Genomic DNA, 144,179 nt, shown 5'->3' on the forward strand with positions numbered 1-144,179 from the left:
GGGTTTTTGAAATTTTGCCTAAGCGTTGAAAAAGCATATGTTACCCTCGACCTGTTTCCTTTTTGTTATGCATATGTTACCCTCGACCTGTTTCCTTTTTGTTATGATTTCATGTTGACCTACTTAATCGGTCGATAAGGTCTTTAGTTATGACTTAAAGTCTGTTATGTTATTTGTTAACCAGCCCCTCACATTAGAAATGATTTTTTTCCATCAATTGCATATTTTTTAATTACTTATAGTCTTCGCTTAGGCCTAAGTTTCCTAGCAACTAAGTTTCTCATGGTCCCTCTGACCCTTAAGTTTTTCTTAAATTTCCACGTGCCTTATTATATTGCTTGAGTTTTATTTTACCCCTCTCCCCCATGTGGTATTTTCCAAGACCCCAAATACATTGAGGAGTGGAGGGTTAACATCTGACGATTCAATTCTTGGTATCCCGCGGCCCTGCAAGGATGTAATGGCAGTAGAGATTGCACCACAAAGTACCAAGGAAAGCATTTTATGTTGTAAAGTGCATAACCCTCATCCCCTCCCAATGGAATTGAAAGTTCAAAAATCACCGTGGGATGGAGGGGAGAAAACATAATAGCTTTCTAGATAGGGGAGAAAACAATTTAAATGATATGCATATTCAATAAAAATTGTAAACAAAAGGTGTGCAAAAAATAATATCGTATAGCTTTCTATGTCAAATGAAATGGTCGTAAGGGTGGCATCATCGACCTGTGAAATTTGGTCCTATATCAACACCTATCAAACCCCACATAAATGTACATTACTAATTCAATATATCTTATAAAACATTATTTTGAATTCAATGTATTATTCTATTTTGACATGTTATAAAAAATTACCTTTGATGAAGATATAGGTGCAAAAGTTGTGGTAGGAATGGTCCGCGATGTACCAAAATCTATTGCTACATCTTGAAATGCATAATATTTGCATCAATTTAATTCAATCTATAATTAAAAATCTATTTACATTTGGAAATTTCAAGTATTTAATAAATAAAACGTTATAAATTCAATTCAGCATACCTATGTCTGAGTGTCAAACACTTGATCCATCAAGTCATCTGTTAGCACCACATCATCCGAAGTGTCAACCTGAAATCTAGCTCCACAATGTGAACACATATGGGATCTTAAACCATCTAAATGTGTATTGGTATCTATCTCAAAACATACATGGTAACAGGTGGAGCACTTGTGAGAGCTAGGCACACTAGAGGTAGATGCTCGAGTTGTTGGACCATCATCTGGGCCAAGAGGTTGGAATAATTGTGTACCACGTTAGATGATGGTGTCAGACAGTGTGGCAATTGCCTGAAGAATTTGTACCTCCATAGACTCCTTCAAGGCTACTGGGACTGTGACATGAATAATAGGTTTCATAGCTAGTGGTATCTGATTTGGGTGATTCTATACCCACCAAGCTCTTGGTCTATCCTAGGCAGAGCCCCCTGTACCTTGAAATTCCCTCATATCAAAATAATTGGTGCTCTGATTAAGGATAAACTCATATCATAGTTTTCTCAAAAAATATTGACGCACCTCATGATTATTACAAGGTTGGTTGAATACCATCCACCACCTATGCCAAAAATTAGTTTTCATGCCCACATGATTACACCAAAAATATTGACCCACCTCATGATTATTACAAGGTTGGTTGAATACCATCCACCACCTATGCCAAAAATTAGTTTTCATGCCCACATGATTACACCAATGTATTGGGAACCTCTTTGAATTAAAAGGAAGATACTTAATGGTGTTGTAATATGGTGAAAAATGATGAGGGGAGATCAAGTGGAAAGCTTTACTCCCCTCAAAAGAGGAATGAAAGTTTCACAAAGGATTCCCTTCAATTTTTCACACATTACATTCAAAAGAGGGGTTAATTTACTAGATCCAATCCCCAATGGTAAGAAATTGAATACTAAGTGAATTGCAGTGAATTTGGAAAGTATTAGGAAAGTAAATTAACCCTTTTTTGTAGTAGACTAGTTGAATTAAGCAAATTGAGACTAAGTGCAAAAATGACAAAGAACGATTATATCTTGAGTTAGAGATGCGGGAAGAAGTTGTGCACCTGGAATCAGTAGTAGAATGTCGAGATGAAGCTTCCCTGCAAATCTAAGAAAAAGTTGTAGGGACCATGCGTAAGTTATGCACAGTCCTTTGAAAAATCTATGTGTTGAAAAGGGTTTTTCCATCTCTAAAAAATGAAGCCTAAACCTACAATTACAACCGTGCACTTGCAACCTACACATAGAAAAGAGAGGGAAATGTTGTTGGGATTGGGGGTTTGCCTTCAAGTCAAACGCCATTTTGGAATTAACCAAGTGGTTGTAAAATGCTACAAGTAAATGAAAGGAAATGTCTAAAGTAAAATCCACCTCAAGAAGGGGATGTAATTGATGAATTTGCTTGAATGGATATGTGAAATAGGATGTCTTGAATGTTGATAGAAATCTCCTTTTCAATGGTTGAATCCTTGTCTTGAATGCAACACCTAGCCTTGAAAGGAGACTTGAAATGCTCAGTGCATGCTTGAATGCTTGATGGCGATAATGGAGACCTCTCGCTTGTTCGCCTTACTTTCGCTTGCACTTGATTTCGCTTATTTTCGTTTATGCAAATAAGAGGGGAAGTGCTCCTTATATACTTGCCAATTAGGGGTGTTTAGGTAATTTCTCGTCTTCAACCGACATAGGAAAATATTTTCCCGCTCAACAATTGATAAGCCCAATGCAAGGGGGACCAAAGGGGGCCCAAAATAGGGTAAGGACAAGGGTGTCATGCCCCTATCCTGCCCTAATTCAGGATGGGAAGTAGCAAGAAGGTAGTGCAGAATGATGAAAAATGCAAGTTTTTTATGTCTTGAGCATGTTTTGGGTCTTTGATCAGGCTTAGGGATTCGTCCACTAATGCAAAGACCCAAAATGTGGTCGAAAATTGCAAGGGTCACAATTTTATGACACTACAGGTACTAGGATTTGAAAGAACACATATTTGTGCTTTGCTTATTTCTTTATTTTTTACTTCATCATATGACAAGCCATTTGCATAATAGTCACAACATGAATCCCTGTATGTTTTCTAGTTAGTTAATTGCTTGGAAACTTCATCAACACTTGTTACGATTGCTTCCAAGGTTGTGGTAAGGGATGTATGGCGTTGGTATTTAGAGGTCTTCGATCTAGATACTAATTGACAAATAGTGGCTTTGTTTTATGCTAAACAGCCTAATAAATCATCTTATGTGTTTTGTGGAGGGTTTATTGAAGGAGTCAGAGGGTTGCCCATCTAAAGATTATCCTAGGGGTTTTCCTCAGGTTTATCAAGAGGTAGGTTTTGTTCAAGTGAGTATTTTGAGCATCTGATATCAATTTCAAAAATATAAAAAATAATTAATCAAAAATTATTAAAATAGAGTGAATTTTTAAATAAAAAACAATTGAAATGCACAAATACCTCTACGATGTCATAGCATGATGATTTGGTTGATAATATAAAAAACATGATTGGGTTTACTTTTCTTTTTTTAGAAGTTTTTGTCTCTTTCTTGTTGGTGCAGGTCAAAATGACGCAGTCAACTATTTTAAAAAAAAAAAAAACAATCGGGTTACTTTTATTTTAAAACCCCAATCATGTTTCTATAATAAGTTTAATGTGTATGGGGTTTTAATTCTAAAAACCTGTATGCATTAAGGCTCGGATTTTCTAAGTTGTAATGCATTAGAGTTATTTGAATTTTCAAATAACCTAACCACGTTACCTGCATTTTTTGGTTTTTTAGTGAGTGACCACTTTTTCCTCACAATCTTGGTGAACATACCTAGATTCTCCCACACCCTCATATTTCTTAGCTATGAAACTGTAAAGTGGAAAATTGGATCCTAGTGACTCCCCACCTAGGAGAGAGAAAGGAAGCCACTAGGATGATTTTCACTTGGGAGGAACTTTACATTCAAAAGAGGGGCTTGAAACCACTAGATCCAAATCCGAGGGAAACAAGAATGTGAATTTCAAATGGATTGCAAGGGTTGAAGTGTGATTTACCCTCTTTTGTAAATGAGAAAGTTGACCCTATGTGGAAAAGAGAGAGGAAATGAGTGAAATGTGAGGCTACCAATTCGGGATCGTGTTGTAATTTCGGATCTGAGCTAATTAGACTAATACGGATCTGCCCTACAAATTTGGAGAAAATTCATTAGGACCATGGCGGGAATGTACACAGTCCTCCACAAAATCCGTGAAATGAAAAGGGTTCTTCCATCTCTGCAAATGAGGCCCAAACCTGCAATTACAACTGTACACTTGCAACCTACATACAGAAAAGAGAGGAAAAGGGGGTTGTGGATAGGGTTCAAACCCCGATTGAGGAATCAACCTTGAAAGAAAGTAATTGCAAATGCTTGAATGTAAACAAGGGAAATGTATACCTTGTAGATCTGCAACTTGTTGATGATGATTTTTTTGCTTCTTGAATGTAACCACAAATGTTGTATGAAATGGCATGTAACATGACAAAACCCTAACACACACACATGCTTGCAAATAAATGTTGTAATGTTGCTCCAATGGATGAATGAAGAAGACTTGAATGCTTGAATGCTTGATGATGACCTTGAAATATTGTATCTTATCCTTATGCCTCTCCTCCTCTTAAATGAGGGAATTGAATCCCCTTTTATACATGCCTCAAGGATTAATTTTCAACCACCGGAGGCCAACAAAGAGGAATTGCAAACCCCGAAGACAAATTATGCATGGGAGGCGGGTAGACCTGACATAGGGCCACCCTAAGGGGTGGGGACAAGGGCGCCACGCCCCTATCCTGCCCTATTTTGGGGCCCAAACAGGGTCTAGAGCAGCCACGGGTCTTGAAGGAGGAAGGGTGAAGGGGTGAGAATGCAGAAATAGGTCTTGGTTAGAAAGGAAGATGTCGTCGCCAAGGTGAGGACCTCAAATGTGGTTAAAATTGCAAGGGTCGCAATTTTATGACACTACAGAAACCCTAACAACATACAAACCCCCATTGATTTCTTCTCACCTATAGCAAAATAATGGTTGCACCTATTCTTGTAGATATATGTTAGAAGCGCTAACCCAAATACAAGAAGTTCACATACATGTAAATGGAGATAGATTTAAAGGGGTCATTACTAAATTGTTGGTTGATGTGATCTATACTAAGGACATCCACTAATATACGCATGCCCTACTAATAGAGATTAATCATAACAAAGTTTGAATTTCTCTAGCGAGCCTTCCTCCAACCAAGGATACAAAATTACCTTCTACAATACAATTGCATCTAGGAAAAGTTAGATGTATGGATGGAGTTCCTAAACTTCACAAAGGAGGAAGGGTGGGTCTGGATCATCCTCATATCCATGATGAATATTTGTACGTAGGCCAACCCTATAGAATCACAAAGGAAGTCATTCAAATAGTAATTGACCTATATACACAAAGGGAAGTTTTGCCTAAAAGGCAATTAAGAATTCAAATGTCACCAAGCTAATTGAGGCAACAAATGATGACCAAACTTGGATGTAACAATAATCAAAAACCCTACTATCAAATATGCCACCAAGTGTGTAGCCTACAAATTCTACTACAATGGAGAATATTTGGCTATCGCAACCTCCACTCACACAACATATTTTTAGTGTAGTAAATTGTATAACTCTACAATTTCATACTCATTTTACATTCAATTTAGTGGTTGTGTCTCATATTCCTATTTCATGTTTGAGTGTGCTTAATTTTGGGACCATTTCTAGAAGCTCAATGTAATCCTCTACTCAATTACCTTTTTCTAGCCTAGAATCCTAGGAATAGGGTAGCTAGTGCCCCTACCCTCTTTGACTAGAGCGCTAGCACCCCCCTCCAATTATTTTGGCCAAAAATTTGAAAACATAACGGTTGGCTTTGCAAGTAGTAGGAAAGTGCTCTATCAACATTAAGCATTCCAATTGAGCATTAAATTAAATCATATTCAAAAAAATTGTAGACAAGTCTACAATTAAAGATTCAAGCATCAAGTTTCAACAATCACAATCAAGTTTTGTGTTTTCCTCCATTAATGAAGATATGCATTAACATCCATCAAGAAACATTAAGCTTTGTGTGAGCCTTTAAGGAAAGGGTTTCATTTCAAAGGTATCAATGTCCTTTCAAGCATTACCATTTAAGTTGTTAGCCTCTACCCTACCAGGGGTAAGCTCACTTTCCATCCAACAATGCTATAGTGAACATGGAAATGCCAACGTGGGGTTTGACTTGGGAAGCCCCTCTATAGCACAACATTATTTCCTATTTTCATGTGTAAAGGTACAAATTAAACAACAAAGAGTTACAAAATTGAGAAAAGGAAACAATAGTAGATAGTCTCATACTTTGAACAGATGAAAACTCTAGACTATGTTGATTTGCTCTAATGTCTAACACATTTAGGTCGATTTTGGAAAAATATATAGAGCCTCTTGATTTGGAATTTGAAACTTTTTGTTGATGACACCTTCAAACTAGGGTACTTTTCTCCATAGTTTGACATATTTTGCTCCAGATAGTTGTCACAAGTTCTTATTTGTCTTCTAATTCCATATATGTACTTTTATGTTGGCTTCCAATTCTGTATCTTTCTGTTTATGTTGAATATTGTCAATTTCCTATCACTTTACCTAGATCTTGCATTTTTTGTGATAATAATCATATCCAATCAAATCAAATAAAAAAGGGGAACAATTAATCAAAGTGTTCAGCTCTCATTGAGGACTAAAGTTGGACCTTGCTAGTTGTTCCCCCAATAAAATTATCAAAATTGGAATTGGTGAATGAATAAGTTCTTAGTTTGTATCCCTAGGTTAAGACCCCATTTCAACCACATTCAATATCAAATGGTGGTGGAAGGAAAAGATATGGACTTACAGTGTGTGGTTCTGTTGCAAGAACTACTAGAAAATATTTAGTGCGCAAAATAGTCACACTATCAATTTACATGTGGGACCTTGATCATCTGCATCACATTATATTTCATGATAGAACTATTGACATTTGTGGGAAAGGTCACAAATACCACTCAACTAATAGCCAAATGGATATAGGGCCATGTCAAGCATTTTGAAGATGCCACCCTAACATGGCCATATAGTGGGGTTTCTTCAAATCCCTTCAAAAGAAGTTACATGATAGAGAACACATCTCTTATGATGTGGTCTAGAAGTGCATCAACAACATCATATTCTTGGTAGACAAATATTTTACTTTGATGGAGGCAATTGAACCTCAAACATCATGGATGCCAAGGTTACCATATAAGGTTACAAATGTAGAAATTGATTCTTGTGTGGAAACCCTCCTCAATGTAGAAATTGATTCCTATGTAGCAACCCTCCTCAACCTCACCAAAGACCCTCAAGAAGAAAGATTCACCACATATAGGATGTAAATTGATAATATATAGAAAATAAAAAATTGAATGATTTGTTGGCATTTGATGAACCAGTATGATTATATGATGATAATGTATGTTGTCATTGATGTCAATAAGTGCAAGTGAACCGGTATGAAGAGTTGTAGTGAACCGGTGTCTGGTTTTCACTAAGTGTGACTACCAGTTGGTAGTCTCAGCTCTAGGGTTTCCGATTTGGCAATCCAGCTTGTGAGATGCAACCGGTGACATTCTGTGATGAGTTAGCTAAGAGATGAAGATGAGATCGAGATGTCACGTCAGTTTTGTGCACGTGAAAGATTTCCTTGAGGATCTTGCATGTGAAGATCAAGTGCATTAAATGTCTACCTCAGGAATGAACATTCTTCTTAGCGGTATGAGAAGAAAGCATGATGAGTTATTGATTTCTATGTGCGGTGAAGAATGGACGATGCAGAATGACTTGTGATCTGTTTGAGATTGCTTCACTCTATGGAAAGTGTTTGGACAATCAGGATTTGACCGACTGTAATTGTAAACCTAAATGCTTAGGGTTTAGGGTTTATGCTACCGACCTAATTGTTGTCTATAAGGTCGATTATGTTTGTTATTGTAAGTTGTTGGCAAAATTTGTGTGTGTATCCGAGTGATGAGATACTTGCCAGACCAGTGAGAGAAAACTGCAGAGTGTGATTGCAGAGTAGAGGAACTGAAAAGGATATGCCTTAGCACTTAGTGTTCTTATCATATCAAAGTTTTACCTGTTATATTCTAACCATTTCAACAGAAGGAAAATCCCTTTGTCGGGTAGCTTTAACAGGCTTACTGTAAATCCTCTAGCCAGGTGACTCAAGTTCATTGAGTTCTTTAAATCCTCTAGCAAGGTAACCTTTAACAGGGTATATAGCCATCCCTTAACTAGGTGATCTTTAACAGGATAGGTTCCTAGCAAAACCTTATTGTAAAGTCTTTAACCGGACTAGGCTCCTAACAGAGCGAGCTTCAAAAAAGTTCAAAACAAGCTTGTGGGTATTCATCCCCACCGTGGTTTTTCCCATTTGGGTTTCCATGTGAAAAATTTGTGTGTCATGAGTTGTGATTTTTTCATGTGATGATTAAGTATTCTTTGTTTGAGTCATTATGCATGCAGAGCCAATGGTTATGGTATTGTTGATATACCACATGCATATGTTTATGGGTGAAGTATTTATCACGTATTGAATGTATTTGAAGAGTTCAGTTTTAGTGGTTTATATTGTCTGAAGTCTTACTATGTTTAATTGGTATTGCCATGGTTAAGTTCAGTAATGAAGACAACCGGTTAGTATTGTTTTAACTTGATAAGTTGATAAGAAGTTTTTGTATGTACTGATTCACCCCCCCCCCCCTCTCAGTACCAGTTAGTGTATCTGTTGTTCATCATTATTCATCAATTGGTATCAGAGCAACTCCAGGTCCTCTGTGATATAAGATTAACCGCTTGAAGAAAAAGATCATGCCTTAATGATGAAGAGGGAAGGTCATAAGTTCAATAGAGATAACTTTAAAATATGGAAGGACAAAATGAAGATCTATATCAAGAGTTTGGGTGCTCAACACTGGAGCTATGTTAAAAATGTCTATGTAATCCCCACTGGCACTCTAACCAATGATCATAAAAGAGAGATTCAAGAAAATGGGCAAGTCATGGAAGCCCTTATTAGCAGTTTGTCTGATATTGAGTTCATTGATGTACAAGATAAGGACACTCCTAAAGATGTATGAGACACATCGGAAACTACTTATGGCAGTGATGAGCATGTAAAGAAATCTAAGGAAGAGAGCCTTAGAGGAAAATTTGAAGATATGAGGATGGTTGAAGGTGAGACCATTCAGCAATATGGCATAAGAATCAAGACTGTTGTTGGAGATATCAAGAGCACTGGTGGAACAATTGATGATGCCACCATTGTTAGTAAAGTCTTGAGATCATTGTTACAAGTCTATGCAATCAGACTTGTTTCTATTCAGGAACTAAGGTCTATTGACAAAACCAAGGTATCCTTAGACTCTATCATTGCAAAGTTAATTGCATATGAGTTGAATAGCTATAATGGCAGTGTTCAGAAGACTAGGTCAGCTTTTAGAGCATCTGCTGCACCAACCAGAAAAGGAAAAGAAGTAAGTACCATTTATGAATCCATGCAAAGCAGAGGTATGGATGATGAAGAGATTCTAATGGAGTTTGAAGCTCTTCTTGCCAAGAGACTTCCAAAAGGTACTGGAAAATACAGAGGTAACCTTCCTTTAAAATGTTTTTCCTACAATAAGATAGGACATATAGTTGTTAACTGTCCTAAAAATGACAATAAGGATAAACCGAAGAGGTTTAGAAAGTATAAAGGAGGAAATAGAAGAAATTGTCTTGTTGCAGTAGATGAAGGTGTTACTGATGAAGAATCTGAGGATGAAGAGAATGAGGACATAGTGTTTGTAGTTGTAAAGGAAGAAGTGTTTGACAAGAAAGCACTTGTCTCTCGCATTGACAACTCTAATGAGTGGATTATTGATAGTGGTTGTTCTTGCCACATGACTGGTGATCGGGGAAAGTTTCTATCTCTAGAAGAATATGATGGAGGTGTTGTCAAATTTGGCAATGATGCACCTTGCTTGGTAAAAGGAAAAGGATCCATCTCACTGAATGGTAAGAGTAGTGTGGATGATGTCTACTGGGTAGAAGGTCTTAATTATAACCTGTTGAGTGTTGCTCAGCTAAATTATAAAGGACTCGTTCTAGAGTTCAAAGGTGGATTCTACGGTATAATTGGAAAAAGTGGTGAACTTATTTCCACCAGTAAGCAGACCAGAGGTAACTTGTTTCAGCTGAATGCCAAGATAAGTCAGTGTCTGATGGCGAAGTTTGATGACAGTTGGATATGGCATAGGAGACTTTGTCATATGAACTTTGATAATATTATAAAGGCTAGTAAGATCGAGGCAGTAAGAGGATTGCCTTTGCTGAACAAACCGGAGAATTCTTTGTGCAAAGAATGTCAACTTGGGAAGATGTCTTCCTCAACTTTCAAAGGTAAGTCTTTTTCAGCAGAAAACTTACTTGATCTTGTGCATATTGATTTGTGTGGTCCTATGAAAACTAGAAGTATTTAGGGAGATAGATATTTCATGATTCTTACTGATGACTGCTCAAGAATGATGTGGGTCACATTCTTGAAACACAAGTCTGAGGCGTTTGGAAAGTTCAAAGCCTTTAGAGCATTAGTAGAGAAGGAAATTTGTCAAAAGATAAAATGCCTAAGAACTGATCAAGGAGGTGAATTCACTTCTGATGAATTCAACAAGTACTATGAAGATAGCGGTAGCAAGAGGTAGTTGTCTGCCCCAAGGACACCACAATAGAATGGCATAGCAGAAAGGAATAACAGGACTGTAGTTGAAGCAGCCAAAACAATGATGATCCAAGGAAAGGTTGCTCACACTTTTTGGAGAGAAGCGGTGAGCACTGCAGTCTATACTATGAATCGGGTACTCATCAAGAAAGGTAGAGTTAAAACCCCTTATGAGTATTGGACTGGGAAAACTCCCACTATGAGTTATTTTAAAGTGTTTGGTAGTAAGTGTAACATCAAGAGAGGTGAGCATCTGAGCAAGTTTGATGCTAAATGTGATGAAGGAATATTTATGGGATATTCCACTAAGAGCAAAGCTCTCAAGTGCTACAACAATAGAACACAAAAAATTGTTGAGAGTGTCAATGTCAGGGTTGATGAATCCCCTGAGGAAACCTACAGCGAGGAAGTGGAAGATGAATCAGGTATAGCCTTCTAGGAACCGATTAAGAAAGAAACAAGTAAAGATCTCAGTGTTCCTGTACCGGTAGAAGTTGCAACAGGTGAAGAAGAAGAAGTAAGTGAAGAAGAAGACGAAAAGCTAGCAGAACCAGCTAGAGTCATTCTTGGGTATGTGAAACTACATCATGATCCGAAACATATCATAGGAGAAAAGATGTAGGGATACTCACAAGAAGAAAGGTGAAAGAAAACTCTTGCATGATTTCTGAATTGGAGCCCAAGACTTCCAGAGAAGCACTTACAGATGAAGATTGGATTAAGGCAATGGAAGAGGAGCTAGACCAGATAGAAAAGAATGCAACATGGTCCCTGGTACCCATACCAGAACATAAGAATGTTATAGGTACCAAATGGGTTTTCAAGAATAAGATAAATGAAGAAGGCACAATTGTGAGGAACAAGGCAAGACTTGTATGCAAAGGATATGCTCAGCAAGAGGGAGAAGACTATGGAGAAACCTTTGCTCCTGTAGCTAGATTGGAAGGTGTATGAATGTTACTTGCATTTGCAACATTCAAGGGATTTAAGGTTTATCAGATGGATGTGAAGTCTGCGTTCTTGAATGGAATCCTAGAAGAGGAAGTGTATATTGAGCAATCGGATGGGTTTGCCTTATCAGAAGATAGTAACATGGTGTGTAGATTACACAAAGCCCTGTATGGGTTGAAACAAGCACCTAGGGCATGGTATGAACGGTTACACTCTCGTCTTGTGAAGATAGGATTTTAGAGAACAAGTGAGGATAGCAACATCTACCTAAAATCTGAAGGTGATCAAATTCTGATCTCTGAAGTATTTGTAGATGACATAATCTTTGGAGGAGATGATGAAATGAGTCATGCTTTTGCAAATGAAATGAAGAAAGAGTTTGAGATGTCTCTGATTGGAGAGATAAAGTTCTTCATTGGTTTGCAAATTCAGCAAATGAAAGAGGGTATCTTTATTACCCAGTCCAAGTATGTCAAAGAGGTATTGAAGACCTTTGGCATGGAGGAGAGAAAACTGGTCAGTACACCGATGGTGACCGGCTATAAACTGACTAAGGAAGATGAGTCAGAGTTGGTGAATGAGAAGGAGTACCGGTCAATGATCGGTAAGCTACACTATGTGGTGCATAACAGACCAAATATTGCTCATGCAATAGGCATAGTAGCTCATTTTTAGAAAATTCCAAGAGAATCCCACTTGGTAGCAGTCAAGAGGATTCTTAGATACCTGAAAGGAATTGTTGAATATGGATTGTGGTATCCATACAATGGTGATTTTAATCTCAAGGTATTTACCAATGCAAATTGGGGAGGTAATGTGGCCGAGCGGAAGAGCACAACCAGTGGAGCATTCTTTCTTGGTGGAAGATTAGTCTCCTGGACAAGCAAGGAGCAGAGTTGTACTTGTTCAAAGTACCACACTATGAACTGCACTCAGGCAATCTGGATGAAACATGTATTGGAGGGTTTCAAAGTAACTATATCTGAACCAGTGAGTATATTTTGTGACAATACTAGTGCAATCAATATTTCCAAGAATCTGGTATTGCATGCTAGAACTAAGCACATTGACCTCAAGTATCACTTCTTGAGAGAGAAAGTTCAAAACAGAGAGGTTGTATTACAACATGTTTCCAGTAAGAAGCAATTAGCAGACATATTCACTAAGCGCTTACCGAAGAATACATTTACCTATTTAAAAGGTGAATTAGGGGTTTTTCCCCTTCATGAAGTAAACTAAAGATGTGTGCTCCACATTAGTCAAGTATTACAATGTCAAATATTTCAGGATTGATGTGTTGAAGGATGCTACTCCATAGGGGGAGCAACATAGTGGAGTATGGAAGATTGTGCCTCCACTTTGGCATTGTTGTCAAAGGGGGAGAAGATATATGATGAGATCTATGAGATAAGGGAAAAGATATTTTAGATGCACTGGTCTATGATGTTTTTAGTTGCAATGCTACACTAAGTATTGTCATCAATGCCAAAGGGGGAGATTGTTGGCATTTGATGAACTGGTATGATGATATGATGATAATGTATGTTGTCATTGATGTCAATAGGTGCAAGTGAACTGGTATGAAGAGTTGTAGTGAACCGGTGTCTGGGTTTCACTAAGTATGACTACCAGTTGGTGGTCTCAGCTCTAGGGTTTCCGGTTTGTCAATGCGACTTGTGCGATGCAATCGGTGACATTCTGTGATGAGTTAGCTAAGAGATGAAGATGAGATCGAGATGCCACATCAGTTTTGTGCACGTGAAGGATTTCCTTGAGGATCTTGCATGTGAACATCGACTACATTAAATGTCTACCTTGGGAATGAACATTCTTCTTAGTGGTATGAGAAGAAAGCATGATGAGTTACGGATTTCTATGTGCGGTGAAGAATGGACGATGCAGAATGACTTGTGATCTATTTGAGATTGCTTCACTCTATGGAAAGTGTTTGGATGGTCAGGATTTGACCGACTGTAATTGTAAACCTAAATGTTTAGGGTTTAGGGTTTATGCTACCGACCTAAATGTTGTATATAAGGTCGATGATGTTTGTTATTGTAAGTTGTTGGCAAAAGTTGTGTATGTATCCGAGTGATGAGATACTTGTCAGACCAGTGAGAGAAAACTGCAGAGTGTAATTGCAGAGTAGGGGAACTGAAAAGGATCTGCCTTAACATATAGTGTTGTTATCAAATCAGAGTTTTACCTGTTGTCTTCTAACCATTTCAACTGAAGGAAAATCCCTTTGCCAGGTAGCTTTAACAGGCTTACTGTAAATCCTCTAACCAGGTGACTCAAGTTCATTGAGTTCTTTAAATCCTCTAGCAAGGTAACCTTTAACAGGGTTTCAACCTTTAATAGGGTATATAGCCATCCCTTAACCGGGTGATCTTTAACAGGATCGGTTCCTAGCAGAACCTTATTGTAAAGTCTTTAACCGGACTAGGCTCCTAACAGAGAGAGCTTCAAAAGAGTTCAAAACAAGCTTGTGGGTATTCATCCCCACCTTAGTTTTTTCCCATTTGGGTTTCCACATGAAAAATCTGTGTCATGAGTTGTGTATTTTTCATGTGATGATTAAGTATTCTTTGTTTGAGTGATTATGCATGCAAAGCTAATGGTTATGGTATTGTTGATATACCACATAAGTATGTTTATGGGTGAAGTAGTTATCAAGTATTGAATTTATTTGAAGGGTTCAGTTTTACTGGTTTATATTGTCTGAAGTCTTACTGTGTTTAACCGGTATTGCCAAGGTTAAGTTCAATATGAAGACAACCGATTAGTATTGTTTTAACTTGATAAGTTGATAAGAAGTTTTTGTATGTACTGATTCAACCCCCCCCAACTCTCAATACTAGTTAGGGTATCTGTTGTTCATCATTATTCATCATGAACACATAGACAAGAACCAAGAAAAATTGTAGGAGAAATGGGGTCTCCCTAAATAGGAAGAATAATAGAGTACATCAACTACACTGAGTTTGACATGGATATAAGTTGGGGCATCTCTAGTAGAATCCACACAATCTTAAGGAAGCACAAAAAGAGAAGAGAAAACTACCAACTACACCACCGCAAAAAGAAGCTTTAGTAGGAGAAGCCTTGGAGAAACTTCATGAAATGAATGCAAAGAAAAACAAGAGGAAGAAGTAGAAAGAACATAAAGTGGTCTCCCCTTCAAAACAAGAAAGAAGGCAAGAAGAATAACCAAAGATATTAATGAATGAATATCAAATATACAATGGGCTATTCCAAAAGGTGTTGAAAAATATATTCAAAATATTTGAGGATATGGCCACTCCAAATAGAGAAATCACTAAGGCAGTGCTAATTAGGTAATGGTGGCCTCCAAAACCACCTTGGAAGACCTAAGGAATAGACTCCAAGATCCACTAGTTGTCACATTCAAATAAAAGAAAGAACAAGGTGCACAAGAAGAATTAAAAATCAAAGAAACTACTATTGAAAAATATACCCTTTTGCTACTCTTGACCAAAAGTAAAATTTGGCTCAAAAACAAGCTAGATAGCTCTATCCAAAGAAAATACTAGATAAATTAATGCTTATGAAGCCAAGAAAAAAAAATGAATTCAAGATGAGATCAAGAAGGCTACAAAGAAATCTATTAAGAAGAAGCAAAACAAAAAGAGGTACCATCTTCTCCCTCCATACAAATAGAGGTACTACTAAGAATGGGTATAAATACAAAACAAACAAGGATGGATCTCTTTGGTTGTGGATTGATTATCAACAACTAAATAAGGTTATGGTGAGGAACTAAAATCCCTCAAACAAGGATTAAATGACCTCTTTGATTAGATGAAGGGAGCTAGAGTGTTTTTTAATATTTATTTATAGTTTGCATACCATTGGATTCATTTTCAAGAGGCCAAAATTCATCATGTCATACTTAGTACTCATTATGGATATTATAAGTTCGCCATAGCCCCTATCAAGTTGATAAATGCTCAATTCGTTTTCATGAGTTTGATGAATAAAGTATTGTCTACGTACCTCAACCAATTTTTTCTTGTGTTCCTAGACGATATTTTGATCTATTTGAAGACAAATAGAAGAACATGAGGTCCACTTGCACCAAGTTCTTCAATGCTTGCAAGAGAACTAGTTTTTTTGGTAACTTATTAAAGTGTGAATCCTAGTTAGAGGTGAAGTACTTGGGTCACATTATTTTTAATGAGGATATCTTAGTTGATCCCCAAATAATTTAGTCCACTATACATTGGTAAGAACCTATGAATGTATCAAATTTTTGCAATTTCATGGGATTAGTAGGTGATTATTGTTGATCTATCATGAAATTTTCTAGAATAGAACATCCAATTATTTCTATTTAGAGGAAACGAAAGAAGCTTTTGTGGTCACATTAGTGTCAAAGATCCTTTATGTTTCTCAAGGAGTGGCTAACTAGTGCACTAATCCTTGTGGCACCTAATCTTATAGTAGCTTTTGTGGCTTGCATTAGCTTCTTGTCAAATGTGTTGGGTTTAGTCCTTATGCAAGAGGGTTGAGTGATTTCTTAGTTATAAAACCTCAAGGATCAAAAGATAAATTATCATACCTATGATCTAGAGTTGGAAACTATTACATGTGCTTCTTTAATGGAAAAAAAATCTTATGGGCCATTAGTACATGTTATGTACTTATCGTTGGAGTTTATAGTACATATTCACATTGTTCAAATTGAATATATATCAATGTCATTAGATGGAATTATTGTGTGAACACGAATTTAATATTCAGTACATCAAATGGAAGTAAAAAATTGTTGTAGAATCCTTGAGGAGGTGAAATGAGGTCAGAATTTTGTCCTTGAACAAAAAATTGCAAATTCATATTCATAAACAGCTCCAAGATGATCCTTAGTATCAATATTTTCAAGCATAGATTGAGTCTCAGAGGTCCGTAGTGAGCAATTTTTCAAGTTTCTCCATTGATTCAAATGAGCTAGTGTCACATTTGGGCAATATTTATGTTCTATTTCTAGTGTCATAAATTACACCTCGTGTAATTCTACGCTACATAAGCACCTCCACTTTACGCTCATTGGAGATCTTCTTAATCACCTTGTCCTTTTGTCCATTTCATTTTCCCAGTCAGCCTCCACCTTGTCTGTTTCCCAATCATGTTGATTGTTTGACTCATACACACTAGCGCACTACATAGACGTTTGCATGCTATGCTAGTGTCCCATGAATCTGATAGTCTAAAAGTGGTTGTTTGAGTGTTATGCCTACACCTAGAAGATGCCCATAACGCCTTTGTGCGCATCCACTGACATCCGCCTTCGTCCCAACATACATATCTTCCCATTTGGAGTCCATTTTTACTCTCTAATCACTCATTCAATCTCTCTAGTTATTTATTCGATCACTCTACTTCTTTGTTGCACCTACACTTGTTTGGAAGCTCTCTTTGGTTGCATACTTGGCTCTTATACATTCCTACTGTTATCATGCTTTGAGGGTAACTGACTTCTTCTTCTTCTCCATCAGACAAGCTTCTCGCTTTGGGTTTGGAATGAGAGTTGTCTTCTTCCTCTTTCTTTTACTATCTTTGTAGCATATTATTCATTAATATCTTCATTTTTGTATCGTTTATCTATTATTTTCATTATCTTTCCATCTATCTATCTTGGTTGTCCGTGGAGAAGGAAACACCAAAGCAAGGGTTTGATTGTGGTAGGCCTCTAAAACACAACCACAACCTTTCGTTGTTTTCTTTGTGTGCAGGTTATCAAGTTGATTCAAGGAGCTAGCTAGAGACTTCAAACGCAGACTGGCTGTAATATTTATTTCCCTTTATCTTTCATCATTTCATAGATAGTCATATTTATATTTTCGCATTGTTATTTCCCTCCTTTCATTATTTAGACACGTTTATGTCACAATCAGTTTTATGTACAAACTTTGTGACTCTATCCATACAAGGCACCAGCACCTGCATGCGTCCTTAGATAGAGCATTATAGAGTTGTGTCGAAAGACTTATGTGACACGTCCAGCATCATCTAAGGGGTACCTAACAATCTTATACTTTGTACCACATCCTAAGTAGAGAGGTTGAATGTTGAGTCCTCGACTGGTGTTCGCCCGCCTATCAAAGTGGTTCACTTTTTCTCCTCTACATTTTGGTCAACCGGACATGAAAGAAATTTCATAATCCTTCTTTGTTCCTTTCAACCTATCGATGCAAGGCTTGCCAATGAGCTTCACGACCCAAAGCTACTGGAGTTGTTAGAAGGAGAATCCCTCTAGATCGTCACAATCTAACTTGCCCAGGGTCAATGTTTACGGACTCACTGGACCTAAATGATCTATTTGCTTCTCAACCTCTCAAATGCATCATGATTGTGGGTTCCTCTACACACAATTAATAAAATAGTACTCCTCAGAATGGTCCCCCTTAGTCTCCACCTGTTGTCAATCATGAATCTACTCTTGAGGTTCCATTCGACCAGGTTCATTCTTTAGAGAGAAACTTGGAGGACTTTGAAGGTTTCCTTGAACAATAAAATGTCCTTCCTTAGGTCAATTCTATCATTCATCGTCTAGAGTTATGCTAATCTCATATTAGAAGGTCCTAGATGTTGATTTTATGGTAGTGCTCGTTAACCACAGGCAAACATCAGATATGTTGCCTTCCCAACCATAGATGATAAGCTCTTGTCATCACCCCCGAGCACACTACATGTCCTTCATGTTATTGAATTCATATCTATTGATGCAATCATGACCTTGCATATATATGAATCAATACCTTCTAATAAACCTCAAGTCGGCCATATACTTTTGGCGCCAAGGATAGGGTTAGACCTATATATTACAAGCTACATATTAGTCTCCCTTAGTTGCAAGATACATTTAACTTAATCGCAAGTTACATATGCCACAAGTTACATATGATGCCCAATTAGGGCTCGGCTATTAATGTCTTCTAAGACCGACAAGGCCACATGCACGCTAGGTCGGCCCTAGAAGGGCTCTGACCTAGCTACATACATCAACAGTAGAAGTGTTAAGGGTTATTTCGATGATCGTTAAAAATCATGTACCACTCATTGAGGTAGTTGTTCAGGATGATCAATCCAGCATCACTAGCCCACAAATTGGTGTTGATACCCCTCAAGCAATGATCCATATGGTGAATATTGAACCTACTACCAATCTATATGTCAATGGATATAAGATACCTAAAGTTAACGTTTCGCACATGCCCTTTGGGTATACTGGAATAGAAATTGCCTCTACTACTTCTGGAGCTATTATTAGTGTTGGTGGTGGTGATGGTCGTATTTATGGAGGTGGTGGTGGTGGAGGTGATATTGCTTCACCTCTGCCTCCACCTCCTTCGCCACAAAATCCTATGCTTAGCACCATATTACAAAATATGGGATAGTTGCAACAACAACTTACTAACCAAACATATGCTTCTAACCAATCATCTCTTTTTGTTTATTATCATCGTAGCCCCATTGATGTGACTATTCTAAATACAATCACCCCTCAAGGAGCTAAATCTTTGATATTCAATCAATGTAGCGGAGAAGGAGATCCAAATGCACACATAAATGCTTTCATGACCATTTGTAGTGATTACCATAATTTGGACTTTGTGTTACTTAACCTATTAACTCAATCCCTCAAATGAACTGCATTAGAATGGTATAGTTCACTACCTGATTATTCCAATTGGTCGTTTGATCAGCTTACGGATTCTTTTGTACGAAGTTTCAAGCAAACGTTGGAAGACAAGTCACTATAGCAAACCTAGTTCATTGTAAGCTAAAGCCCAATGAAAAAGGTGATGAAGTTTATCTCCCGATATCAATCCATTTCAATCAAGATCCATTTTGCCCTACCAAACAAGGATTAACAGAGAATATTAATCAAGAATCATCAACTGACATTAAGGGAGAAATTGGCTTTAAATTGTTATTGAAATTTTACCAATTTATGCATTGCACTCGCTGATTATCAGCACATGATGACTCGATTTGGGGAATCTTCCTCAAGCTCTTGTGGAGAAAATTTTGGAGAAGGGTCTGAAAAGAACAAGGTAGTGGTGAATGCATTCTTGGTCCCTTGGGTTACTAAGAGATCTACATGGGAGCTACTACGAAATCGTGTTTTTACCAAGTTGACCAACTCCTACTTAAGCATCATGCATAAATTGTTGAAAGACAACCTCATTACTCTCCCTAACATTTGATGGTTGTCTGCTAGTAGATCATATCCTAAATGGCATGATGGCTCTAAATTCTATCAGTACCATTGTGTGCCTAGACATGATACCTAGCATTGTATCCACCTTAGACATTTAGTCCAAGACCATATGGATAGCAGTGTCATTTGGGTTAATGAGCAAAAAAAAAAGGCTAACAAGTATGTGGATAAGATGAATAATGAATTGCAAATTTAAACTGATCCTTTTCCACCTCATTCATCTAACTTCATTTTTGCATCATCAAACCCTGAGTCGAGTGGTGGCCCCTTTGTCAACATGCTCACTATCACTCCTATCTCACCCCCTAGCTGAGGGTACAAAACAAGCAAATATCATTCACACCTCTTGACTCTCACTATAGCAGGAAGCCTACTCTGTTATACATCCCAACCAAGATCAACAATTACACTATCACAAGTGTGATGGTAGATCCCATATGTCGAGTTGATGTCATTATGGAGGAATCTTTGTTCATTAATGGCTGGCATAGGGTGAGATACGATGAGTGTCATGCCTTTTTTTGTACACATGACGGGCTTTATGTTCTACCTCTCAGTAATACGGCTTTGACGGTCCTTGTGAGACCCAAAGCAATTTCCACCACCTTTGTTGTCATTCCTGAATCAAATCAATTCTGAGTTAAGCTCATGGAAGGAGTCCCTTCAGTAGTTCATAAATATTTGAAATTTCCTCACAAGGGCACAGTACACACAGTCCAGGACACTAGATTTCAGTCATTGATTAGCCGTGGGGGTTTTATGTTAGACCATTTTTTGCTTGCTCTGGTTGGGCCCATGACTTCTCATGGAGATTTTCTATCTAAAGCATTTTATAAATACAAGACGGGAGATTTGGCCACTTCATTAGCTCATCCTGCAATTTCCTTGCCTCCTCTTGCACCCATCATTGCCTCGTCTATTCCTGTGCTTGAGTGGGTAGTACCTTATACCCCTTCTTCATCAGGGGCTGAGGGTAAACCCGTTCCTCAAAGTAGACCTCCTCACCCACCTAGGACCACACAACCTCCAGTGGTGCCTTTATTCCTGCTTTTGTACCTAGTAGAGACAAAGGAAAGGCATGTGTGCTACCACGGTCTGCATCTCACCCTCCCTTTGAGCTTCCCATCCTTGTTGACATCCCTCATCCTACTCGGTATGATAAGGGCAGACGTTCACCTTGCGTTCATTCATCTCTACTAGCTCCCACATCACAGCCTCTGAAGGTGCCCCATATTCCTTCTATTGCTCCTTAAACAAAATGAGGAAGGGCACCCATCGTTGTGAATGTGAGACTTGTGTCAGCTGCACCTCCCGCTTCATCAATTGAGCCTTCTCCTTCGTCGATTCTGGCTCCAAAGGCCTCTCCCATGGAGCTCGATGTTGTTAAACCTTCCCAGACTTTCATTCCTAAACCCCGTCTACGTTGTAATCAATGAGTGTGTGAGAACAAGAGTCATTGGCTCATGATGGCCCGTGAGTGTGAACCTGCTTTGTGTGTTGGGGGTGAATCGATGATGTTCATCCCTATCTCTTTTGTGCCCACTTTTGCACCTACTTATCTTGCTCTTGCTTCGTCTTATATCCTATTTTCATCCACTCTGAGGATTGTTGATGAGTCTCACTCTAAATGAGTGCAGGTTTTCATCACCCCTTCCTTGGAGCCTCCCTTAATCACATCCTTTCCAGATGTTCCTCCATTTTCCCAACCTATGAATATGCTTCACACACAAGTGGTGCCCAATGCAACCCTATCTACGCCACCTACTTCACAGTTGTTTTTGTATCATCATTTTCTTAGGGTACTCAAACCCGCTATGGTTGATCAAAGGCCTTCACCTCTGCAAAAACAAAAGCGAAAGTTTGAGCAAGGCCTTGTGCATGAGTTTTACCGTCAGAAATCAACTCTAGCACCTTCAGTTTCTATATCTTTGCCTATATTGGTTTCAGTTTCTTTGTTTGCTTTTGTTTGCTTTGTTGAGGAGGTTCAGCCTTCTTTGGAGTTTGTTTTTGCCCCTCTTTCAGAGGTTGGCAGTGCAGCTCCTGTTCCACTACCTCAAGCCAAGTCACCCACCTCTTTGATGAGAGGTGTTTGTTTGACTCCATAGAGGATATCTCAACACTATTGATGATATTTACATGATTGTTAACCCTCTCCTCCCAAGAGCTCTTGGAAGAAAATTCGGAAGTTGCTTTGTCCCTAGCTCTTGCCCCAGTTTTGCACTTGGCGCTCCCCTTATAGTTATCCCCCTTCGGTCTCGACCTCCCTCCCCATATGATCAAGATTGGGAGGACAATTGATTGTTGGTGGATGACTTGTAGGTTGGCACCTCTCTTTCTTTATCTTGTAGATTAGAGTGTGTCTGCTTGTGTTCCCCCATACTTGCTTTACATGTATGTTCCCTCTCGAAAGACCCAAGTTACCCCGTTGTTACTTGGAAACAGGAGGCTCTCAGTCTTTATATGTTATGTGCTCTCTTAAAGGACCCAAGTCACTTTGTAGGTGCTTGGAAACAGGGGACATTTTGTCGTAATCTTCTTCTATTTGTCAATCGTGCTTCTTTTATTTGTCGTACCTTGCTTTTTGATATCAAGGATGATGCAAAGCATTGGAAACATTTAGGCTCTCTTCCATGTTGACCCAATTTTTATTTTCTCTTTGTCTTCATGTGCATTTTTTCTATGATCTATAAGTTCAATACCATGATGAAACACCCATACCCAGCTATATATATCATCTCTTCCACTGCTATGGGTTCTAGCGCTGAATTAGCATATCCCCATGTGCCCTTATGTTTTTGTTGATGTTGTGGGTGCTATGTGTCATTTGTTGCAAGGTCGCATTTCACATAAACATCTTGTTATGTTAATGTGACACAACATCCCTTCTCCTTAAAATAGCATGTGACTCACATATACCATTCTAAGGGTGGGGGGGCTCTCCTACTTTCACATTTTTGCATTCTTTTGCATTATTGCATTATCATTTCTACCTTTTGCATTTTCTTGTTTGCCTATTTGTGGGGGCCAAACCACTTGATCTATTATCTTGTTTGCCTATTAGTGGGGGCCAATCCACTTGATCTAAGGTCGCCCCATCATATGATCATCTAGCATAATTTGATACCCATACCGACAAAATCCATTATATTGTTTGCCTATTAGGGGGGGCCAATCCACTTGCTCTAAGGTTGCCTTATCGTATGGCTATCTAGCATAACTCGTTGCCCATGCCAACAAAATTTATAAACCATTATCTCATTTAACTCTTCCCTAGGGGCATTGTTAGCGTTTCAAGCAGATCCGAAGCAAATATGAACTAACAATTATATGCAGATTTAAATATAAAAGATAAAGAAATAAAACAGGACACAGATAACACAGAGATTTAACGTGGTTCACCCAGAATGGGTTACGTCCACCATACACAGTCGTCCAATCTTTCTTATTATCCAACAAAAACAGTACATCAACCTTACAATGCCTTAAGCATCCCAACCGCTTATAACATGCGTTTTTAGGGCAACAAACAAAGTCGGCCTTTTTAGGGTTTTATTACAATGTTGGACCCCGACGAGGATACGTGATGAGTGTACAGTACATTGTTGATCAATCGCCACATATCAACAGGCATCTCTGCATAACTAGAGGATATTTGCTTCCCCTTTGAATCTCGGTAATCTTTACCTTAGCTCGCATCTCAATAATAATAATTATATGCTCACTAAAGTGGGGGCAAAATGTAGTGTCGTAAAGTATACCCCGTGCCTACGCTACATAAGTGCCTCCACTTTACGCTAATTGGAGATCTTCTTAACCGCTTTGTCCTTTTGTCCATTTCACTTGTCCTGTCAGCCTCCACCTTGTCCCTTTCCCAACCATATTGATTGTTTGACTCGTAAACACTAGCGCACCCCAAAGGCATTCACGTGCCGCACTAGTGTCTCATGAATCTAACAATCTAAAGGTGGTCATTTGAGCATTGTACCTGTGCCTAGAAGATGCTCGTAACGCTTCTATGCGCGTCCATCAACATTTGCCTTTGTCCCAGCATGTATATTTTCCTATTTGGAGTCCATTTTTGCTCTCTAATCACTCATTCAATCTATCTGGTTATTCATTCGATCACTCTACTTGTTTCTTGCATCTTCACTTATTTGGAAGCAACCTTTGGTTGCATACTTTTCTCTCACACGTTGCTATTGTTATCATGCTTTGAGGGAGACCGCCTTCTTCTTCTCCATCCGCCAAGCTTCTTGCTTTAGGTGTGGATGAGGAGTCTTCTCCTTCTTCTTTCTTTTACTATCTTCATAGCATATTATTCATTAATATCTTCATTTATTTATTATTTTCATTAACTTTCCATCTATCTATCTTGGTTGTCCATGGAGGTGGAAATACCAAAGCGGGGGTCTAACTGTGGCAGGCCTCTAAAACACAACCACAACCTTTCATCTTTGTTTGCTTTGTGTGCAGATTGTCGAGTTGATTCGACGAGGTAGCTAGAGACTTCAAGCATGGACTGGTTGAAAGACTTCTTTACATTTCTCTTTCATCATTTCATAGATAGTCGTATTTATATTTTGGCACTATTATTTCCTTGCTTTTATTATTTAGATACATTTTTGTCATAGACTATTTTTTATACGAACTATGTGACTTTGTCCATACACGACGCCAACATGTCGCACTGACGTTTAAGGCCCTCACATGCATCCTCAACCGGAGCGTCATAGAGTTGCATCAAAAGAATTTTGCAACGCATTCAATGTCATCTAAGGGGTACCTAACAGCCTTATAGTTTGTACCGCATCCTGAGTGGAAAGGATTAATAGTAAGTCCCCAACTGGTGTTCACCTACCTATTGGAGTGGTTCACTTTTTCCCCTCTACACTATTTTAGGTGGTCTTCACACTATTGTGTTGTTTAAGACACATCGTGCATCTTATGGAACACATCTTGGTGTGAAGAAGATGCATGCAAACCTTTGAAAGTTGTAACAATTGATTGGGATGAGACAATGTTAATTGTGTTGCTAGGTATCTAGTCTCAAAAGGTCAATATAAAGCTTTAGTACCCTATACGACTTTTATATCTACATGACATTCCTTAGTGGAAATGAGACATGATTTATGTAAATTTTGTCATTAGTTACCTATTTCTTCTTGTTGTCATGATGTAATCATTGTGAGGGTAGATGAGTTAATCAAAATTTCCTATTTCTAACTCATGAAAACATATTGCATGCACCTTCATGGAGGATATTTTATGCATGAATAGGGTGCCTCATAGGATCATATTAGATTATGATAATATGTTCACATCCTTATGGGAAAAAAATCAGCATCCATTTGATACTCAACTCAAATTTAGCTTAGCCAATCACCAAAAGAATGATGGTTACACTGAAAAAGTGAACTATATCCTAGAGAATATGCTTTGCACATATATTATTTTCCAACAATCTAAGTGGGAGGATTATTTGTACAATGTTGAGTTTTCTTAAAATAGGTAAATCAAATTAGAGAGCAGATATCAATTTAGAAAGAGTATGTTGATGCTAAGAGATTAGACGAACACTCCTTGGTTGGTGATCATATCTTCTAAAGAGTGTGATTGTATAAGAACCCAATCTAGTACAAAAAAAAAGGTTCTAAAACTGAACTATGCTTTATTGGACCTTTTGATATCCTAGGGAGGATTGGTCCTATCACATTCTTGTGTGCCTTGTTGCACAAGTTCACGTATTTATGATGTGTTTCAATTATTTTTACTTAATATATTCTAGACATGACATCCTCTTGATTAGAGTTCCTTGTAGGTTGAGGGTAGGTAGCCTTCTTTGGATTTCATCCACATATTGTAACATCAAAGGTTTTAGAGTTGAGACTTTTGAGTTGAGAATTCTATCAAAGGGTCCAATAGGACCCACTTGATGACATAAAAACTACATAGGAGGGTGCTAGTCTATATGCTCAACTTTTTTAGAACTTCTAAGAATAAGCCTACTCTAACAGAGGGGGATGTAATGCCTCAAGCATTTGTGCCTTATGTCTATTGATTTTTCTTTGGTTCCACTACTCATCCGAATAATGTTTAGTATTACTATCAATGTGTTTTCTTGATGAGATTTTCTATAGTCATTTAGATTTCTTTGTTGTATTATAGGATACATATATTGTTCCTTTATATGTTTGGATTAGTGCAATGTTTCAACTGCACTATTTTCACTATATATAATATAGGTGTTGATTATTCTATTTTTTATTCAGAATTTTGGATTACTATTGATTTCTACATCTTGATGGCTAGGTCATGCTAGAGCAATCTAGCATAGAAAAGGAATCTTGGTAATAAAATAGTCAAGATGCCAAAGGTTTTGGTAATGAAGAGTAATGTAAATTTATTAGTTTTGGAGTTGCATAACTACAATATAGTGATTACAATTAGTTTCAAAATATTCATGACAAGGGACAAGCCGAAAATCAAAATATGTAGGCAAGAGAGAATTATATAACTTGCGATAAAGGCGTGTATAATGAGATCAAAAATAGCAGTTTATGAAACTCATGCTTGTAGCTATTTCAAAAATGCAAAAAAAATGCTATCAAATCAGCTTTTGATCATTTTAGACCACTTCAACCCTTGTAGACAATTCCAATTGCATCAGTATCTAGGTAGATGAAAATCTTCAAGAAGTTAAAGAATTGATTAAAACCAAACACTAATCAATGTTTATTCCATATGGCATCTTGACAATGAATTTTTAGGCATAGAAATTACCTAAATGAATCCTAAAACATGCTAAAAACATGCATACTAAAATGAGTGTGTTGCAAGGTGTGTGCCCTTGTCTCCTTGTGTTGTGCAACGCAGCACTCGGATTTGTGACATGGCTTAACCGCCTCTTGTGGATTCTATAAGTCTAGTGGTTGTAACGGGCATTAACAAGTCGATCTTTTGGTGCGACAACAACCACACTTATAACAAAGTGCACAATATAAAGTAGGGAATTTCAAAAATCCACGATACTATAAAATGCTAACACATTACTAAAGAGGAATAGAAGGTAACACATGGGCTTGCATGCAAAAACCAACTTCCTAATTGGCAAAGCTTTCAATCAGAATGGCGACAATTTCTTAATTTTGTGCTTTATTAGTCTTCAAACTCTAAATGGATATATAACTAAAGTTAAAGGGATCATCATCTCGCACTTCAAAGTTTCAAGAATTATGAATTTTTGGTTATTAAATTATCTGCTTAAATTAAAATTTACTCCATCAAGGATAAGTAATTACCAATCAACTAGCTTGATGAAAGAAAGATTTAAATATTCAAGAAATATGACGTACGCAACGATGAGATAATTTCCACAAACATTTAGAACACGAATGCTGAATGCTAAAATTCCTTTCAAAAATAAACACGGGGAGGAACCGATAGTAAAACTTACCAAAATTCTATGGCTGCTTTTCAGATTCTGCTTCATTTTCCTATAGCAATTATCTATAATTCATCAGTTGTATCTTCAAATGTAAGAGCTCACTTGGAAACTATATTTTGTTTTTTGGCAAAACATGTCATATATTCCTTTTCCAAGAACAAGATTATTTAAGTTTGATTTTCATATTTCCTTGGGCGAACTCAATGCTCAAACGTTACTGTGCAATTATTATTTGTTCCGGCTTCGCAAGACAGGGAACTTTCTTACCATACAAAATCAGCTAACCTACCATATAAGTATTGATCTTTACAACAGGAAATAACTAGCCATGGGACAAGACTATATTAAAATATCATTGTTTCAAAAATGTTCAAAAACTTCCTTCTATACCAGAAGAGTTTTGAATCATAGATTGGATGCACAGAAGGTTCTGCCCCTATAAAGTTTTTGTCCCAACAACCTACTGGGTTACAGCTCCCGATAAAATATCCATTGTCACCCTGAAGTAGTTGGGTAGATTTTCGGTGTAGCAAAGCAAACACCCACTGAAACACTACTATGAAGGGTGAATTTTGAGACAAACAGATAGTGTTTCAGCAGTCTAACACGTGATATCTTCAAGCTTGCTAATGGCAGCTATAATACTAGCAGCATAAAATGCATATTTATGATGGATTACTGTTTAAATTAACTGCATTGATTTTAATCCAATTTAAATTACCATTGCTTTCCGACTTCTACACTTTTCTGTTCCGTTTTAGACTCTAGGTTGCATATATCGTTTGAGAGAATTAAGTAAAGATCTTCTGCAAAATATGTTCAATATTGAATATATAGAAGGCTAGACATGAGAAATAAGATGCCAAACAAGGAATTCCAGGTAGAAGATTTAAGGAATTCTCTATTGCATTTGTTTGAGTACCATAGCTTAAACAATTGCAAGGTTACATAAACCCATGTTTGAATACTATCAGCAATCAATGCAGTGGTCTTTATAATTTCTTGCTCTTCATTCTACTGGCGTTAGCAACGGCTTCTTTGAAAAGTATGCTTCTAAGTTGCCAACCACAAGGTCTGCCATTTCCTTCCTTGTTTCCCAGGTTGCACTTCCCACATGTGGCAATAATACTACGTTGTCCAAGTCGAATAGCTCCTTTGGCACATGAGGCTCATTTTCATATACATCAAGCCCAGCACCTCCCAGACGACCTTCAACTAAAGCTTTGACCAGCTCATTCTCATCTATAAGGGGACCACGTCCTATATTCACAAGGATTGCTTTTGGTCCAAGTGCATCAATAACATTCTGATCAACAACATGGTAAGTTTCTTTTGATAATGGGCAGGCTACCACAAGAACATCACTGCTAGCTGCAAGGTCCACAATACTAGAAAAATACTCGAAATTGATCTCAGGCTTCTTCGACCTTGAATGGTATGCAATTTTACACCCAAAAGCTTCTGCCCTCTTGGCAATGGCCAACCCAATGCGTCCAAGCCCCACAATCCCAACGTTCTTTCCACTTAGCTGCAATTATCAATAGTACAGAACATTGTTTAATATATAAATCAACATCCTGAAACACAATAATTGGAGAACTAAAGAGTAATTTACCATCTGATGCTAGGAAGAATGAACAATCATAAAGTGAAATATCTAGATACTTGTTATGTACAATGGCAAAGTAGCATTTTACACCCAGCGTAATAACAGTTTGCTCATGGATTCTGTGTGCATAGAAATGCATGTCTCACAAAACTCCACATCTAATAACAAAGCTCTGTTAGATTGATGTAACATTAGAAAATACATAACAAGCTTACTCAAGGTCATAAGAAATGAATATTGCTATAAAAAAATCATGACTTTTTTGTAACAAAAGATTGTCACAAAGTAATTATCTTTACAGAAAATATTGATTCCCTTTTTGAAAATTGAGCTCTGTAGAAAATATATTGACAATTGTGTGAAAAATTGTGAATGTGCTATTGTGTGCACGTCTTCTGAATCATGTTCTTCAACCTTTTGTCCAATGTATTTACTCCCATTTAGATAAAATTATGTCCACAGAGTGAGAAAGGCTTCTGCATCCTTAACATTGCCAGAGGAAATACTTTAATTTACAAGCAATTATCACTTACAAATGGTGCCATGTTAAATCAAGGGATTGCACAGTGGACATTACACCATCCTCATAGCTTGATTTTTCAGCATCAACTATTTCAGATAGGCAGGGTACATTTGGAATGTCAGTACTTGAAAACCAAACCAAGGAAAAAAGAAACGTGTCCAAGTAAATCTGCCATTGGATTTGGCATGTCAATCATTGACAATAACATACATAAAATACAGAAACAAACAAATGGTTGATTCCTTGATCAGAACCCATGGCTGAGCAAAGCTCATATTTTTCACTCAATCCTAGAGTCCTCTAGATATGACAAGGAGACGTGCTTTCAATTTTTCTACCTAAGCTTTATACTGTGTTGTTTTGCCATCTGTAACAATTCCCTTGCCTGACTATTTCCACAGTGAGGGCAATGAAAACATCATCTTGAATATCTCCCAAGTGTATGGAAATAATCCACTATAAATGTGCCTCCATTTTATGCTATTTTCACAACAATTTGACAATCAGTGATCACAAATTTGTAAATTTTGTACCCACCTCTTATCTCATATTTGGAATTTGGAATACTGGACAAGAAGTTTTGGTCTGCTATTCTACCTAGGAGATGTGCTAGATTACAGCTAAAGTCCCTTGGAAGTAAAATTTAAGGTCTCTTAAGACATTCTTCTTCAAGCATAGATTTGCTGCTTCTATAAGCCATCCCTAAGGTGGAAGATCAATAAAATCAGGTGCTAGCCAGTTAATTTTTCTGTACACATCTTTCTTCGAATTGCAATATTTGACTACGAGTTATGTCTGTTATTCGGCCTGGAAAATGTACTAAATTTTAGCTATACCTAGAAGTAAAATTTAATTTCCCTTAAGACATTCTTCTTGAAACATGGTTTTACTGCTCCTATAGACCTCAAACAGACCAAGGGCAAATAGAGGGAGATCAATGCACCTCAGAGCCAGTGAGCTCCAAGGTGGATGCAGGTCAGAGCAACTAAACTCCGAGGTGGAAGATCAGTTAAATGAGGTGCTTATCTAGTCCATTCTCTTGTACATATCTTATTTGCATTGCATATGGTTGTGAATTTTATACAGTTTTATATTCTGTGTTACAAATTAACATGATTTGAAATTTCAATACGTGAAACCCAAACAAGGAAAACTTTGAGTAAATCTGAAATTAGATTTAGTATGTCAGTCGCTGAAAGAACATACATCAAATCCAAAAAAGAAACAAAAGTTAAATTCCTCAATCAGAATCCACAGCTGAACTGGAGCTAACATTTTTCAATCAATCCTAGAACAATCTAACAAAGACAAGTCCATTCGACTAAGTTATGACAGTTTCAAGTATGAGGAGACATGCCTGTTGATTTCGCCACCTAACTTTTATCATTTGACTGTTGACAGTTTCCCTGTTTGGAACATTTCCCCTGCCTGATTATTTAAATTAAATTAAATAGACCATGGAAACATTTTCTTTAGGAATCATCCCAAAATGAGTAGGCATGATCCACTATAAATGTGCCTCTATTTCATGCTATTTTCACAACAATTTGACAATTAAAATTCACAAATTTGCAAACTCTGTAACTACGTCCTCTATCTACCTTTTGGACATTTTGCAATATTAGAGTACAAGTTTTGGTTTTCTATTCTGCGTAAGAAATGTGCCAAATTTTAGCTACAGAGTTTGCTGCTTCTATAGACACTCCACAGTTTAGGAGTTCATAGAAGATTGTCAAAGTACCTCAGAGCCAGTAAACTCCAGGGTCCATGAATTAAATCTGACCCTACCTAGTCCATTCTCTGGTACATATCTTTCTTTGTATTACTTATGTACTCTGTGTTACCAATCAACATGATTGGACTAGATTAGAGTTGTGATTTGTATTTTAACATCGCATGTGTAGATAATTTGTTTTAATAGTATTTACTTGACTAGCATTATGTATAATTTTTTGTTGTACTGGCATTCAAAAGAAAAGCATTCTTTCCCTCCTTATCTCATCACAGTCTTGCAACCGCCAAACCTTGGAGTATGTGATAAGGACTATTGGCCTATCCTCTACCAGTGGATTCATAGGTCCTTTTTCTAGTCCACTACCTAAAGGGACGTGGAGTATGTGATGCTGGAATAGACTTACAGGGACGTGGAGTTTTAGAAGGAGCTCATATAAGCTACCATCAAGTGCTTCGTACCTAGAGTCAATGCTGGAAGTACTACTGTGCATTCTTCTTCATGTTTTGAAGAATTACCAGGTCTGCAAAGTGTTATACCAATAATTCGTAATATTTGAATTAGTAATGAGATGGTATGGAGACTGGTTGTAGCAACTCCTTGCTTTCAATGCTTTGTTGCAAATGATTCTTGCTTGTGTATGTTTTACTTCATGAATGAAATCTGAAACAACAAACAATCAAAACTGCTTATTTGATCACAAAAACTCGCAAACATAACTCAAGACAAACTCAGAGATTAATGCAGCCAGACAGTCAAATTCCAGCCATTAACCAGCAATGTCATTACATCCAAATATAATAGTAATCAGAAATTGGGTTCATTTGAGAGGTATGCTATGTGTTCGACGAAATGCTTAACAGCAAAAGCTAAAAAAGAAATCTAGTCCAAAATTTGTAGGGGTCTTTACACAAAATGTCAAAATTAGGGCAAATCAAGACGAGATGACACTTACTAAAAATAGTAAGTTTGATTTTTGGCAAAATAAAGACAATACGGGAGGCAATGACATTCCCTAAAAAATAGGAACTTTTTAAAAATAGAAAGTTGCTCAAAATTCGCTCAAATTTCACTGGTAGCTTGCTTGAAGAGTCTTGACTTCATTGTAACCTTCAGATTTTCCAAAACCCTAAGGAAAAGACCTCAAATCTAAGTGTGAAGGGCAAAACCCTAAAATAAACCAAACAAGTTCCAAACTTAGCCAAATCTGCTCAAATGACTTGCAAACATGATCAAAATTCATCATAAACACTTGCAGAACGAGGAGACCAAAGGGATTGCTGCGAAAAGACCCAAAGAACCAAAACCAAAAGACCAAGAGGACCTAAAAAGCAGGGGGTCCCCATTTGCAATGGGGAGATGTGTGAAAACGTCACAACACAACCCAGGTTCAAATCACCATGCACAGTAAGGCTTTCCACATAGGATTTGGATTATAGAAGTAATGGTAAGTGATGTTATCAAATATTAAAAGGGGGATAAAAGTCCATGAGTCAAGCTCAACCCCACACCATAGTTAGGCAACACAGATTTAAACCACACCACAATTAGTCATCCCACAGTCTCAATGCCCCTGTAGGCAAAAACAAACACTCACGAGTGGCAGTTTGCATTCAATTCTTCAATTTCATAGTCATATTTGTTCAACAAGTTCCTTGTTATTTAATTGGTACATTATGCTTGGACTAGTACACTTCTAATAATGCCACTGTGTAAAAGAAACATGCAAACTGTTTTCATCAATGGACTACAGACACGTCTTGTCAGGATTTTTCTAGGCATTGTAAGCCTTGGGTACTACTTCCTTGAAAAGTTTGAGGGTATTACTAATAAACAGTGGCTAGAGAGCAATATACCATTCTTTTGCATTTTTTTAGGCTACTAAGGGATAAAATATATTATACATGTATCCTTGAGTCCTCAAGGTCATCTACCTATGCTCACCTATGTAAATGGTAATGGAGACATTGTAGTGAGTTTCAAAATTATAGTAAAACTTGGTGATTTAGTTAATTTGATGACTCTTTGGGCTATAGTCTTAGATTGGACTCTTGGAGGACAAAGATATCTATAGAAATACGTTATTGTCTTGTCAGAATTGCTCAGCATGGAAAAGGGGATTGAGCTTCATTATGAGAAATTTCTAGTAAATTCATCCATAGAAATGAAAATATCATTACCTTGAAACAGTTAATGCCCCTATTACCAGGTTTCCTTAGAACCCATCTAATATCCAAACACTTCAGACCAACTACAGATCCCATTTGGGATTTGTCCCAAGTACATCTAAGATTCTACACAAGCTTGCAGGTTAGAACCAAGTGCATCTATCAAACCTACAGGCCCAGGCAGAACCCTGAACAGATCCACACTAAAACCAAGGATAACCCACCCCCCAAACATAAAGAGTCATTTTCAAGAGGTGCAAAGATATTGGAATCCTGGAATTTTCAAATAAAAAGATAGTAGAATTTCTTTAGCAATTGAAAAATCCAATTGGATTTGGTAACTACGATTTTTCCAATGCACAAAGCAAAAAAAAAAAAAGCTTAAAAGACTAACTTACCCTGAAAAGTGACTTCTAAGTCACTAAGAACACACAAAATATAAGCAATAAAGCATTACTACCTCTCACTCCCCACTCATCAAAAACTCCATTTCTATTCATTGCTCAAAGCTGCAAATTTTCTTTTGATCCAAGTAGCAAAGTTACCTTCTGTAAAAAGAGATGATCTGAAGACTGGAAGAATTGTTTTTTTTTTCAAATTGAAGATTTATCACAATATAGGACTCTCATTCCGTGAACAGGTGTATCAGAAACGTTTCATTGTTGCAAAAGACCTCAACCTCAAGTGGAAGGTGAGGGGCTTCAAATCTGGATGGCTTTGAAGAATCAGTTTTAATTATTGTTTAATGGTGCCCCTTTGAAGCTCAACATGATATTGACTGGTTAGTTTTATATCAAGGATTGGCTAGCAACTACAAATTATGTCACATTGCTTTTTCAGATTGTTGCAGATGTAGCACAGTAAGGAATCTCAACCAAAATTTTTGGAAATGCAAATTTACAGAATGGTTTTGACAAAAATATTAATCTCATTATGGACTAAAGGCACATTGCTTGTGTTTGACTAGTTGGATTGCTCAATTTGAGTAGCTTGAGCACAATGAATAATATGTTTGTGTGTAAGCTGTGTTTAGGCTCTTTTAATGTTAACTGAATTCAATGTGATTGTATATATGTTATATGATGAAGAGTTGCACAATGGTTGCTGAATTAAAATGAATTTGGCATGGTGGAACACAACTTTCTTTGATTGAATGTCGGACGTAAGCATGGACTTCAATAGCTGATCTGATAATCAATTTGACTTTTAAATGATTTGCATTTGATAAAAGGCTAGCTTACCAGGTTCACCCCCGGTTCGGGTCCAGTCCGGCCTTGGTTCGACCAGGTTCGAATTTCCCAGAGGGGGTTCGACCCGGTTCGAACCCGGGTGGACCAAGATCGAACCAAGTCGAACCCGGGCGGACCCAGGTCGAACCCGAATGGCTGGGCAGCCCAAAACGCACTTTTTTATGCAAAATTTTAGTTTTTTTAAAATCCGCCATGTAAAAAGTGAAACTCATACCCTAAAAGTGACTTCTAAAACATTATATTCACTCATTTCACCTCATTTGTGTTGCAAACAAAAGTTTTATGAGAGCAGGTTGAAGAAAGGGTGAACAAAATTTGGCTTCCAAGATCAAATAGGAGTTGAAGACTGATTTTTGAAGCTTCAACAAGTGCTGCAGCATCATTTCCATACATTTGCAAGCTCCCATTGCCTACAAGAGGTAGATTTTTTAACATTTTTTTCCAACTATTTTTGTTTCCCAAATTTTCCAACATGAAACATTAATTGTTTTTCATTATTTTGTTTTTGTTTTTGAATATGTTTATGTTATTTCTTTCCATAGGAACTAAAATGGCATCTACCTCTTCCTCCGTTGGCAATGAACAAACAATTACAAAACAAAGAAATCATCCAAATTCTCCCTTATGGAAGTATGTTGATATTTTAAACCCACTTCCAGGAGGTGGGGGATTCCGTTGGAGATGCCAAGGATGTGGTATTGAACGTAATAGTTCATATTATCGGGTAGTAGGCCATTTGTGTGGAATAAAAGGAAGAGGCATCAAAAAATGCCTTGGAAAAGATGGTAACCCTAAACTAGATGAGATAGTGATGAAATATTTTAAGAAGCATGAGGAGGCAAAAGAGAGAGAAGCCCGTAGATTGACTCAAACCTCTGCAAAGAAAATAAGGGGAATGCAAGCCCCATCTCATCCCGATGTTGTAGTACAAGACCACCCCTTCTTTTCCACAAATGAACCTGAAAATGAACCACCCTTGACACGCAAAAGAACAAAGGGGCCTTTAGAAACCGCATTTCAAAATGAGAGTAGAGACATTGCTGACCAAGATATAGAAAGGTGCATTTGTGCAAATGCGTTGGCTTTCAATGAAGTTCACTCCCCATATTGGAAGCAAATGATAAAAAGTGTTAATGAAGCTCCAAGAGGGTATAAGGGCCCAGGTTATGAGAAGGTACGTGAAACATTATTGGACAAAGAGGTGAAGAGGGTTGAAACTGCATTGAAACCCATAAGGGATTCATGGGCAGAGACAGGTGTAACAATTGTTTCAGATGGGTGGAAAGATACTAAAAATCATCCCTTGATCAATGTCATAGCGGTGTCCCCTAAAGGGGCAATGTTTTTGAAAGTTGTGGATTGTGAGGGCCAAGTAAAAGATGGCCAATTTATTGCAAAAATTCTCATCTCCGCCATTGAGTCAGTGGGACCCCGCGATGTTGTCCAAGTCATAACGGACAATGCAAGAAATTGTAGAGCTGCTGGTTTGTTGGTTGAGGAACGTTATGATCACATCTTTTGGACACCTTGTGCAGTCCATTCACTCAATCTTATGCTACAAAGGATTGGGACTAAAATAAAATGGATTATAGATGTGTATGCAGAGGCTGAGGACATCTAGATGTTCATCACAAACCACCACATGTCTCAAGGGATTTTTAGATCCTTTTCGAATTTGGAGCTATTGAAGGTAAGTGAAATAGTAATTTAATTTTACATTTTCTGATTTTTTTAATTTCAGTGTTCATAATATCATTGTGTAAGCTATATTGTGTATTCTTCTTTAAAGTTTGGCTTTATTTTTTAATCATTTTGGCATTAATTTGTGTTATAGGTTGTTGAGACCCGTTTTGCATCAAACACAATCATCTTAAGACGATTTGTAAAAGTTAGAGTGGCACTATGCAATATGGTGATCAGCAACAATTAGACTGTATGGAAGCAGAGTAGCAGTGAGAGGGCAGAAAAAATTAGGGAGAGAATATTGAATGAGAAATGGTGGGATCTTGTTACATATCTCCTAAGTATCACTAAGCCCATTATGAGTATGATTCGCTATACCAACATGGATAGGCCTTGCATTGGTGAGATTTATGATGGCATTGTCTCAATGCTTGAAAAAATAAAGTTCACTATAAATGCAAAAGGGAATGACCTCGAGGAGCAATTCTTCAAAGAAGTGAAAGCAATTATTGTAGAAAGGTGGAATAAGATGACCACTCCTTTGCATCTTCTTGCCTATGCATTGACACCAAAGTACTATAGCAATCAGTTTCTTGATAAACCAGGAAGGATTCCACCATGGAGAGATCTAGAAGTATCTGATGGGTACAAGGCAGCATTTCTTAGACTATATCCTAATGATGATTTGCGAGATATTGTTACAAATGAGTTCATAGAATTCGCAAATGGGAATGGTCTAAGTGTTGAGGCACTTCGTCATAGATCCAAGAAGGATGCTCATAGCTGGTGGTACTTCCATGGTGCATGCTTCCAACACCTACAACCCCTCGCTGTAAAAGTTTTATCACAAGTAAGTTTAATTAATTAAAATTATCAGAAGTTTATTTATAGTTTACTTTGTCTTCATAGGTTGCTAGTAATTTTTAAATTTAATTTTATTAATGTATAACTTTAATTGTTTACTTTGTCTTCATAGGTTGCTAGTTCATCTGCTTCAGAAAGAAATTGGAGCACATACTCTTTCATCCACTCAATAAAGCGCAATAGGTTGCTATCAAAAAGAGCGGAGAATTTAGTATATGTGCATTCCAACCTACGTCTTCTTTCACACAAACAACGTGACTACACACAAGGGGAAACGAAGATGTGGGATATAGAGCCAGAGCATTACTAATTTGGATGCTCCTGCTTCTCAGCTTCTTGCATTGACACTTGATGACTTGGAGGGCAAGCAAACTTATAGTGCAAGTGCAAGTGGCATTGGCTCATCTAATGTCAATGTCAATGATGAGGAGGATGAGGAGGAGGAGGAGGAGGAGGATGAATTAGCTGATCCATTTGATGATTAAACTTTATATTGTTGAAAGTTGAAACAATGATACTTGAATATTTTGTCATTTTGATATTAAACTTGATGTATATGATGCTATTATGGTATGATCATGATGCTATGATTACAAGTTTATGTTTGTTATGTTGTTTATATGATGCTATGTGACATGCTAATCTTAATTCATGTTTACAGGCTGCACAAATATTAAAATATATATATATATATATATAAAATAAAAAAAATTACATGTTTTTGTACTAATGAACCCAAACCCCTTTTCAAAATTTTGCCGTACCAGCATACTAGTTCTTCGAAGCCAAACCGGTGCCCAAACCCAAACCGGCAAGCTAGGTTTTATTTTCTAATTTTCAATGTCAATTTTGGTTCTTTGTTTGTTTAGCTTTAAATTTGTTTTTTTCTTCCTATTCATCTCAAAATGAGATTTGATGTTGAATCTTGAGGGCAAAATGATTTGATGTTGAATCTTGAGGGCAAAATGATGAATTGCCCTCAAGATTCAACATCAAATCTCATTTTGAGATGAATAGGAAAAAAAACAAATTGTTAAACTAGGCTGATTTTATTTTTATTTTTATTTTGTGAAATGCAATGTCAATTTCACAATGAGCTCCCAAGGCATGAGTGAGGATGAGATGGAAATCCATTCTCATAGTGAGAATGATTCAGAATTTGAACCTGAAAATGAGGGGGGTGACCATGGCGTTGATCCTGGAGCCCAATCTAGTTCTATGGCGAGTGCACCAGCTAGTACAGGTTGCCCTTTAGAGTTGTTGGCACCATATGCTAGGGGTCATTTTGATCCTAAGTCTCCTCTCAAACAGTTTGCTTCAAGCATATCAGTACAAGGCACATCACATTCAAGTGGAGGAACAAGGAAGTGGAAGTGCAACATTTGTGACACTGAATGGTCTGGTAGCATTAGTAGGGTGAATGCACACTTTCTTTTTTGGAGAGGAAAAGGTGTGAGACATTGTAAGTTTTTGGAGGAAGCTAAAAATATAAAGTACAGAATTGAGTTTAACAGGCTTTGGGGGTTTCCAAATGACACAAATATTTCAATGCCTACTACTTTGTCTGCTAGGGCAGCTCTTCAGCACAGCCAGAATCCGCCACATACTTCTCATGCTTCGCATCGCAGAAGAGAGGAATGATGTTTGGATCTCCATCCACTTCCACTTCTAGTGCCGCCAAAGTAGGGAAACGTAGGTTGCAAACACCACAGAGTAACCCCATTGTTGATATGTTTAATGAGCAACTAAGAGATGAGATAGATGAATCCATTGGCAAGTTCTTCTTTGCCAATGGCATTCCATTTCATGTTACACGGTCTCCTCATTATAGGGAGATGATGGCTATGGTAGCGAAGGGAGGACCATCTTATGTGCCACCTGGGGAGACGAAAATGAGGACCTCGATCTTGGATAAATGCTATTCCAAGATCAATATTTTGATGAAGAAGATGAAGGCATGTTGAGTGGCATCGGGGTGTAGCATAGTTATGGATGGGTGGACGGACATTAGCCATCGTCCACTCATCAACATCATGGTCACATGTGCAAAAGGCCCATACTTCCTTAGAGCAATTGATTGTACAGGGCATCGTAAAGATGCTGATTTCCAGTTTCAGGTCCTCAAGGAGGCTATTGAGGAGGTTGGGCCACAAAATGTGGTCCAAGTAGTGAAAGATGCAGCCCATGTGTGTAGAGCAGCAGGGAGACTCATTGAGGCAGCCTATAGACAGATTTGGTGGACCCCATGTTGTGTGCATGCCATGAACAATGCACTCAAGGACATGAGAAGATTGACTGGATTAGAGGAGTGGTCACCGATGCGAGAGATGTGCAGATGTTTATCTGCAACCACCACACTTCACATGCACTCTTCAGGACCTTCGCGAAGGAGTTCTTGAAACCAGTTAAGACCAGATATGCATCCTATTTCATTCTCTTGGAGAGAATGATTGAGTTGCAAGAGGCATTGCAACTCATGGTTATGACTAATGAGTGGAATAGGTGGGTTGAGGCCAAGACAGGGCAGGGGAGAAGGGTGAAGGAGATAGTGAAGAGTGATGTGTTTTGGATTGATGTGAAATACATTGTCTCCATCATTTCTCCAGTATTCCAAGTGATCATATGTGGGGATGGAGATGCACCTAACTTTGGAGAGGTGTATGAGTGCATTGACTCTATGCTTGACCAGATGAAGGTTGTTGTGCGAGTGAAGGACCCCTCTCTAGCATTCTACAATGAGAAAATCCGGCCTATCATTCAGCGTAGATGGGACAAGTTGAACGCTCCTTTGCATGTGGCTGCCTTTGCCTTGAATCCTAAGTGGTACAAGGCTAGATCGGGTAGAGTGACACCAATTCAGGATGATGAGGTGAAGGCGGGTTTCTTTAGGTGCGTAGAGAAGATGTTTGATTCTAGAGATGTCAGCACAATTCACACTGAGTGGGGAAGATTTGCCACTCTTAGAGGTTATTTAGATGCGGCAAAGATGCATATAGAAACTATGGCACATGAGGACCCACTTTTGTGGTGGAATTGTCATGGCCCGAAATATTTGACCACCACTCTAGCCATCCATCTGCTATCCCAGGTTTCTAGTTCTTCAATTGCTGAGAGGAACTGGTCTACATATAGCTTCATCCACTCTCTTAAGAGGAATAGACTTACCTCTAACAGAGCAAAGAAGCTTGTGGCTATACATAGTGCTTTGCATCTCATGGACCGCAAGACACTTGTGTACAAAGAGAGTCCAACGGCACGATGGGATGTAGAGCCAGAGGAGCCTTCACAGATTGACGAGGATGATCCTACCACTTCAGATGCAGGGCTAGTTGGTGTGAGCTTGAGGGATCTTGATCTTCAGAAGTCCAATAGTTCCAGCGAGGAGGAGTTCACAGATGATAAGAGGCCTCCATTAGCTACATTTTGAGTTTTAAGTTTTGTAATTTTGTCTTTGACTCTAGTCTCTTTTGTAATGCTATTGCTATTAGTATTTGTATTTGGCTACTCATTGTAACGATGAATCATGTAATCATCTTTATTATCATAGACTTTGCAATGGCATCAGATATTCATATTTTCCTTTTTCAATATAATAGAAATCTCCAATTTGACAATTTCATTTGTCAAATTTTATTTAGCAATTAGCATTGAAGAAATCTTGGTATTTAGATTTAGTATTTCAAATTTCCTATAGTTTCATTTGAAATGTAATTCTTATACTGTTATATTGTCATACATCTTTTCAAAACTAGTTTTTCAAGTACTAGATTTTGCATGGACACTTGTGAATTATTTTGGTGTCTGAAACACATGATGTGCAAGGTGCAGCACCTACTGTTAAATTTGCATTCTAGAAGAAAATCAACCCGATAAAATTGCTATATCAATTATGGAAATCAATTGTGAGATGTACACCATCTCTCTAAATCTAAGTTGTTGATTCAGGTATGGGATACAGGTTTGCATATGCAGGTACAGCCAAAAAAAATCCCCTTTGGTACGGGTATGCCCATATATATGTATGTATGTATATGTTCAAACATCAAAATTATAAAATATAACTTTGAAGAAATGGGCAAAATCGTTTTCAACTGGCATATGGAATATATGCATAGTACAATAGGGTGATTTGAGGTATGTCAACATATAGAGAATAAAGGAAAATGCAAGTTAGAAAGCTATTCATCATATAACTGCGTTCTTCAATACAGTGGAATGGATCGTTTCAGAGCATTTGGATATTAAATAGAAGCTTCAAGCAAAGAAAGAAGATTTCATTTCTTAAGTTACATAAGAACGCTAGAAAATTGTATAATAGTGAACAATACGAGGCAGAAAATAAGAATTTAAAAATATCTTCAAATCAATTGAGGCAACAAATTACACAGGAATACAAATCACATCTACTCAGTTTGCGTTCACTTGTATAAAGTGATTACCAAGTTCAGCTCTCAAGTAAACCCCACAAGGTATTCAAAATGGAACCATCCTCAAGCTTTCAGACATCAATATAGAATTAACATGCCCATCAGTTTATTAAGAAATGCAATCCAAATTATCACACTTTCGACAGCAAAGCCAACCCCTGGATTTATTATCACACTTACAAGATAACAAGATTATGATATCCAAGATTTATTATTGTCTTCCGAATAAAGGGATGCAAATAAAGTCTAGCATTATGAAAAATGCATTTTCCAGATAATGTGAATAAACAAATGTTAAGAACCAACTTTGAGGACGGTGCCCGAAACGCCTAGGTTCGCCCAGGTTTGGCATGGGCACTCATGTTCAAACCAAAGGCAAACCCAAACCCGATTCCAGATCCAAACCCACGAATCCGATAACTAAGCTCTAAATATGTATTGATGTTTTCCTACATTGGGTAGTAATTATTTGATTGACTGTATTTTATTTCAAGTAGAATCGAAGATAAATAAACCAATTTTCATAAGTTTAATAAAATTATTATCTTGTTCCTTCCTTATTTGCACCAATGCCCAATGTCTGGCCTGAATAGATTTCTATGAGCAGTACATATACATTTCTATTATAAGAACTAATGTTCATGTTGTAATCTTTGCTAGTTTATTCTTGTTTGTTGTGAGAGTGACTCAATTGGGTTAATAGCACAAGGAGGCCGACAATCTTTCCAATTAGATAGAAGCAATGTAGTGATTAAACCCATTTAAATGATTGCACTTTTCCTGGGGAATAGCATTATATTAAAGATGACCAAGGGAGACAACAATTTTTCTTTATTCCACGGACTCATATTACATTCAATTATAGAGTTGGTAATAAAATGCTTCTTTAAAAAAAAGAAAATAGTAGTATCTTGTAGATCTTTTGGAATCAAATATTCCCTATTCTAGGCAAAAAATTGACTTCCAAAAAGGCAAACTAAATAAAAGAAAAAGAATTCCAAAAGAATAATTTGATTTTTGAAGACTTTTCCTAGCAGGTGATTAAGTTAGATATTTAGCCTAGTAAATTCAAGAGCCAAAGCATTTGACTAGTAGAAATGGCATGGAACTCAAGAATTTCATCCCCACAATAAAAAGCATCAACACAATATTTTATTTACCCTTCTTATACAAGATCAAAGTAACAAGCCTGCCAGTTGCCCCTCTATGTGGCTTGTTCTTAGTGAACGCAATCAAAGTAGCTACATAAGACGATGATGGCCTATGTTATCGAATTCTTCTCCCAGGTACCCCATGCCTACTTTGAAATAGTGCAAGTCTGAGAGCAACAATGGGAGCGCATCAACCACCCTGGGCTCCCTATGGGTATGCAAGTAGCATACCCACAAGGAACCCAAGGCAGTTGGGGCACTCCTAAGAACTCCCACAAGCACCAAGGCATTGCAGGCCTGTAAAACAAAAAAACACTTTTTTTAATATAAATGTGAAAAAAACCCTAAAAAGCCCACTATACCTAAATTTTACCCCTTTGAAACTTCAGTTCTCTCCTAACACACATTGCTCAACCATTTTTCTTCATTTTTGCATTTTGAAAGGTAACTAGTTTTTTCTAAGGAGATCAATCACAAAGTACCAAATGGGTAGAGATAACTTGCACAAAGGAGATCTAATCATCTAAGGTAAGCATTTCAACTGATTCTTTAGTTTTTTAACAATTGTTTTCAAGTTTTTAATTAATTTTTTAGTTTTCGATTATTTTTTTTAAAAACAATTGAATGATTTATTCATGAACATACAACGTATATAAAGGACTTACACAACAGTGTTTTAAAAAGAATCAACAGTTAAACTAAAGCTTCAACCTGAAACTAACAAACTAAAAAAGCTAAAAACTAAAAAGCTAACTATGCGTTCTAATAAAAGAAGCAATAGTTACACTAAACAAACTAAAAAGGACAACTAAGATGACCATTATAGAATAGATATAGTATTATTTTATTACCATCCCTAATGGTCATCATACTCATTACCCTACAGAAGACATTGCAGGTCTTTTGATCACAAATGCACAAATGCAAAGAACACTCTGTTGTTACGAAGATCGTCCCAGGATCTACAAAATGTTAATGACCAAGAGTACCAGAAACTGTCCAACCTGATGTAATCCTTAGAAACCTGAAACTACAATTTTGAAGAAAAATCGGCAAACCCTCCAATGAGCAACAAACACAATTTTGATCAAAACCGCAAAAACTTTTGCAAAAGAGCACTAAGCACTATTTGCTCTAGCAACTCCAAAAAAGACTGGAAGATGCCATGGTTGCAGATGTTCGCCCCAGCAACTCTAGGTGCAACCCAAAATTGACTGCAAAAAACCACGATTTTTGTGGAAAAAATCATCAAACACTAAAAACTAGATTTACAAATCATCATTTTTGTTGACAACGGTAAAACCCAGATAACCAAAAAACCCACACAAACTTCGCAAATTATAGATGATAATTTTTAATCTTAAAAATTATAAACCCTATGAACAATTTTTGAGGAAAAAATCATGAAAACCCTACAAACAATTTTTGAGGAAAAAATTGTGAAAACCCTAAAACGTGGCACGGCAATAAACCAGACATCATGCAACAAAACACTGATTTTTGAGGAAAAAATCAAGCAAAACCCTCCCATGATTTTTTTGGAGAAAAATCAAAAAACCCATACAAATAATTTTTGAGGAAAAAATTATAAAAACTCAAAAATATTTTTTTAAGGAAAAAAAATATAAAAACCCGCAAAACAAATTTTTTTTAGGACTTAAAAAAATTATTAAAACCCCAAACGAAATCCACGATTTCTGAAAGCACCCAAAACGTGCAAAAAAACATAGTCATCGCCCAGAAACAAAAGAAAAAAACCGAACATTGCACACACATCGTGAACAGAGAACCACGACGCGAACAAATTGTCGCATGGCTGAAAATTCCCGACGTGAGTCAAGCTCCAAAAACACGACACGGGCGAAAAACACAGAATCATGCACCGTCACATCGTCTGGAAAAACAGCCACTAGAAAAACGCATAGTAATAGAAAACAAAAGCTAGAAAAATTGCGATTTTTTCTCTGACAAAAAATTGCACGAAAAAATAGGTTGAAAAAAAACTTCCCAAGCAGGAAAAATCCCATGAAAAACTAGATGCTACCAAAACCCTTTGCGCCAAGAATTGCATCGAAAAAAAACAAGTAGGCACAGAAAAAGACAAGCGCTGAAATCGCGACTCCAAAGCTTGTGAAATCATGCCTCAAAAAAACGGACGCAAAACAAAAGCGTCTCCATGAAAACAAAATCCGACGCTAGCCTTGAAAAAAATTAAACTGGAATCCATGATTTTTCAAAACGGACTACAAAAAACAAAAGATTGCGAAATACACGACCCAAAAAAATCTACCTCAAAGCAAAACCTTCACAAAGACAAATTGCAAAGGAAGAAACCATCACGAACGAACCCACAGAAAATCACAAGAAAACTCCAACAATTTTTTCATAAAAAAATTAATTAAAAAAATTTCTAGAAAGAAAATTTCCAGGGAACACTTCCACAAATATTCGCCAAAACCTAAAAAGCCCATCGACCCGTTTTGATACCATGAAAAATAATTGAATGATTTATTCATGAATATACAACGTATATAAAGGAATTACAAGACAGTGTTCTAAAAAGATCGAATAGTTAAACTAAGGCTTCAACCTAAAACTAAAAAGCTAAAAACGCTTTAAAAAACTAAAACGCTAACTATGTGTTCTTATAAAAGAAGCAATAGTTATGTTAAATTTGTGCCCTAGTTCAGTAATCAGATTTGTAACATTTAATTATTTGTTAGCATTTAGTAAACCATAATCAAGTAAATCCAAGAATGAAACAAGAGAGCAAGAGAAAAACACAAATATCCTGGGAAAACCTCCAAGGAGGAAAAACCCAGCACTAAAGACCCACAGGTCAGATTATGTATTCAATCTGAATTGCATAAATACAATACTTAGCTTGATTCTCCAGATCTGATCCCTTTTAGTATATCAGATCTGCCCTTCTAAATACACCAAGTCTGCACCAAAATGCTTATATCCTCTTGGACAAGTTCGCACAATCCTCTTCTATATTTCGCATCTTTAGTTGCAGAGCTAGTTCGCTGATTGCATAAGAGATGAAGTGATTGATTGTGTTTGCAATTTAACTTTATTTATATGAGTCTTTAACCCATATACCCCAAGTCGGCCTTAATCCTTTTTGGCGCCAATTTGTTTTATTGAGGCGTGGTGTATTTAGTGTGGCGTGGAGTTATGGGGCCGGACTTGTCTTGGGGGCACGTTACCCCTTTAAGATAGGACCCAGTCCTATATGGGTTCGGATGTTGCCTTAAGGCAATCTGAACCCATCTTACCTAGTTATAAACAACAAGTTACACTAAACAAACTAAAAAGGACAACTAAGATGATCATTATAGAATAGATATAATATTTTTCAAGCTTTTATTTTTTTAATTTAAAAAAAAATAAAAAAGAAACTAGTTTTAATATTTCTTAGAATGCTTTTTGGTGTTCATTTTGAACTTTCATTAGTTTATACATATTGTAGGGTTGCATTTATCTATTTAATTTTTATCTTAAAATTTTATAATTTCTTATAACAGCAAAATCAAATTGCAATCTATTTGGAAAGGCCACTAGTTCAAGTTTAATAGGTATTGACACAAACAAAAAAATTAGGATTGATCAAGCATCTCCTTTATGTAATTATGTTACGATGCTTGAACAACTTCCAAGAGCTGGGGTTATACATCTTTCAGCCACTCTATTATGAAAAGAAAACAATTTAAAGAACGAGAAGAAGCTGACTAGGAAGGGGTTGCCAAAAGAAAAAAAATTAAAAAGAATGAGAAGAAGCCAATGTTGTGAGTGAAATAGAAAAATTGAGATCTCATCCTTTAGGAAAGAAAACATCGATGATTTTCCTACAAATTCAGTAATGGCCTCCCAACATCCTTTCTTGGAGACACCCTCTATCCAAGCAGAAAATCCCACTTTTTCCCACAAAAGAGGCCCATTAAATAAGGCATTTCAAAATGAAGCAAGAGACATTACAAAGGAAAAAGTTGCACATTGCATTTATGCCAATGGTCTTCCTTTCAACTTGGTGAGATCACCATATTGGCAGGAAACAATGGCGGCAATCAATAGTGCACCTTCTAGTTTTACAAGTCCTAGATGTGAAAAGGTGTGCACCACCTTATTGGCAAGAGAAAAAAAATCACAGAGACATCACTCAAACCAAATATTGTAGAGACGTCACTAAACCAATTAGGGATTCTTGGATTGAAACAAGAGTGTCTATAGTTTTGATGGATAGAAATATTGAAAAATCCAACCTTTGATAAATATTACTACAATGTCCCCCAAAGAGGCAATGTTTTTGAAGGCAATTGATCGTGAGGGGCAAATCAAGGATGCAGAATATATTTCTAAAATTCTCATTGAGTCCATAGAGATAGTGGGTCTTGGAAAATATTGTCCAATTCCTTACAAACAATGCGAAAAATTGCAAGGTTGCAAGTGCTTTTGTTGAGAAAGGGTATCAATGCATTTAATGGACACCATACACTATATATTCCCTTAACTTGGTAATGCAAGCAATTAGCACTCATATAGAGTGGTTGAAAGATATATACCATGAGGGAGAGGAGATCCAAATGTTTTTGACAAACCACCATGTCACAAGGCATTTTCAAGGCTTTCTTTGTAGAACACAAGATACCACTGAGAGGGGGCGGGAGGGTGAATCAGTGGTTATCAACAACCTTAAAACCTTTAATCCTAAAATTGTGTACCGGTTAACAATTCCAAGACTAAGGGAGTATACCGGTGAGATAAAGGAAATGATCATAAAGCAAGCACACACAAAGACACATCACACAACATTAGATATACGAGGAAAACCCAAAGTGGGAAAAACCTTGGTGAGAAATGTTGCTGGAGTCTACTGCTCCAATCCAGCATCACAATGAAACAACAGTTTTACAAAGTTTAGGGCACCAACCCCTAATGATTTATGGGCACCAACCCCTACACCAAGCACCAACTTAGTGAAATACAATGAATTATAGAATCAATACAAAATAAGCACCTTGTTACAAATAAGTTTTGTAACCTCTATATACACTTCACCCTGTAGGTTCAACTCTTCTCTGTTTCTCTACTTCTCATCACTGTTGGTTCTCCTATCACTCTCCCTCTGACTTACCAGTTGAATCCTCCACAGTCTGATTCACTGTTATGCTTTGTTTTTGCTTTACCGATTGAACCTCTTTATCTCACTCTGCCTCTGCTCCTTTTTCTCTCTATCTCAATTTGCATTTATACTCTGCTTCCACCTTACCGGATCTCCTTTCACTCTCTGTTGCTTTATCAAATCCCCTTTACACTCTGTCACTGTCTTACAATTTCAATCTCTGCCGGTTAGATTGTCTGTTATGATCTGCAACAGTTTTACCGGTAAACCTTGAACCTTTTCTGACAGATCTTCTTCTTGCTCTTCCTCTCACTTCTCGATCTACCTTCACTGCAGCAGTCTAACCTCCAACAAATAGATCAATACTTGCTCATCACACTTACCGGTTAAACCCCTCTTACCGGTTCTTTCTCCAACACCCTCAGTTGCTTCAAGGTTCAGCACTTAAACGTTCAGACTGGTTAGTTCGCACTCTTCACTGGCATCCAGCATCTAGCATCAATCCACTTAGATCTTCAATCTGCATATTTATATATCTGCTTTCCCGCCAAAATGCAATATTCAAATATTTTCCATCTAGGATATTTCTTCACCGACTTCAATCCATATCAGATCGGGTCTCTTGTCTTAGATTGAGCACCAGCAATAAATGAATTTTCCTGCAGCAAGATCTTCTTTGCACACGATTGCATCTTCTAGATCATTCCATCTGTCAATTGAATTTGCTTCTATTGAACACGTTAAATGCAGTTGCTTCCTTCTCGACAAAACAATGTCTAGATCACCACTCGAAGAGATCTGATCACATGTCAGTTAATCGCCTCGAGCCACACACATGCCTGCAACAGATCTGCCATTTCCGCGTTTTTCATTTAATGTTGGCCTGTTTCAATCTTGTCGACACCTACCTCATTCAAAACACCAACTCTTCGTTTACCGAATTCTGCATGTTAGGTTTTCTACTTTGCCACCTGGAAGCCATGTGTCATCTCTGTCGGCATCCAGCTCAATTGACTATGTCGGTTCAGGATCAGTCACCGACCAAACATACAACCGGTGTTTACCAACCGGCTCATCTTACCCTACCAATTATACAGTAGCCGGTTAACCTTCAAGCGTGCACATCACTATTCTACCGGTTAGGTCATGTTATCCTGGACCGAACTTGCCAAACAACGACACATGCCCAGAGTGAGTCACTATGCGCATCTCCATCTGATGAGAGTCCTTCATTTTGTCTCTTTGTTAGCTTACCAGTTGCCTTACCTATTGGTTGACAAAACACGTCAACAATCTCCAATGCAAACCTTCTAGCATACCGGTAGATATGTTTAGCAATTGACAATACTCCTGCTTGCATACCAGTAACACCCATAAGAACACCATGCCAACAATCTTCAACTGTTTCCAACTATGGTAACATCAATCTCCATCTGCATCCCAGTTGACATTAGCATCCTGAAATGAAACCATGTTTGCAATTGCTAAGCCTTTCCTTTCTTCTACATTAGCCCGGACATCATCTCAACCGGTTTTGCCAAATTGACAATCGCATCACTTCTTATCCTTCCTTTTCTGTCCCGGTAGCTCATCATGCCTTCACTTGTTGATCTGGTTCATATCTTTGGTTTCATATACCGGAGGCTTCCTCATGATTCACTTTGGTCATCTGATATAAGCCTTCAATCACCTGCCTTTAACTTCTTTGACTGTCTTATCCCGAAGGGTTATGATGTATTTGTTGATGTGTATTTTGTACACCACCAAACACAGAATAAAATACCCAAAAGGTACCTTATCCTCTCTTGATTAAAGTCTATGAATGCTGAAGATGTCGCGAAAAGGATCAATCGGGATGACTTCAAGGTTCTTCGTTGTAGGATCTCTACGTGTGGAAAAGCACCAGTGGTCGTTGTATAGGCTGTTTCTTCAAGGGGCCTTACGTACTTTCAGAGAAAGCTTGTCCGTGTTACTCTCTTTTCGACTGCGAAACGGGATTTTCCTAACACTAACAGATTTTCAAAAAAATGTCAATAGGATAAGGGTTTTAAGGAAGGAATGCTAATCTAATCCTAAGAATGACTCAATGAAGGCTAGACTTGGTAAGATTCTACCAATTTCAGTATCGCCAAGAAATTACAACTCTACTGGAATTGATACGATCTTCTAAGGTGATTCAGTAACTTTTCAAATCATCAAGGATATAAATACTATCATAGAGATACATATCAATACTTCCAAAAATGATTGAATTTTTTAAGCAATCTCAATATTTCCAGTTGACCACACAAGGCATCCTTACAATCAGTAAGAAGCTAGTGGTTTGGAACGTGAATCTCACCAAAGATCAAGCACAACACTTAGTCCTTCAAACTTAAATTTAAATACTACTTCAACTGAGAGTGATTCAAGAAAGTAAACAATCATGAAGATAGCCACAAGTATTGCAATAAAACACCATAACTTCAATATTTTATTGATCTCAAAGCCAAATAGACAACAATTGTTCAAAATTCTTTCTTCACTACTCAATCTTACTACACAATAACTTTCTTCTTTCTAAGCTCTCTCTCCTTTTTTCTAACTTCTAACTATCAAAATGAAAATGAGTGAGGGTATATATAGCATCCTCAAATACAATGAATGGCCTAGATTGAAAGAAGATCAACGGCTGAGATTTTGACACCTAAACCCTAATTAGGGTTTGTTACAAAAAGGTCCCCATTTAGATAAACATCATTAAATGCATAGCCAATAATTAATTGACACAAATATCGAGGAAACATAGACCAATAGGAATTAAGCTGCCACATCATCCTATAACAACTTTTCATCTAGAATTTTGTTCCCTTTCCTATGCTCTTTCTTAGCATATTCAATGAATCTGGACACAGCTCTCTCAATCTCAGCAATGGGAATCTCAGGAAGATTCTTCATTCGTTCTTCCAAGTGAAGGACTTGATCAAAAGCAGTGAGAAGAGTTGTCTCCTGTCCAGGTTCAAGTTCTTTGGTCTTCTCAATCAGGAACATAGTAGTGTACATTTGATCTCATTGCTTATCTGTGATGATGTTCTCCTCTTTGCAAAAGATAACCTTGACTCTCTCCTCCAACTCTTGGATGTCCACATCTGTCTCAATCTTGATCCGCCTGCCAAGAATGGTACATAACACCTCAAATACCTTATCTTGAATTGGATGAATGATACCTTCAACTTGACTGCATCTAGTGTTGATGTCCTCAAAAAGGACCTCTTTCATTTGGAGCAGAGTTGACCACTGTAGGAGATTATGGGTTCCTCCATCCATTATCTTTTCTTGTGCCAGAATCCGTCTTGGTGTTTATCTTATCACTTGTAAGATAGGAATGATAACATCTCTAGTGTGAGTAAATGCAGCTACAGTTATCATTAGATTATGAATAATCTCAAGGACCTGGATAGCTCGATGAACTGTCTTCATCATTCTCGTTGCAAATTCAACGGCTACCGTGTGGGATTTATCAATCCAAGAGCTCATAAGCTGAACCAAGCTCTTTACTCTTTCTGCCTCACCCACCAATTCAAGAGGGAGTGCTTGTAAAGGGGATACTGCTGGATCCTGACGTCTCAAAGGCTGATTGAGATGACTAAAATAACTTCTCCAAGCACTGACCTCCCTCTCAAGCTTCCTATTCTTTTCCATTTCTTCTTTAAGTTTATCTTTAAGTGCTTCAAATGAATCAGTTGCTTCTTCCATTGCTTGCTCGGAGGTAAGTGGACCAAGCTCAAATGTTTCTAAGTCATACTCATCTGCAAGAATCTCACCCTCATATTTGTCCACTACTGGTGTAGCTACTTGCAATTTCCTGGATCCTGTCTCATCTCTAATTATCTTGGACATCCTTGTGGCCTTCTTCTTTTCCATTACCTCTTGAGAGTTTCCTATAAGGCTTTCCAAATCAAATACATCTTCTTCCTCTTCAATCACAACTACCCTTGTCAGTCTCTCTTTTAACCAATCCGGAATGGCGGATCTTGTTTCCCTTACTTGTATTTCTTTAAGCAATGGTCTATCCTCTCGGAAAGGAGATGTCGCTTCATCATCATTCTTCTCTTCATGTAGCTCATTAGCATCAACTTGGGGAGATTGACTCGTCGACTGCTGAGGTGTTTGTCCCTTTTCTTGCTTGTCATTTTGTACCATGGATTCCATAGATTCATCAATTTCATATACCATCTTCCCCTGATCTTCTCCTTGATTTGCCTTCTTTTCATGTCGAGAAGATGTGCTTGGTGGCTGATCGGGGTTTGTTTTCTGTTTCTTCCTGGTGGGTTCCCTTTTCTCAGGTCTTTCTTTCCTCTTTGAGCCTTTGGAATGAGAAGTATTCTCACTCATGCTTGCTTCTCCTTCCTCTGGTCTTGCCTCCAAAGTGAATGTCATTGATACATTTTGCCCTTTCAACTTCTGATGCTGTACATCCACCCATCTGCGAGTGCATGATAAAACGGGAGCCATCAAAGCTCTCAAGTCTAAAACCTCGGGCTCATTCCAATCTATTTTTACTTCCTTGTCCTCTTTCTCATAGGATGACTGGAGGTATCTACCATTGTCCTGGGCTTGATCAGCTACTCTATAAACTTTGCATTTCCTGATGAGATCTAAGGGTAGCCTGGAATGCATCTTTCTTTTAACCTCTAAATCACCAGGGAGATTCATCCAAAAGTCCTCCACCTGAAACTCATGCTTGTACTTCCTGTCGACTGTCTCCTCCATATAACCATGAGGATCAAAATTCTCCCGTGAGGCAAAGAATGAGAATGAGTATAAAGATAATTCCTTCTCTGCATCTTCCGAGGCTTGAGTTTTAGGACACACCTCAACTGAATTCCCGAGTATGATGGGCACGGGAATTCCATTTCCATTCTTGTGTCTGGATGCCTTCGCATAAGCTGCCAACTGTCTAGTCACCTCAAGTAGTACTATCCTGTCTGTTGGGTATCTTGGCAACATGTAAGGTGGTGAAGGACACGTGTGAACTCTGATGTATGTGAACTTTTGAAACTGGATGAACCAGGCGCCATACTTCTTCACAAGGTCCTGTGCATCCAGAGACAGACGATTGTGAATTCCTCCTTGCAATATCCTGGTAATGTTCATCGTGAAGGTGTCATTGACTAACTTGTAGTCACTTTTAGGCGGATGATGCAGATGAACATAAGAGTCACAAACCCTCATTTCTCCGGGTCCTCTTCCGATCACTCCTCTGTGAGGTGGCCCTGCATACTCAAAACTCTTGATTACGGCATATATAACATATGAGCTCATGTGGAATGATTTGGTGGGTCTTAGCCTCCTCAACTGCACGTCCAAACAATTGCTAATAATTCTAGCCCAATGAAGCATTCCTTTTCCTTGGACTATCATGAAGAACATCCACTTTTCGAAGAAGAAGGCTTGAGGAGCCCTTGTAACTTGATTGAGCAAAGTTATCAAATCTTTGTATTCCTCCTGGAAGTCGATCCTATGTGGTGTATTGGGAATCTTGTTCAGGCGAGGCCGACTCTTGAGCAACCAATTCTTATTGATGAGATTCAGACAAGTCTCAGGATCATCTTCATAGATCGACCTTGCTCCTTCTAAGCTTTTGTAAATCATATCTTTATGGTCTGGAAGATGAAGAGCTTCACTTAAAGCTTCCTCTAAAAGGTAAGCTAAGATGTTCTCGTCTTTGGTTACGATCGTCCTTGATTGTGAGTCATAGTGGCGGGCACACTCGATCATCAGCTCATGACACTTGACTGCGGGAGGGAAACCTGTCGCCTTGATGATGCCACTCTCGATTATCTTCCTTGCAATAGGTGATGGCTTGCCAATGTAGGGGACCTCTCGAAACTTCTTCACATTGAAGTTTCCTAAGTTGGTGTCTCCGATATTACTCCACCTGGACACGATCCTGGTCTCCAACTCGTCACCCCTCTGATCTTCCTTAATGAGAGCCTGCCGACTAGTAGATCCTCCGGCTTTGGGGGTCGCCATTTGATGCCTACACAAAAAAATTCAAAATTAGTCTTTAAGCATCATATCTTAAAGCGTAGAAATTAAGACCTTCCAAGGGAATAGTTCAAAACATTAATTTGAAAATGACATGATAACTCAAGAATTATGAATTTTCAAATTATGAATGAAAATCAAATTGCGCAAGACTTAGATTTTCAAAGGATTGCTATGAGATCAAAACAAGTCTTGAATATAAACTTCAAAATTTAATTCTTCATACCTCCTTCTTTGAAAGCTTAACTATCAACCTTGGAAAAATGAAGAAAGAAGATCAGACTTTGCTGGATAAGGATTGAATTGCTGGCTTTCTTGGATGAATTATGTCTTAATTAACCTTCAAAAGAGCTTCACTCTCCACTAGCTTTTCAAAATCTGGAAATTATCCTTCAACACTTAGCAAATTCTGGAAATTTAGCCTCCAATCTGCTGGATTTCACTCCTCAATCTGCTCCTCAAAATCGCACCTAGAAGGAATGAATGAATGATTTGAAATTTAAAGCAACACTCCCCCTTTATATAGGGCGCTCACCCTAATCCCTTCAAGGCCGACTTGGCAAATAAGGGGTAAAAATAAATAAAAATTCCTTGAAAAGATGGCTGACTTGCCTATAAAGGCATAATAATGATTTTTGAGCGCTCATTTGTATTTTTTAATTTTAAAAAATTAATTTTAGTGCCCCCAAGGTGAATTTTTTAATTATTTCAAGGCCTAAATATTAATTTATTAAATTAAAAATGCCTTTAATTAATGCGAATTTAATTTAATCCTCCCAAATGTTTCGAATTTAGCAAATTTGGTGATTTAGTACAAACTGGAGAATATCAACGTTTGATCAAGGCCTAATGAAGTTTGCTAATGATTTCGCCCTGGACCCTCTGGGAGGGTCAGGAGCGATTTTCTCAATTTAGTCCTGAATATCTCATACCTTGACTCCAAAATCTCCTGGAGGGTGAATTCATACCTAATTAAAGTCTTGCATTTCAAATTTTGGTATTTCGCATGAGGAAAAGTGTATTTCGCCCTAGGCCCTCTGGAAGGATCAGGAGCAAATTTTTCATCCTAGGCCATAATCCACCTTAGCTTGATCATAACACTCCTCCAAATCGATCTCCAAGGTCCATTTCCTTGCATCACTGAGTTAGCTTATCAAAATTTTGAAGGAAGTAGTGCATTCTAGGGAATTTTGCTCTGGACCCTCTGGAAGGGTCAGGAGCGAAATTCATAATTGGGCTCAAAATTTTCATTTTCTAAAGTTCAAAACCTCTTCAAGGCATTCCAAATAGGCTTTTCCACTGAATTCCGAGCTTTGTTTCATTCAACTTAGTTGGAAAAGGGTGATTTTAAGTTTTTTCGCCCTGGACCCTCTGGAAGGGTCAGGAGCGATTTTTCCTCCTTAGGCTAATTCCTTCATCATCTTTCGTTGAATCCTTCACTCATCGCTAGGCAATATTCTTCCTTATTCATTCCACCCAAGTTTGTCTTGTTTCTGCAAGGTAAAATAGGGGTTTTTCAAATTTTTGCCCTGGACCCTCTGGAAGGGTCAGGAGCGATTTTCCCTCTCTGGCCTAGGATCATCAAGTTTTGAAGCAAACAATTACTCATTAATGGTCTTAAAGGTCATTTCTACCTTAGTGCATCCTTGCCTTAGCAAAAACTTAGAAGGAATATGTTGATTTTATGATTTTCGCCTTGGGCCCTCTAGGAGGGTCAGGAGCGAACTTTGAGTTTTTAGGCACATTCCTTCATTCCTTTAGCTTCAAATCACTTCTAAGGCATAAAACATCATGTCCTTCTCCCACCTAAGTCATGAATAGCAAGATTTTGTCTTGAATTTGCAAGAATAGGGGAGGACTTGGAAATTTATGTTGATGTGTATTTTGTACACGACCAAACACAGAATAAAATACCTAAAGGTACCTTATCCTCCCTTCAGCAAAGTTTCCCGACTGCTGAAGATCTCGCCGAAGGATCAATCGAAGCAACTCCAAGGTTCTTCTTGTATGTAGGTTCTCTACTCGTGGATAAGCTCTTTGTGGTATGATGTGATTTTGCTGGAATCACAAGGGGACTTACACTTGATGACTAAACGTCTGATTTGCTTTAAATATTGCTGGAACACAGGATTTCACTAGCCTAGATTTTTTGAAAAAAGGAAAAAAGGATGAGGGCGAGGAAAGGATCTAATTCTGACACTAAGAATGTAGGAGCAATGAATGACCTTTGATGAAATTCTAACTAAGTCTTGTTTTGACATCCCAGGACCATCTCCACAAGGTTAGTGCGATCTTCGGAGGAAAACTTTATGATGTTCAGATCATCGCTACAAGCATAGACACCATTAGGCTAATGCATATCAATGAAGAAGCGACAATTGAAGTTAGGCTTAAGCTGAATGATTCCAGTTGAGTACACAAGGCAAGTCTGCAATCAACAAACTGCTAGTAGTATGGATATACAAATTTCACCATCGATCAAACACATTTCTTCCACTCATCTAATAACATGAAATCAAATATGAGAAGTATAGAGACCATGCAAATTGTTGAATCGACCCATAAATTTCACCATTTCTTCAATGAAGTTTACAAGCCTTTTACAACATCTTGGCAACAATCTTTGCGTTCTCTTTGTATTCTACTCTAACTGCTATTCTATCAACTGACTATTCACTATTAGCTAACTATTCACTTACTATCAACTATTGACTAACTATTAGCCTTTACAAATGAGGAGCCAAGACTTATATATTGCCCTCAATACAATTCAATGGCTAAGACCAATTTGAGATCAATGGTCAAGATTTTACAATGAAAACCCTAATAAGGGTTTGTTACAACAAACTTAATTCTGACCAATGAAATAATTGCATTATTTGGACACGTCTTCTCTGGAATATTCGACCAATGGATAGCCGGGGTAGGTACATCGAAGTTAGTGCCATTTTTTGATGAGTCGGGTACATTGTATCTAGACATGCTGAAGTGGACCAATTCGACTGGAGGAGTGATGACTGGGATGCCACCTTGTCTGACACTTGGTTGATGCTTAATTTGGTGATGCTGAGAAGCTAACTTTAATTAACTCTTCTGAAACTATCTGCTTCTCCAACGGACCCTTGCTTTGATCCTCTTTTGTCTTTGATGTGCAGGATGGATGGTGTACCTTCCCTTAAAATGCTAGGCTAGAAAAGGTCGTCCCTGTCGATGCTGGGCTGGAGGAGGTCGTCCTTGATGATGTCTACTCTTCTTTCATATGCAAAACAAATCAAGAGATGATTAAGGACACATAATAAATTAATTTCAACATAGCATAAAAAATGGAGGTTTTAAGAATTTCGCTCTGGACCCTTTGGAAGGGTCAGGAGCGAAATTCAAGCTTTAGGTCTTAATTCCTCATCTCCTTCACTTCAATTCATCCTACAGGGCAAAGAAACATCATTTCAACCTCAACTACGCCTTAGGACTCAAAGTCTTGACTTGACACAAGGAGAAAATAGGGATTTTGATGAATTTCGCTCTGGACCCTTTGGAAGGGTCAAGAGCGATTTTCCTTTTCTAGCCCAAAATCATCATTTTTTCAATCCCAATCTTCTTTGCAAGGTGAAATTTCATCTCTTTTCGCCTTAGGAACAAGGTTTCATGCCCAAGAAAGGTCAAAAAAGTAGGCTAATAAGGAATTTCGCTATGGACCCTTTGGAAGGGTCAGGAGCGAAATTCACTTTCTTGGCTAGAATCCTTCATTTTCATAACTTCCAAACATTCTCAAAGGCTAAATCATGCTCATTCTTCTTCTCATCATGTCTTGGTCATCAAGATTTGGCTAAATAAGGAAAGAAATGCCTCTTAGAGAGATTTTCGCTCTGGACCCTTTGGAAGGGTCAGGAGCAAATTTTTAACTTGGGCTAGATTCTTCATTTCTCCCTTTCAAAACGACCTCAAGAGGCAAAGACAAGTTATTTCTCTTCCATCCACATCATAACAAATCAAAACTTGATCTTCTTCATTGCAAAAATAAGAGCTTTTAGGAATTTCGCTCTGGACCCTTTAGAAGGGTCAGGAGCGAAATTCCAATTTTGGTCCAAAATCCTTCATTTCTCAACGCTTTCAAACACTTCAAAGGCAACAAGAATGTCCATCCTTCCTTCCAAGATACCTTGCAAATCAAAAATTAGTCAAACTTAGAAGGAAATGAGCTTTAAGAATATTTTCACTCTAGACCCTTTGGAAGGGTCAGGAGCGAAAATCTCATTCTAGGCTAGATTACTCAGTTTTCAAACTTCGAACCACTTCAAGAAGCAAACTTAGATCATTTTCCACCTGAGGAAGAAGGTTTCAAGGTCAAACAAGGTAGCGAATGGAGTTTATGATGAATTTCGCTCTGGACCCTTTGTAAGGGTCAGGAGCGAAATTCTCCTTTAGGCCAAAATCTTGTTCTTCAAAATCAAGCAAACTCCCTCTCAAGGCAAAAACATACCCATTCATCTCCCATCAAGCCAACGCCTAGCCAAAATAAGGAGGAAAACAAGAGTTATAAAGATTTTCGCTCTGGACCCTCTAGAAGGGTCAGGAGCGAAATTCCTAATCTTGGCCAAGATCCTGACTTCACTTTCACATTTCTTCATTCAAACAAGCGTTTTTACCTTCATTCAAGCCTAGGAATGCATTTAGTTCTAGGTTTTGGTCAAAGTAGAATGTCTTATGGAGAATTTCACTGTGGACCCTTTGGAAGGGTCAGGAGCGAAATTTGACATTTTGGACTCTCCGTCAGGATCATTTTATGGAATATAACATTTAAGTATAAGTGACATTTCCTTAAGTTATATTCCATATATACTTTCAGGATGTTTGAGAGTGGTTTCGGACCTCCAGGAGTTATATTGCAAAATCTTGTTTTTGGAGGATTCTTCAGTTTTCCAGACTTAGTCAAATTTCAGGATCAGGACATTCCAGACTTAGCCAAATTTCAGGATCAGGGCATTCCAGACTTAGCCAAATTTCAGGGCATTTGAAGATCAGGATGATATTCCAGACTTCATCACTCACCAACTCGACCTAACTAAGACCCTCAAGAATGATAGCCACTCACAAAGCAAGACACAATTAGCAACGAGAGCAAAACCAGGCCCTAAGGAAGACTCTCAAAGAAACCCTAATTCTGGGGCACCTGCCGACTCCCCTGGCTCAAGCAAAGCCTACCATCCTATTGATCCCCTAGCGACACTCAAAATGCAAAGGCTAACAGACAAACCCTAAACACCTAGGAAAACAAACCCCAGAAAGCAAAAAAAAAGCAGGGGTCCCCATTTGCAATGGGGCGATGTGTGAATACATCACAACAGTATTCCATGCATGTTGTGAGATAAGCTAAGTATTACCACCAACTGGTGGGAGTAGATGGACCGATGCACTTAACCTGCCAACACTCGATGGAAATGGATCTTTGTCACCTGCCAGCCAACAATTGGTGGGAACCGATTGACATTATGTTGCTCACTTTGCTTCCGGCATTGCACTAATATTTTATTGAAATTGAGCAGATACATCTTCAACCAGACATATGACCCGGTAGACTTCCCATTTGTCTTCCTTGCTTTCTTGAGTCAGCACAATTTTTGTCAGTCTTCGCTTCGTTTGATGACAGCATCTACATCCGGTGGGAGTCATGTTGGTTGACATCAAACTTGCATACTGGTTGCCTACACATCCTTCATTAGTTCAACCTTGTTGGCTTACCGGTTACATGCTTACCGATTGACAACAACACAATGCCAACATATTACTTACCGGTTGACTTTCCATACCGGTCTCCAATACTTACTCACCAGTCAACATTCCATACCGTTCTCCAATACTTACTCATCGGTTGACATCCCATACTTACCGATGACATGCTATACCGGTAACATGCTATACCGGTTGACATCAATGACAACACAATGCCAACATTCTTGAATTTGGTAAATTTGTCATAACGGAATACTCATACCCAATACATACCTAAGAAAAAAAAAAGCCATACCGACAGTGCCCATACTCAATCTCGTACCAAAATGGACAACTTCAAAGATGGTCAATCTTGGTGTAAAAATTGGTGCTTACTGAAAACTAATGCCACTTAGTTTTGGCATATTGGAATATCTCGTCTCTTTGTTCAAAGGTAGACATGGACTAATTAGGAATATCTCATCTCAAACAATAAAGAGCATGCCAAATCAGGAATAACTTAATTATTTTGCTACAATTAGTGCTTCTTCAAGATAATTAAAGAGTCATTTATGAACTCAAGGCTTCCTTCAACATATCAAAGAGAGTCAAGTTCCAAATGCATCTTCTTGCTGTGTCTTCCTAATGTATGCCTCGTGTCTGAATATTCTTCACTTCATGATTGAGGTGATTTCAACATGTTTATTCCATGTACATTTTATATGCCTTTCCCAAATGCTTCATATCTTAAACATATTTACTTCATGACTGATGTGTTTCCGGAGTGTTTGCTCCTAGTGCATTCTAAAAGTACCTTTCTCATATATGCTTGTACCTTATGTGTATTTATGTATTACTTCATATGTGATTCATGATTTCCATGTATGCTCGTGTTTTACATAGCCTCATGTGTATTACTTCATGCCTTACATATAATCATGTGTGTTGCTTCTTGTTTTACATTCGTCCATTATTTCATGTTGATGTGTGTTACTTTATGCCTCATATGTATACTTTCTGTTACGTGTATTCAAGTGTACATTTCATGCTTTACATGTATTCATACCTTATGTGTATACTCCATATTTTGTGTAGATGCTTCTTGCCTTATGTGCTTCGTGCCTTACACATTATGCATATTCATGTGTATGTTTCACACATTATTCATGCATAAAGTGTTTACTCTATATGTGCTTCATATGTATGCTTTGCGCCTCTATGTGGCATGTATGTGCTTCATACGTGTATTTATGGGTATTGCTTCATGCATTACTTATGTTTATGCTTCAAGATATATACAACAAGCCTTGTGTGTCTCCATGCAATTGCTTTATGCTTTCCAAGTGTTTAGGACCATGCTTCATGTGTATCCGTGGATGTGCTTGGATCTTATGAGATTGCTTCATATATTTTCAGCATGAATGCTTTTGTCTTGAATACATGCTTCATATCTAATATATCTCAACGTGATTACTTCGTGTGTGTGTGCCTTACTTGAATATGCTAAGTATGCCTTACAAGTATTTATAAATGTTTAAGGACTATACTCTAAATGAGGTGCATGTTTTAAATCACCCTAGGCCCATATTTTGCAAGCATGAAGGGCAACATAACGGACTATTTAAACCTATAGGAGGGAAGGATATGTGAAAGCAGAATTGCTCAAGCCATGAAGTGCTAGCGATTTGTCAGCAATTTGTATTTACCAGCAAAGACAACAAACTATTTAAGGAGATACCTATTCATAAAGTGGCAATGAGAATAATTAATAATTAATATAAACAAAACACTAAATCAGCAACTAATTATAATGAAAAGATTACCAACTTTCCTAATAATACAAAGCAGCGATTGTAGTCAAGGGTTGCGGTTTGTTTAACAAAAGGTAATTACATATGTCAATAAAGAGATGCGACCTGTTGTGGGATGTGTCTTATTTGGTTGAAGGGTGATGACTATAAGTAAACCGTCTCTCTTGAGAAAGATATAAGATCCTATTGAGAATGGGAAAGGAGGGGCATCGAAAGAGATCAAAAGGAAAGACGTTAAGTCTGCATCAAGGAGAAATCAGAATTAATTACTACCAATATCAGAACAGCAGAATGGGTACGCTGTATCATGGCTGTATATTTTTATTCCATTTATGCCATAGTAGATCTGCATTTATATAATATTTATTTATCCATTGATATCATGTCAGATCTGTTTTACTATATGTACATAAATGCAATATAAATTACTGTATACATTATCAATAAGACTACATTTCATATATCAGATTTATACTAAATTTATTGTACATTCATGATGCATATAGATTATTATATTCATGACTCCATCTTAATTCATTTGCTAATGCCTATGAGAGGATAGGTTGGTTTGTGTAGGGAGGGATGAGTAAATCCTCAAAAGTGATGGTGAGCCCAATATGGGGTAGGGACGGGGTCCTGAAACCTTTAAGGAACCTCGTTATAGATTGGTGAAAGCACCCTATGACAGTAAATCCCCATCCCTCATTAGGGTTAGAAAAGAAGTTAAGATGGATCTATATATAATAAATACTGAATGCATTACGAATAATAATTCATTCCTTAGTTTAGTAATATGAATCAAAACATAATAATGCATAATAATCTATGTCAACCTTTGGGAAAATGGCAAACCCTAGCAAGGGACATTACAAATGGTGTCAGAGCTTTAATCCTGCCAACATGCAGGACAGATCTACATAACTATCATATAATTAGAGTTAACTATTCAACCCCTTTGTAATTAAATCAAAGGACAACAAACAGTTACCATTCGGAGATCAATCATGCGTCGTAGTCAAAAATCCAAAAATCATAAACGAAAGACCATTTACTGACACCACAGAAAAAGACATCATAGTCTCAAGTTTATATTAAAACATAGAAATTACTAGTACAGAAATCGAAAAAAATTGTTAAAGAATAAAGCATTTCTGCATCACTTTTCTGACTTCTTAAACAGTGTCAACAACGACTTTACAACATAACAGCAGTGATTAGAAGCTTTTCAGCTACGAACAGCTTTGTCACAATTGTTTAACCAAGCATTCCATCCATAAATGTAACACTAAATATATTAAATAAATATACTTTATGTAACATTAAGTATACGTTTCATGCTTTATGTAAGTCCATATACTTCAAATGTATTTGAATGCCATGAATGTGTTTAAGAATATGCTCATAAATCCGTATGAGCGCTTCATATGTGTATTCCTGTGTATACTAATCTAGGTGTTTCACATGCAAGGTTTATGTCGTACGCATATTCATGCCCTGCAGCTCCACATGTATTTATGTACGTGCTTTCTTGCTTAAAGTCTATTTATGTGAATGCTTACATATTCGTGTGAATGCTTCTTGCCTTCAGCATATTTATGTGCGTGCTTTATAGGCGTGCTTCTTGCCTTAAGCGTATACTTCATGTTCTAAGTGTATTCGCATTGCTTACGTATATTTCTCTCAAATGAATGTTTCATGTATATACACCTCATAGTTTGTGGATATTTATGTGTTTGCTATATGTCTTCGGCATGATCGCTCCATTGTATGTTTACACGTGTACTTTGTTTCATGTCTACTTTGTAGCATATGTGATTGTTTCAGCATGATTACATCATGCACCTTCCTGATGTATGCCTCATGTCTGGATATGCTTCACTTCATGATTGAGGTGATTTCAACATGTTTATTCCATGTGCATTTTATATGCCTTTCTCAAATGCTTCATATCTTAAGCATATTTACTTCATGACTGATGTGTTTCCAGAGTGTTTATTCCTGGTGCATTCTAAGAGTGCCTTTCTCATATACGCTTGTATCTTATGTGTATTTACGTATTACTTCATATGTTATCATGATTTGCATGTATGGCCCGTGCTTTACATAGCCTTATGTGAATTACTTCATGCCTTACATATAATCAGGTGTGTTGCTTGTTAGAATCATAATTCCTTATTTTGTTAATGGTCAATATTGTATTTAATGTGCTTACAATATTAGGTAAATAGAAGTAGGTATCATAATTAATGTCTACAGTATTTTTGTAACCTCCATGTATTGTAACTTTTTCCTCAATTAATGAATGAAGTATTTTACCAGTGAATCTGATTTTCACATGGTTTCAGAGCCCTAGGTTAGGAAAAAAATTTCGAAATTTTCCTAAAAACTTGTCTAGCGTTTTTTGTTTTTTCGTCGCCTGTACCTACGTCTGGAAAAATTGCGCCCATTTTCTCCCTTTTTTTTTACCTGACGCGACCTTTAAATCATGTTTTCTGCCCACACGGAAAAAAAAAAAAAAAAAAGGAAGGGGGGGGGGGTGTTCGGTTCGCGGTTACTGCAGATATTTCGCAATTTTTTGCGCAATCTGGAGTTTGTGTTTTCCGCACAACCTGCCTTTTTTCTGCACGATTTTCATGTTTTAAAAAATATTGCAAGTTTTTTTCCAAGTTTTCCTGAATATCACGATTTTTTGTGTTTGTAGGCGGATTTGTTTGGCGTTTTCATTCCGACGGCGGCCTTTTTTCTGTCCGTGGCAGCTAGGGTTTCATGCTTCAACAAAAATCACAATTTTAACAATCTAGTTGTTACGCAATTTTTCACCACTTCCTGCTGCCTAGGGTTTTTAAAACCCTTAGTTTATTTCCAACAGCCACTAATTTTTTCTGGGTCTACAAAAAAAAATTTGCCTAGGGTTTCTGCAACTTTGCCTAGGGTTTTGACCCTCTGTTTCAAGGCAAAATTTTATTCTGATTGTAGATTCTTGGTGGGTTTTCCGAAACCTCAACTGGGTCTTCGTCAAATTTTTCAGGGTCTTCTAAAAAAATTGTCTCGAAAACCGTGCAAGGGTTTCAATTTCTGCCTCAAAATCCGACTTGCAAAACTTGTTTTCATCTGCTGTTTTTTGTGTCTTGCGATTGGTCGCACAATGGAGGAATCGGACATGGTCGTCATCACTCTGAAAAGTTTGCCCAAATCTTATGAGCATTTCATCAAAACGCTCAATATCACTTCCACTAACGTCAAATTGAAGTTTTTCAATCTTTGTAACAAGCTTTTACAACAAGATCGGTGGCGCCAGCAAATTGGAAGCAGTACCAGTTCCACCTCCACCGAGCAAGCATTCTCTGCCAAATCTTCTGCTAAGAACAAAGGGAAGGCTCAATCTTCTCAACCGAAAGGCTCTAGTTCTTCTCAGGACAGCAAGAAGAAGAAGAACGTTCAGTGCAATTATTGTCATAAGTTTGGTCACATGAAGGCCAAGTGTCGAATTCGTTTGGCTTTTGAACAAAAGAAGCAAGGAGGGTCTCAACAAAAGGCAAATGTCACAGAGCACTCAGAGCAAAAAGAATTTGCATTCTATGTTTTTATGGCCAAGAGAACAGCAGATCCAATCCGCTCTTCTACCTGGTATATTGATTCAGGGGCTTCACGGCACTTTACTCATCATCAGGATTGGTTCACGAAATTTGAACCATTCTCAGATTCAGTAATCTTCGTCCGAGGAGAAGAGTACACAGTTGCTGGTAAGGGCACTATCCAAATTCACTCAAGAGGTAGAAATTTAATTTTTCTTGATGTCTACTATGTTCCAAGCATGGAACACAATCTCCTCTTCGTCAATCACCTCATGAGGCATTCTCCTCAATTAGATGGTGTCTTCAGTTCGTCCATCTGCAGCATTGTTGATAGGGAGACTCGTACTACAATCGCTATGGGACTTGAGGATCATGGTTTGTATAGACTTGCTAATTCCGACGATTCTCACGAGCATGCTTTGGTTGCTAGGAGTACATCCATCAAAACACTTTGGCATCAGCGTTATGGGCACTTAAACATGCACTATCTCTCTCAGTTATATCGGGAGGGTTTGTGGTTGCTAGTCTACCTAAGATCCAACCTCAAAATCATGGAGTTTGTGCAGCCTGTCATGCTGGGAAGCAACATCGGACACCATTCTCGGATGGCAATTCTTGGCGAGCCTCCAAGGTCCTTCAATTGGTTCACGCTGATGTATGTGGGCCAATGAACACTCCATCTATTACTGGTTGCAGGTACTTCTTGTTATTTGTTGACAATTTCAGTCGTAAAATGTGGGTGTATTTTCTGAAAAATAAATCAGATGTGTTCAGTACATTTCAGCAGTTTAAAGCCTTAGTTGAGAAAAAATCCGATTCTCAGATTGTCACTCTAAGGTCAGATAATGGGGGGGAGTTTTGTTCCAATGACTTCTCTACATTTTGTGCTACACATGGCATTAAACGCCAACTCACCACACCATACACCCCTCAGCAGAATGGTGTCGTTGAACGTAGGAATCGCACCATTACTGAAATGGCTTGTTCTATGATAGAACATCGCAATGTTCCTAAGAAATACTAGGCTGAGGCAGTTTACACTGTAGTCTATCTCCCGAATCGGTCACCTACACATGTCGTTAGGAAGATGACTCTTGAAGAAGCCTGGTCAGGACGCAAGCCTAAAGTGGGCCATTTGAAAGTCTTTGGTTCTACCGCTCATGTTTGGATTCCAGATGCCAAGCTTGCTAAGCTAGATTCAAAGAGCCAAACACTTATGTTTACTGGTTACAGCAACAACCACAAGGCCTACAGGTTGGTTGATCTGGAGACAGATCGTCTCATTTTCAGTCGTTATGTTGTGGTTGATGAGACTCCTAGTCCATTCATGCCTTCTACTACTCCTAGTCCTACGACTCAGTCTGTGCAAACTCTTGATGTTGGTGTTCGTCTTCCCCTTGGTTCCCATGATGGGAGGGCTTCAGAGCATTCTGACTCTGAAGATGAGGAATCTACTAATCCATCACCACCTGATTTTCCACAAGATTCGCATCCAGATGACTTTGTTCCAGCAACTCTAGGGGATGTTGTTCCTCCAATGCCAAATGTTGGTACTTCTACCCTCAGGCCTAAATGGTGGGCCAAGACAATAGGAGATCTTCATGATGATGAGCTTCTTGAGGATAGATCAGTTCTCTGCAAGAGAAAGCAGCAAAATACAGTCAACTTTGCACTTATGGCCAACATCCATAGCATTAAAGGCATTCCTGAGTAGGAAAAGGCTATGGAGATAGAATACCATAGTCTTCTAAAGAATAACACTTGGGTTCTTTCTGATTTGCCTCCTGGGAAGAAACCTATCAGCTGTAAATGGATCTACAAAGTCAAGTATCATGCAGATGGTACTTTGGATAAGTACAAGGCATGATTGGTTGCTCGGGGTTTTACACACCAGGAGGGGTTTTACTACGAGGAGAATTTTGCTCCTACTGCCAAGATGAGTACCATTCGTCTTCTTCTCACCATTCCAGCTCAATTTGGATGGAAACTTCACCAGATGGATGTTAAGAGTGCATTTCTCAATGGTGAGTTGCAAGGAGAAGTTTATATGACTCAACCTCCTGGCTTCAAGGTTCCTGGTAAGGAACATCGGGTTTGTAGATTGGTAAAAGCCCTATATGGCTTGAAGCAAGCCTCTCAAGCTTGGTACTTCAAGATTGATCAGTATTTGGTTGAGCATGGTTTTCAACGCAGTCCCTCTGACACTAATCTATATGTCAAACTCTCCGATGATGATATCCTTTTTCTTGTTGTCTACGTGGATGACTTGATCATTACTGGCAATTCAACACATTTGATTACAGCCATCAAACAGGACTTGTGCCAAGCTTTTGACATGACAGATTTGGGGCTTCTCCATTATTGCTTAGGTGTTGAAGTGTGGCAAACTGATGACAGTATCTTTATTTCACAGTCCAAGTATAACCGCAATTTGCTTGACAAGTTTCGAATGCAAGATTGTAAACCTGCTTCCACACCTATGGAGAAAGGGCTGAAGTTATCAACCAAGTTTGATTCATCTGCAGTAGATGAAACCGAATTCAAGCAACTAGTAGGCAGCCTCATCTATCTCACTGCCACTAGACCTGACATCAGTTTTGCTATCAGCTACATCTCTCGCTTCATGACAACCCCAAAAGTTGATCATTGCATTGCAGCGAAGCGAGTGCTGCCATATGTGAAAGGCACTTCAGACTATGGCATTCTGTATGGTAGGTGCAACGATCCAACACTGATTGGTTATACTGACTCAGATTGAGCAAGATCAGTGGATGACTGAAAATCCACTTTTGAGTACATATTCAGTTTGGGTATTGGTGCCGTCACTTGGAGCAGCAAGAAGCAACAAGTCGTGACTCTTTCCTCAACCGAAGCCAAATACCGAGGAACAGTCAAGGCTGCATGTGAGGCAGTTTGGCTCTGAAGGATGCTTTCTGACATGCAAATGCCGCAAGCAGGTCCTTCTCTCTCGTATACTGATAATCAAGGGATGCTCAAACTGGCCAAAAATCCAATCTTCCATGAACATACCAAGCATGTCGAGCTTCATTGTCACTACATCCGCAAGCTGGTAGAAGACGGATCAGTTCAGTTGCAGTATGATCAGACTGCATATATTCTCACCAAGTCTCTGAGCCCGGATAAGTTAGTAAAATTCAAGGGGCAACTTGGTGTTTTTGATAGATTGACCATTAAGGGAGGGTGTTAGAATAATAATTCCTTATATTGTTAATGGTCAATATTGTATTTAATGTGTCTGCAGTATTAGGTAGATAGAAGTAGGTATCATAATTAATGTCTACAATATTTTTGTAACCTCCATATATTGTAACTTTTTCCTCAGTTAATGAATGAAGTATTTTACCAATGAATCTGATTTTCACATTGCTTTATGTCTTACATGCCTCCATTATTTCATGCCTTATGTGTACACTTCGTGTTTATGTGTGTTACTTTATGCCTCATATGTATACTTTCTGTTACGTGTATTCATGTATACACTTCATGCTTTACATGTATTCATACCTTAAGTGTATACTCCATATTTTACGTAGATGCTTCTTGCCGTATGTGCTTCGTGCCCTTACACCTTATGCATATTCATGTGTATACTTCATACTTGATTCGTGCATAAAGTGTTTACTCTGTATGTGCTTCACATGTATGCTTTGCGCCTTTATGTGGCGTGTGCATTCCGTGCCTTACATGTATGTATGTGTATTGCTTCATGTATTACTTATGTTTATGCTTTAAGATATCTACTACAAGCCTTGTATGTCTTCATGCAATTGCTTTATGCTTTCCAAGCATTTATGACCATGCTTCATGTGTATCCATGGATGTGCTTGGATCGTATGAGATTGCTTCGTATATTTTCAGCATGAATGCTTCTGTCTTGAATAGATGCTTCATATCTAACATATCTCAACATGATTACTTCATGTGTGTGTGCCTTCCTTGAATGTATGCCTTACAAGTACTTATAAATGTTTAAGGACTATACTCTAAATGGGGTGCATGTTTTAAATCACCCTAGGCCCATCTTTTGCAAGCATGAAGGACAACATAATGGACTATTGAAACCTATAGGAGGGAAGAATGTCTGAAAGCACAATTGCTCAAGCCATGAAGTGATAGTAAAGAACTTGAGTTTGCCTATAAATTGTCATTAAAGGAGGAAGGAAAAATGTTGAGAATGACGTCAAACAAATATGAAACTAGCCATCCAATATATTATATATGCATACAAACAGTATGACAAAAAGGGGTGACGCCATATTCCCGTAATTAGGTTTCATTATTCACTTCTATTTGGTAACTATAATATCAATGAATTTCTCATTTAAGGGTTCAAGATCCATACTCTAATCATTGATGTCAAGTCTAGCTATGATTATTAACCTTCCGGTCGTCATCTAGACCTATTTAATCAAAATCAAATTAATACACCCTTTATACAAAATTTATCTCACCCATTGTGTTGTCTAAAACTATTGAAATAAAATATTCATCCAACAACTTATAGAGCAAGAAATTCAGACATATATGTATCCCTCTCATGAACAGTATGTAGTGATAGAATAAAACCATCAGTTGGGGTTTCCTTAAATTCACTTCCACAGTCATAAGTGATACTTAATAAATTTCTGTACCAAAAGTCATATTCAAAGTTGCATACAGACCCAAATTGCATGCAGTAATCTGTCACTAATTCAAGCTACTTTATGAATAGTAAACAGTCAAACTCACAATATTGCACTTCTATAACTTATGTCATGAAATCTCCATTTTATGATGAGTAGTTAGCATGATCATTTCACAATTAAGGTCATAGATGTGTGTCATGCTTCTAATCTTCATCCAATATGCAAACATAGGGCCAACTTAATCAGTTTTGCAAAATACAAGACCGCCTTGATCCTTCTCTCTGGAAGATGAGAGAAAACTTATCTTAAATCCTAGGCCTTGGCAATCACCAACTCATGGTTAAGAGATATTGGGAACATTATAAGTCCAACAACCTACTAATACAAGTTTGTTTAAGGACAAGCAAATTTTGGGAAGGGCGGACAGTCATGTCCCCGATCAGGTCAAAATGAATAACATAACAGTATTCACTATCATTGGTGAAAGTTTAAGAACACAGTCATTATTATGTTAAGATTTTCAATAGTGACCAAATAGAAGTAAGGCAAACCAAGTCATTGTTATACTTAGTTAAGCCTAGACCACGATCAGTATTAAATATCATACTGCAACGATCATAATATATATGTGTGCAGCAATCTTCCATCAAGATGACGAATTCCCTTCATAATGGCAGTTAATCTTCATCATGCAGTGATTCATGCTAATGTGGAGATCCTTTTAATGATAGCGATTTGTCAGCGATTTGTATTTACCAGCAAAGACAACAAACTATTTAAGGAGATAACCATTTACAAAACGGCAATGAGAATAATTAATAATTAATATAAACAAAACACAAAATCAACAATTAAATATAATGAAAAGATGACCGACTTTCCTAATAATACAAAGCAGGGATAGTAGTCAAGGGTTGCGGTTTGTTTAACAAAAGGTAATTACATATGTCAACAAAGAGATGGGACCTGTTGTGGGATGTGTCTATTTGGTTGAAGGGCGATGACTATAAGGAAACCATCTCTCTTGAGAAAGATATAAGATCCTATTGAGAATGGGAAAGGAGTGGCATCAAAAGAGATAAACAAGGAAAGACGTTAAGTCTGCATCAAGGAAAAATCAGAATTAATTAATACCAATATCAGAACAGCAGAAAGGGTACGCTGTATCATGGCTGCATATTTTTATTCCATTTATGTCATAGTAGATCTGCATTTATATAATATTTATTTATCCATTGATATCATGTCAGATCTGTATTACTATATGTACATAAATGCAATATAAATTATTGTATACATTATCAATAAGACTGCATTGCATATATCAGATTTATACTTAGTTTATTGTACTTTCATAAAGCATAAAGATTATTATATTCATGACTCCATCTTAATTCATTTGCTAATGCCCTTGAGTGGATAGGTTGGTGTGTGCAAGGAGGGGCGAGCAAATCCTCACAAGTGATGGTGAGCCCAAGATAGGTTAGGGATGGGGTCCTGAAACCTTGAAAGAGCCTCCTTGTAGATTGGTGGCAGTGCCCTATGACGTAAATCCTCATCCCTCATTAAGGTTGGTAAACAAGTTAAGATGGGTCTAAATATAATAAATATTGAATGCATTACAAATAATAATTCAATCATTAGTTTAGTGATATGAATTAAAACATAATAATGCATAGTAACGTATGTCAACCTTTGGGAAAATGGCAGACCCTAGCAGGGGACATTACATATTGCATTATTACTAATCAGTTAAGAATTTTGCATATACATTGGTCATTTGATTATTATTTTAACTTGCAGGTGTTTGAAAAATCATCCATTTCCTAGAGTTGTTCAATTGAGGACATTACATCTCTAAAATTGATGATGATTAATCTAGACTGGAGTAGATGGCCTAATTGTAATGTCCACACTTTGAAATACATTTAATGGTAAATGATGATAATAAAATTAAAATAAAAATATAAAAGAATATAATTAAATTCTAATTAAGTTAATAAATGGTCGAAGACATGAAATGAAAAGTTGTTGTGACTCCCTCAAACATGAGAAATAAAAGGGAGAAGAGAATCTCATTTGAGGGGGATAATTTGGGAATCAGAGGTGCAGATCTAATTTAAATAAAAGTGCAGATCTGATTGCGAAAGGTTGTGTCCCTTTCAAAGGTGCAGACATAATTAAGAGTTGCACTCTTTCAAAGGGTGCTGCTGATGGTGAAAAGGTGTGCCTCTTGCCAAAGGGCATACATGATGAAGAGGTGTGACCCCACCCTCAAATTGAGAGATATGTAGGAAAGAAATCAAAGCATCCAGTGAGATCACAATCGATCAGATCAGATCAGAACTGTTATTAAGTTACAGGCAGTAACATCTTTGTTCTTGGTTGGGGATGTGCTTAATATGTATGCTTAATATATGAACCCTGATAATGTTCTTATGCAGAATTCAGTAGTAAAATTAATATAGACTGCAATATGTATGACAGTAATACTTAATTTCATATATATTCATAACACATGAATCAGTTGGAGAGAAAAAGACTGCACTCAGAATTACATCAAAATCACAGACGGATCAGACTTAAAGACATAGACCTTCAGAAAGCCACACCGAAACTGACTGATTGCTTATAACAGCTTCTGGGTATGATTACCAGTGAATTCCTTATGCAGATAGAAAACACATACAAATAGATTAATATGCATATATATACAGAAGTTTGATCTACACTCTGATCTAAATGAAAAAAGAATCAAAAGGGAGGATACTTTAGTAGAACGGAAAACAATAAAGGGATTGGCAAACTGTTTTCCCTTTAAGAAGATAGAGGCGTCCTCTTTCTAACCGTCCCTTATCAATTGAGAATAGTAATCTAGGGCAAGATTTAAGGCAATCCCAAAAGGGGACATTACACTAATGTGAGCATTGTTGAAAGAAAAGTTATAAACAAAAGATCCTTGATGATGATTGTTGGTCCACTGTGAGGTAAGAGACTTCTGACTTTATTATTAAATTTTTATTAATTTATTAATGCTTGCAACTTGATAATCTTATTCATATTGTGTATTAGCATTCACTCTTTGTCATTTGAATCTCATAATCTTGTTCTTTTTTTAATTTTCTTTTTAAAAATTTGCTCTTTCATCTCCTGTTGTAGATGCTACTAAATATGCTGATACAAATTGTCCTAGTCTTGGAGAGATTTTTGAGACCCTTGACAACATGCTTGGGTAGATAAAGCAAGCAATTTATAATAGGGACCCTATATTAGGATCATATGAAGAGCATAATAGACACATTCTAATGCAAAGATGGAACACTATGAAAACTCCACTTCATATGGCAATCTTTGCTTTAGATCCCAATGGTTTTAACTTTTGCCAACAATATTGTGCCCTCATCCAAAACCAAAACAGAGTGGCACTCATTCATGAACTGACTACTATTGGTCACAAATATTACCAGAGTTAATTTTTTTAAAACAGTGTCATGCCACTTGGAGATATTGGATAAGCCAAGGTCAGCACTTGTTCCCAACCAAACCTGCAGTTACTTTAAAATGATGCCTGTGAATGCACATAGTAAGTAATTTAAAGTACTGAAAAAAATCTTTATCAAATGCATGGCCAATGTTCTAGCACGTGTCCAACTGAAGTGTGTGCATGTTTGTATCTCATCAGAACACTTGGACAATGCACTTGGGTATCCCTGATGAGAAAGTTTCACAATAAATAGGCTTACTACAACATCTCAGCCGAGCACGCTGAAATCAATCTAAATATATATTTGATATGTCTTACGGCCCACAATGAGCTCAGCAAAGAGCATGCAGGAGAAATACAAAGCCGTTTATGGACATTCAACCGTCCTAGACAGGAGAGATTAGTGTTGCCCAGATGGTGACAAGGAATTCCCAACATAGTCCAAATTGAGAAATCCCAAAAGATCAACGAAATAAAAAACATAAGCCCAGCTAATTCCCGACTCTTCTATCCGTAATCATTTGTCTCTAACGAATCTAGAACCTAATATCTTACAAATTACCTATCGGTGACTTCGAAAATCCCGTACACACGAATGTACATGCAGAACATGAAGTTAACCAATGATCATCCGCGCTATTCTACAAGATGTTTTGTGGTGAAACCTGTTGTAATTCCCCACAAAGAACTGATGATAATAGTAATTATTACTTTTTGACCTAGTGGGTATTCAATTGTCTCTCCTTTTATTAACAAAATTATAAATTCTATTGAATGGGCCATTTGACCTGACATTGGCAGAACCCATGGAGAAAACCCAATTCAATACAACATGACTAACTTAAACCGCATTTAATTCCAGGACTCATGTACCATTATCTGAACTGCAAACCAGAAATCCAGAAAAAGGGCAAGATTGTCCTTACACTAAAAATTGACAACGGCAACTCACCTTAGTAGTGAGCTTGTACTCTGCTTTAGGCCACAATCCTTGTCTCACATATCGATCCGCTGCACAAACCTGTCGTAGCGTGCAGAGCATCAAACCTATGGACAAGTCTGCAACATCATCAGTCAGGACATCTGGAGTGTTGGTGACGGCTATTTTCTTCTTCTTGCATTTGACCAAATCCACTTTGTCCAGACCCACACTAAATGTGGAGACAATTTCCAACTTAGGAAGTGACTCAATTAGCTCTGCATTGGCCCCCGCAGCAGTACCGCAGACGACTGCTTGTATTGAATCACTATGCTCGCCCAAAAAAGCCTGTTTATCATCAGCTTCCCATGGTTTATATACCCTAAATCTACTTTCAAGAGCCTCCAAGAGGTATGGCATTACAGGATAGACCATCAACACACCAATTTTTTTCGCTTCCATGTCTGAAAGTTCAAAATCGCAGAGCCCACCAACTTGAGCGCCCAAATGAGATGCCTGACTATCCCTTCGTATTCACAATGTAAAATAAAACACAATCTATGGCATTTACTGGATGTAGTACCGTTGTTAATTAGATTAGGGATTGGGATTCGTACTCTAAATTAACACAATTTTTGAGAGTCTGATCTGCAGTTAGTGGTTATGAATACAGTTGAGCCCACTTTCCAAGAATTTCGTTGATTTTTACGGTGATTTGCCAAACAAAAACGAAATGTTGCTTTCAAATTTGAACTGGCCAGGTCGACATTGGAATCGAATGCTGAAGTGCTTGACAAAAGTATAGGTCAGTGCGGAATTTGTTCGTAAGAGATTTGTCATCATATAATGTCAACCACGATCTTCATATAAATTCGGTGACGTTCAGGGAATCTTTGCAATGAGACCACTTTACAACCATACGTTAGCCGAATAAATCGAGGATCAAGAGAAGTAGCAATGTTATGGACATTACAATAGGATATAATAGAATTGAATTTATTTATTTTAACCTTTCTAAGGTCAAATAGGGGAAGAGCATAGTAGTTGAGCATATATCAATTGTTGTGAGGGTTGTTGATACCTTTTGTTCCAAAAATTGAACAAATAAAATCTATTGTTTGAAACATAAAATATCACTTTTTGTTAGGAAATGTACCAATAGTTGTTAGGAAATGTACTAATATTGTAAGAAGTAACCAATAAGGGATGCCATATCAGCTACACAACTATTGGGGCCTCTTTTGCACGCCTATTGGTCTCACTTTTTTTTGGTGTTGTTTTGGACACCTTGGTAAAAAGCATGTTGTTGTGGCACCATACTTAATGATGTGGTGTTGAAAGCTTAGTTATAAGCAAGGAACTTGCCAAGTAAGCTACTTTAAAAAAAAATGGGAGTGATTTGAAATTTCCACGTAAGATTTTGAGAAGCGTGAAGTTAGGGTGCTCAACTACTGGTGCTCTTCCCCTATAGTTTATGGAACAGCTGATGGTAGGATGTGATGATTTTTTTTTTTTAAGTAATTTAGAATTTCATAAATTTAGGTGTATTTGTTTTTTAAGGTGGTAGGAAGTAGAATTTTTTTTGAGATTTTTTCGTTTATAGATGTGTTTGTGTCATGTTCTTAAATGAACAATTTTGTTTATATTTCTTAAAACTAAATGGGCACCAAACTTCAATCTAATGAACTACAGATTGAAGACAAAACTAGTATGGATAACATTGGAAGAACTTCCAATTAAGTATTGGAACTTTGAAGCTCTAGTCATGATGGGTGATATCTTAGGCACATTCATGGGTGTTGAGGAGAATTTCATCAATGGAAGAGTGGGTTTTAAACCTCAACTGCTTGTGGAGATGCCCACAACTAGCAAAGATGTGGACGATCTAGAAATAATAACAAAGAATGGGAAATGGGTTCAAAAGACTAAGATTGACAAGGAGCATAATGGAGGAAGATGCCTTATGCACAAGCATTTGGAGCCTAGCTACTCGAAAGTCCAACAACTAGAGATTAAGGAAGAAAACCCTAACCCTACCCCATTGAGAGACAATAAACATCAAACATCCCCCGCCTCACAAGAGAAAGCACAAGCTGAGGTTAGAAATTTTTTAGTTAACGATTGGTTAATAAGGTTAAAACAATCTTGGTTGGAAAGGAGCAAGGTTCCAACAAGAAGAGGAAGCTAGAATTGACACATAACAAGGGATACAAGGAGGATTGCTCTCTTATGAAAGACACGCAAGAGGCAAAGAAAATGTGTTATAATGAAGATAACGAGTGTTTCATCGGGCCTCAAGATGAGGTCAATTTGGAAACTATGAGACAAGAGGAAGATGTAAATTTTCAAGGAGATCACATCATGAAGAATTTGTAGACTAAGGAAAATATAGCAACATTAGTTCAAATTGAGTTGAACATAGAAGTAGAAGACTTGAAAGAGGCATTGGTTTAGGAGGAAATAGATAGGATACTAGTCCAAATTGTGCAAGATTTGGGAATAGAAGGTGTGGAACAATGAGAGGAACAATTAATGGAGGAGACCTATGAGGCAATGGACAATGTGATAGCAAATAAGGATTTCCTTGAAGAGGTAGATCTTGTCCCAATTTTGGGCCAACCACCATTGGAAGGATTTTTGGTGGAGAGCATGGATGATGAATAGATGATGGAAAATGAACAATATCTCATTTTTAAGGATCTAGAAGACCTAAACACTAATAGTAAAAGGGAAGATGGTGATGAAAAACTAGGCCTATGCCAAGCCCTAGCCACAAAAATTGCACTTGATTGTGGACAGAAGAGGTTTCAAGGTAGAGAATCTCTCAAGGAAATGTGGACCGTGGACGGAGAGGCCAAAGGCCAAACTAAAATTTCATGGATGCTAAGATCAGAGAAGAGAGCTTCCCTTCCCCAGGGATTATGAGGCTCATAAAATGGAATGTTAAGGGCCTCAACACCCCTAACAAATAGCACTTGGTCGAGCACGGACTAAAATTCTGCTAGGGATCTATTATTTTGCTTCAAGAAATAAAACTGGCCAACGTTGATTTTAATTTGTTCAAAAGGAAAATTAAAATATGGATTGGTGTTTTTGTGCATGCATAGGGAGCCTCTAGGGGCTTAACTATACTATGGAATCCTTAGACTATGGATGTGGATAAGCTAGATGAGGGTATAAATTGGGTAAGTTGTATGGTCAGGAGTCTTTGTTTCAAATTAAACTTTGTTCTAATCAATATATATGGCCCAAATGTTTGCATAAGAAAAAGACAACTTTGGATGAAGCAAGATAGGTTTACTTCATCCTTGTAGAATCAACAAATCCTTTTTGGAGGGGACTTGAATGCGATTTTGTGTAACAATGAGAAAGTTGGGGGAATTGGAAGGAAAAATCAATCCTAGAGAGACTTTGCTAAGTAGGTGGAAAGGAATCATTTGTTGGAGATCCACTCATCTAATGGCAACTACACCTAGATTAATCAGAGACTAGGCTTTAGTCACATTGCAAAGAAACTAGACCACTTCTTCTTTGATGATGACCTTGCCAACTTTCAATATGGATTTGAGTGTCAAATATTGTCATGTTTAGTATCTGATCATTTTCCCTTACAATTGTAGATCTTGGGAGATAAGAAACCATATAGGAGCTCATTTAAATTTGAAAACATGTGGATGAGAAAGCCTTTTTTTTTACATTGACAAAAGCATGGTTGAGTCGGGACAATTTTTATGGCTCAAATATGTTCATCTTCATATCTAAACTGAAGAGGTTGAAGCAAAACCTAAATTTTGGAACGAAACACATTTCAAAGATATCTTTGAAACAAAATGTGCATTAGAGACAGAATTGCAGAATCTTGAGGAGGTGGTCATCAAAGATGGTATGAATCAAGATTTGTTCTTAGAGGAGAAAGAACTTATGACCGCATACAAGGACATCCTAGCTAGGGAAGAGATATTCTGGAAACAAAAATCATGGGAGGCATGAATCAAGGAGGGTGACAATAATACAAAGTATTTTCACAACAACACTAAGCAAAGAAGAATGGTAAATCATTTTGCTTCCCTCAAATTATCAAATGGGTCAAGACTTGAGGATCCGAAGAATATTGGTAGAGAGGCAAATTCTTTCTTCAAGAATATCCTTACCTACTAAGAGGGATTGGACCTATTAGCACAAAGAGAGATGTTACAATACATCCCTGATTTGACCGTAGAAGCTCAAAACAATCTCGTTAACCAATAATTTTCTTTATCAAAGATCAAATTTGCACTCTTTCAACTCCACCCAAAAAAGGCCCCTAGTCTACTTGGATGGCCAACAAGTTTCTTTCATAAGTGTTCGTAAATTATTTCTTAGGATCTTGTTGATGTTATCAATGCCTCTTAGCGATTAGGGCACTTATTGAGGGAGGTGAACAGTACCTTCATTGCTCTTATTCCTAAGAAGATGGTTGCAAAAACACTTGATGACTTTCGTCCCATCTCTCTATGCAACACAATCTACAAGGTAATGGCAAAAGCCATGGCAAACAAAATGAAAATCATTCTTCTAGACATTATCTTAGATGAAGAAATAGGTTTTTAAACCTGGCAAATCCATCATAGATGAGGTAATTATTGCCTAAGAGACTACACACTTTATTTAGATAATCAAAAATCTCAGGATGATTATCAAATTGGATATTAAGAAAGCATATGATCGAGTGGAATGGAGATTCTTGCTCAAAATCACAGAGGCATTTGGTTTCAATACAAGATGGATAAACTAGATTTATATGTGCATCTCTACCCTGAGATTCTTAGTCCTGGTGAATGGCTCACTCAAAGTTTTTTTTGAAGTATCACAGGATATTCAACAAGGTGACCCACTATCACCTTTCTTATTCATCATAATGGTTGAAGATCTAGGTAGAGCTTCGACCAAGAGTGTTGAGAGAGAACTCATTCAGGGTCTGGAAGTTACGAGTTATTTGCCCTTATTGTCACACCAACAATTTGCAGATGACACCATGCTCTTTGGCACCACTAAGCAAAGGAAGGCCTACCACATGAAAAACATATTAAATTGATATGCCCTAACTTCAAGACAAAAGGTCAGTAGAGACAAATCCTTAATTTTTTTCTTCAATACAATTCCTCAAATAGAAAGAGACATCTTACAGATCATGAATTTGGACAACGACAATTACCATGCTCCTATCTTGCCCTTCCACTAGCCAAAGGTCTCAGAACTAGCAATATTTGGGATACTCTAAAGTAGAAAATGGGTGACAAGATGGCCTCCTAGAAGGGAAAGTGGTTGTCATGGGTAGGAAGGTTGACCCTGCTAAAGTCGATTATCTTTGTCATGCCTATATATCTAATATCATGCATAGCTCTCCCCACAAGTGTGTCTAATGAGTTGAATCAGATGTTGAGGAAGTTTTCCTGGTAGGGATTGAAAGATAAAGACAAGATTGCACTGGTTGCATGGGATACAATATGTATATCTAAGGATGAAGGTGAGGTGGGTCTCAAAAACCAAGCTATCCAAAACAATGTATTAGGGACCAAACTAATTTGGAGAATGTATAAAGAGCCTCATAGGAAATGGGCTCAAATATTTCAGCAAAAATACTTGGAAAGTGACAACCTTGAATGTGTCCTAACCACCCCTAATCCTCCAAAAGGCTTAAGAGTTTTAAATTTCATGCAAAAGTGTAAGTCAATCATTGCGAATTGTATATCATGGGATGTTCATGATTGTAACAAAACTCTTTTTTGGGTAGACTCTTGGGTTAGGTATCTTAACCTTGATAGCTTCATTACTATTCCCAATATCAAGGACACACTAACTCAAATTTGGGGCCCTTGTGTCAGGGACTATGTGAATATTGACACCTCAGATAGTATGCAATGTTGGAGATGGAAGGACTTCACATTGTTCAATTTTAATGAGCAAGATGTAGACCAACTAAAAAATGCCCTAACAGATAGAACTTTCATTTTAAATAAGAGGTAGATGAACTTGTATGGTGTGGCTCTACATCGGGCACATACATTGTTAAATAGGGCCATGTGAATCTCACGAGAACCATAGATAGGGAAGAAACTGATATGCCCCTCTAGTTGTGTTGGAACAATTATGTTTTACCTAAAGCAATATTGTTTGTGTGGGCTACTATGCATAAAAGAATCTTAACTACATAGGGATTTAGGAAGATGGGTTTCCCGGGTCCTTCTAGATGTAATTAATGCAAATAGTAAGAGGAATTAATTGATCATCTTCTTCTGGGTTGCCCTTTTTCCCAATAGTGTTAGATATGGCTCTGTACTAATTTGGAGTGGATCAGTGCTTTGCCCAATGATATTTTATACCTATTCCAAAATTGGCCAAATATTAAGAAAAAGGCAACTTTTAATTGTATGCAGAACATATGCCCCTCAATCCTCATATGGGAGTTGTGGAAGGAGAGAAATTGGAGGTTGTTCCAAGGAGAAGAAATGTCTTTAGTCTCTTTTCAAAATAATGGGGAGACGATCATTATGGAAATTTGTCAATAATAGATTTGAACAGTTTGCTCCAAAATATGTCATCTTCACAAATTGGGATGCAAAGATGAGGTTGGCTTGGACTGGTTTGAGGATACTGACAATGATTGGAAAATATGACCATAATTTCATGTCACCAAGAGAGAATGTATCTTAGTTAGCACCACAACATGGTTAATTTAAGATGAAAATTTAGATGGATCATCTAAAGGGAACCTGGGTATCTCTGGCACAGGATGCATAATAAGAGACTAGAATGGGAACATGATCAAAGCCTCATCCAAACCACTCCCAAATTTATGTAGGGATCTTAGAATTCAAAATTTGGTGATTCAAGGGGACTCTAGCATTGCTATAAATAGAATTAAGATGAGATCTACCCCAAATTGGAAATTGAAAGCCTTGTTGGAAAAGGCAATGCAAACCATTTCAAACTCCAAAATTTTTGACCATAAATCATATTTATAAAGAAGGTAATAAAGAGGCAAATAAAATCGCCAAAAAGGTGGCATATGGGATAGATAATCTAGTGAGTGGGTTGGACAATGAAATTAACCTTGCTCACACTTAATTTAGAACATATGGACTCAAGACAAAATGTCGCGTCTTCTTGGCATTCCATTAAGAGAAATTTGTCCCTTGTCAAGTAGGAGAAGCCTCAATACTTTGGCATCAGAAGTTGCATCTTGGGTGGTATCATGGTAATTTATGGTTTCCCAAGGATAGAATGTTTTCTTTCCTAAACAATCAATGAAGCATTGGTTGGTAGCACATGTGAGATAAATTTATATACCTCCCCAGATAAGGAATTTCATCATTCAAAAATATTGGTGGTTGAGGTTCCATTGCTTGAAGCTCAAATATATGGATTTCCCGATAAGATTGCGTGTAACCTGGAAATATACTTCAAAAGTGAGCCTGCAAGATTGATTAATTTTCACAAATAACAAGAGAATCCTACATAATACTCCAAAATTTACCAATGAAACCAATAAAGGAGCTAAAATTTAGAACATTATAACTTCACTTACTGTCCCATTGTGTCCTATCACCATTTGAACTTGGTTGCAGATATTTGCTCTCAGACTGCACTTTAGTTGCTTCCAAGATGACAATTTGATGAATGGATTGATAACTGCATGTTTGATAAAAGCTAAATGATTGTGCAAAACTATATGAAAATGATTAAGCTAAAATGCCAAAGGCACACTATAAATTACTAAAAATGCTTGATGGCTAAAACTCACGTGAATGCAAGATAACTCCTAGATGACTATTAGATTCAAAATGCTCAGGAAATGCCATTTTTATAAATTTTTATGAGCAAAAATCCCATGTGGTAGAGATCAACGATTGAGATTACATCTTGCAAGATTGATGGCTATGAAGAGATTGGTTGGAATGTGAGAGAAAAAGGTGGAAGTAGAGACCAAGTGTCAGAAGGCTCACCTTGACTGGAGTTCAAGACTTGAGAGAATGTAGGATGGTTGGAGAAGATTTAGGGATGTTGAGACAAGTGGACTCAACTTCCTCCAAGAATGTAGGGACATTGGAGAAAATATAGAAGAATTGAAAATGTGTGTATGTACACATTATTTCATTTAGGAGATGGAAGTTGAAGATAAATATGACTATTAATAATTTGTTTAGCCACAAAATTGTGAGTTGGCAAGATTGAGTGATGTGGAGATGAGGTGAGGTGGAAAAGAAGATTAAATAATTGTAGAATTATTTAATTAATGGAGACTTTAGAAGAATGCATAGGGCATGATTAAATATTAAATATTTAATAAGATTGAATTAGAAGAATGACTAAATTAATTAAATTAATTAAACTTTTCAATTTAATTATTTAATAGAAGAATAAATATTAAAAGGAATTAAATAAATTAAACTTTTCAATTTAATTATTTAAAAGAGGAATTTACATTAAATAAATAATAAATATTTATTTAATTATTCATAGCCAAATTTGAGTGTATACAGACTGCATAGTGACAAAAGACAAATGATGTTCCCAGGACAAATATCAAACTTGTGGTTGAAGACAATAACCAAGGGCCATATGATTCTATGATTTTATCAGCTAGTGATTGAGGTAGTTAAAATGGTGCTCAACAAGGAATTTTCAACAAATGAGGATCAATACTAGGTCAACTTTGATATCTCCTCAAGATTCCTTTCCTCATTGTTGGATTTAGGAGGCATGAAGGTTGACATCCTCCTTCAACTATGAGAGGTCTTCAAGCCAGATATCCTTGTTGATGACATTGACATAGTGGTTTCGGCAAAGATTGGGGTTGGGATACTATGGCCAAAGGACATCCCCAAGTTCAAACTTGGTGCGACAGTCCCTTGATAACCTTTCATATTGAATATGGATGATTGGGCTCTTGGAGACCATCAACACTAGGCTACCATTGGGTGTGATTTCCTCATAAGGGTGAATGCAAATGATATGGAAGAAAATTTGGACTGGTTTGTCCATTTTTGTAGACATAGTCTTGACTAGAGACTTTTTTAAAGCCGAATAAAGGGTGGTCATCTTTTTGTCTTTTGGCTCCTATGGTGCAAAGTATAATATTTTTACTAGTTTTTTGAGCCTTTTTTGGTTGTCTTTGTTTCTAAATTTTGGATTATGTCAGGGTTTTTAAAATTCAAAGTATATCTTTTTGCAATATTTTGACATGCCTAGGAGCTATGAGGGCTAGGCTAGGGCTTTTGGTTTCCTTCTATGTTTGCAATATTTGACAACATGTGGAAGTCTACTGATTTTTGATGTAAAATATGTAATTTTTGTAATTTTGTTAAGATTAATATAAATACTTTTTGATATTTAGTTTATTGAGCAAAAAAAAAATGAATAGAAGTCTTGGTTATATAAAAGAGGAGAGGATGAGAGGACCAAGTGAATATATCTACCTTTAACCAATCAATAATTAGTAGAAAAATAATTTAGTAATTTTGTATGATAGTTAGTGTAATGGTGAAAAATTAGGGTTTCTACCATTAAAGGTATGGAAATTGCTAACTTGACATTACATTCAAAAGAGGAAAGGGAATCCACTAGATTCAGTCCCAAATCAGACAAGGACTAAATACTAAATGGATTTGGGGTGATTGTGTGATGGTTTTACTCCTCTTTTGTAAATTGAATTGTTGAAATAAGGTAAAATTCTGAAAAATGAAGGTAAAACTTAGAAAACGGTGAGCTACAGATGCGAGATTTTTGCATGCACCTAGATTTGAGAAATATATGCAAATTCGGATCTGATCCTCGAAAACACTCCAAAAATGTCGGGACTGTGGTGGTGGGCACCCCGGTCCTACTTTTTCACAGGTTGAAAATGGTCGATTTGTCTCTACAAATAATTCTTATTCTAAAGATCATAGCTCTGTACCTATTTCTTGCACATAGAAAGAAGGGAAAATAGGTTGGGAATAGGGGCTTACCTTAGGTCAAACCCCAGCTTTGGAATTAACCATGAAATTGAAATAAATATAATTGAAATGACTATAATGAAATATTCTCCTTTTGAGGAAGATGAACTAAATTATGACTGAAAATTGAGTGATGATACCTCCTTGTGAAGTTTTCCTTTCCTCCACACGGAATTAGGGGTTTATGAAGTCTTCAACAAAATAGGATGAATGATGTCCTCCTCAATGCTTGAATCTTAACTTTATTGATGCTCCAAGGATTGAAGGAAGACTAAAAAATGCTCAATTGCTCTTGAATGCTTGATTGTTTGATATCAAAATCTCCTTGTTGTGAATGTATGTGATCATCATCAATGAGAAGAAAAATCCTCCTTTTATACTTGCACATCGAGAAAATTAACTAATTTTCCAACATGATCCGATACAGAAAGGGGAATCTCACTCATTTTTTAATTGCAAAAATGGGTTTAAAGAGGGCCCAATTTAGGGAGGAACATGGCATGGCACCATGGTCCCAGTGAGGACCAGGGCGCCATGCCCTGGTCCTACCCTATTTTAGGTTAGGATCAAGGTGCCTAAGGGGGGGGGAATCAAGTTTTGTGGCATTTATGATGGGTATGACCATAATTAGGTCTTCAAATAGGCCAAGGGGTACAAACACTAAGATGAAGACCCAAATGCGGTCAAAATCGCAAAGGGGTACGATTTTAAGACGTTATAGTTATATTAGACAAATTTATCTTAGCATCAATATTATGACTATCTAAAGATTTGAGATGTTGATTCTTATGTTTTTTTGTTTTTTACTTTTATTCTAGTAAAATGTCTCTTGGAAGTATCACTACATAGAAATATCAAGTGCACAAGAGTGTTTAACAGTGGAAAGAAAGAGATGCGTTATATCACTCTAGATGGTAGGTTCACAAAAGTTTATGGTTATCGCTTTGTTCTGCTGAATCACTTTAGGCACAATGATAAGGTTAACTTCCATTTTTTTCTACTCTGTTCGATGAATGCATCCCTTAAGGCCTACAAAGAGAACCTGTAATGCCCCGCCAGGAACCCTAAAGGAAAACAACACAACTAGGCAACTAAAGGGTGAAATAATTTTTTTTTTGTTAAAGACTAAGTGCACTAACTAAAACCATTGCACGTTTATTAACACAACAGAAGTCTACCATATGTTTTCCTAAGGGTAACCAACGAAGATTAATTTCGTAGATTATATTAACACCACAGTTAATCCATTTAATTAGATAAATTGAAAACTTAAGTTTAAAACTACACATACATCCAAATTTCATAATAAAGAAATAAAAGTATTCCAATGTATCCAATTTCCATAAACCATTTAAACTTAAGATCAAAACAATAACATTCATTTCACTGACATAATAATATTACAATATCCATAAATACATGGCTTCCAATAATACCGTTGGTTACAAAGATACAATATCAAGGTTATATAAAAGTCTAATACAATGACCACAAGGTCTCAACTAAACAATGATCTCGAACAAGAGCTGGTACATAAACCACGAACCAAGAAACACCAACAAAGCCTTTCCTCGCCTAAAGATACAATCCAGAACATCCGATGGGAAGTGGCACTACCACTCGACCATGTGATCCTGAAATGGAACCACCCCACCGTGCTAGGAGATAGTAGAAAACCCTCAAGCAAGCAAAGTAAGACAAGTACAAAAGGACTACAAGACTCTGCAAACATCCATGTGACTCAACTCACAAAACACAAGTGACTCTAAGAAGAGAGTGTCATCGCATAGCTTGATGGTTACCATGGTACAGCCTCCATAGGTCCCGACCCCCATCCTTGGGTTTCTCCTGGTAACCTCTCCCGAGCCTCTAGTTCCAACTAAGTCTCATGCAGACCCTACCAATCATTTCATGAAGACAAGGTGGTAAGTTTGCCATTCTAGGCCTTCTCGTAACATTATGAGCCCTGTACAAGCACTCACCTATGCACGAGGTACACTTATCTTAATTAATATTTATCTCACTCCCCCCCAATATATTATTATGTTATCACTTTTTAACCAACTTTCGACAGGTTATCCTATCATCCACTTTGGGCACGGCCCCCGCTTGAAAGCCACTCTCTCTCCGAGGATACTAACAGGAAATGTTTCTCTCTACGAGAACTCTATGGCGAAACAGACAACCATAAACAATCCTGACAAGCACAGGTGAAGGATACACAAATACCAACCCAAGATTGACCATTTGGACAAAAACACACAATGGCTCATATCAAATAGGTTATACAACAACACCTGGTCCAGGAGAAATAATAACATAGGACACAATGACAATTCAACCAGAATACTAATGGAATTTAAGCTTGACTGAAAACATCATTTACATAAGATCCTAATGTTTATGGTGAAAATGGATAACAATAATAACGATATTGAAAGGCTAAATGAATTCAACCACAAAACCCTAGCCTAACAACAACAAAGATCCACCATAACATATGAAGATTACCTAAGACAATGCAAATCAAATGAAATCACAAAGATTATACCATCACATGTCTAATAGGGTTTGGATCTCCATTCTTCCTATCTCCATTGATCTTGTTTGATGTATTTGTTCTTAGATTTTATGTGCACAAGAGCTCAACAAAGAACGGAATGTGGTTGCAAGTAGGATCATAGTGTAGTCAAGTCCTTAAGATGATTGATTAGGGTTTGATAATGAAGGAGGCATCTCCTTATATAGAAGACACAATATGAAATGGAGGGATAAGATTGAGAGGTGTAAAAGGAGGTCGGCTATGATTAGAGGGTAGGTAGAGAAAATAATAAAATAATAAGAGGGGTAGGTAGTGTATGAATTAAGAGATGAATGACATTTGTCATGGGTAGAAAAGGTTAATGAACTAATTAAATAAATAAAGATTTATATAATTAATAGAAGAAGTGGGATCAATTAAATAAATAAGATATTTATTTAATTTAGGAAAATGATAATTTAAATAAATAAATGTATTTATTTAAATAAGAAATAAGGCTAGAAGAGGATAAATGAATTAATTAAATACATAAAGATTTATTTAATTAATAGAAGAATTAAGCCTAGATAATTAAATAAATAAAATATTTATTTAATTAGACTGGACAATTTTGGGTGTCTACACCTAATACAAGCAATCTTTTCTCAACACAGCGAAAGCATGAATTACTTGCAAATAAAGATTTCCCAGAAAACAAGAAATACGACTATATTTAAATAAATCAATTTGGTCATTTGTCTAATAAAGTTAAATAAATTCACATATGAATTAATCTCCTAACGTGTTTACAAACATAAATATGGGATCTTAATTTATAAACTTTTTTTTTTCTGAAAAAAACTAAATTTGAATTAATTATATATAAACTAAAATCTTCAATTATAAAATTTCTCACATTTATAATTTAGCAAAACCTTATTTAAAATCCCAAAACATAAAGAAACTATTTTAATTAAAAGTAATATATATATATATATATATATATTAAAACAAATATATTATTATTTTATTTTATTAAATTTCTTTAAAAAGAAAATTAAAATAAAATAAAATAAAAATAATAATAATCATCACTATTTGGCCACCCTAAGGTAGTGGTGCTACCATAGGCAGCCAACGCTACCCTTGGGCAGCGCTATTGTCCTATGGTAGTAGCCACTACCAAAACTAGTGCGGCGTGGGTTGAGGCATTGCCTCCCCACATTTTTTTAATTAAATTTTTCTTTTAAAACATAAAATTACAGTTTTATTAAAAATCATTACAGCAGCATAAAAAGACTAAATACCCAATTCAATAAAATTCTTTTAGAATTTTATTCCTTTTTTTTTTAAAATTAGATACTCTCATAAATTTAATTCAAAATTAAATTTATTCCTAAAGTGATCAACAATTTCCACAAAGATACCTTTATTGAAAAAAAGAACTATTAGAACAAATCAAACAAGAGAGGATAATTTCTCAGGTAAATACCCTTTCTCATGAATCTTGCAATTTCCATGCATCCTAAAATCTTGACAAATTTTCTATAATAATTTATCTTAATTTTCTCAAAATTACATACTTCCCATAAATTAGAAATACACATCAGGCAAGGATTTTAAAACAAAACTTGAATTCACCAGAAGAGGGTTTGTATTTGACAATAACTTTACACACACATATCAATCAGAGAAAAATAGAAATATTTATTAAAAACCCACAACTAAGAATTCATCCAACCTGGTATAGCTTTCCTGGAAGAAATCTATAGAAGAGCCCTAATCCTTTCAATAAACTTCCAATAAATTTCTTCACCTAAAATTCTTGACCTGTTCCCGTGTAACTAAAATAAAGACCTATTCCCCTATTTAAATTAAAATTCTAGGTTCAATAGCTTTTTCACAAAAAACCTAAATTTAGAATAATAGTAATTTTTATTTTATTTTCTAAATTTATCACAAAAGATAAGCTAACATGCAATAATTAAAAAACACCATTCTTTCTTTTCTTTTCTCATGCACATTAATTAATTTTCTAAATAAAGAATTAAAACAATATTTTTATTTTAATTAATCCTTTTATTCATTTATTTAATTATAACTTTAGAAAATAATAAATACAATTAATCTAATTTATTTTTCTATTTAAATAAAAATATATTTCTAATACCATGTAGCTCAATTTAATAATTTCTTTAGTTAACTAAATTTATAATTTCAATGCATAAACAATACAATAATGAGATAATTTCGTAAACTTAATTAATTAATTAATTAAATCCACTAAAACACTCAAATTTAAACAAATCTCAAGCAATTACCCATAAAAGATAAAATGACAAAACACGAAGATCGAACTAACTGACAAGACGACCAACTGATGACACTCATACGAGTGTAACTGAGTAAAATAGGGTCAACTACTATCTCCTCCACTTCCATCGGAAAATATAAGGCACACTCAGACCTGTGAAGCCAGGTGGAGACAATACCCCGTACCTACCCGGTACTTGTACCTGCAATATCCTGCATCACCAAACCACACATGCATATATATACAATATAGAAAACACGACATACACACCGACGAAGGAGAATCGCGACGTTCCCTGTCTCATCGAAATGAGTGAAGGAAAATCGTCCCCTTGCATCCAATACACTCGCAAACACAAAACATATAATTACACATTGCATAGATAAAGTAAAATGGCAGTACATAGCAATAATCCATAAAATGCCATAAATCACAAATACTGAAATACTGCAAATAAATTATACATCTCATATTCAGATAAAGCATAATGTCATAAAAATCTAAATAATATATCATGGTAATGTATCCACTGAAAACAACCAATAATAAAATGTGAGTCTAATGAGTTCAAACAAGTAGGGGTACTACAGAACCCACTGGGTGATACAACCATGCATCAAGGCCTTATGGTCCTAATTTATGACCATCTCAAGGCGAACCAAATTGCTCGGATGCAGCCCTCTATGGATTCTAAGGATGAGGGGTCTGACCCTGCCTTCTCAAAGGAAAAGGAGTCTGAAAGTGACCCTTCGACTGACACTGAGGACAACAAGGATGTCTCGGATTATGAAAGTGGGAAGAAGAGGAAATACATCAAAACTAGACCTTCATCCTCTAAGGGCAAAAAGCCTAAAGGTAGACACTTGATTAGCATTTCTTCGGAAGAGGAGGTTCCAGACGACTCTGAGGAGGAGAACCCTCAAGGGTTGCAGAAGAAGAAGACAAAAGCTCATACTCAGACCAGGAAAAAGCACAAGAAGAAAGAGGAGATTGTTAAGGAACCAAAAGTCCACAAGCAGGTAACGGCCTTGGAAGCTGATCAGAATCTGGAAAAGGAGACCATGGAAGAGGCTCTTAGGGTTGTTGACACAACTACCACCCAGCACACCCCTAAAGAGGAACAAGCAACCCCTGGAAAAGTTGACCCCCCCTCTAACCCTCCCCCCGAGGGTCTGCAAGGTTTCATGGAAACTATGGAGTGACTTATTAATGGTTACAAGAAAGCTGTGGACGAAAACAAAAAACTCTGTAACAGAATCTTGATCCTGGAAACCATCAATACTGGGGAAGGGAAGACCATGGCCAGCTACATAGAGGACTTGAAAAGAACCATTGCTAAAGCCGAAAACATGAGAGATTGTTTCAACCCCAGGTTTGAAAAAATTGAGAAGGATTTGTTGGAAAGGAAAAATCTTGCTGACACTAATGACCACACTCTCTCGAAAATTGTTAGCAAAATCGGTAAAATTGAGGAGTGTCTAAAGAACATTGCTGAACAGAGCCTAAGCATCCTAAAGATTTTAGCTAACAACACCAACACTCTCATCAGCAAACTGGATGAAGAAAAGGAAATCCTGGACATTGACCCAGAAATTGAAGGAACAGGGGAAGCTCAAGGCCCCAGAACCCATACTAGAGGCAAAAAGAAGGATAAGAAACCTAACAAGGATCTGGAAGACCTTAAAGCTATTGGGGCCACTTACGACGAGCTGGAGATAAAGGCGGAGGAGCTGTTGAAGAAAATTACTGTGTAGCGCCTTCTTTGTTTGTTTGTTGTTGTTTGTTTTGTTGTCCTTTCGGTTCGCTAGCTTTTTTGCCAATCTTTTTGCATTTGGTTCTTAAGCACTGAACTTTTTGGTGTCTTATCTTAATATCCTTTGTTAAAGGTTTCGGGTCTTGAAAACCTGCTTTTTTAATTAATCAGAACAGTGGAAAGAAAGAGATTAAATATATCACTAGGTATTAAGAGTAGAAGGATTTTTTTCTTCTTTAGAAGACAATGAAAGGAGCATGGGGGTTCGGTCTAAGGGAAGGGAAGCTAAATAAATAAAAATAACAAGTTTATTTTATTTTTATTTTTGTTTTGTTTTCATCAAACACAAAGAATAATTATTTATGGCATTTATGTAGTTCGTGCAAATACATTAGTTTAATGTAAAGTGCATCTAGTGATGAGTGTCTATGTACTTCATAGAATGGATATAGATTTGATTCAAAAAGCTGATTTATGGGGTAGTTAAAGTGATCGAGATCCTCTACCTCCTCTAGTCATCATTGCTCTTGTTGCTTAGCAGTGTTGTTTACTACTACTAAGCTTTGTTCTAGGCTTAACCCCATTTGACTCTCAAGATGTGATCATTGTACCCAACCACTTTATTTGTGAAGTGTGTACTTATATTTCCTTATTAATAGTTCATGTTCACACTTATTCATAAAAATAGGGATATAATTTGTACATCTTTTAGAGAAATATATTAGGAAAAAGGGAAATGAATGTTCTTTTGGACCTCTATTTTAGAGAGTCTCATACATAGAATTGGTTACTTAGAAATGATTAAAAACTACCTTTACCTTTTTATCTTTTTAAATATACATTTTTTATTGTTTTCATATGTAGCGTTTATAGATAATTTAATTAAAGAATTGTGATATGTTGACACGAATATTTGAGTATTTGTGGACAGATATGATATGAGTGAACAATTATGTTTTTATTTTATTACATTTTACCCTAGATACGTATGTCTTAATGTATTTTTTCAATATATAAATTGTAGAGGAAGTTAAGAATGGCTTCCTATTTATCCACAAGTTTCCCTTAATTTTTTAATAAGATTTCCTATCAACAATCAATACAAAATTATTATTATTAGGCCCATTTAAGTACTATCAAAGGGGTTAGCTCCCTATATTAATTGAAAAAAAAATATTAAATGATGTGAGAGATGGTATTTATCCCATTTGCAAGTACATTGATATGCTTGAGTTGTTGAGGGGTTATGAGATCCCCAAACACACTCACGTAGCTTGCAACGGGTGTCATATCACAATTTTCAATACACTCTTTGTATATCTCCAAGACCTTGGCCATAACCTGCTTCTTGTAAATAGTTGCAATGTAAAAAATACCAACTATCTATATGGCCATGTTTGGATGTAACACTAACTTTGTCAATAGCTAGCAACACATCCATCTGGATGTTCTCCTTAACCAGGAAGTTAGCAAAACTACCTACAAGGTTGTGAGAGCTTGTAGCTTGCAACACGTCTATGAAGACAACTTCCATGATTGTCCCATTATGCACATGATTGTTATTGGTTCTGATCTGCCCCAACATGGTGAATGTGACACCCCAAAATTTATCATCTTCTACTTGGAACAACCACCTAATCAGATCCTCATGGGACTCCTCTAACACTTGAGACCAAAAATTTTACTCTCTACCATTGTGCCACACCACTTGATTCAACTTCCACCACACACAGCTAACCATTGCCTTCACCTTTTAGTGTTGTATATTAAAATTTCCAACTGGCTTATATAGATGAGGATACATCTAGGGTCTGTTAGTGCATAACTTATGTTTGCTTCGTGATTTAAGGTGAGAGCACAATTTGCACTGTAATCACAACAAAGGTTGCATTTTTTGCATATAATCTAACAAACGGAGAACTACAAGATTAATTGTGACCTATATCTCTTCCACTGCCAGCGGTTGCCTCTGTTTCCACCGTAAATCCTCTGATCATGCAGTGGCTCTTTTTGTATAAATCATGCATTGAGAAGATTGTAAACAACAATGAATTAATTTAGTTTTCATTCATATGCAGATTCATTTTTCTACTTTGTTCATTTCTTTTGTTCTTTGCTCTGTTTTCTAAGTTTTGTTTCTTCTTTCAGATAGGTCTGTATTCTGCTATGCAAAAAATTTAACATGGTATCAGAGTCTGAGAGCTAGGAGGAAGGACAAATTATTTGCAGGCATATTTCTGAAGATTAGCATCACCATGGAAGCTAACATCTATTTCTAGATGCATGCTTATTCTTTCCCTAATTTTTGCATGCTCCTTGCTTCTTTTTTTCCTATATTGATTCTTTAAAATTGTACATGCTTTGCAAGCACCGAATGATGAAGATTTGAAAAATTTGGGGCTTTGTAAAATTTAAACTTTTAGAAAGTTTATACGGGGTTTTTCTTAATGCATTTATTCTAGGTTTCTTTCAATAAGTTTCCTGAATAAATAGAAGATTAAAGTTGTTATGCACTCTTCCTCCAATTGACAGCCAAAAATATTCTTTTGTTCTAAATTCCTGTCTATATGAGATTCCAATGTTGCAACTTTGTTTGCTCCTAGAGATCCTTTCTAGCATGGTTGCTGACTACATGAGATTCCAGATTTGCATCCCCGAGTGCTTCCAGAGTTTCTTTCTAGTGGGACATTATTTAGCAATGGATATAGAATGGCATCATCCAAACTGGAGGTCATCTTTGCAGTTCTTCAGTTTGGAGCACATTTCTACAGATTCATATCTTCCTGTCTTCAGATGATCAGTTTCTATATTCAGATACTGTGTACCTATCTGTTCATCCATTTGAGAAATGCAAAATATGTACAACTACATTCTCAAAGTATCCTAGAGGTACTCATGCAGTGGTTTCTATGATTTTGTAGGATCCTGTTGCAGTGTGGATTCATTTGCAGTTTGCAGCTTTCTTCTTTACTTTGAATAAATGGTTAGGAGTTTTTCTCAATTGGGATTTCTCCTTTCTTCTTTGTAATTGGGTTGCTGATCAAGCTTTCTTGCTAGGATCCATATCTCTCCTTTCTCTCCTTAGTTAGACTTAAGGGGGGGGGGGGGGGGTGTTAGTGCATAACTTATGTTTGCTTCCTGATTTACAGTGCGAGCATAATTTGCATTGTAATCACAACAAAGGTTGCATGTTTTGTATATAAGCTAACAAACGGAGAACTACAAGATTAACTGTGATCTTTGTCTCTTCCACTACCAGTGGTTGCCTCTGTTTCCACCGTAAATCCTCTAATTATGCGGTGACCCTTTTTGTATAAATCATGCATTGAGAAGATTGTAAACAACAATGAATTAATTTAGTTTTCATTCATATGCAAATTCATTTTTTTGCTTTGTTCATTTCTTTTGTTCTTGGCTTTGTTTTCTAAGTTTTGTTTCTTCTTTTAGCTAGGTCTGTATTCTGCTATGCAAAAAATTTAACATGGTATCAAAGCCTGAGAGCTAGGAGGAAGGACAAATTATTTGCAGGCAGATTTATGAAGATTAGCATCACCATGGAAGCTGATGTCTATTTCTAGATACATGCATATTCTTTCCCTAATTTTTGCATGCTCCTTGCTTTTTTTTTCCTATATTGATTCTTTAAAATTGTACGTGCTTTGCAAGCACCGCATGATGAAGATTTGGAAAATTTGGGGCTTTGTAAAAATTAAACTTTTAGAAAGTTTATATGGGGTTTTGCTTAATTCATTTAGTCTAGGTTTCTTTCAATAAGTTTCCTAAATAAATAGAAGATTAAAGTTGCTATGCACTCTTCCTCCAATTGACAACCAAAAATGTTCTTTTGTTCTAAATTCCTGTCTATATGAGATTCCAATGTTGCAACTTTGTTTGCTCCTAGAGATCCTTTCAAGCATGGTTCCTAACTACATGATATTCCAGATTCACATCCCCGAGTGCTTCTAGAGTTTCTTTCTAGTGGGACATTATTCAGCAATGGATATACAATGGCATCATCCCAACTGGAGGTCATCTTTGCAGTTCTTCAGTTCGGAGCATATTTCTGCAAATTCATATCTTCCTGTCTTCAGATGACCAGTTTCTATATTCAGAGACTGTGTACTTGTTTATTCATCCATTTGAGCAATGCAAAATGTGTACAACTACATTTTCAAAGTATCCTAGAGGTACTCATGTAGTGGTTTCTATGATTATGTACAATCCTGTTGCAGTGTGGATTCATTTGCAGTTTGCAGCTTTCTTCTTTAGTTTGAATAAATGGTTAGAAGTTTTTCTCAATTGGGCTTTCTCCTTTCTTCTTTGTAATTGGGTTGCCGATCAGGCTTTTTTGCTAGGATCCATATCTCTCCTATCTCTCCTTAGTTAGACTTAAGGGGGGGTGTTAGTGCATAACTTATGTTTGCTTCCTGACTTACAGTGCAAGCACATTTTACACTGTAATCACAACAAAGGTTGCATATTTTGCATATAACTAACAAACGGAGAACTACGAGATTAACTGTGACAATGAATTAATTTAGTTTTCATTCATATGCAGACTCATTTTTCTGCTTTGTTCATTTCTTTTGTTCTTGGCTTTGTTTTCTAAGTTTTGTTTCTTCTTTCAGCTAGGGTTGTATTCTGCTATGCAAAAAATTTAACATGGTATCAGAGCCTGGGAGCTACGAGGGAGGACAAATTATTTGCAAGCAAATTTATAAAGATTAGCATCACCATGGAAGCTGACATCTATTTCTAGATGCATGCATATTCTTTCCCTAATTTTTGCATGCTCCTTGCTTTTTTTCCTATATTGATTCTTTAAAATTGTACGTGCTTTGCAAGCACCGCATGATGAAGATTTGGAAAATTTGGGGCTTTGTAAAAATTAAACTTTTAGAAAGTTTATATGGGGTTTTGCTTAATGCATTTAGTCTAGGTTTCTTTTAATAAGTTTCCTGAATAAATAGAAGATTAAAGTTGCTATGCACTCTTCCTCCAATTGACAACCAAAAATGTTCTTTTGTTCTAAATTCCTGTCTATATGAGATTCCAATGTTGCAACTTTGTTTGCTCCTAGAGATCATTTCTAGCATGGTTCCTGACTACACGAGATTCTAGATTCATGTCCCCGAGTGCTTCCAGAGTTTCTTTCTATTGGGACATTATTGAGCAATGGATATACAATGGCATCATCCCAACTGGAGGTCATCTTTGCAATTCTTCAATTTGGAGCACATTTCTGCAGATTCATATCTTTCTATCTTCAGATGATCAGTTTCTGTATTCAGAGACCATTTACCTATCTGTTCATCCATTTGAGCAATGCAAAATATGTACAACTACATTTTCAAAGTATCCCAGAGGTACTCATGTAGTGGTTTCTATGATTCTGTACAATCCTGTTGCAATGTGGATTCATTTGTAGTTTGCAACTTTCTTCTTTAGTTTGAATAAATGGTTAGTTTTTCTCAATTGGGCTTTCTCCTTTCTTCTTTGTAATTGGGTTGTTGACCAAGCTTTCTTGCTAGGATCCATATCTCTCTCATCTCTCCTTAGTTAGACTTAAGGGGGGTGTTAGTGCATAACTTATGTTTGCTTTGTGATTTACGGTGAGAGAACTGTTTGCACTATAATCAAAACAAAGGTTGCATGTTTTGCATATAAGCTAACAAACAGAAAACTACGAGATTAACTGTGACCTCTGTCTCTTCCACTGCCAACGGTTACCTTTGTTTCCACCGTAAATCCTCTGATCATGTGGTGGCTTTTTTTGTATAAATCATGCATTGAGAAGATTGTAAACAACAATGAATTAATTTAGTTTTCATTCATATGCAGACTTTTTTCTGCTTTGTTCATTTCTTTTTTTCTTTGCTCTATTTTCTAAGTTTTGTTTTTTCTTTCAGCTAGGTCTGTATTCTACTATGCAGAAAATTTAACATGGTATAAGAGCCTGAGAGCCAGGAGGAAGGACAAATTATTTGCAGGCAGATTTATGAAGATTAGCATCACCATGGAAGCTGACATCTATTTCTAGATGCATGCATATTCTTTCCCTAATTTTTGCATGCTTCTTGCTTTTTTTTTTCCTATACTGATTCTTTAAAATTGTACGTGCTTTGCAAGCACCACATGATGAAGATCTGAAAATTTGGGGCCTTGTAAAATTTAAACTTTTAGAAAGTTTATATGGGGTTTTGCTTAATGCATTTAGTCTAGGTTTCTTTCAATAAGTTTCCTGAATAAATAGAAGATTAAAGTTGTTATGCACTCTTCCTCCAATTGACAGCCAAAAAAGTTCTTTTGTTCTAAATTCCTGTCTATATGAGATACCAATGTTGCAACTTTGTTTGCTCCTAGAGATTCTTTCTAGCATGGTTGCTCACTACATGAGATTCCAAATTCGCGTCCCCGAGTGCTTCCCGAGTTTCTTTCTAGTGGGACATTATTGAGCAGTGGATATACAATGGCATCATCCCAACTGGAGGTCATCTTTGTAGTTCTTTAGTTTGAAGCATATTTCTACAGATTCATATCTTCTTGTCTTCAAATGATCAGTTTCTGTATTCAAAGACCGTGTACCTGTCTGTTCATCCATTTGAGCAATGCAAAATATGTACAACTGTATTTTCAAAGTATCCTAGAGGTACTCATGCAATGGTTTCTATGATTTTGTACAATGCTGTTGCAGTGTGGATTCGTTTGCAGTTTGCAACTTTCTTCTTTAATTTAAATAAATGGTTAGGAGTTTTTCTCAATTGGGCTTTCTCCTTTCTTCTTTGTAATTGGGTTGCTGATTAGGCTTTCTTGCTAGGATCCATATCTCTCCTATCTCTCCTTAGTTAGACTTAAGGGTGGGGTGTTAGTGCATAACTTATGTTTGCTTTGTGATTTACTGTGAGACCACAGTTTGCACTGTAATCTCAACAAAGGTTGCATGTTTTGCATATAAGCTAACAAACAGAGAACTATGAGATTAACTGTGACCTCTGTCTCTTCCACTGCCAGCGGTTGCCTTTGTTTCCACCGTAAATTCTTTGATAATGCGGTGGCTCTTTTTGTATAAATCCTTCATTGAGAAGATTGTAAACAACAATGAATTAATTTAGTATTCATTCATATGCAGACTCATTTTTCTTCTTTGTTCATTTCTTTTTTTCTTTGCTCAGTTTTCTAAGTTTTGTTTCTTCTTTTAGCTAGGTCTGTATTCTGGTATGCAGAAAATTTAACATGGTATTAGAGCCTGAGAGCCAGGAGGAAGGACAAATTATTTGTAGGAAGATTTATGAAGATTAGCATCACCATGGAAGCTGATGTCTATTTCTAGATGCATGCATATTCTTTCCCTAATTTTTGCATGCTCCTTGCTTTTTTTTTCCTATATTTATTCTTTAAAATTGTACGTGCTTTGCAAGCACTGCATGATGAAGATCTGGAAAATTTGGGGCTTTGTAAAAGTTAAACTTTTAGAAAGTTTATATGCGGTTTTTCTTAATGCATTTAGTCTAGGTTTCTTTCAATAAGTTTCCTGAATAAATAGAAGATTAAAGTTGCTATGCACTCTTCCTCCAATTGACAACCAAAAATGTTCTTTTGTTCTAAATTCCTGTCTATATGAGATTCCAATGTTGCAACTTTGTTTGCTCCTAGAGATTCTTTCTACCATGGTTGCTGACTACATGAGATTCCAGATTTGCGTCCCCGAGTGCTTCCAGAGTTTCTTTCTAGTGGGACATTATTGAGCAATGGATATACAATGGCATCATCCCAACTAGAGCTCATCTTTGCAGTTCTTCAATTTGGAGCACATTTCTGTAGATTCAATAAATCTTCCTGTCTTCAGATGATCAGTTTCTGTATTCAAAGACCATGTACCTGTCTATTCATCCATTTGAGAAAATGCAAAATATGTACAACTGCATTTTCAAAGTATCCCAGAGGTACTCATGTAGTGGTTTCTATGATTATGTACAATCCTGTTGCAGTGTGGATTCATTTGCAGTTTGCAACTTTCTTCTTTAGTTTGAATAAATGGTTAGGATTTTTCTCAATTGGGCTTTCTCCTTTTTTCTTTGTAATTGGGTTGCTAATCAGGCTTTCTTGCTAGGATCCATATCTTACCTATCTCTCCTTAGTTAGACTTAAGTGGGGGTGTTAGTGCCTATCTTATGTTTGCTTCGTGATTTATGGTGAGAGCACAGTTTTCAATATAATCACAACAAAGGTTGCATGTTTTGCATATAAGCTAACAAATAGAGAACTATGAGATTAACTGTGACCTTTGTCTCTTCCACTGCCAGCGGTTGCCTTTGTTTCCACCATAAATCCTCTGATCATGCGGTGACCCTTTTTGTATAAATCATGCATTGAGAAGATTGTAAACAACAATGAATTAATTTAGTTTTCATTCATATGCAAACTCATTTTTCTACTTTTTTCATTTCTTTTGTTCTTAGCTCTGTTTTCTAAGTTTCGTTTCTTCTTTCAGTTAGGTCTGTATTCTGCTATGTAGAAAATTTAACATGGTGTCAGAGCCTGAGAGCTCGGAGGAAGGACAAATTATTTGCAGGTAGATTTCTGAAGATTAGCATCACCATGAAAGTTGGCGTCTATTTCTAGATGCATGCATATTCTTTCCCTAATTTTTGCATGCTCCTTGCTTTTTTTTCCTATATTGATTCTTTAGCTTTGCAAGCACCGCATGATGAAGATCTAGAAAATTTGGGGCTTTGTAAAATTTAAACTTTTAGAAAGTTTATATGGGGTTTTGCTTAATGCATTTAGTCTAGGTTTCTTTCAATAAGTTTCCTAAATAAATAGAAGATTAAAGTTGATATGCACTCTTCCTCCAATTGACAACCAAAAATGTTCTTTTGTTCTAAATTCCTGTCTATATGAGATTCCAATGCTGCAACTTTGTTTGCTCCTAGAGATTCTTTCTAGCATGGTTCCTGACTACACAAGATTCCAAATTCACGTCCTTGAGTGCTTCTAGAGTTTCTTTCTAGTGGGACATTATTGAGCAATGGATATACAATGGTATCATCCCAACTGGAGGTCATCTTTGCAGTTCTTCAGTTCAGAGCATATTTCTGCAGATTCATATCTTCCTGTCTTCAGATGATCAGTTTTTGTATTAAGAGACCGTGTACCTATCTGTTCATCCATTTGACAATGCAAAATATGTACAACTTCATTTTCAAAGTATCCTAGAGGTACTCATGTAGTGGTTTCTATGATTCTGTACAATCCTGTTGCAGTGTGGATTTGTTTGCAGTTTGCAGCTTTCTTCTTTAGTTTGAATAAATGGTTAGGAGTTTTTCTCAATTGGGCTTTCTCCTTTCTTCTTTGTAATTGGGTTGTCGATCAGGCTTTCTTGCTAGGATCCATATCTCTCCTTAGTTAGACTTAAGGGGGGTGTTAGCACATAACTTATGTTTGCTTCACGATTTACGATGAGATCACAATTTGCACTGTAATCGCAACAAAGGTTGCATGTTTTGCATATAAGCTAACAAATAGAGAACTACGAGATTAACTATGACCTCTGTCTCTTCCACTGCTAGCGGTTGCCTCTGTTTCTACCATAAATCCTCTGATCATGCGGTGTCTCTTTTTGTATAAATCATGCATTGAGAAGATTGTAAACAACGATGAATTAATTTAGTTTTCATTCATATGCAGATTCATTTTTCTGCTTTGTTCATTTCTTTTGTTCTTTGCTCTATTTTCTAAGTTTTGTTTCTTCTTTCAACTAGGTCTATATTCTGCTATGCAGAAAATTTAACAGGGTCTTCTTTCCATTACCACTCTAAGTACATTTTGTAGATAATAGCAGAGATTCCTTGTCTCGTCTATAGATTATCAAAAATGAGATCTTAATTTCAGTCAGACCTCGATGATGACCTAGGTGCTAGTCTTATCTGCCTTTACAATTGTAGTCTTTGTCATCCTATCCTATCCTTTTATTTATGGTTCCAAAATACTAATCGTATTTAGCTCATAGACAATGCTGGAGACTACCAATTTGTTTAGTTATCGAGATATGTTCTGCTATGGAACATATCATCACCTTACATGTTCGCCCAATTTGGATCTCACTGTATTTTATTTTCCTTTTAGATTCAATTAGAGGCTCCTTTGACAACTACTTCAATTATATAGTACTAAAATTTGAAGTTATCATCCCACACCATCCTGAGGATTATCTAAAGCAGATATCTTATATTTTTCCATAATTTCTATAAGAGTTGAACAAGATGAGGGAGAGTTTCTTGTTAATTCCCTATCACCAGCGTCAACACCATTATTAGAAATGAAGGTTTATTTGATTCCCTGTATGCATGGGTAATGTTGTAATCTTGTAAGGAGTCAAGGCATTCTTTTATTTTAGACACCCATGGCTTTAATTTCTTATTAGAAATTATTTCATTCTTTATTGCATTCACACATCTTAGAATCACCTTCAATGTCAACTGCTTGAATCCCCTCGGCTCTACACAACCATAAACCTCTTGAGAAGGCCTCCATCTTAGCTTCATTATTAGTTGCAAACCCAATTGACTTAAAAAGGATCCATTTGTAGGTCCCGCAATAGTCTTGGATGATGCAACCCAACCTAGCCTTCCTCGAGTTTCTTTTAGCTGCACCATCAAAGTTTAACTTATACCTTTCTTCCTAGGGTGCCTCTCAATGCGTTGTCCTTCTTAAATGAGCTTTTTTTTTTATAACATTCCCTTATGTAGGCTTTAATTTGTTTAGGAATTTTTATATATTATTGTCCCATCTAATAATATATTATGCTTTCCTTTTATTGGCTTTGGCATTTACCACCTCACAGATTCTCTCCTCGATTTTGAAGATAATTGTTTCTACTAGCAACGCTTCGTCCTTAAATATCCTCTTGTTCCTTTCTTTCTAGATTTGTCATATAGTCATTGATGGAGCAACTATTCAGATGTCACCACACATTGTTTTCCACTCAAAGCTTGGCCAACCACACATAAAGCCAAAAAAAGAATCGTTCCTAACCACAGACCAACCTATGGCAAGAAGTAGCTAGTCCCAACATTGTGTTGCAAATGAACACCATAGTAACAAATGATTAACATTTTCCTCATTAGCTAAACAAAGAGGACATGCACTCAGGCCTTCGATTCCCACTATTCTTAATTTTTTCCCTATCAGTATACACCCATGAAGAGCTACCCACATGAATGCTCCCAACCTAGGATCAACATTTTTATGCCAACATAGGCTCGTCGATCAGTCCTGTGTGTTCCTCTGAATCCTTTGCATCAAAAAAGCCAATCTAGTCGAATATTCCCCTGACTTGGAGGCATACCCAATGATTGCAACTTCTTCAAGGGATACTAATATTTTCCTTTTACTCAAGATTTTTGTTACCAATGGGCCTATGTTCTCTGGAACACCAAGCTCTTTCATCGATCTCCACTCAAAGGAGTTGGTCCCGTTATTTGATACCTTGACGTATTCTACCACAAATTCACCATTTAGATTGACAACGTTTTTTATCCATTCACTATTTTCAATGCAATTAATGATAGTCGCTTCCCCATTCCATGAGTCATGCCAAAATCTGGCCCTTTTTCCATTCTCGATCTTCCACAATAGGTGCTTGGTGATCAAAGTTCTAATTTCCCAAATGAACTTCCATATGGTCGATCCATAAGAGGAATTAGCCATAGTTAATATTCTACTCTCTTCTTCATTGTCAAGGCATTTCTTTCTTACCATTTTAAACTATAATTTGTCGGGTTCCTTAAAAAATTTCCATGCTAGTTTTGCACCTAGAGCAATATTTTATTGTTCCATCTACCTTAAGCCTAGACTACTCTCTCCCTTTTCCATACATGTGGTATCCTAGACTACTCTCTCCCTTTTCCATATATGTGGTATCCCAATTGATCAAAGCTAGTCATTTGTCCTCTATTGCCCCTTGCCATAGAATTGTTTTTAGAAAACTCTCCAATGTGGATATAACTTTGTTTGTTAGTTTGTAGCACGACATTGTGTGAATCGAGATGGCTGATAGGACAACTTTGATCATTAGGATTTTGTCAACTTGTGATAACCACTTTTTTTTTTCCATTGCATAGAGTTGCCCCTGCATCTATTAATTACTTCTTCCCAATTGCAGTTTTTGATGTAATGATAAACAATGGCACACCTAGGTTTTTTGCCAAGAGTTGCAGAATTGGGCAACTGAGAGTTTTTGCTATTTTCTTTTGAATCGTCTTTTTTGTATTAAAGAAAAATACCTTCGATTTGTCTTTATTTGGAACCTATCCCGATTTTGTTGCATAATCATCTAATGCTCCCCTTATTACTTCAACCTCCCTAATCATGACCTCTCTAAACAAGATAGTGTCATCTACAAACTAAGAATGCATGTAATAGGGTCTATGTCTTCATCAACTTTGATACCCCTCCACATTCTTTGTGTGTGTAACTATCTAACATATCTCCCCATAGTTTTAGCCATTACAACAAAGAGGAATGGTGATATTGGGTTGCCTTGTCAAAGCCCAATTGTGGCTTTAAAGAAACCACACATTGTTTTGTTCACTAGAATTGAAAATCTCATAGCAGCTATACAAATTTTGACGATATCTATCCATTTTCTTTCAAAACCAAATTTTTCTAATAGTTTAAGCAAAAATTCCCAATTTACTTTATCGTTTTGCTAATAGTAAAGTCATTTTGTTCCTCTAAGATTAATTTAACCAAAAACTTTTTCAATAGGTTGGTAATTGCTTTTGAGATTATCTTGTATATTGTATTGCATAGTGATATTGGATGATAGTCTAACATGGTCTCGCATTCATTTTTCTTTGGGATTAGGATAATTGCCATGTTGTTAAGGTCTCAAATGAATCTCTTGTTCCGCCTAACATCTTCAACCAACTTACGAATATCTCTTCGAATGAAGTGCCAACATGACTAATAAAACTTTGTTGGAAATCCATCTGGGCCAAGGGTCTTCTCTAGATGGAGCTAGAAGGTGGCTTCCTTCATTTCCTCAATCGAATAAGGTTCAATCAACATCTTATTTTCTTCCTCCCTTATTAGCTTTAGAATTGTGTTGACTAGAATCCCCCATCTATTTATTTTTTTGGATTCACTTTTCCTCTAAGAAGTGCCTAAAAGAAGTCAACAACGATCTCTCCAATCTTCTTCTTGTCTTGACACCAGGATCCATCTACCATCGTAATCTCCTCTATCCTATTCAATGCTTTCCTCACTTTGATTGAAGCATGAAAATATTTTGTGTTTGAGTCCCCAACCTTGATCCAGTTCTCTCCAGCCTTAACCATCCAATATATTTCTTCTCTTGTTAGCAATTTGACCCATTTCTCCTTCAATTCTTTCTCCATGGATAATCCTTTTTATACATCCCATCTTTGATGACTTTTCTGTTTAAAGTTGTTAGTTCCATTTCAATCTCCTCTTTCTCCATGAAAATATTTTTAAAGATTTATTTGTTCCAGTTTCACAACTTATTTTTTATGAAGAGCATCCTTTTCATGAAGCAGTAGCTCATAATTCCTTTATGTGTGTTACTTTCTTTCCATCACTCTTCTAAGCTATCAATCAGTGTACCATCTCTCCACCACATTTTCAAATTTTAAGTATCCATTCCCTAACTTTTGGCTTTTTCCCATCACCAAATCTATGAGATAGTGATTAGACACCAATATCAGAATAATTGAAGAAGAGTAGGTTGCATCCCCACTCGTCCATAAAGAACCCAAGAAAAAATGGTCCAATCACTTTGAAATGTTGGTGAATCCAATTATATGATCCATCCCTATGAATTTGTCGTTCTTTGGGATATAATTGATAGCTTCAATATCTTCCATGAATTTCCTTTAATCTAGCATGGCCCTATTATTTTTTGTTACGCCTCCACTTTTCTCTCTAAGATCCAAGATTGAATTGAAATCTCCCCCCCAAAATGAAATTACCACAGTTTAATTGGTTAATTCTCTCCTTAATATCCTCCCACGACCTTGTCTTTTCTTTTGTTTGAATCAGTCCATATATATTAAATATTGGGAAATCCAAGTTAGTTAATCACCCTTTGATATGACATAGTATCCACCTTTTCCCTGAGTCTATCATAGAGGCCTTCATGGAATTAGGATTCCATAGAATTCCCAACCCACCAGAAAGACTTTGGATTCCTTCTTCGATACGATAAATTTACATATTATCATGAGGTCTTCCAAGAACCCTAAGTTAGATTTGATCTCCTTTGTCACATCAATCATATGCATTTCATCTCTTGATATTTTTGATCTTTTATCTTTGTTCTTATCCTTGATTTGTCTCTTGGTCATGACATTATTGCTAGGGTTTTCTGCATCGACCTTCTCTAATTTCTCTTTCTTTTTGCATTGTGTGTCTTGATCAATGCAAAATTATTATTGTATAACATATATCTGATTTATTTTATTCATAATCTCAAATCTAAAACCGTTTAAGACTTTCCATATAGATATGTGTTAACTAATAAAAATGGTATCTTCAATGAAACATTTGAAGGGTGTGAAGTATAAGTGTATATAAATGACATTAAAAAATAAGGGTTAATCTAATAGGAATGGTGTAATGGGAGGGAATATTCAATATTTATAAGTATATTCTTTAAAAAAATTATAGGTAGTAGTTACCTACCTTCAATTATTTACCTATTTTACCACATGGCTATCTTTATGTTATATTTATTGATTTTAACTAAAACCACGTAGTAAGGGTTCTTTGAGGTTTGAAGGCCTTGTAAAACAATCACATGTTGCGTACATCATCAAATTGAGCACCTCCACCATATCTTGCAAAGAAGTAGTTTATGCCTTGAAGGTTTGCCATTAAATTTAGTATTCACGAGGCCTATGATTTGAACCTCTAGAATAAAACCCCCAATAGTATATTCTAGAATAGGAGAGGTAATGCCTTTCCCTTTTCTATCCTTTCTCCCCTATTTCAACCTCTTAATCTCTACCATTTCAAAATAAAATTAGCAATTTAGAAGCTAGATTTCAAGCACTATGAATCTTGTTCTTGTTACATCTTCAAATTTTGAGTGTGGTTATATTTGATTTCTCATGTAAGATTCGTTTATATTGATTTAAAAAAAAGTGACCACTTTTAATCCCCTTTTGATCTCACATTTTCATGCACATACTCAAATCTTTATCTTAATGACCTTTTCTTTAGTAAATTTATGGTTAAGCACTAAATTTATAGGTTTTTTCTCTACAAAGGGTGATCTATTAATTTTTGGCATGATAAAGGGATTGTTGATTTTGGCAATATTTTTTCATCTAGGTATGTTAAAGGCTAGGAGTTTTTCAAGGAAAATACTCACTATTTGATCCTAAAACAAATTCTCTTAATAAATAAACCCCTAGGTAAGTGCATGAAAGTGGGGGACCAAATGGAGGTCTTAAGTGGCCACTTTTTTTTTGAAAATTGGAAAATATTGATCTTGGATGAGAAATTGAAGATTGTTATGCTCAAAATTGACACCTCAAGAACAAGAGTCGTAGCACCCTAAATCTACTTTATAAACTACTTTTGTTTTTCAATAGTGAAGATTAATGGGTTCAAATAGGGGCCTCACACAAAGTTGAAAATGTGACATACATGTTGGCATTTCTTTCGTAAGCTGAGTGTTGGACATCTATCCAGCCCTACCCGTAGAATTGAACCTTCACCACAACATCCCATGAATCTAGAGAACAAAAAGCAATTTTTATTAGATTTCAAAGTGCCTTTCATGGCAGGGGATTTGAACAATATCAATGAAGACTAACTTCCAAGGCCTGCTCTCTTTTCATTGAGGAAATAGTAGATGAGCTTATCTTGGATCAGAGCAAGAGCTCCCACATTGTTTCATGTCAATTTCAGCAAGGTATTTCAACTAACGGGTTTGAATTCAAATCGGTGCTTCCTCATCCATTTCTGAAAATTTTGGGTAACTTCTAGCCCAAATCTGTCCCGCCACCCAAGGAAAGCTCAAGGGGACTGTTTCGAGCACTGAATAATGGTCCATCTTTGGTTCTATTGTCAAATGAAAATAATGAACCTCCCTCTAATACACTTTTTAATGATATGGTTGCATGTAATACCTTGGATAATCTAGTGAAACCTTCTTGTGAAAGCCCAGAAATGGTGCAAGAGCACCTAGTTCTTGTTCAAATTTTGATGTAATTTTGGGCTAAATGGATAGGGTCTAGGCATAACCAAGCCATTTTGTGATGTAATAAGGTCCATGTGGATCATTTTAAATTTATTTGAGTCATTTGGAGTCAACTAGATTCATGTTGTTAAGTTTTGTCAAAAATGCAAAATTGTAGAGTTGTCAAGTTGCAAGTTTTGGGAAGTTGAAGAGACAAAGTTGTCAAGGGGTAGTTGGAAAAGTTATAAAGGGTGTATAAATTTATAAATAGACCCCTTGTGAATAATTTTTATGTGATTAAGTGTGGAGAAATATGGTGAGGATGATTTTGAAGATGGAATGAATAAAGAACCTCATTTTCTCTGTTTTTCCACACATTTGTTGTTGTTATTTCATGTTGTACGACCATATATGGAACGATGCAGATCTGAAATTCACATGGTTGGAAATATAATTTAATTTTAAAACATTTTTTATTCTTACCAGGTCAAAAGAAAAGGTTGTTTAAGTTGTCTAATGGTCGAATCTTTCTAGTTACCCAGTTCAGAAACTAGGGTTTTCCAACATAGTAGTCCATTTTGAGGGTTATTTTTTGAATTTACCCTATCCAATTTTGACATATGTTGTATAAAGCCCAAATGGGTATCTAAATATGGTTTTAGGTTTCTGATATGAGCCTTGTACTAAAAATTATTCCCAAAAAACCCTTTTGCTACACTTTTTAGACCTAGGTTGTAAATTACCAGTCCATTTTTGAGTCAAGTGTTCCAAAGGAGTCATATTATCAAATTGGATATAATTTGTTTATTCCTAAATGGTATCTGAAAAACTATTTGTCTTGTGGAGATTTTCCCTAGGTCAAGAATTATGCTCTGTTTTGTCACTGGTGAGGGCTACTAAAATTAGGACAATTTATGTGAAAGGCATAGCAGTTGGAACAACCAAAGGTTTTGAGGATTTTCAAGAGTGTCCATATGATATAATTTATTGGTTTAATGTGTTCCCAATTTTCGTGAAGTATTGTGAACCATTGAGCCCTTACTTGGTGTTTGTAGCCCTATGAGGCATAGTGCCATTGGGAAGAGAACTTGGGTTTGTTAGCAGTTGAATGTGGAGTTTGATGAAAAGTTCAAAGTGATATGAAGGTACATATGTTAGTAAAATCATGATGGATCAAAGACTAAATTATGCAGGGTTGCCTTGTCTAATGTGATTGGTTGTTTGGGCTCAGGGAACGTTTTGAGCCCATTGTTGTGAAATATGCCTATTGAGTATTGATATGCCTACATGGTTGTGAACTTCAACCCCTTGTATTGCATAAAGTGGTATTAGAGCTTAGAAGGTTTTGGTGTTTGTGTTGTCTTTTTGTAGGCTGAGGAGAGAACCTAGTTGCTAAAAGACTAGGCAGAGAAAAGAAAGACCTAGGTGAGGTAAGAACAAAGTGGAAGCAAGGTTAAAGGGACTTGCTTGAAGAGACAGATTTGTTGAAGAGGTATTTGTTGGGTAAGGGTTCAATAAAGAAGAGAAAAGAAAAGAAAAGAAAAGAAAAAGAGAGGAAGAGGAAAGAGGAAAAGATGAGGTAAATAGAGTTTGAGGAAGAGATAGGAGAAATAAGGCAAGCTATGGAACAAATGAGAAAATACATGGAGGAATTGGATAGAAGAATTGAGAGGCAACAACAAAGTTGGCATTTGACAGTTAAAAAGAGAGTGGTATGACCTATTAAAAGGATAATGCAAAAGAGAAGGCAAATGAAAGAAAGTGAACTAGATATGAAGAAAAATAATTTTGATGGAAAGAGGTAATGAACAAACAAAGGAGAATCAAGAAGAAGATTTATGGACAACATATGCAGCCATTGAGAATGAATGGAATAGTAAGGTTGAAGTTGAACAAGTTGAGGTGATGATGGTAGAAGAAAAAGAATACATGGAGGTTGATTCTGGTAAAGGAGTTGTTGTTGTTGATGAACTAGTAGAAAGGGATGATAGTGTTGAAGTGGATGATAAGGTTGATCAAGTTAGTGCTGATAAGGAATGACAAAAGTCAACAAGACAATTTGAGAGACAAAACCAAGATTTCATGAATAGTATTGATACTAATCTAATTATTTTTGTCAATGAAGTTGTTATTGTATTTGTCACAATGTAGGTATCAAGAAAAGAAAATTGGAAAAAGGCAACAATTTCCCTTTTATAGGTCTAAATACCTAAGCAAGAGAATGGGCAGACCGAGAGTGAAGATGAAGCAGAATGTTGGTGCAAGTTCAAGAGATGATGCATGTTTTCAATACCCAGTTCATTGGAAGGGTACACTAGGTGAAATAAGTATTTGGAGATTAGAGAAGGAGAAGATCAAACATGATTTTGTTGTAGGTCCTCACTCAAGGGACTTGAGTTTCTTTTTCATAAGGTGTCTGGTGCAGGAGCACCTAGTTCTTGTTCAAATTTTGGTGTAATTTTGGGCTAAATGGATGGGGTCTCAAGCCATTTTATGATGAAATAAGGTCCATGTTGGTAATTTTAATGTATTTAAGTCATTTGGAGTCAACTAGGTTCATGTTGTTAAGTTTGGTCAAAAATGCAAAAATTGTAGAGTTGTCGTGTTGAAAAGTTGTCAAGTTGCATGTTTTGGGAAGTTGAAGAGACAAAGTGTTAAAGGGGTAGATGGACAAGTTAGAAAGGCTATAGAAAGTTATTAAAAGGCCCATTTTGAATTTTTTTTATGTGGTTAAGTGTGGAGGAAGGTGCTGAGGATGATTTTCAAGATGGAATGAATAAAGAATCTCATTTTCTTTGTTTTTCCACGCATTTATAGTTGTTCTTTCATGTTGTACGATCATATATGGAATGGTACGAATCTTAAATTCACATGGTTGGAAAGATAATTTAATTTCAAACATTTTTTGTTCTTAACAGGTCAAAATAAAAGGCAGTTTAAGTTGTCTAATGGTCGAATCTTTCCAATTACCCAGTTAAGAAACTAGGTTTTTTCATCGTAGCAGTCCATTTTTTAGGGTTATGTTCTGAAGAAACCCTATCCATTTTGGACACATGTTGAATAAATCCCAAATGGGTATCTAAAAATATTTTTAGGTTTTTGATATGAGCCCTATACTGAAAATTATGCCCAAAAAACCCTTTTGCTGCACTTTTTAGACCTAGGTTGTAAATTACTAGTCCATTTTTGAGTCAAGTGTTCTAAAGGAATGATATTGATAAAAGAATATAATTTGTCTTCCAAAAGGGTATCTGAAAAACTATTTGTCTTGTGGATATTTTCCCTAGGTCAAGAATTATGCCTTGCTTTGTCACTGGTGAGGGCTACTAAAATTAGGACAGTTTATGTGAAAGGCATAGCAGTTGGAACAACCAGAGGTTTTGAGGATTGTCAAGAGTGTCCATATGCAATAATTTCTTGGTCTAATGTGTTCCCAAATTCCATGGAGTCTTGTGAACCATTGATCCCTTACTTGGTGCTTGTAGCCCTATGAGGCATAGTGCCATTGGGAAGAGAACTTGGGTTTGTTAGTGGTTGAATGTGGAGTTTGATAAAAAGTTCAAAGTGTTGGACATTGTTGCTGCTAGGATATGTTGTTGTCATTGATGTCAACATATTCCTATGATTTATTGTTTCGGTGATTGCAGATTGGTTTATTGGGATCATGGTTTGGTGTATGGAATATTTCTAGTAATTATATATTTTTGTTTTGGTTTTGGTGATCTGGAAGCTTAATTGATCATATCATATGATCCAGTTTGTAGTTTGTTTTTCTGATCAGTTCTTTGCAGAGTTCAATATTTTATCAGGTATATTCTAGTGTGATCAGATATTGAGCTAATATTTTGGGAGATTGTTTTGGATGGTCTTGTGTATCTTCATTTCAAATGGTTAGTAATTTGGTGCTCTACAATTTATCTTTCTTTGTGACAGATGTTGTTGTTTGAGTATTCCTGAGTTTCAGATGTTGATCAATGAAGATTTGATAAGTGGTATTGGTGCAACTGTTACTGATGACTATAATGTGCTTGTTAGTGTTTCCTAATTGTGTCCTAATTGTTTTGATGATCCACATTGATCGTTGTGTGGTATTGGTGATTTTGTTGATCTGGTGATATTCTTTGTGTTATGCAGTTTTCCTGGTGGTGTAGTGTGTTGTGGTTGATCTTTAGGTGATTTTCGGCGGTGTTGCGTATTTGGAGGTTTGATTTAGGTCCATGTTATGTCATGTATATCATTATATTGGTCTGGTGGTCGATCTTTGTATCGTGTGATGTAATTTTATAATTATGAGTTTAGGGTTTAGCCGACCTTGTTGCCGAGCTTGATGAATTGTATAAATAGGTGATATAGTCATGCAATTTAGGTATCAAGGTTGTGTTTGCATTGTCAGAGAGTGGTGTATGTGCGAACAAGGGATTCATCCTTTAGAATTATGATTGAGCAAAGATTGGTGTTGCTGAGCAGACAATTATGCTTAACTGAAACTGTCATCGGGCATTTGTAAATGTTATTTTTTGTAGTTCATTCCTTCCGAATCGTAGTCTGAATCTTGTTGTAAGTTAGTGAGACTTCCCCAAGGGTTGTAGCCTTTTGGGTTATTGTATCTTGAGTTGTACGATGTAGGAAATATGCCTGAATGCTGGTGCATTCCCCATTGTAATATTTTCACATACTACTGCATAGTATCATCTTATTGTGGGTAGGTTCCCACTGTGGTTTTCCCCTTAATTGAGCTTTCCACATCAAAATCTTGGTGGTGTGTCATGTCATCAATTTTCTTATCGTTGTTGTTGTTGTAATTTATCAGATTTGTATTTGTGATTAAGTTTGATAATCAAGTGAAAACTAATTCACCCCCCTCTCAATTTTCCTTCATTGTTATTGCCAACAATTGGTATCAGAGCTAGATCCTCCAAAAGAAGATTTACCGCTTGAGGAGATCCGAGATGGCAACTGGAGGTGTTATCTTTAAGGAGATTATGAGATTTGATGGAAATAATTATGCTATATCGAAGAACTGAATGGAGGTGCATTTGAGATGTCTTGGAGAAGATTACAGGAAGATTACAAAGAATGCCTATTATGTTCCTTCAAATGGATTGGTTACTATAGATGAGAATAAGGAAGCTGAAAATAACATTAGAGTTAAGGAAGAATTGTTGAGCGCCCTGACTGATTCAAAGATGACTAATGTAATGGGACTTTAGATTGCACATGAGATCTGAGAAAAGATTGAAACCTTGTATGAAGGAGATAAACAAGTAAAAGATGCTAAGTTGCAGAGTTTGAAAGGGAAGTATGAGATGCTGAAGATGGGAAAAGATAAGGACATAAACACCTTTATAGCTAAGGTGACTGAGCTTGTCCTAGGTATCAGATGTGTCAGTGGAACCCTTGAAGAAGATGAAATTGTTGCTAAGGTGCTGAGATCATTTCCTCCTACTTACAAACATAAAGTAGCTGCTATTGATGAGATCCCAAGTGCAACTACTGTATCAAGATATATGTTGGTTGGAAAGATTGTTGCACTTGAACTGAGCAAATTTGGTGAATCACATGGAAAGTCTGAGACAACATTTAGAGCATCTGTATCTGGAAAGCAGAGTATGATCCTAAAGAATGTAGAATATCTAGATATGAAAGAGTGAGAAGAGAGATGAAAGAGCAAGAAAGAGAATTGGAGGAACTTGAAGCATTGATTGCGCAAAGATTGCCTAAAGGAGCTGGTAAGTATGATGGAAATTTGCCTTTGAAATGTTTCTCTTTCAATAAGATAGGACATTTTGCTTCTAGATGCCCAGAGAGAATCTCTAAGTATGATAGGCATGAAAAATTTGATAAGCATGATAGGAATGGTAGATATGAGAAGCATGAGAAGTATGTTAAGCCCTACACGCCTAACCGAAAGTATATAAGCATCAAAATAACTGTTATTATGCTATTGATGAAGGTATAATAGATGAAGAATCAGAAGGAGATGAAGTTGTGTTTATTTTTATCAAAGAAGATGGACCGGTACCTATTGATTCCACAAATTGCACTATTGAGGAGAAATCTTTAGTTGCTAAAGTTGAAGAGAAAGATGAATGGGTGATTGACAACAATTGTTCACATCATATGACCAGTGATTAAAGAAAATTTGTGAATTATGGAGAGGTATGATGGTGGAATAGTAATAATTGGAGATGACAAAGCCTGTGTGATTCATGGTAGAGGTTCTATTTCCTTTGATGGTAAGCATAACACTGATGATGTCTTGTATGTTGAAGGTTTGAAGCATAATCTCTTAATTGTTGGACAAATGGTTGACAAAGGTTACAATTTTCAATTCAAGAATGGTAAATGCAAGATCCTAAATGCCTCTAGTATAGAGATTGCATCTGGAACTAAGACTGAAGGTAATATCTTTCATTTGAATGCTGGTGAGAAAAGTTGCTTGATTGCCCAGATTGATGAAATTTGGTTGTGGCATAGGAGAATGTGTCATGTTAATTTTGATTCAATGATTAAGATCGGTTCTACACAAGTTATTAGAGATTTGCCTAAAACTATTAAGCCTGCTAATCCGGTATGAAAGGAATCTTAAATGGGTAAGCTAACACGAATTTATTTCAAGAGTAATCAATATACATCTGATAGATTGCTAGGTCTTGTGCATACTGACCTATGTGGACCTACAAATATTAGAAGTGTGCAGGGTGACAAATATTTTATGTTACTGATTGATGATTATCCCAGAATGATGTGGGTTGTCTTTTTGAAGGAAAAATTAGAAGCATTGGAGAAATTCAAGATATTCAAAGCAAAGGTTGAGACTGAGACAAGACTGAAGGTGAAATATCTGAGATCTGAAAAAGGAGGAGAATTTTGTTTCGGTGAATTTGATTCATTCTATGAGAAGCATGGAATTAGAAGACAATTATCTTCTCCTAGAACCCCTCAGCAGAATGGAATTGCTGAAAGGAAGAAAAAACTTGTCTTGGATGATGCAAGGACTATGTTGATTGAAGGGAATGTTCTGAAGATATATTGGAGAGAAGTTGTTAGCATTGCTATTTACACATTCAACCGAGTTCATATAAAAGGTGATACCGGTAAGACTCCTTATAAGCTATGGTTTGGTCATGTTCCTATTGTGAGATATTTCAGAGTCTTTGGAAGGAAGTGTTATATCAAGAGAGATGAGGATATATGATAGTTTTATGCAAGAAATGATGAATGGATTTTCTTGGGATATTCAACAAAGAGCAAAGCCTACCGGTGCTACAATAAGAGACTGGGAAAGATAGTAGAAAGTGCAAATGTGAAGGTTGATGAGAACTATGGAAAATAAATTAGAGTATGCGGATATGATGATGGTCAGGATGTTCTAACGTCTATTCAGACTGAAGAATTGAAGCAAAATGATCTAGCAGAGATTGTTAACCTGGATATTACTGTTGTCGATGGAGAGGTGCAGGAACCTGAAAGTCAGAATAATTAGAAGACTCTGAGGTATGTAAGATTGAATCACTCTGAAAATAAAATTATTGGTGATAAAAATAAATGTTTGATGACTAGAAGGAGGCTAGCTATTGGAGAGGTATGTTTGATTTCCAAAATTGAACCTAAAGATGTTGTTGAAGCTTGAAAAGATGACAATTGGATAAGGGCTATGGAAGAAGAATTGAATCAAATTAAAAATAATAACACATGGGAACTTGGGCCTAGACCTAAAGATAAGAATGTGATTGGTACTAAATGGGTATTCAAGAACAAATTGAATGAATCCAATAAAGTTGTCAGAAATAAAGAAAGATTGGTATGCAAAGGATATTCACAAAAAGAAGGGATTGATTACGAGGAAACTTTTTCTCCAGTAGCTAGACTATTGCTTGCATATGCTACTTATAAGGATTTCAAGGTATATCGGACATATGTCAAGTCAAATTTTTAGAATGGTGATCTTAAGGAAGATGTCTACATTGAGCAACCCAATGGATTTTCATTATCAGATGATGGAGACATGGTATGCAAACTGAAGAAAGCTATTTATGGATTGAAACAAGCCCCTAGAGCCTAATAGGCTAGATTGGATAAATATTTGCTATAATTAGGATTTAATAAACGTATTATTGACAGTAATCTGTATTTTAAGATTGAGAATGATAACATTTTGATTGTTGAATTTTTTGTTGATGACATTATCTTTGGAGGAGATGATAACTTGAGCATGAAGTTTGTCAGTGATATGCAGAAAGAATTTGAGATGTCTGTGATAGGAGAGATGAAATTTTTCTTAGGTTTGTAGATTTCACAGACTAGAAAATCTATTTTTATATCTCAAAGTAAATATGTAAAGGAATTATTGAAGAAGTTCAGGTTAGATGAATCCAAACCAATTGGAACTCCTATGGCGACTAGCTGAAAATTGTCTAAAAATGATGAATCTCCAAAAGCTAATTAGTCTTTGTATAGATTTATGGTTGGTGGACTACTATATTTGACTTAGACTAGACCTGGCATTATGCATGTTGTGTGCATGGCTGCTAGATATCAAGTTGATCTAAAACAAATTCATGTCACTGTTGTAAAGAGGATATTGAGATACTTGAAATGAACTGTGGATTATGGTTTGTGGTATACAAGGAATGATGATTTCATGTTATGTGCTTACACTGATGCTGATTGGGTTGGTGATGTTGATGACTAGAAGAGTACCTCTGATGGTGCATTATTTTTAGGTAAGAAATTCGTTTCATGAGCAAGTAAGAAACAAGATTCAGTGTCCTTATCTATTGCTGAAGCTGAGTACATTGTTGCTGCTAGTAACTACACTCAGGTAGTTTGGATGAAGCAAATGTTGAAGGATATCTATGATGAGCCTACTATCATATATTGTTATAATTCCAGTGCTATTAACATGTCAAAGAATCTAGTGCAACATTCTAAGACTAAACATGTATCAATCAAATATCATTTCTTGAGGGAAAAAGTTAGTGAAGAGGAAGTGAATTTTGAGTATGTATCTACAAAGGAACCAATTGCTGATATTTTCACTAAGCCTTTGCCTGCAGATACATTTGTCTATTTTAGAGACAAGTTATGGGTATCCACCCCTCCTGATGAGAATTAGATGCATTAAGTTGAATAAATCCGGTGGACTTCACAATCTTATTTTTTTTGTCTGGATTGATGAGTTGGTGTTGCTCCTTTGCTGGAGTAGTCTGTTGGATTAGTTATATGTTTAAAAGGGGAGAGAATCATTATTTTCTTATCTAAGGGGGAGAGTTTGGTTTTCTATTTTGAGAATCTTTGGCATTGTTGTCAAAGGGGGAGAGAAGCATGTGAAAAATTGTTTTATCTACTTCATCTTAGGGTGAGTTTGTTGGAGATATTTTCTTTATTTACATTGATTGTTTTTCACATTCATATGTTGCCATCAATGCAAAAGGGGGAGATTGTTGGACATTGTTGTTGTCATTGATGTCAACATATTCCTGTGATTTATTGTTCTAGTGATTGTAGATTGGTTTATTGGGATCATGGTTCAGTGTATGGAATATTTCTAGTATCATTATATCTTTCTGTATTGGTTTTGGTAATCTGGGAAGCTTAATTGATCATATCATATGATCTGGTTTGCAGTTTGTTTTCTGATCAATGCTTTGTAGAGTTCAATATTTCCTTCGGTATATTCCGGTGTGATCAGATCTTGAGCTAAGATTTTGGGAGATTGTTTGGGATGGTCTTGTGTATCTTCATTTTAGATGGTTCATGATTTGGTTCTCTGTAGGTTATCGTTCTTTGTGACAATTGCTACTATTTGAGTATTCTTGAGTTTCAGGTGTTGATCGATGAAGATTTGATAAGTGGTGTTGGTGCATTTGTTATTGATGACTCTAACGTGCTTGCCAGTGTTTCCTAATTGTGTCCTATTTGTTTTTATGATCCACATTGATTGTTGTGCGGTGTTGGTGATTTTATTGATCCTGTGATATTCTTCATGTTATGTGGTTTTCCTAGTGGTGTAGTGTGTTGCGGTTGATCTTGGCATGATTTTTTGTGGTGTTGCATATTTGAAGATTTGATTTAGGTCCATGTTATGTCATGTATATCATTATATTGGTTGATCTTGTATTATGTGATGTAATTTTGTAATTGTGAGTTGAGGGTTTAGCCGACCTTGTTGCAAAGGTTGATGAATTGTATAAATAGGTGATATAGTCATATAATTTAGGTATCGACGTTAAGTCTGCATTATCAGAGAGTGGTGTATTTGCCAACAAGGGATTCATCCTTCAACATTATGATTGAGCATAGATTGGTGTTGCTGAGAAGACAATTGTGCTTAACCAGAACTATCATCAGGCATTTGTAGATGCTATTATTGGAGTTCGTTCCCTCCGGATTGTAGTCTGAATCTTGTTGTAAGTCAGTGAGACTTCCTTGAGGGTTGTAGCCTTATAGGTTATTGTATCTTGAGTTGTAAGATTTAGGCAATGTTCCTGAATGCTGGTGCATTCCCCATTGCAATATTTTCACATACTACTGTAGAGTATCATCTTATTATGGGTAGGTTCCCACCGTGGTTTTTCCCTTAATTAGGGTTTCCACGTCAAAATCTTCACGTTGTGTGTCGTGTCATTAATTTTCTTATCTTTGTTGTTGTTGTTGTAATTTATCAGATTTGTATTTGTGGTTAAGTTTAATAATTCGATGAAAACTGATTCACCTCCCTCCTCTCAGTTTTCCTTCATTGTTATTGGCCACACAAAGTGATATGAAGACATATGTTCCTACCATCATGATGGAATAAAGACTAAATTATGCAGGTTTGCCTTGTCTAATGTGATTGGTTGCTTGGACTAAGGGATCATTATGAACCCATTCTTGTTAAATATGCCTACTTAGTATTGATATGCCTACATGGTTGTGAACTTGAACCCCTTGTACTACATCGAGTGGTATCAAATCTCATAAGGTCTGGGCAAGAGAGTTTGGTGTTTGTGTTGTCTTTTTGCAAGCTAAGGAGAGAACCTGGTTGTCAAAAGACTAGGTAGAGAAGAGAAAGACCTAGGTGAGGCAAGGACAAAGTGGAAACAAAGTTAAAGGGACTTTCTTGAAGGCATGGATTTGTTGAAGAGGTATTTGTTGGGTGAGGGCTTAACAAAAAAGAGACAAGAAAAGAAAAGAGAAGAAAAAGAGAGGAAGAGGGAAGAGGAAAAGATGAGGCAAATAGATTTTGAGGAAGAGATAAGAGAAATAATACAAGCTATGGAACACTTGAGAAAAGACATGGAGGAATTGGACAAAAGAATTGAGATGTAGCAATAAAATTGGTATTTGATAGTTAAAAAGAGTGGTATGGCCTATTCAAAGGCTAATGAAAAAGAGGAGGAGGCAAAGGAAATAAATTGAATCATATATGAAGATAAAACAACCTTTGATGGAAAGAGATAATGTACAAACAAAGGGGGATAAAGAAGAATATTTATGGACAACATATGCAACCTTTGAGAATGAATGGAATAGTAAGGTTGGAGTAGAATAAGTTGAGGTGGCGATGGCAGAAGAAAAATAATACATGGAGGTTGATTCTTGTGTAGGGGAAAAAGCGAGACTAGGCTAACATGCCCTAATCCTACCTTTTGACACACATTGTGGAATACGAAAGAGCCTAGAGGTATCACACAATTGGCTACTTCTTTTTGTGGAAGAGAGAGCCACGGGCTACCTATTAGGGTTTCTATTCCTTTGTTGTAATTGAAAGATAAAATGATGCAAGTTCAATTTCTAACCCCAAAGTGCAAGTATGAACAAGATTGCTGAATTGAGATTAAACAATGGAAAGATATAAACACAAGGACAAGGCAAGGATGCGGATGCGTACCTGGAGTTAAAATCTGAGTGAAAATGTTCGGGACGGGGGCACAGGCGCCACTGTCCTGATACTGCTCCTGAAACTGCTGTTTTGCAACCTGAAAAGCTGTCAGAAATGCTGAAACTTGCTGTCTGACAGAAGGACCAGGGCGCCCAGCGCCCCTATCCCAGGGACCAGGGCACCTAGCACCCCTGTCCTGGTAGGACCAGGGTGCCCCATGCCCCTATCCTAGTCTTTTGTCCTGAAATTTGGTGTGTGGCTCAGTTTCTGTCTGCTTCCGTCGGATCTGCAATTTGCGGCGTCGTCCGAATCCCAAAATCTGCACTTATATCTGAAAAGGTATGGTGGACGTCTATATAGGGTTTTGCCTTAGTCAAACCCCTATTTTGGTGATTTCCACCTCCACGAATAGCCAAGTTGTATTGTAAAAGTAGTGTGTGTGCAGACCTTGTGTGTGTGCAAGATCCTAAAATGCAAGTAAGCAAACTAGAGCAACCTAGAAAGTAAACCCTAATTGCTTGTAAATGATAATGTAAATGCTCCAAATCAAGATGCAAAGTGATCTAAAGCATGAATACAAATGATATAATGAGGCTTATGCAAAGACATGAAAACAACATGAAATCATACCCAACCCCAAGGGAGGGGTACAAGCCAATCTTCAGTCGGTGATCCCCTATTGCTCTTCAATGTCTTCAAAGCCCTAAATGGATGAATGAAATTGATAAATTCTTGATGGGTGAATGTTGAATGTTGTTGAAATCTTCAAAGATCTGCTCTTTCACTGCATAGAAGGTCCCTTAAACCAAAATTCTGGATCCTTTCAAATGAAGAAAGAGAGCTCTTATATATGAAACCCTAGGTCTTAATTTCAACTTTTGGCCGACCTAGAGATTGAATCTCCCGCCAATTTCTTGGGGTTAAGCTTTATTTTATGATTGGATTGCGCTCCTAAAATTTCGAGAAAAATGTCCGGGACCGTGTGCACTCCAGGCGCCATGGTCCCGACAACTTTTCACCAAATTTTCAGGCCCGTCGGATATGATGATTTTAGAGAGAATCCCGAAGTTACAGGTGATTTCGAGATGTTTTGACCCCCGAAATCAAGCCCCCAAGTTCAAAATAGGACCTAATTAGGGTTTTTGATTAAATGATGTATTGGAGGAATAAAATGAAAGGGGCATACTTTAATGAAAGGGCCCAACTGGAAGATGATGAAATAAGACCTTAGACCTAATTAATTTGATTAATTAAGTGCTAAAGGAAAATGCGATGCAAAGTGCAAGATGCGCCAAGGCGGGAGCTAAACCAAGTATGAAATTGTATCACTTTAGCAAGTGTGTACAATTTATGATGCTACATTTAGCCCCCACTTTAGTGGTCATATGAGTACTACGTGCATATGCAAGCTAAAGTACAAGAAAGTAAACATTTTTTGAAAAAGGATATATCCATAAGTCTGTCGAACGAAGCCCCCAGCGGTATCTGCAGTACACAGTTAGGAACCACACCCTACAAAACACACGTTAGATCACAAAATCACGTAATGCTTACTAAGGAAAGTGATGAAATTTGCGAGTAGCTATATTCCCCCCTGTTTCGGCTTGCTTATTAGGGAGGTGAAACAGGATAGCATGTTTACTTACGACAAATTGTGTGAGAGATTTATTGATGAGAGATGTTCACTAAAGAGGCTTCATCAGAGCACGTTTTGGAACATCCAGGGAGTAAGGGAATGAAAATACAATTCCTACACAACAAATGGTTCGAAAATCGCATCTCCCAAACTCAAGTTATGATGAAATGAGTGATAGAGGAATTTTAGGGTTTTGAAATCAAAGGTAAAGGAATGAAAATATATACCTCGAAAGTGACTATTGCATTTGTCACTTTGTTGATTTCTGAGTATTGTTCATTGCAGCGGAGCCCACATAGCCATCATCATGCCTTCACGATGACCAGAGCGTCCCACGAGGATGGAGATCATGCGACAGGCCGTGATTGGTGACAAGCCACTGGACGAGGTGAGTTGACTGAATTTTGACTTTGATTTTCTGCATTTGTGTTGACTTTGAGTTTCTGTGATCGAATGCGGGCCCTAGAATCTGACCCTGGGTCCCACCCAGGGCGCCATGGTCCTATCAGGGCGCCATGGTCCTCTCAGGGCGCCATGGTCCCTGAAGGGCGCCATGGTCCTCTCAGGGCGCCATGGTCCCTGAAGGGCGCCATGGTTCTCGCAGGGCGCCATGGTCCCTAATAGAGCACCATGGTCCCAATCAGGACTTGGCTAGGGGTGTCAGGGTTAGCTTTCGATGTTTGACAGTTTTCATTTTTCGTGTAGATGATTTTGATGATTGAGTACTGATTACACTGATGTTTTTGTATTGTAGGGTTTCCCATACATGAGAGAGCACACTACGGGGCAGATTCTTCGCAGTCTACGAGATTAGATTCCCTGGCTGACTCAGGCAGAGAGGGATACGTTATCGATAGTGGGTTTATGGTATGCGATCCTCATGTCGGCAATTCGATTCCATCCTGCGATGTTGATGGCACTTATGGAGTGATGGGATCCTGACGCATGTACATTCCATCTCCCAGTAGGAGAGATGACGGTTACACTTGAGGATGTGTACTGCATACTTTGCCTACCTATCAGAGGAGCCACCGTGACATACGCGACCGATCGGTCAGCAGAGGACCATTAGAGGGAGCAGATATACTACATAGGGAGAGTCATGTCGAGTGAGATGAGAGATCGCATCATGATTAGTGCGCTCTTACATCCTACAGGAGAGGTGCCCCTTGTGAGACGTCTTATGATTGACATCATTGCACTAGCCGTCTACCCTAATGGGCGAGGTACGCACATGCATGGGGGTCTCACATGGTGCATCAGGGCTATGGAGACATAGGAGAGTATATGCTTGGGGTCAGAGTATGCTTGCACATCTCTATCACGACCTTGAGGAGTATGTGTTTGGACAGTGTTGTAGCTTGATGACATGCACACTTCTGCAGGTGTGGATATTTGAGCACTTTACATGCACTAGGCCAGTCGGCTATCCAATGAGTGTGGCTAGCGAGCGACCTAGGGTGTTTGCCTATCCACTTACCGGCGAGTGGAGATTTGGGGATCTACTATATTGGAGAGTGACATTCGATAGATTGACAGCTGAGGTGACAGTATGGAGACCATATCTGCGGATGCACAGATGGGATGGAATGGAGAGGTAGCTAGCATGCTTACAGAGGAACCGCCTACTGAGAGGACGATACTCACATATCATAGTCCCATTCTACTTTGACCGAGTACGGAGGCAGTTTGAGCTAGAGTAGTGTGTTCCAGCCGATGTACCTATCTATAGTCGACACTCACGAGTCCTTCCCAGACCCAGAGTAGTAGCGAGACCTACGACAGATGATATCAAGATTACAGATATAGAGGGGTCCGATCAGGATGTGGTCACTGATTACTCTGCAGATCTTGGAGCATAGCGCAAGTATCTCTCATGGTTTGTGAGGACATACCCAAGGCCTATCTTTCCACCAGATTACCCGACAGGCCATCCAGGTCCATGGAGACTGAGATGAGGATCGGGGATCCAGATCGGAGGAGCCAGAGGAGGGAGAGGGTCATGAGGAGGCAGGAGATCCTGATCCACCCATAGGAGATCAGCCTAGTACCGAGGAGGAGGAGGAAGGAGAGGAGGATGACACAGATAGAGATGATGATGAGGATGATGCGGAGGAGGAGGATAGAGATGATGAGGAGGAGTCAGATGCAGCTCCCCACCATTCAGGAGATGATACCATAGCCTTGGATCATCCTCTTATTCCCCAAAAGGGGGAACATGAGGCGATACGGAGACCTATACCCATCGTGCATAGATCATTTGACCGTGGGGAGCCGAGTAGTTCCCAGTCACAGATGCTACCATATCACGATCCCTACCGGCGCGAGGGAGATCCAGGTATAGTAGGTTTATATTGATTGATTAATGTTTTGATGATATAGAATGGTACTAATACAAAATCTGTTCTACTGCTACAGCTAATGTGCAGGAGTGGCACTCCTTGATCCAGCAAGCAGTGACAGATATTTCCATGATGGCATAGATCCCTGGTTCCTCATAGGTTTCTTATAGGCCTCAGGGGAACGCGGGTCGGCATGAGGACTTGTTTTCCCCATTTTGAGTACAGGTGGAAATATGGAGGGAGAGAGAGAGAGTTCTATCAGAGAACCTTCAGCGGGCACAACGTGACCTAGCAGTAGCTCAGGCCGAGGCTACCTCGTATCGTGCGATCCTTATGGATAGGGATCGTAGGAGTTTCTCTCGGAGTCATTCACGGTCAATATCACGCTATACACCTATGGGTCCACCTTCACGGCCGGATCAGGAGGGAGCGTCTAGTCGTCACTCTCCAGCCACTAGCCCTAGGGATAGGAGATGATCTCATGATGTAGGATAGGTCACATTTTGGATGTATAGTGACCTACTTTTGTATATGAAAACATGATCCACATATATATATATATATATATATATATATATATATATATATATATATATATATATATATATATATATATATATATATATATATACATGCTTCTCTTTGTCTCAAACGTGTTATCTTTAATGCCTAAAACAATGTATATTTTGATTAAAGTTAATACATTTGGTAGATGTACATGTATGTTCTAAATTTAATTTCCATGTGATTGATTTCTCAATGCTCCATGATTAAATTGATACATGTGTGACTTAATTAAAATAAAATATTTAATCAAGTACTACATTGATGATAGAGAAGAAATATGTGTTAAGCCTAAGAATCATATAACTAATGTGATTTAATTTAAACTTAAACACAACATGATACAATTCTACTTAACACATAAAGACATTGTATAATATGCCAGCATAATGGAAATGCAATTTACATAAATGAATTCAAGACAAACTATAGAGTAAAGGAACACGCTTGTTAAGAACAAAGCAATATAGATTAAACAAAATATCATTTAATTCTATTTGCTGTAACAAAGATATGCTAACATATTATCCAATTTTGAAGAAGTGAAAAGAAGATAGATGAAATGAAAGATAAGGAATGAGGAATTAAGCATAGTATCTACACAAGTGCATAGCATTTATAGGTTCTTTAAGAGGCGTACCGTCTACATCCGCTATTTTGTAAGCACCTGATCCATAATCTTCAATAACAATATACGGTCCAAGCCAATTAGGACTAAATTTTCCCTTTTCTTCAGGTAAGGCATTCACATTGCGCTGATTCTCATAGAGAACTAAGTCACCTACTAAGAAGGAACGTTGAATAACCTTATCATTATAGCTTCGTTGTAGAGTTTTGTGATACGCTTGAATATGCTCAAGAACATTTATACGCTGTTCATCAAGCATCTCAAGCTGTTGAAGTCTTTGTTCTCTATAAGAGTCATCATCTACTATACCTTTGAGAGAAACTCTAAGTGATGGAATCTCTAACTCTAAAGGCATAATAGCATCAACACCATAAACAAGATTATAAGGGTTGGTTCCTATAGCAATTCATACACTCGTTCGGTAGGACCAAAGAGCATAAATTAGCTGAGTACTCCAATCCTTACCATGCTTATTCATGGTTTTGCGAAAAATTTGTTCAATTATCTTATTGGATGATTCGGCTTGACCATTTGATTGAGGATAGTATGGTGTAGAAAATCAATGTTTGATATGATATTTCTTGAGGAATTTCTTCATGTCCTTGTTCTTAATTGATGTCCCATTATCTAAGATTATAGTGGAAGGTATCCCAAATCGAGAAATAATGTTTTCTAGAAGAAATTGACAAATCACTTCAGCAGTAGTAGAGCGAAGGGGAACAACTTCCTCCCACTTAATAAAGTAATCTGTTGCAGTTATAATGAAAGTGTGTCCTTGAGATGAAGGAGGAGAGATTTTACCAATGAGATCCAACCCCCATGCAGAGAAAGGCCAAGAAGCTACATGAGAATGAAGTTCTTGGGCAGGAGCATGAATCAAATTATTGTGTTGTTGACATTGATGACATTTCTTAACAAATGAAAAAGAATCCTTCTGCATAGTTTTCCAATAGTATCCCATACGAAGCAATCTTTGAACGAAGGATTTGCCTCCAAAATGCCCCCCATAGGCACCTGAATGTGCCTCTTCAAGAGCAATAGGGATTTCCGATTTGTTAAGACAACGAAGGAGAAGACCGTTATAACCCCTTTGGTAAAGAACATTAGAAAGAACGATATATCTAGCGGACAGCTTGCGGATTCTAGCCCTAGTGTTCCTATTGGCGGAATCAGGAAAGGTACCATCGGTCAAGTATCTTACAATATGCGAATACCATTCATCTGAGTCTATAAAGTCACAACATGTCACCAAGCTAGAATCATCTACAATAGCTGGAGAAATAAGGTTGTGAATAACAAATTTAAGATCAACCACAGGGTCCTCTAGAGATACAAGAGAAGCCACACATGCCATTGCATCCGCATGTCGATTATCTTTTCGAGGAATAGGTTCCATGGTATAAGAATCAAATTTTTGTAACAAAGAGATAGCAAGGTCTTTATATTGTGATAATTTGTCCTGTTTTGCTTGATACAGTCCTGTTACTTGTCTTATAATCAATTGAGAATCTCCATAAATATGTATGTGCTTTACATTCAAAGCCAAGGCTGCCTTTATTCCTGCTATAAGGGCCTCATACTCAACAATGTTATTGGTACATAGGAAATTGAGATGATAAGATAAGGGAATGGATTTCTTTGTAGGAGAAATTAGAGCAATGCCTGCTCCTGATCCCATATGACACTTAGAGCCATCAAAGTACAACTCCCAAGTTTCATCTTTCCCTATACAAAGAATGAAGTCATCGGGAAAAGACTCAGGGTTAGGGAAGGAGAAAGGTGAAGGGGCCTCAACTAAGTGATCGGTCAACGCTTGCCCTTTAATTGCTCTTTGTGAAACAAATTTAAGGTCAAATTCAGTTAACATCATAACCCACTTAGCTAGGTGTCCTGATAAATCAGTTTTAGAGAAAAGATGCTTCAAAGGATCAAACTTTACCATGACGTGGACTTCTGAATTTAAAAGATAATGTCTCAATTTCTGAGTCGCAAACACCAAGGCCAAGCATTGTCTTTCTATCGCAGAATATCGAGTCTCATAATTGAGTAAGGTATGACTTATATAATAAATCAGACACTCCTTACCATCTTTATCATGTTGTGCCAATAATGCTGCGAGAGCATGAGGGGAAGGAGCTGTATAAAGAAGAAAGGGCTTAGAAGGTTCGACGGGTTGAAGGATAGGAGGATTAGCCAAATATACTTTTAAATCTTCAAATGCTTGCTGACAATCTTCATTCCATTGAAAAGTGATATTCTTTTTGAGAAGTTGAGTAAAAGGAAAAGTACGATCCGCAAGTTGAGATACGAACCTACGAATAGCTTGAATCTTTCCTTGTAAGCTTTTGAGTTGAGACACATTTCTAGGAGGTGGCATGTTGACAATAGCATCTATTTTCTTAGTGTCCACCTCAATCCCACGATGCGAAACTATGAATCCTAATAGTTTTCCACTATCCACACCGAAAACACATTTTCGGGGATTCAAGCGCATGTGATATTTACAAATTCTTTCAAAGATTTGACGAAGGATCTTAATATGATCTATACAGAGAATGGATTTGGCTAAAATATCATCAACATAATCTTCTAAAATCTTATGCATATAATCATGAAAGATAAGGGTCATCGCTCGTTGATAAGTTGCGTCGACGTTTTTAAGTCCAAAAGGCATCATCACCCAACAAAATGTACCCCAAGGAGTGGTGAAAGAAGTTTTGAATTGATCTTGAGGATTAATGAAAATTTGATTGTATCCTAAAAAACCATCCATGAAGGATAACAAAGCATGCCCTACTGTAGAATCAACTATCATGTCAATGTTTGGAAGAGGGAAATCATCTTTTAAAGAAGCCTTATTTAAATCTTGAAAGTTAGTACACATTCTTATTTTATTATCTGATTTAGCCACAACGACAATATTTGAAATCCACGGGGAATAATCAATAGGGCGGATAAATCCAGCCTCCAATAATTTTTCAATCTCAGCCTTAACAAGCAAAGCTACCTTAGGATTCATTTTTCGAATCTTTTGTTTCACAGGCTTAGCATCGGGAACTAAGACAATATTATGAGTAACAATCTTAGGATCTATACCAGGCATGTCAGAGTATGTCCAAGCAAAGATCTCAGGGAATTCACGCAATAAATCTGCATATTGTTTTTGTTCTTCTTCATCCAAACACTTTCCAATTTTAATAACTTTTTCTTCATTGCAAGGATCCATCTTAACATCAATGGTGTCACTTATGAGAAGATTACTTTGTTGAGGAATATCCTTTAACTGAGGGAATTCTTCCACAATCTCATCATTATCAATCTCTCTTCCAAAATAAGCTTCAGTGTTCAAACAATAAGGAAATCCCCTATTGTGATGATAATGAGGAAGAGTATCATATGCTCCTAAAAAATCAGCTAAAGAATCATCGGTAGGAAAGACATCCAAAGCATAGGCACACGAAGGATCCCCATCAATATACTCAGGGTGTCTCACTGGTAGAGATGTAGAAATAACATTAACACTAATACATGGTCTCTTAGAAGCTTTAGTGTGCTTGTAGGGATTATAACCAAGTCCAAAGGTCTCATCATAAAGATTATTCCCTAGAGGAACCTTTATCCCTTGTTCGTGAGCACCACAACCATTTCCATTATACCCATACTTAGCTAAAATATGAAAACCATGACCATAATGATTAGCTATTTCAAAAAGAGAAGGTGGTTTTTCATAAGACAAAGAATCAAATCCTTCAGAATTAGAGGTGTGAGGAGAAGAAGTTTGAGAAGCGGCCACAAAATTATTGTTCATAGGTTCAGGTAAGATTGATTGATTTTTAGTTTCTTCCTTCTTTTTAACTTTAAGCTCTCTAGGAGGAACCCTATACTCACCTACAAAGGTGGGATTAAAATCAAGAGATCCCCAATCGTCTTCTGCGAGAACCTTCTCAGGATCAAAAGCCTTTTCATGTGTAGATTCAAGTTGAGAAGAATCTTCTTCAGAAACTTCAGGCTCATCCAAAGAATTTTGACTATTAGAGGATGATGATTCGTCCATAGGTATCTTATTTAAAGAGTCATCACTGGAAGAGGAAGGTTTAGAAGAACTCCCTTTGGAAGTGGATGTTTGCAAACAAGCTTGAAAATTAGTATCACCTATCAAGGTATATGCCTTATTGTTATAAATAAATTTAACTTGTCTATGCAATGTAGAGGGGACAGCTTGCATACTGTGAATCCAAGGTCTCCCTAATAACAAGTTGTATGTTAGATTTCCCGACATAACATGGATAGGAGTAGGCAAAGTAACTGGTCCCACTGTGAGGGGTAAGGTGATAATACCTAATGAAGACTTAGCCACATTATTAAAGCCTCGAATGGGACGAGAGTCAGGCTCAATAAGGGATTTATCCACATTCATCTTATGCAATAGATTAATGCTACACACATTAAGGCCAGAGCCATTATCTACCAGTGTTCATCTTATAGCAGTGTCATTTATGATAACCACAATCATCAAGGGATCATATTGATGTTGAATTTCACTAGTAGGCAATTCATCTTGAGTAAACACAATTTGAGCTTTAGGATTCATCACAGAGTTAACCAAAGACACTATATTACTAGATGTATTAGGTGGAGGAACATTCAAATCTTTCAAGGCATCTTATAACATTCCATGATGAGCGGAAGAAGTTTGGATCAAATCCCAAAGGGATATCTTAGCAGGGGTAACTTTAAGTTGTTCTACGAGATCATATTCCTTACCAAGAACTTGTGAAATACGTGGAGCTTGTGGAAGAATTGGTTGAGGATTAGGAAGAGAAACTGGAGTAACAGGAGGAGGATTAGGCTGCCTATTATTTCTAGTATGATAAGTATGAGCAACCGCATTATAACTCTCTCTAGTTAATTGCTTGGCATAGCTATAAGGACTTATAGGTTTTCTTCCTTGCACAATGGTGATAGGTTTATTCGGAGTAAGAAAGGAATCATGACCATACCCTCCTTGGACAGTAAGGAGAGGTGATTTAGGAACTTGAAAGGTGGGAGAAGGATAAGCACCTTGGACTTCAAAGAGAGGCTTATTATGCTCTTTCAGGTTTATCATGTTAACTAATTTAGAAGTTTTGTTCTTGTTTAAAGATTTCGATAAAGCCACAAAGTCATCAAGAGCATCATCCAATAAAGCATGATCATATCTATTAAAAGGTTTATCTTTTGATTCAAAAGGAGACATCTCTTCATAGAGGGGATCATTGAAAACAACCATGTTACTAGATTTAGTGGAAGAGTTGATAGGAATGTACCCTTGAGAGGAATCATTCGACTTATCTTTCTCATCACAACGAAATGGCATAGTAACAATGTTTATGAGTTTTTGGTAAAATGAAGGTTTGGTATCTTTAAGGTTCAAAAACTCATCTAAAGCTTCATCTAATTCATCTTGGCTATACTCATAATCAACATAATTGCATACATCATCATAAATATGAACATCTTGCAAATAAAAATATGACATTTTGAAATAAAAAATTGCATAAAACTTAAACACACAATGCAAAGAAACAAAGAAACACACTCTTTCTTTTCCCTCTTTTTTTTTTCTCTTTTTTTTTTTTTTTTCTTTTTTTTTTTAAAGAAAATGAAACTTAAACGAAACACACTAAATCTAGATCTAGATCTAACAAATGCAATGCAAGAGAAAGCAATAATAAGATTCACGTCGGGTTCACCAAAATGGTGAAGGGGAAAAAGCGAGACTAGGCTAACATGCCCTAATCCTACCTTTTGACACACATTGTGGAATACGAAAGAGCCTAGAGGTATCACACAATTGGCTACTTCTTTTTGTTGAAGAGAGAGCCACGGGCTACCTATTAGGGTTTCTATTCCTTTGTTGTAATTGAAAGATAAAATGATGCAAGTTCAATTTCTAACACCAAAGTGCAAGTATGAACAAGATTGTAGAATTGAGATTAAACAATGGAAAGCTGTAAACACAAGGACAAGGCAAGGATGTAGATGCGTACCCGGAGTTAAAATCTGAGTGAAAATGTTCAGGATGGGGGCACAGGCGCCACTGTCCTGATACTGCTGTTTTGCAACCTGAAAAGCTGTCGGAAATGCTGAAACTTGCTGTCTGACAGAAGGACCAGGGCGCGCAACGCCCCTGTCCTAGGGACCAGGGCGCCTAGCACCCCTGTCCTGATAGGACTAGGGTGCCCCACGCCCTTGTCTTGGTCTTTTGTCTTGAAATTTGGTGTGTGGCTCAGTTTCTGTCTGCTTCTGTCGGATCTGCAATTTGCGGCGTCGTCTGAATCCTGAAATCTGCACTTATATCTGAAAAGGTATGGTGGGTGGCTATAGAGGGTTTTGCCTTAGTCAAACCCCCACTTTGGTGATTTCCACCTCCACGAATAGCCAAGTTGTATTGTAAAATTAGTGTGTGTGCAAGATCCTAAAATGCAAGTAAGCAAACTAGAGCAACCTAGAAAGTAAACCCTAATTGCTTGTAAATGATAATGTAAATGATCCAAATCAAGATGCAAAGTGATCTAAAGCATGAATACAAATGATATAATGAGGCTTATGCAAAGACATGAAAACAACATGAAATCATACCCAACCCCAAGGGAGGGGTACAAGCCAATCTTCAGTTGGTGATCCCCTATTGCTCTTCAATGTCTTCAAAGCCCTAAATGGATGAATGAAATAAATGAATGCTTGATGGGTGGATGTTGAATGTTGTTGAAATCTTCAAAGATCTGCTCTTTCGCTGCATAGAAGGTCCCTTAAACCAAAATTCCAGATCCTTTCAAATGAAGAAAGAGAGCTCTTATATATGAAACCCTAGGTCTTAATTTCAACTTTTGGCCGACCTAGAGATTGAATCTCCCGCCAATTTCTTGGGGTTAAGCTTTATTTTATGATTGGATTGCGCTCCTAAAATTTTGGGAAAAATGTCCGGGACCGTGTGCACTCCGGGCGCCATGGTCCTGACAACTTTTCACCAAATTTTCAGGGCTGTCGGATATGATGATTTTAGAGAGAATCCCGAAGTTACAGGTCATTTCAAGATGTTTTGACCCCGAAAATCAAGCCCCCAAGTTCAAAATAGGACCTAATTAGGGTTTTTGATTAAATGATGTATTGGAGGAATAAAATGAAAGGGGCATACTTTAATGAAAGGGCCCAACTGGAAGATGATGAAATAAGACCTTAGACCTAATTAATTTGATTAATTAAGTGCTAAAGGAAAATGCGATGCAAAGTGCAAGATGCGCCAAGGCGGGAGCTAAACCAAGTGTGAAATTGTACCACTTTAGCAAGTGCGTACAATTTACGATGCTACAATTCTATTGATAGAGTTGTTGTTGTTGATGAACTAGTCGAGATGGATGATAGTGTTGAAGTGGATTATAAGGTTGATCAAGTTGGTGTTGATAAGGAATGGCAGAAGTCACCAAGACAGTTTGAGAAACTAGACCAAGATTTCATGAATAGTATTGATACTAATCCAATTGTTTTTGTCCATGAAGTTGTTATTGTATTTGTCGTAGTGTAGGTATACATAAAATTACATTGGAAAAGGCATAAATTTCCCTTTGATAAATCCAAATACCTAAGTAAGAGAATGGGTAGACCAAGAGTGAATATGAAGCATAATTTTGGTGCAAGTTCAAGAGATGGTGCATGTTTTCAATACCTAGTTCATTGGAAGGGTACAACAAATGAAAGAAGTATTTGGAGATTAGAGAAGGAGAGGATAAAACATGATTATGTTGTAGGTCCTCACTCAAGGGGCTTGAGTTTCTTTTTCGTGAGGTGTATGGTGTAGGAGCACCTAGTTCTTGTTCAAAATTTGATATAATTTTGGGCTAAATGGATAGGCTCTAGGCATATGCAAGCCATTTTGTGATGTAATGAGGTCCATTTGGATCATTTTAAATGTATTTGAGCCATTTGGAGTCAACTAGGTTCATGTTGTTAAGTTTTGTCAAAAATGCAAAAATTGTAGAGTTGTAATGTTGAAAAGTTGTCAAGTTGCAAGTTTTGGGAAGTTGAAGAGACAAAGTGTTAAAGGGGCAGTTGGACAAATTAGAAAGGGTGTGGAAAGTTATAAATAGGCCTATTTTAAATAATTTGTATGTGGTTAAGTGTGGAGGGAGGTGATGAGGATTACTTTGAAGATGGAATGAATAAAGAACCTCATTTTCTCTATTTTTCCATGCATTTATTGTTGTTCTTTCATGTTGTACAACCATATATGCAATGGTATGGATATGGAATTCACATGGTTGGAAAGAATTTAATTTAAAATATTTTTTGTTCTTACCAAGTCAAAATAAAAGGTCATTTAAGTTGTCTAATGGTCGAATCTTTCCAGTTACCCAGTTAAGAAACTAGATTTTTCCAGCATAGTAGTTCATTTTTTAGGGTTATGTTATAAATAAACCCTATCCAATTTTGACATAAGTTATATAAATACCAAATGGGTATCTAAAAATTATTTTAGGTTTTTGATATGAGCCTTGCATTGTAAATTATGCCCAAAAAACCCCTTTTGTCACACTTTTTAGACCTAGGCTATACATTACCAGTCCATTTTTTAGTCAAGTGTTCCAAAGGAGTCATATGATAAAATTGGATATAATTAGTGTCTTCTAAAAGGGTATCTAAAAAAATATTTTTCTTGTGGAGATTTACCCCAAGTCAATAATTATGCCCCATTTTCTCATGGTTTTCTCATTGGTGAGGACTACTAAAATTAGGATAGTTTATGTGAAAGGCATAGAAGTTGGAACAACCAGAGGTTTTGAGGATTGCAAATAGTGTCCATATGTTGTAATTGCTTGGTCTAATGTGTTCCCAAAATCTGTGGAGTCTTGTGAACCATTGAGCCCTTACTTGGTGTTTGTAGTCCTATGAGGCATAGTGCCATTGGGAAGAGAACTTTGGTTTCTTAGTGGTTGAATGTGGAGTTTGATGAAAAGTTCAAAGTGATATGAAGAAATATGTTCCTACCATCATGATGGACCATAGAATAAATTATGCAAGGTTTCCTTGTCTAATGTGATTGGTTTTTTGGGCTAAGGGAACGTTATGAGCCCATTGTTGTGAAATATGCGTACTTAGTATTGATATGCCTACATGGTTGTGAACTTGAACCCCTTGTACTACATCAAGAGGTTTCAAAGGAATCCCCAAAGCAATTTTTTATCTAGAAAACTAGATGTAAAAGGGAGATAATTATTAAGAAACCTAAAGGTAAAGTGGGGAGACCTCCAAAAAAGAAGAGATTGGCTAGGAAGCTAAAAGAGGATGTTCAAGAAGGTATCCAATCAAAATTGGATGATAATCTATGCCCGAGGAGAATGTATTTCTCTTTGGGGAAATCATGAAATTTTTCACATGGACGCCTCATAAAGTACCAGATTGAGGGTTGTGGGGCAGATATTTTTTTTCTTCAAAAGACCAAATTTTCAGATGATTCACATCTGCAACCTTTCAGATTGTGGAAAAATTGGAAATATATAGTGTCACAATTTTTGGGAGATTTTTTTTTTTTTTTTTTGGGGGGTGGGGGGGGGGGGGGGGGGTGCACTTGCTATTTTATGGAAAGAGAAAAGTATGCAAGTTAAAAGCCTAGAGATAAAAGAAAACTTTATACAAGTTCGTATCTTTTCTTTAAATGTGAAATTCCACTTGATATCTGTTTATGGGCCTAACTCAACAATGAGTAAGAAATACTTATGGAATTCTATATCTCTCCTTAGCAAATTTTCTAGAAATGCCTTTCATTATTGGAAGATATTTCAATGTAGTGTTATCTATTAGGAATAAAGTGGGTGGTATCATTCCTCCCCTCAATGTGATGCAAGACTTCAATGAATTCGTCACTAATAATAGCTTGAAGGATTGCATTCCTACAATTGGGAATGTAACTTGGATAAATAGAAGAAAGGATTTTCTCCATATTGCAGAAAGGCTGAATAGAATTCTTGTAAACCCATCTTGTTTTTATATGTTTGCCCCCCCTCCATCTCAGATTCTTTCTCTTATTGGGTCGGACCATTTTGTCCTCTAGGTGGACATCCCCCTCATTCCTTGGTGCCATAAACCAGTAGGCTCCTTCAAGTGTGAATAAATGTGGTTCTGAGAGACTGATTTTTTGCCTCCACTTAAAAAATGGTGGAGAAATTTACCATATTTTCATGGCTCTAGAATGTATTAGTTTTTCAAGAAGCTTCAATGGCTCAAATCTTAGATCAAACAATGGAATTCCAAAGTCTTCAAAATTTTCTTTTGCCCAAAAGGCTGATCTAAAAACAAAATTTTAAAAAATTAATGAAGGAATTATTTAGAATGGAATTAATGATCAGTTTTATAATATGCAAATAGATCTGAACTCTCAATTAGAATAAATTCTTAAAAGAGAAGAGATATATTGGAAACAAAAGTTAGAGAGATGTGGCTTCGGGAGGAGGATAAAAACACCAAATATTTCCACTCATAAACAAAAATGAAGACAACCAATCTGATAACTCAAATAAAATATTCCTCAAGTAATTTTCTTACAAAAAAGGACAAATTCAAAATAAAGCTATTTCCTTCTCTTCTTTGTTTGTTGATCATAGTATAAGGGATGAAGATATCGACCTAAAAACTCATCAAGTCCTTCAACATATCGTTGTTTTGGTCAATAATCAAGATAATATAGAAATTTTGAAACCATTCTCCTTAGAGGAAACCAAATAAGTTGTATTTTTTATGAATCTAGACAAGGCCTTGGGCCTTAATGGTTTCACTGCTCTATTCTTTTAGAAGTGTTGGTCTTTTTTGGGTGAGGATATTTGGAGAGTGGTAGAAGAATTTAGAAGGAATGATAATATACAAAACCAATTTAATACCACCCATATTTCTCTCATTCCCAAGATGATAGGTCCATCTTCATTTGAAATTTTTAGGCTTTTTCTCTTTGTAACACTATTTACAAAATTGTTACAAAAGCTATTGTAGTTAGATTGGCAAAGATTATCCCAAAAAATATTTCACACAAGCAAGGGGGTTTTGTCCCAAGAAAAGATACAATAGAGGGAGATCTAATTGCACATGAGATCATTCACTTAGTAGCTTCCCACAAGAAAAAAACTATGATTATCAAACTTGACATGATGAAAGCTTATGATAGAGTCAACTGACATTTCTTACATCAAGTCCTTAAATTTAGTTTCTTTGCTAAGTGGTGTAAATGGATTATTTTGTGTATTTTAGGGGAAAAAATTTCAATCTTAATCAATGGATGTTCAACTGGTTTCTTCTCTTCATTTCAAGGGGTTAGGCGAGGAGATCCTCTTCCTTTGTCTCTTTTCATCATCATGGCTAGGGCATTAACTAGAACACAAGGGATTCTTATACCTCAAACATAAAATATAGTCACTCACATATTGTTTGCAGATGAAACAATCTCATTTGGGGAACCTTAATGGAGGCAAAGGTTATTCTAGATCTATATTGTGAATTGTTAGGACAAAAAATTAATGTAGCCAAATCCAAGGTTTTCTTCCTCAATTTCTCCCCATTATTGGCAAGTCGATTAATGAATGCTTTGAGCTTAAAACAAGATTCTCTTCCTTTGCAAATACCTTGGCATTCCTTTATTTTTAGGTTACAATAAAGGGTGTTTGTAGTGCAACATCTCCACTTCAATAAAAAATAGAATTGCATCTTGGAAAAAAATAAGGCTTTCAGTAGTAGAATGAGTTCTCATGATTAAATTAGTTCTATCTACAATTCCCAACTATATCATGTCTATTCTTCAAATGCCAAACCAAGTGAAATCAAAATTGGAATCCATGTTAAAGAATTTTCTTTGGAAAGGAAATAAAGATCCTTAGAACAAGATCCATTTACTAGCATGGGATAACTTGTATGTTCTTCTAAAACTTATAGTGGAGTGGGGATTCATTATTTAGATTTAAGAAACCAAGAATTGGGTGCTAAAATTGTGTGGAAACTCTACTCCAATAATAATTCACTATGGGCTTCCATTATCATAGCCAAATATTTAGACTTCGTGGAGCCAAAAAGAATCTTCACAATTCTTAACCCTCTCTTGGGGTCTCATATATGGAATTTCCTACTAAAGTGTAGGGATTTGTTCCTCCCTAACTTATCGTAGTTGGTACCGTTGGCAATTGACACTCATCCGGTAAGGAAAATTGCATTTAGGGTTGTCATTGATGGCAACTCATCTTCAGGTGTCAATATTTACCATCAAGATTCATTGTCTCATCATTTTTCGTTGATTGGGTTAATCGGTATAGACTACACACAACAAGTATATACATTTTGATTTATCCTTAATAACTGGTTAATCTTGGTACTGGTAATGTATATTTGGAACCCGGTTAAGTATAGGACATGACCAAGATATCTTGTGACCCCGATAATTTCTTTCATGGAATTTTGGGTAGTGTGTGTAGGCCGACATGGTCATCGAGATTATGCATGATATACCTTGTGATCTGGCAGCTGATAGGTTATAATTCTTCATTGAGGCCAACATATTTAACAAGTTAAAAGGGTGTTTATGGAGATCTTTTAGTGATGGATTTAATGTGAATGAGAATGCGATTTTGGTTGCGAATCAATCAAAAATTGATTAGCGAGAGGAAGCTTTAGTGTGTAGTTTCACATGCGCAATCTCAATCAGTAGAAGAACATAGCAAAATAGAGTATCATTAAATTGGTTCACATAGGAGGTTGATAGAGCATAAACCAAAACTTATCTATCATGGCTAAATGCAATCAATAAGTTCTTTTTTATTTGTAATCATTGTATATTGTTGGGTAAGTCAGTGAGACTTCTATTTGAGCAGTGAGCTCTAGGTGGTTGGCCTGATTCAATGTGTAATCCCCTCCATGTAATATTTGTATACCTTTATCAAGTATATAGATATTGTAGGTATCATACCCACCACGTTTTTTCCCTTTATAGGGTTTTCCACCTATAAATATTGGTGTTATGGTGTTGCTTCTTTATGTGTTATTTGGTTTATGCACTTTAATTTTAGTTACTGTTAACTGGTTCATAAGTAATAATCTCATAAATTTATTTACCAGTAGAACAATGATTCACCCTCCCCCCCTCTCAGTGTTCTTGGATTCCAACAATTGGTATCAAATCCTAGTTCCTTAAAAGAAGTTTAACCACTTGAGGAAGATCGAAAACTTGGAATCAATGAAAACTGGTCTGCAACAACAACTTCAACTTTCTCTTGAGGATCTTGATAATGAGCAAATGGAAAATAGTAAACTGAAGAATGAACTAATGCAAGCCAGAGAACACATCATCTCATTACAAGGAAAGCTTTCAGCTGTTCAAGCTAAGAGGAAGGAACTCTGTGATCAATTGCAAAATCAGAGTAGTGATGAGGAAGATGCTATGAAGGATCCATGTAAAAAAATCACTCAAAAGAACACCATCTTGAGGAATGAGATGCAAGCCCTAACCATGAGAATGTGCAAGGATATTGAAGGCAGAAAGAAGAATGAAGAAAACCTAGCTCAAGCATTGAATGATAGATCTGATGAATGCAACAAACAAACACATGAGAATGACATGTTGAAACTTGAGTTGATCCAGTCTCAAAACAATGAACATGAACTTGAGAGACAAATCATAATCATCAGAGTAGTGATGAGGATGATACTATGTTGGCATTGAGTTGTCATTGATGTCAACCGATATTGCAGGCTACTAGTAGGGTTTGTCAACCCGGTATGAAGAAGATTGAATCAACATAAGGAATATTGACATGAAGGCTTGTCAACCAGTATGGTGGAAGACAAGTAGGTATTGGGACTGTCAGTGACATCACCGTTAAAAGGTGATATGAAGTTGTGTGTTGGCATGACCAATTGTAACCGGTATAAAGGTTGGTTGTTTGCTTGTGATAATGTTTGTGATAAAGAGGTAGAATGTCAAAGAGATCACAAACCACCAGAGGTGAAGTTATGTTACCGGTGTAGTGTGCACTACTGGTTAGTAGAAGGAGAAGGTCTCACTCGTAAGGGCTTGTGCCGATATGAGTTTGTTGTATGTTCAAGTTTAAACTAACCTCTTGTTAGTGAGTTGATTGTATGTCGATGTGATGCCACATGGAGCTAAGGTGGCAAGCATGCAGAAGTCGGTGAAGTGTCTATCGACATGGTTGTTGGAGTGTTTAGTTGACATTAAATGAAACAACCACAAATCACGGGTTGATAACAAATCAATGCAGGTCGAGGAAGAAGGAATGACAAAGAAAGATCAGGGAGTTGTTGGTGCCTAGATCAAAGCAAGGAAATCGAATTGCAAGAGGACCTCAAGAAGGAAACAACTAGGTCATAAATGAGTCGACAAATTTCAAGGCTAGAAATCATGGTCGAGTTTGCTATTTTTGGCAAACACACTTTGGACAAGATGGAAAACACGTGATGGCTTATTCCTCCAATGCAGGTGTGTGATCCAAGGTGGATTAGATAAAATTGGATGCAAATTTGGTTGGTAGAAGGAAACCCTAGCCATCCTCTGTTTGATTTGGTTTTTGGTGTGAAAGCTTTAGTTTAAATATTGCAACCTAAGATAGATAGTGTAACAACTAAAGAGTGAAGGAGAGTGTGAAATTGTTGTCTGAGAGTCAAAGAGATAAACACTTGAAGTGTTTTTGAGTGAAGACTGTACTGGTAAGGAGAAGTAGGGTAAACAAATGTAAGGAATAAACTGACAGAGTGATCATAAAATGCAGAGGTGAAAATATGAAGGAAGCAATATCTGATAGAGAGTAACCAAATGTGATTTGAATTCAACAGAATAGAGGGAGAGAAGTTTAAGCAGAGTTAGAACCAGCAAAAAGGCTAAGTTGTAGTGTGTGTTGAGTTGATACAAACTGGTAAGTTAGAAACCGGTAGTGCAAAACTTTGAAGGGTTGCAAAACTTCATTTGCAACAAGGATCTCATTTGTATATCTAAGTTTTCATATTATTTTCAATGAGTAGGTGCTTAGTGCAGGATTTGTAGCTTCTTTAGGTTGTAGACTATAAATTATGTAGGGATTGACACTCCTTTGATTCGGTGCTCCTTAGGTTGGTGCCCTAAAATTTGTAATAAGATCTTTTCATTGTGAGGCTGGATTGGAGCAGAAGATCTCCAGCAACTATTCTCACTGAGGTTTTTCCCACATTGGGTTTTCTTCGTACATCTGGTGTTATGTGTTGCATATTCATGTGTAACATATATTAATCCTTTAGTTATCTCTCCTACACATGTTGTTTGCATTTCTTTGGTAACCGGTCTACATCTTGTGTATCTCACATTGAACTGATATAGCTCTGATTAAGTAAAAACTGTTTAAATCACTAATTCACCCCCTTCTCAATGATCCATTGTGTCCAACATACTAATAATAAAGTTGTTGAGGAAGCACTAGAACAGAATAAGGCACCAAGTGGCAAAGCCATCGGTGCATAGGAAATAAAGGATACATTGAATAAATCTCCGACAGACAAAGGCAAAGAAACCGTGACAAACTTTTCTTTCAGCTTGGCAATTGACAGGTCATCCATAGCCAAAGGAAATATGCCACAATTTTTTATTAATTTTGACAAGCCTTATCATATGTCTCTGGCAGAGAATTTTGGCCACTGCAACACTCTAGGCACAAGATACTCAGGAATTAGCCCAGGAGGAATCCAAAGATAAATAATTGATTAAGAACAGTTTTGAAGTTTTGAACCGATTAGTACGTGATTTCCAAGCATAGGAGAGCACAAGCTCATCCGATAAATTAGAGGAGACCATTAATTTCATTCCTAAGCATTATGATTCTTTGCTTAAGATTTTAATAACTGAGGCTAAGAATAAATTTGTTGAAGCCCAGAAGCAAACATTTTTGCAAATGATTGCATCTAAGAAGGGTAAACTCCAAATTCGCTTACAATCCATTGATGCAACATTGGCGGAAGGAGGAAAAGTTTACAAGACTTGTCTAGATTTTTCAAAGCTTACAAACTCCATAGACAAGCAAATTTTAGATTGTAAAGATAGTTTGATTCAAATTTCTAATTCTTATAACCTGGCAGTAAACCTAACTAGTTCTTTGGATGGTCCAATTTTGGTCATCATGGATCAAATTTTAAAATCAGAGAAGGAAAGGGACAACATAATAAAGCGATCAACTGAGCTCCGAAATTTAATAGGTCCCTGACTTGATAACTTATTATTTCATAAGACTGAGTGTATATATAACATGCAGAAGGAAGATCCCACAAAATTCGAGGCAATTGAATACTATGCCAGTCTCTTGAATGGATTCACCTCCATTCTTGACTCTCTTAAACAGGGTTGGGACACATACTTCTCATTTTTTAAGACTATGTATGTTGACATTTTGAAACTTGTATAGAACCGACATGTGTATATATCTGTACAAAATTCTTTGTGGGAACCCCATTTTTTCATTGATGTCAAAGGGGGAGGAATACAGTGAAAAATGTATATATATCTCAGGGAGAGTATATCAAATGTTTATAGCAGCATGAATCTATAGGCCAGGAGGAGCACTCAGGGATGACATCATTTTTCAAATGAGTGTTGCCATCAATGCCAAAGGGGGAGATGCTTGGCAATTGACACTCATCCGGTAAGGCAAATTGCATTTAGGGTTGCCATTGATGGCAAATCATCTTCAGGTATCAACATTTACCATCGAGATTCATTGTCTTATCATTTTTCTTTTATTGGGTCAACTGGTATACACTACACACAATCAATATATAAATTTTGTGTTATCCTTAATAACCAGTTAGTCTTGGTATCAGTAACATATATTTGGAACCTGATTGAGTATAGGACCCGACTAAGATATCTTGTGACCCCGATAATTTCTTTCATGAAATTTTTGGTAGTGTGTGTAGACCGACATGGTCATCAGGATTATGCATGATATACTTTGTGATCCAGCAACAAACAAGTTATAATTCTTCATTGAGGCTGACATATTCAACAAGTTAAAAGGGTATTTAAGGAGATCTTTTAGTGATGGATTTAATGTGAATGAGAATTTGATTTTGGTTGCGAATCAGTCAGAAATTGATTGTGTGCATTTTGGTCAGTGAGAGGAAGCTTTATTGCACAGTTTCACGTGCACAGTCACAATCAGTAGAAAAATAGAGTATCAATAAACCGGTTCATAGAGGAGGTTGACAAAGCATAAAACAAAAATTATTTAACATGGTTAGATGCAATTAATAAGTTCATTTTTATTTGTAATCATTGTATATTATTGGGTAAGTTAGTGAGACTTCTGCTTGAGCAGTGAGCTCTAGGCGGTTGGCTTGATTGCATGTACAATACCCTCCACGTAATATTTGTATACCTTGATCAAGGATATAGATATTGTAGTTATCAGCCCCACCATGTTTTTTCCCTTTGCAGGGTTTTCCATGTATAAATATTGGTTGTATGGTGTTTCTTTTTTATTTGTTATTTGGTTTATGCACTTTAATTTTATTTACTATTAACCGGTTTATAAGTAATAAACTCATAAATTTATTTATCGATAGAACATTGATTCACCCCCTCCCCCTCTCAGTGTTCTTGGATTCCAACAAGTACATGATGGCTAAATAGCTTATTTCTGGGAAGACTCATGTGGAATGACTTCCCTCCTTTTGATCAGGTTCCAAGGTTGGAGGATATTAAAAGGACTTTAAAATCCTCTTGGGGTTGCAAACTATATGAATTTTTTTTTAAATCTCTTATAGATGGAGTATACATAGTGAAATGGAGAGATTTGTCTACAGTGCTTGCTCTCGTTCTTCAACAATAGGTCCTTTCACAAGAGCTTAAGAAGAGGGTGATATACTTTAAAAATGAGAAGGATAAATTCATCTGGTTGCCTTCCAATTCAAGGACTTCTACAGTGAAACAAGGGTACAAAACTCTTGATCAGAGAGAAAACAATCTCCCCTTGTGAAGATTTTCCTTTTTTTGGACTAGGGCTGACCTTCAGAAAGAAGGACCCTTCACATGGCTTGCATTGAGAGGTAGAATCTTGACTAATGATAGATTATTTTCCCTTGGCATAGCTCAACCCAACGAGATCCATGAAACAAAAGATCATTTGATTTTAAACTGTATGTTTTCTTAATGGTGCTGGAAATGGCTCTAGTATAAGCTAAATTAGATAACCCCTCTCCATTGGGAATTAAACTTGGTTTTTGAATCTTGGCCAAGACTTTTTGTCGATTTCTTTTTTGTAAGAATTTGGGATATCGATCTACCCATCCTAGTTTAGAACATCTTGTGGGAAAGGAATAGATGTATCTTTAGAAAGGAAAATAATGATTTGAAGAAAATTTTAAACAATATAGAGAATTCAATTTTTGAATCAGTTAAGGCATACACAACAAAACACAAGAATCTTGATTCGCTATTCACTTCTTCGGACATTGATATCTTGAATCAATGGAAATATCTAAAACTCCCTTTTAAAGGAAGTCTCATGTATAATTCAAGTAATCCTATATAGAAAAAGGAGATTAGATGGAAAGCCCCGCAAAAATAATTTTTGCAATCTTAATTTCGATGGTGCCTCAAAGGGCAATCTGAGGACTTTAGGAATTGGTTACGTCATTAGAAATGATAGGGGTCCTGTCATCACAACTAGCATGGCTAGACTCCCTAATTACATAAATAATATGGCTGAAGCTCAAGCCTTCTTGTTTGGTATGAAGCTTGTAATCTCCTCAAAGGTGAAGAACTTAATCATTGAAGGGGACTCCATGAACACAATATTGGGTTTAAAGGACAAATATTCTTTAAGTTGCAAAATAGATTATATTATTCAAGAAGTTATTTTGTTAATTTTGCAATTGGAAATTTTTGGTATTGTCCATTGCTATAGGGAATCAAATTGAGTTGTATATCATTTGGAAAACCTAGGATGTTTGATTCTAGAAGGGAGAGTATTTTTAGCCGATTCTAAAATATGTCCCAACCAAGAGTTGTTTTCAAAAGTGAATGATGACATTGCTGCCATTCGTGTCAACTAATGTATATTTTGGCATTTAATTTTTTTTGTTTCCTATGTAGTTATCTCATGGACTCTCCTCCTAATCATTGTGCATTTTCCCATTTTTTTGGTGACTACATTTCCAAGTCTCATATTTTCCATCATCTTTTTGCAATTGATTTTGTACATGTTCATATCATTTCGAGGCTAATATAATCTCTAAGTGATTTCACTTACTACCATTTTTCATGTCCATATTTATTTGTCGTGTGCCTCATTAAGACACTCATTGTGTTCTCTCTACTTAATTACCTTGGCTGATATGGTGTCTGGGCAGTCGACACATTTTTCTCTTCCTCTACATGTGTGTTTGCAGGATCTCAAATCTTAAATATGGTGTGTAGCCTATGCGGAAGATTGGCTCACTGATCGCAAAGATTACACTTCTTGTTGGTACAATATTCTTATGTCACCCAAAGCTCACATTGTAGATTGACACTATGGTTTTAGAGTAGATTCTCTATTTAGTACAACATTCCTATGTCCCTCTGACTGTCTTGTTTTCTTCACACAACCTCTAATGTGCATCCATGATGTTCACAAGATAGATGCTCATTCTTTGATCCTCTTCCGTTCAAGATTCTTTATATTTCATCATGTTGGATAGATTACACAACTCTATCATATCCATCACATGTGCAAGCAAAGTTAAATATCCAGGCTGAGTTGAAAATGATATTGCTCATCTTCATTTTAGTATGACTTTTAGAGTGCTATTGTAGGGAAACTATGTGGATGTTCTTCCAAGGGGAAACATTCCTCTCTTCACTTTGTCTTCGACCTTTTCTCTCCCTTGTAGCAGCATTGAAAGAGCCATTATCAATGTCTTGGGAGCAAATTGGTTGCAAGGAAATCATTTTTTGACTGTCTTTAGAGGTAGCTGATGAGCCAAAATAATGGCTCCGTTTTGTCACATTTTGTCATAGAACTCTTGCTTTGGTCATATGTTTGGGTAATGTATGGGTCATAAGACTTTCCTGGTTGATGCCTTTTTAGTATTTTTGGACCTGATTTATCCTAGACCTGAGGTTGTTATCTAAAGATCTTTATACAACAAATTTATGCAAAT

General features: G+C 36.9%; 1 protein-coding gene across 1 annotated transcript; it reads right to left on the reverse strand.

Moving 5' to 3' along the window:
* Positions 1–28,282: 28,282 nt before the first annotated feature.
* LOC131035123 (hydroxyphenylpyruvate reductase) lies at positions 28,283–75,076 on the reverse strand. The gene is made up of 2 exons (XM_057966765.2): positions 74,218–75,076; positions 28,283–29,006 (listed from the first exon to the last, which is right to left on the reverse strand). Exons 1-2 carry the CDS (start codon positions 74,644–74,646, stop codon positions 28,488–28,490), a joined length of 948 nt encoding a protein of 315 aa, XP_057822748.2. The 5' UTR covers positions 74,647–75,076; the 3' UTR covers positions 28,283–28,487.
* Between the last annotated feature and the right edge of the window lie 69,103 nt (positions 75,077–144,179).

Source organism: Cryptomeria japonica, chromosome 6 (assembly GCF_030272615.1).
Source record: "Cryptomeria japonica chromosome 6, Sugi_1.0, whole genome shotgun sequence".
NCBI lineage: Eukaryota > Viridiplantae > Streptophyta > Pinopsida > Cupressales > Cupressaceae > Cryptomeria > Cryptomeria japonica.

What these genes read in the sequence shown, in the direction of transcription:
- LOC131035123 (XM_057966765.2), bottom strand. Translation starts at nt 74,646, where the DNA reads ATGGAAGCGAAAAAAATTGGTGTGTTGATGGTCTATCCTGTAATGCCA. An exon ending in AGTACAAGCTCACTACTAAG is followed by an intron (nt 29,007 to 74,217) that starts GTGAGTTGCCGT and finishes TGATAATTGCAG; the next exon opens with CTAAGTGGAAAGAACGTTGG.